The sequence below is a fragment of the Barbus barbus genome (genome assembly GCF_936440315.1).
Source record: "Barbus barbus genome assembly, chromosome: 7".
Classification (NCBI taxonomy): domain Eukaryota; kingdom Metazoa; phylum Chordata; class Actinopteri; order Cypriniformes; family Cyprinidae; genus Barbus; species Barbus barbus.
Window position 1 is genome coordinate 13,529,397 of NC_136735.1, and position 131,301 is coordinate 13,660,697.

Below are 131,301 nucleotides of genomic sequence, written 5' to 3' on the forward strand. Positions count from 1 at the left end.
TTAAAGTCTAACAGGAAACAACAAAACGTATTGTGGTAAACTCATTCAAGACATAATACTTTGTTTTTATTTTATTTCTCTCTGCCCTTTCTAACTGTCCTCATGCAGTCACTGCTGTTCAAAAGATGTTTTTGAAAAAAAAAAACCTCTCTTGCTCAGCACTGCTGCATATATTAGATCTAAAATGATACCAGAAACACTAATATTTTGGAAATATTATTACAGTTTAAAATTACTGTTTTTTATTTTAATATATTTTAACATGTAATTTAATACTGTGATGGCAAAGCTATATTTTCAGCAGCGATTACTCCAGAAATCCTTCTAATATGCTGGTTTGGTACTCGAGAAACATTTCATATTATTATCAATGTAAATATTTTTTGTGAAAACAAACATTTATTTCTTGATTCTTTAATGGATTAAAAAAAGTTCAAGAGAACAGAATTGATTTTTTTTTTTTTTTTTTTTGGAAATTATAAAAATGTTACTGTCATTTTTGATCAATGTAATACCTCCTTACTGCAAAAAAGTATTAATTTTCTAAAAAAAAAGACTGCTAAATTTTGAACAAAAGTTGTAATGTTGCAAGATAATTGAAATAATCAAGATATTTATAGAGATTCAAGAAGGAAATAGATTAAGAGTAAAAATAGTTCCTGATGAAAGAGTGTTGTAGGAGGAGAAGCGCTTAGGGGTCACATTTTATATTTGTAGGGTGATTTATAAATGTTACAGCTTGAAATCCATTAGAGACTGACTTAACAACAACATCACTCCATGGTGCTTTTGTTTTGTTGCTTCCAGTGTTTCTACATATTCATAAAATATTATGGTGATCAAACAGCTCTATTTCAACAATAATAACTCTTTGTTACTCTGCAGCCATTACATAACAAAAGCAATTGTTGGTAATGGTTGTTGAATTGTTTGTACGCGACAACCTGGTTTTTAACCTTAGAAGAAAATGACATCAGTAACAACCTGGTTTTAAACCTTAGAGAAAATGCATGTTTACAGAAGTTATGCTGTTCTGTGTCTATTATAAGCGCAGTGCATGGTGTAAAGCATGTTTCAGATAAGGTGAACTGTTCACCACACCTGTTTGTTCAGATCTGATTGAGTTCTGATTGTAGCTGTTAGACCAAGTAAAAGATCCAAAAGAAAAACAAACCAGTAGCACAAACACTAAAGAGCAGTTCCAACTATTAGTGTCAGTATTGCAGAAAGTACAGAGAGTCCCAAACCTGGGTGGATGTTATTTATATTCCTAGAATTTTGAAAGTAATAGCCAAACTGCTTTTTTCCAAGAATTGCTCCTTGAGGCAGATATTTATACCAAAAGCATTTCACTCACTCGTTTCCTTGATGGACACAAGAGGGCAAATAAACATTTGGTTCCTGGGCCATCTCATATATTTTTGTTCACCAACAACAATCTTCACATAAACACACTGTTCCCCTGATTTCATTTTCAGTGCACTTTTCTTTAATGCAGTACCGAAAAAATGCTTAGAAATGTGGTGTTTTGTTTGTGCATCAAAAAATGACAGATAATAGACCATTGTGATATCATATTTATAATTACTAACAATTAAAAAAAAAAACTTTAATTACACATACATTTTCAGCCAATTCAAATATTCTGTAAACATCCTCAGTTCTCATCTAAAGAGTGAGTTTTTAAAATATATGAAAAACATCCAACATACCTGCTAGTTTGATCTAATATAATTACAAAAAATTAAAAGAGTCTGAGCCTGTCTGGCACACTTTATTATATACAATTAAAACAGGAGAAAGGCTGATCTTGATGGCCCAGAGAAACAGGTCCAGAACAGTCCCAGCAAAATACAGGGTGTTCACAAATGTTTGGCCTTACTATATCGGCGTATATCTGCTAGAGAGAGAGAGAGAGAGAGAGAGAGAGAGAAAGAATGTGTTTGCAATTCTTCTTAGCCTCACTCAGCAAACCAGACTGGGCAGCAGCACTTTTTCACAATTTCTCACACACACACACACCTACAAAACCTGCCAGCCCCCTTATCATCATTTACTGACTTCAGCCAGTGCTTCAGGGCCTCACCTGATCCTGTTACTTTCTTCTGCCTCTTCTTAAGATGTGTGTATTATCTTCTGCACACACGCCACATAAGAAAAGTTTGCTCAAGAGTAAGGGAAATACCTTTAAAAATAACTATGAAATGCAGAGAGCTGTCGCTGGTAATAGCTGAGTGGACAATCTGTGAAAATACAGTTAGTGAAAACTAGCACAAGTGTATGTTCCTCACAGCAAACGTGGACTACAGGGTGTTTTTTTTATCTTTTATATTGTTTAGGAAAGGAAAAGGGCATGAATGAATAATGAAAGGAATAATGAATGAATGAATGAGTGAATAGCATTATACACTTCTCACTCTTAAAATTAACCAAAATTATAACAAACAAAACAAAACAAAACAACAACTGTTTTACAGCCAGGTGTCATAGGTTTGAGAGAGCCGCTTTTTCAGTTCTTTAGAAAACCATATATGTTGTACGTTAAAGAACACCGTAACCAATACTCTGATCATAAGTAACTTTTAAACTCCAAAGAAGCACTAACTGTTGAATCTAAAACCACAGAAGAACCTCAGTTTTGTAAAAAATGATTGTGATTTTAATGGTAAAGGACTGTCAGAATGTCACAGTAAAAAACCTGTTAAATGGTTAACAGTAAGTTTTCTTACTATATACAGTGAATAACTGTAATAGATCTAACCTTTGTTTTCGAGAAAGTAGCCTCACCATCGGTACTCATAGACTGTGTCTGAAATCACACCCTACACCCTCATTTACTAGTCCCTACATCAATATATAGTCCACTAGACCGAGTGATTGAGAACATGTGAGTGAATTCAGACACTGATGAACACCTGCTGTTAACAAACACAATCACTGAAGGAAAGAACCAGAAACAAAACTACAACCGATATACAGCCACAGCCTTAAATGAAATCAACTGAAATAAAACATCAGAGGATGATTAAACAACCCCACAAACAGCATCACCAGCTCCACTTATTGCTAACCAGTTTGACTTCATTTCTGTCATATATCTACAAATTAACAGAGGTTTATATTTTATTTCAAATGGTTTGTTTGACCTCACCATTTAGTTATGCACTTGACCCTTAATGTTAGTTTTTCTTTGGCTGTTATAACTGTGTTTGTGACATATTTGTTATGACATGAAAAGCCAAGAGAAATTGTTATTAAGGAGTTTTGATTAACTGTTGATGGTCATCATTAACTAATGGACCTGATTCACTGATCTTAGTTAGTATCAAACGATATGGGTAATTAATTTCATATTGTTTATGGTAGTAATATTACTTCACAAGATAAGTTGACAAATTATGAAGGAATTTAAAAACATTTTATGCACAAAACCTTTAGAGCTACAACACCATTTAGACCCACAGACATCAATAATCAGCACATGAACCAACAATGGTGACTATGAATAATAAAAAACAATTCATGCCGCAAAGCATTCTGGGTGCCAGTACAAAACTCTCAGCATGCATTGCGGCATGAATAAATTATGCAGCTGAATGTTCTTACTATTTTCTTTATTTGCTTCTATTTTGGTGTTGTTTTGGTTGTGACTTTTCAGTAGACTGTTTTGTGATTTTCAGAGTTGAACCGATTTTTTTTATTTGTGATTTTTGATTGTCACCAATTTTGAGATTCATACGCTGATTGTTGATGTCTGTGTGTGCTTAAGTTCTGCCCTAGTTCAATACATTTATTTGTGCATATTGTGCTTAGAACTGTTTCACAACATTTGATTGCTACTCAGCGGTGCAAGTTAAATGTATTAACATATCACATAATTTAATAACAGATTAAACATTGGGTAAGATCAGTGAATTAGATTAGACCATGATGGTTTTGACATCACAAACATCAGCATCATCTGATCATAGATTTCTTTTTTAGCTTTTCTTGCTTTAAAAACTGTACTTAATAAACAGTTAATTAAAACAACCAAATAAAAACTAACTTTAAAAAGTCAAGGTTCAAGAGTCCAACTAAAGCAACCACTGATCGTCAATATGGTGACTTCAAATGAAAGCACAACACCTAAAAGCTTTTGTACACATATGACAGAAATAAAGTCAAAGTGTTTTGTAATAAAAAGCTGGTGATGCTGTTTGTGGAGTTGTTTAATCACCCTCTTCTGAGATCTTGAGAGATTTAATGTGTTTTATTTCAGTTGATTTAATCTTTGGCTTTGGCTGTAAATTGTGTTTCTCTGCTCTTGTTTCTCTTTCCTTCTGTGATTCTACTTGTTAACATCAGGTGTTCATCACTGAAGCTTAATCCTCATTTAATTAGTCACTTCATTCTCTCATTAACTTCAGTTTTACTTTAACACTCTGCAGTGTGGACATATAAGTGCTCTTTAAAACCAAGGATTTTGCTGTGGGATTAAAGGGGTTAAATGTGTGAGATGAAAAAAAAATACACAAACATAATTTTAGCAGAAGTACACCGTAAATAAAAAAAACAGTAGATTACTGGCAACCACAGCTGCCAGTATTTCACTGTAAAATCAAGGGGAACCCCCCCCCCCCCCAGCAAAATACTGTAAAACCTAATAGTCAACGTCCTGTTGTTTTTTGTGGGTCTCCATTTTGCTGGAGAGTAGAGCCTGTGTTTAAGTTAAGGACGGACAGAGAAACACAGTTGTCGCCTTTAAATATAGCAGCATAACATCAGTGTTACTGATGCAATAAGAATCTCTTTGTTAATTTCAATCACACATGTATGTGTGCTGCTGTTATCTCCAAGAGATTTGAGTTGAATTGATGCTTTTAATGACTTTCCGTAAATCAGTAGGTTTTTCTTTATGTACTTAAGCAAAATAGTTCTCAATACCCTTATGCTCACTTTACTTAAACATTATAAATATTAGTTTATAAACAAATGGCAGTTGGACAATTTAAGTGCAGTTGGTTTCTGCAAATAAAAGGAGTTAACTGAAAAGTTTGTATATTAACATTGTACCAGTTAATGAAATACGGGTTTTCACTGTAAATTTAAACAGTTCTGTAAATCCTAAAATGTTGCTACCGTATTTTTTTTTTTTTTACAGTGTATATTAATAATAATATTTTAATTTGTAACAACGTGTGTATATATATATATATATATATATATATATATACACACATGTTGCATTTGATAGAGTGGGGGAAAACTCACACTGATGTACCGGAGAGAAAACTGATTTCACAGTAAATGATCTCATTTTCAGCAGTAAGAAAAAGTGTTTTTTTTAAAGTTTGTTGTTTTGTAGAACATCACAGTTATATGATATGAGAACAGTAGGGCCTGTAGATAGAGAGTACGTGTTATTTAATAAAAAATTAGTGCTGTCAAACGGTTAAAAAATGTAATCGTGTTAATCTCAGTCATAGACTGTGATTGATCGCGATTAATTGCAAATTTAAAATACTAGGATTTACCTGTAAATGTGTTGAAATGAAGAAATGCGTGACAAACTAGTTTAAGGAAACAGAACCTTTCACACCTCCGTCAGGTATGAGACATTATCCTTATTATCTTATGTTTTAATTCAGCCATTATCAGCCATTATACTGACAATAAAACGTTTATCAAGCCACAGCGCTTCAATCCCAGTACACATTTACCCAACTATTATCAAAAGTATTTCTAAATAAATACAACAAAACATTTTCTTGCGACCTTACATGAAGTATTATGATAAAATGCATAATGAAGATGAATTGGACCTGTTCTGCAGGTGCATTAGCGCTAACATTAGCATCATGCTACATTAGACATTTTATGAGATTAATGGTGCACTTTTACTCAGAACTCACTTTAAACCACCATCGAGTGTTTGTAATAACTTCCTTTTGCGATCACGTGTCTACAATTTGGGAGGCCGCGGTACATTATAAAAGTAGCCCAAAAAAACCGCAAACCACGGCTCTGTAATTATTCCCGCGACTGTATTTTCAAAACAGCCCAATTGTGTGGGAAAACCGCGACACTGGCAACACTGGTTCGCTGTACCCTTATCACATATGAGTATACATACCTCTCTCTCTCTCTCTCTGTCGGACACACTCGCTCTCTCTCTCCACGCTCGCTTCACTTTCGTCGAGCCCGGCGCCTCATAATCACACTTTTTTTTTTTTTTTTTACAAACATGTCTGTGGGGTAAAAGACCCTCCAGCCAGGTGGGGTAAAAAAATTTTTGATTTTTTTTATTTAAAAATTAGGCCTACCTCAAGTTAGCATCAGGTAGCTAGTAAACAAAATGTTTCAATTTTGTAATTCATAATTATATATAATTTTTTTTTTTTTAAATTTAAGCTAAAACTGCCTGTACTCTGATTTTGCTGTAAATGTTTAAAGCAAATTGCTTTGTCAGACTGGGGGGCAATTTACCCCACCCATGGGGTAAATTGGGTAAACACCCACCCAAATTAAATTTTTGTTAAAAATCTAATAACGTGAAAACTCTGGACATTTTTCATACTTTGTTTATAAATTGTCATTGTCAGTAAAACTATGATAATTTTTCTGAATATTTAATTACACTGTCTTTGGGGAAGGGGGGAGGGGGCTATTTTTCTTAATACAATTTTTAATATATATATTACTTTATTTTTGTATTGTATTCTTGTACGTGTTTATTGTGTAAAAAATGTTTCCCCATAAAACCTCACAGTCCGATAGATAACAGTACCCCGACCCGCCGGTAAAGCATTACACCGCTCTATCATTCACCTCCTCTGAAGTCAATATTGAGTCCGCGTCCGGCGCACTAGATTCCGCGCCGTGTTTTGCGCGGAGCTGGCGTGCTGCACGCAGGCTGGTGGCTGCTCTTCGCTCGGCTGTTGTCCTGATATCACTCCGCTAGCATGGAGGAGGGGAGCGCTTGATTATTGTGATGGTGGCAGCTGCCGTACACACTGGCGACTGTAGGATTTCCTCTCCAGCCGTCGGGACTTTAAGAAACTGCACACCTTGTTCGCGCTCGGGGAGGGTTTCACCGGCCAAACTAATGAAATGCAAGTTCACGAAACAACTCCGGAGCCTGTTTGCAGCAGACGGCAAAACTTTTTTCAAAAGGACAACACAATAAAACGACGGGCGCGCAGCAGCGGCGCTTACGCGTGATGGTTGCGAGTAACATCCGGATGTTTGATGGAGCTCCAGTAGAGGCGAGAGAGTAACAGACCCGGTCCCGCACTGTTGTCTATTGAATGGTTGACACGGCGATCCTCCCAGAGGAGGGATTTACTCTAGTTTAAACGCTTCTTTCTCCACTATTTCACTGTATCTGCCTCCCTGGCGAAGCGGACTTCTGCCCCGCTTTGGAGAGGGGAGAGAGAGAGAGTCTGGGGGGCTTGACAAAGTTCTTCCCGAATCACAGATGATGGGGGATTTTGCCAGCCCCGCAGCCGTACCGACCGGCGGCGGCATTTGCATTAATAACAGTAACGTCAACTTAAACTCTGCCATTAATGCAACCGGCAGCACCACCGGCGGCGGTACCGTGGGCATACCGAAGCACAGCACGGTGGTGGAGCGGCTGCGGCAGCGGATCGAGGGCTGCCGGCGGCACCACGTCAACTGCGAGAGCCGATACCATCAAGCGCACGCCGAGCAGCTGGAGCTGGACCGCCGGGAGACGCTGAGTCTGTACCAGCGGAGTTTAGAGCAGCGGGCCAAGAAATCCGGCAACAGCAAGCAGCAGAGCAAGCAACAAGAGCCCGACTCGACCGCGAGCGCCGAGCAGAGGAGCAGCACTCTGATCGCGGTGAGTTCCGCGCTCCGTTATAACGTTAGCGTGCGTGACTGACTGCTCTTTTACACGCGTCTCCTCTCCGGTGTTTGGAACCAACTCTGCGCCGTTTGTTTGGGTTGCGGTGCTAACTTTCACTCGGCGTCTGTGTTTTTTACACGGGAAAACTCTGAATTGGTGCACTTATAATAGCACATATGTGGAAGTGCGTTAGAGCTTGGAGTAACTTTGTAGGCGTAAGCTGTTTAAAGTTATGTAGTAGTTGATTGTCACTCGATCTCCTCCTACTTACTACTTGTAGTTCAGGCGTGTTGCATGTTTAGATAACATCATGGGAGTTGGAAATCAAAATCAGCTTGCTAAGTAAAGTACGCGATTGTGCGTTTTCGTTTTGTACTGCTAGATTTGCGATGGTTTGAATGATCAAAGTAGCGTACTCGACTAGTTTCAGTTTCTTTTTAGGCGCGCTGTTTGAACTGATGCTGAAACAGTAGCCTGTTATTTTTTATTCTCGAAGCAGTCGAACACGCGTTTAACTCTCAAAGCAACTCTTTAAGGCATTGGTCTCCAACTGGATTCCTGGAGGGCCACAGCTCTGCACAGTTGAGCTCCAACCCTAATCAAACACACCTGATCCAGCTAATCAAGCTGTTCAGGATCACTAGAAACCTCCAAGCAGGTGTGATTTGGAGCTAAACTGTGCAGAGCTGTGGACCTCCAGGAATTGAGTTTGAGACCACTGCTTTAGGGGTATTCTGTGGATCTCATTTTATCAGAAATAAAGGATGGCGAGGAAACAAATAGGCTACACTTGCAGGATGAGCACTTATCAGTTTGTTACTATCTCCAGACTCTCGTTTCCGACGCCACCGCAGAAAAGTTACAGTGTTAAAATCAGTCACTTGAGTCTCGACTTATTGCGGAGGAGCATCGTGTCGTTGCCTTTTGTGTCAATCTTCTTTGAAATGCTAAGTGACTGTTTTCTGAGGGTGACATAGGTAGTTCTCGAGGCGTTAATGGCCGGTGTCGTCGACCTCCCTCTGTGCGGTGTGGACATTACTGCGAGGCTTATATAGGCAGCAAATGCCTAACATCGGAGTCAATGCGATTTAAAGAGACCACAGGCTCACTGCTTCTCTGCCTTTTCTCCACATAAGCACCGTGCTGCAGCTAGGTGGCTGTATCAAGTCGATTTAGGGTCTGCGTGCGAATGGGTTCAGACCCCACAGAATGGCTGCGTGTCGAAACCTAGCAAGCTGCCCATGTAGACAGCATTCGCGTGAGGAAACTGCTGCGCGCGCGCATGCATGCTTTCTAGTTAAAGCCAGTATTCCACAGCAGGCTAAATGACAAGTCTTTAATGTTAATGGTTTTTAAATTATGCCTAATTTATACAGACGGATGTTGTTATCTTGATTTACACCCTTCAGTGGCTAACACCTGTACATTTTTTATTTCATATTTTGTACAGGCATTATGGAATGGGTAGTTAGCGTTTTAGTCCCAGTACTTTAAAATAATGGGTTTTATGTCAGCGGTTCTCAAGAAAAAATGTGTTCGTGTGTATGTTTGTGGGCAAATCTTTGTGAGTCGTGTGTGTCATGGCAGTACAGTTTGAAACCAGTGTAAGGTGATGACATTTTATCAAAACACCAAGAGATAAAGGAACGTGCACCTTGTAGTTTTCAGACCTGAGGTTCCTCTTTTAGGCCTCCTTTACACTTTAAAATTTGTTTTGGGTGATCAAGTCACAAGTAGGCAGTTCACCTGGCACTAACGTGCACCACATTCACCCACTGTTTGGTTAGATTTGTCAAAGTGAGGGTCTCTTAATGTATCTTCACTACATCAGCATGTTAGTGTTATTTATATTATTAATATTTAGATTTTTGGGAATTTTATAAATGCATATATATATCTGGGGTCGACAATATAATTGGCCCGGTGGCCCGGACGTACTTTTAAAACCTTTTAAAACCGTCAGGGCCACCAGATCGCTCCAACCACTAGCCCGGTGGGGCCAGTAAAAATAATGCCTCGATTAAAAAAAAAGTCTAATTTCACATTAATTACCTGTGGTTCTGTGTTTTGATTTCTGTTAAATCGTCTCGGTAACCACCGCTAGCAGGTTACGTGATCCCGACAGCCTTACAGATGCAGCGGGTTTATGCTCGCTCCCGCGGTTACGCGCGCAAACTGCACACTGCTGCTCAGCACATACCTATAGCTACTATTAAGCTAGGCTACATGTTTCTGAAACCCCCATCACCCGGCCAAACGCCGGGTAAAAAAGAGAAGGCAAGGAAGAGAAAATCACCAGAGGAATTGAGGGAAAGCGAAAGGGAATACGAAAAGAAAAGGCAGAGAAAGTTTCAGCCCCAGTGGCGAGACCGCTGGAATTGGCTGGGCTTAGGGGTGGACGATAAAAATGTCTCCACGATCTGCTTTTGAAGAAATATGGTAGTATCGTGCTACAGCACACATTATGTCAAATACAGTTCTGGCGCCGCGGTCTCTATATACTGTACAACACGACATACAGCAGTAGAGTTACTCTGACAGGACACTGCACTTATTCGCGATCGCAAAAGTACATTATTTGCACACAAGCCTTGCTGGTTAAATGTTTCATTCACGCGCTGGTCTGACGTGCGCTCATACACCTGAAGCACGCGCGCTAAAAAGCCTGTCTAACAGCGCCTGATTACTCAACTAACTTATCTTCTGCGCTAATACTGTCAAAACACACAAGGTTTACATACAGACTGTTGGTTATCTCTAAAATGAAAGTGAATAGTTAAGAGAGAAATGGATGCGTGCAGCTCTTAAAGGGACAGGACACTAAACATGCTGCCGCTTGTCATTAAAGGGATAGTTCACCCTAAAATTTAATTTCTGTCATCATTTACTCACTCACATGTTGTCCCAAACCTCTATTAATTTCTTGTGCTGAACCCAAAAGAAGATATTTTGAAGAATGAGGGTAACCAAACAGTTGCTGGTCCACATTGACTTTGATATGAAAGAACAATCCTATGGAAGTCACTGAGCACCAGCAACTGATTGGTTTTCCACCTTCTTCAAAATAGCATTTATGTTCAGCAGAAGAAAGAAACTCATTCAGGTTTAAAACAACTTTTGAGTAAATGATGGTATAAAAATAAAACATTATGACAGAATTGACAGACAGATGACAGAATATTAATTTGTGGGGGAACTATTCATTTAACGTTAACAAAACAACAAAACACAAAGAGAAAAATCACTCTATTCTTGACTGAAAAACTTTAATACAGTTGCTTTAGGAATCAGTCTATGTAGAGTTTTATTTTTATATTTGTTCATTCAATTTCATTGAATGCTCTGCTAAATACACCTATTGTACCTGAAAATTAAGAAGTTTGTTTTATTTGTATATTATGTGTATTTGTAATGTGTATCTTTGTTCTTATTTTTTAATAAGAAAGATAGAATGATGACAAAGATTTTTATCTTCGCCCACTTTGACCTAAATATCTGCCATGTCTTTTTTTTTGTTTTTTGTTACCTTGAAAGGCTTTGTCTTTCTAGTTTGGCTGTAATGCTCAGACAGCTTGTAAAACCAACATGACAAAGAATCGTGATAAAATCGTGAATCGTGATATTTCTAAAAAAAAATCGTGATATGATATTTTTCCCATATCGCCCACCCCTAGCTGGGCTACGATCAAGAAAAAAAAGAGGTTTACTGTGAGCTCTGCAGATCAATGCCCACATATGCAGACAAGTAAGTTAGAGAAAAGTTAACGTGTATGAAACCTATGGTATGAACATAATATAATGAATTGCTGTGTGACTACGGAGAATGATCCTATGCAATAGGTTTATTTGCACTTGTTTCATGTTTTTGCACAGTTTTGCTGCACTTTGCACTAAACCTACCTTAAAAAAAATTAATGTTATTCATGTTGTTCAAGCAAACTGTTCTTTTTCGTGATTATTGGGATCAATACCCGACGCGTTGACCTGGGCCAGCGAACTTCAAAAGACACTGGCCCGGAGGGCCAGTGGCAAATTTCCCTTATTGTCTACCCCTGTATATATATATATATATATATATATATATATATATATATATATATTTATTTAGCTTTGTTTATATTTCGGTCTTAGTGATTTTAGTTTTTGAACAAACTTTTTTTTTTATAGGTAAAATTTGTGAAGTTTTGTAAGTTACAGTTTTTCATCTTAATATTTATATTTGATTCTATTTTAAATTTATTAGAAATCATGAAAACAATTTTAACAGTTTTAGTTAACAATAACAACATTGTATGCTACTGTAGGGTCCAAATAAATTTGAACTGGTATTTTGAAACCCATATTTTGTGTTGTTCCGTTTGAAACGCATCACCTGAAATTGATTTTAATACCACGTATGAACAAGGTTTTATACATATCTTGTATAAAACCAGAAAGCAGCACCAGAAGTTGGAAAACTACAGGATGATTCGCTTCATGTTGGCTTATGGACCTTTGAAACTTCATGTCTTTCTCTGAAAGTTTAGTTTTCAGCACAAACTCACCTCTGGACCAAGATGAAGTTCTTAAATTTCACAATAGTTTTCTTCTAGTGTGTTTAATGCACACTTTATCAGTCCTAAAGTCGCGTCCAGCAGCCGTGTGTGCATTCTCCAGCTAAAGCAGTGTTTGCGGTATCACATTGTTTTGCAGTGTCTGGGACCAGTGCCCAAGATCTAAATTTAACTCCTGAGTTGGCAGGGTTACACGAGGTTTGTGACGTCAGACACTCCAAGAGCATATTACCACTGTGTAACTTTCTTGCCTTCTCTGTGTTTGCTAGGAGGCCTACAAGACTGGTAGCGCAGGTATAAATGTGTGTGACGCGTATCTGCGTGTAAGCATTTCAGCGCTCAGAAAAGCTGCAGTCGTTTATAAAAATAATTTATTTTCCTGCAGGGGTTGTTTGTCCAGATCCTAGGATACCTGAAAACTGTAGTTTCTGTTAGCGATTCTTTTGTAAGCCATTACCTTTTACACAGTTTTTTATTTGAATTATCTGCCTTAGGGGATAGTTCACTCAAAAATGTAAATTCTGTCATCACTTACTCACCCTCAAGTAGTTTCAAACCGGAGTTTCTTCTGTTGAACACAAAAGAAGATATTTTGAAGGATGTTGGGAACAAAACAGTTTCTGATCCACCTTGACTTCCATAGTATAGAAAAAAATAGTCAATAGAGACCAGCTTCTGTAATATGAGTGAAATTCAATCTCTTTCTCACAAAGCTTATATCAGAGCTTTTGGAATGTAGTGCACAAGTTGTATGGATCAAGTTGCATCGAAGCTTGGCAGCCCCATTCCAAGATGTTTGGAATTACTAACTAGCGATCTGTACCTGCTATTTGTTCAATAAGTGACAAACAGAAACTAACCCAAGAACACTGGATAGGGAAGTAATGTTACTGTCAATTCCCGGAGTTCACACACCTTTTGTCTGTCCGAATAGGAAGGAGAAAATATGTACAGCCTTAAGGTCTTAAATTACACCATTTACAGTTTTACTCTTCTGAATACTTTTCAGTTCCATCTGTATCTATAGTGTTTTCAGTAATATTTTACAGTTATGTAGTATTTTTATTAATATTTTAAATTAACTTTATACTTTTTTATATTTCTGGTTTATTTTAATTTAGTTTTAGTGATTATATTTAGAGCTTTTGTCCTTTTTTTTGTCACAAGCTAAATAGCAATATTTTTTTTAAAACTTGTTTTAGTAATTTTAGTAAACTTTCTAATTGTTGTTTTTCATCTAATATTTATTTTAACTTCACCTAAATGAATATATTTTTTTTTTAATAGTTTTTGATTTAGTGAATAACAACAACAACGCTGAGTATTTTCTTGCCAATTGCAATGTTGTTCTGCTGCTGTTACTGGCACTATGACCTCCCTTAATCACACTTCATGCTCTCTGTTGTGTTATTGTTGCAGCACACACTTTCATGCAGGTATGTACACATGTTCCACTGGAATGTAGGACAAGGTGTGTGTAAACACTGCAGCACATAGTCCATGCAGTTAAATCAATATTGCTGTGAGAGTTATTCCTCATCGCCATTTCTTTTACACACACACTGCAAAACATTTCAGAGAAGATGATATCCTATATGGCTGTCTTTGGGCATTTTTAATATTGAGGCTTATTGGATCCATTGCTGTGAATTCACACACAAACGCACATGCAACATGTCCACACGCAAGTGCTCAGCGTCAGGAAACCCACTGTTTTCTCAGAGAGAACCGAAACAAAGCACTAGACCTATTTGTGCTTGCAACTGGTCGTCCTATGGAATAATCAAGTTGCTGGACAGTAGTGAATTTTCAGTATTAACTGAGATGTTGTTTCATAATTCCTACTGTTCTCAGGCATACTGTCACCTTTTAAACTTGTGTGGACTGTGAAGTGATCCAGTGAATTACTCGTGCTTCACTCTTATGCCAGGTGATTTCATGCCTTGTTGTGGTTTGTGTGATAGTTGTACATTACCACAGCTGAGAGCTGGAATATATGTATCTTTATGGAGAAGAGTCAAAACTCTCCAGGCGCAAAGTTTTGATAACTTTTCAAGAAATTATGCATCACATCACAATCAATAAGTTTTGCAAGAAGTATGCAGGTTTTTTTGTTTTTTTTGTCGATGCTGGCCATTTTTATAATGAACATCTGAAACTTTTCTGCATTCATGTTTGTTTATGAGCGCTTGTTTTTTTTTTCTCCTGCTCCTGATATTGTGTATTCAGGGCTCAATAGGTGTCATGCACTCATGGCCTGCTAAGCAGACTATGTTCTCAAATATAGTGATATTATTTGGAAAGAAAAGCTGTGGCTAAATAAATAAATAAATATGCCATTAACAATTCTGGCCATTTTGCATCGATTTTCTCTTTGAAGCTGTTTGAGGAGTTTGGCTTTATCCAATTTGTAGAGCTTGCACTTAACCCAGGCATTGTCATTTGCACTTAGATAGCGAATAGACAAGCTCTGCCACTGATTCACCAATGCATTTGTGTTGAAACAAAGTTCAAAAGTTAGCTTTTTCAGTCAAAATGCATCATGCATAAGCATTGCAGTACTGTATTATGAATTATTCAAAAAATCTGAAAATTAAGATACACCTAATAAATGAGAAGACTATTTTTTATTTTATTTTCATTTATTTTATTTTGCCAAACAACAACAGCACTGATTCATCATCACCTTATGAGTATCTAATAAGCGTAATAAAATAAATAGCTAATGTTCATTCTTATATAATATCATTAAAAACATTATGTAATGCTTAACAGATCAGAAGTTCAGAAGGCTGAATTTGTGAACATAATTTTCTGTAAAGGGTTAGATGCATTACAGGATTTTCTGGTGGGATTTTGTTCAAGTCCATGAGTTTTGATCAGGTGTCAAAAGTCTCTCGCATCAGTGCACAGAAGTAATTTTTTACAGTCGCAACACCCTGGTGTTTGTTCAGCACTAATATTAGATGTAATGCTCTTACTTCCCAATATTGTGACTTTTGTGCAGTGCACTGACAGCAGCTGCTATAGGATTTTTATGCTTTGTGTGTGTATTGCCAGTCGAAGCCTGATCTTAGAACTGCTGTAGTTACATGTCCTTACACATCATGTAAATTCACATCTGGAGGAGAAGTCAGGCAGAATTGTTAATACGTGTCTGTGAAAGTTGTGAGAAAGTACCCAGTGGCTGTCAGATTTCTGATGATGTTAGAGAGGGAGAAATGGAGAAAGAATGAGAGATGGAGCGCATACTAAGTCCACTATGTTCCACCAGATCCAGTATGATGAATTCAGACATCATCACGTTGGTCACCGATCATCTTAGCACTTCAGATGCAAAGACTGATCCAGAAACAGTGAAGTCTACTATAAAGCTTGTTCTAGGAAAACAAGTGATTCATGGCCCACTTGATCATCTTCTCACCATCTCATGTGACCATCTTCTTTCATGTTAGATCTTTGAGTACCGGTGACACATCATCTGTTCTGAGTGTCCATTCTTTCAAAAACTTCTATAAGGTCAAGTGACGTGGGGATTTTTTTTCTGTTGTATAGACATGGAACAAAAGCTGAAGAAGATACTACTTGTTCCAAGACCTGGTTAGAAGTACTGTTTGTTCAGACTATTGCTAGTCAGACTATGCTCTCTTTTTTTCCAAAAGAGAATATTTTACCCATAAGTGAAGTTTAATAATCGATCTTTGAAGAAAATAGAAAGGCAAATAATATGTGGAGCATCTTATCGGGCTTGTGTGTGTGTTTGTTTGAAGACAAACTGCAAACCGCTTCATTATTGATTAGGAAGATGCCTGGAAGTCAGTCTCTGCCTCTGCCTTTCTTTCATACCGTATGAGAGAGCCAGTTAAATATAGATGAGTGTCATCAGACACACACACGCTTATGCAGCTCCTCCATGGCAAGGTTTCCCACTGCTTTGGCCTTGAGTCACACAGAAACGGGTGCACAGCCAACATACACGTTTGAGGAACACAAACGCTTTCTTGCCCTCATTGTCTGTGGAGTTGACCGGGGCAAAACACTCATCAGGAGTCATCGTATGAATGACCAGATTGTGTCGAACACAACCATAATTTTTAATTCAGACGCTAGCACATTTGCATTAAAGGAAACTTTTTTGGTGTAGGATTTACATTTGAAACAATTTTTGCTTCGAAATTTGTAAACTTCACAGAATTACAAAGAAACCACAAGTAACACACTGAATTAATCGTGAAATTGAGGTGGAAAGACTGAAATTGCCCGTTTTAAGTAGCAAACAGTTGAACATGCAGGCATATGTACTCTTTCTAAACACATTTTCATGTCTCTGGCATTTGCATGAAACAGTAAACGCACCACATGCTAATCCATGTCCAGTTTGTACGCACACAGTACTGCTGTCATAATCCCAGTGTTGGAATCCTGTCTTGTGTCACTGGACAAAAGCCTCGTTATAACACTCTAGCTGGGATGCCGTCACATGTTTTATCCAAGTTTAGATGGCATTTTCTTTTTGTCTGACCTCCATAATGCATATTATTGTACAGCAGTAACCAAGGATACGTTCTATTGCTGCTGTTCCATAAGCGCCACCTGCTATCAGAGAGTGAATTTGCATTCTCATGCTTTTAAATTTTGATATATATATATATATATATATACAATCTAATTTAGCCTACATTAAAAATTGATCATGCTATAATGTAGTATGTTTGTTTGGATCGGGATTAAAATGCTGTGATTCATGCTGTGAAACAGATTTTTGGTCAAACAGCCCAGCACTGTGAAATATTATTTCAATTTAAAATAACAATATTTGAATATATTTTAGAATGTAATTTATTCTTGTGGTGGCAAAGCTGAATTTTCAGCAGCCATTACTCCAGTCTTCAGCATCACATGATCCTTAGTTTCTTATCATTATCAGTGTTGAAAACAGTTGTGCTGCTCGATATATTTGTGGAAACCATGGTACGTGTTTTTTTTTTTTGTAACATTATAAATGTATTTACGGTCATTTTTGATTAATTTAATGCATCCTTGATGAATACAGGTATCAATTTCCTAAAAAAAAAAATTAAAAATAAAAACCCAACCCCAGACTTTTGAACAGTTCTTAATATAGTCTCCATGTGTACTGCAGGTTATGGTAAGAACCATTTGCACTTTAATTTGGCATGGACTTTGTAGGATAAGTATAGTGGCGTCAACCCTCTCAAAATGAACTTTTGCACTGACAGGATTATCTTTATCATTGGTGATCTGCACAGAATGAGCTTAGTCGTTGTCTTAGTATTTCACTTCTGCTTAGACCAGATCAACAAGCTTTTACACATTGGACACAACAAAAACAGTGTTAATGAAGAAACTATATTACTTCATATTTTTGTTATATTTGACTAGGAACTTTAAACTATTTATGTTAAAGTTATTTTTTATGTGGCCCTGTAGTGGTCATCTTGTAGTATTTGTATAATATGAAACATAATGTGTACGTTCTGTTACAAAATGGACATTTGTTGTTTCTTAACTCATTTCCTTCCTCTTGGGCCTCTTCCTCATTTTAGCGAACTTCAACCTGAATCAGAAACAAAGTACAATAGGTTTTACCGGCACCATTTTAGTAACTTTCACGTCGCAGCTTTACAACTGTACAAAAAACATTATTTAACTTTTTTTTTTTTTTTAAATGATCAATACAAGCTGAATCTAAATTTTGAAATTAATAAATCAAAGGACCATTTGAACTGATTCACAGGAATTATTCAAACTTACCAACTCTAACACCTTTGTCATATGTTATAATTATCATGGATGATGAATCCAAAGCCACAAGTCATAAGTCTAATAAACACAGATGCACACAAACAGATCAGCATGTGGTGTGGAAGTTTTTGGAACATATTTTGGAAGTGTTTGTTTCTCAGAAATTGCCTCCTGTGTTCTCTGGTCGTAATTATCGAATAATTGTAGATGTACGTGTTTTCACAAATGCTATTTTTATCATGATGTTTTGATGAATATTGTCCAGATCTACAGCTGTTACAACACAGGGTTTTTTAGGTGGTCCGGGATCAGGGTTTACTGAGGTTTTTTGAGCTAAATCGGTTTTCTCTTACTTATAATTGAGCTTCGGAAGACAGCATAAACTGCCATTTGAAAGTTGGGGGTCAGTATAAAATGGATACCTTTATTCAGCAAGGATGCATTTAAAGGGATAGTTCACCCAAACATGAAAATTCTGTTGGTTACTCACGCTCATGTCGTTCAAATCCCATCAGACTTTCGTTCATCTTCAGAACACAAATTAAGGTATTTTTTGAAGAAATCCAAGCGCTTTTTGACACTTCATAGACAGCAACGCAACTGACGTGTTCAAGGCTGGTTATGGTAAGAAAGGTAGTAAGGACATTTTAAAATGTGTCCATGTGACATCAGTGGTTCAACTGTAATTTTATGAAGCTACAAGAATAATTTGTGCCTGCAAAGAAAACAAAAATAACAAATTTATTCTTTGTGTTCATGAAAGTACCACGAGAGTACCAGGAGCTAGTGTTCTGATGTAGAACATGGGTCAAAGACTGACATGGAACAGAAGAAATTGTTGAAAAAATACATATTGCCTCAGACCGTTATTTTAAATGGTTTTCTGCCAATCTATTTGTCAATTTTATTGTAAAATCTAACAAAAATGCATGCTTTGTCAGTTATATTTAAAGGGATAGTTAACCCAAAAATGAAAATTCTGTCATTAATTACTCACCCTCATGTCGTTCCAAACCCGTAAGACCCATAAATACTCTCGTGAACACACATCGCAGACTGACACGGAAGAGAAGAAATTGTTGAATAAAGCCTTTTTTTTTTTTCTTTGCACACAAAAAGTATTCTCGTAGCTTCATAATATTACGAATTACATGAAAATATGGACTATTTTAACAATGTCCTTACTACCTTTCTGGGCCTTGAATATGTCTATGGAAGGTCAGAAAACCCTCGGATTGCATTAAAAATATCTTACTTTGTGTTCCAAATATGAACGAAGGTCTTGCGGGTTTGGAATGACATGAGGGTGAGTAATTAATGACAATTTAAATTTTTGGGTGAATGCTTCCTTTAAATGATCAAAAGTGACAGTAAGGATATTTAAAATGTTACAACATATTTGTATTTCAAATAAATGTTGCTCTTTAGAACATTCTATTCATCAGAGAATCCTGAAAATAGTTTCCAAAGAAATATTAAGCAGCAAAACTGTTTTGAACATTGAATAAGAAATGTTTCTTGAGAAATGTTTCTCAGATCAGCTTATTAGAATAATTTCTGAAAGACCGTGTGACATTTAAGACTTTGCTATCACAGGAATAGATTGCATTTTAAAATATATTAAAATGGAAAAGTTGATTTTAAGGTTTTTATTTAAATTTTCCCATGGAACACAAAATATTAATGGAGCACCTGGATGACCTACTGTGTTTGCAGCATACAATAGAGCACATTCACAGTGGATCAGGTTTATAACTTCCTTGTTTAAACAGACTGGTTCAAACTACTAGATAACAAATGCAAAAAAGGAAGACCTCTTCAGAAGTTTCCCTTATACTTTACTGATTTTCAATGTCCTTTATACTTTGTATTTTGCACCAATTACAAAGACCAACTCAACTTTTATTGACCTGCTATGACATCCACAACAGAATCAAACTAAGTAGCATATCAAACTCCACTTTATTCTTAGAGCAAACTGTAATAAGTGTCCCACGGGCTGTGTCGTCTTGAGTCTTTGCATGTGGTATTGACCCCTAATGATGCAGGTTACGCAGCACTTGTGGTGCCGAGCTGGAGGTTTGCTCTTCAGGGAGCGAAGCTGCTTTCCAAGTATACGCAGAAATGAGAAAAGTGAAACTGAGCACTCACGCTCATGCATATTTCAAAACAGACGCTCCCTTAGAGAGAACCAGAGAGAAAGAGACAGACTACTACATGCCTCCCTCTTTCTCTCATGTTGCCAGGATACAGTTGAGTCACACACACTTGTACACATATGTACATGTGTATACAAATGAAAATATACAGTTTTGTATTTCTTTTCATTGTGGAACTGTTATTTAATACTGTTATATAAAGTATGTGCTTCATAATCTTGATTGATTTAGTGTTTTGTCTTAAAGCCGAATTACATAATTTCTACCTCAGGTGTGTTATTGAATGAAATTGCTAAATTGTTATTTTTCAAATGGGTTATTTTGAACACTCCCACCATCTTCTATTGGTTGGTCTAGCAGATAGTCCCGCCCCAAACTCACACCATTGGTTGAGCCACTGTTGCTGTGTTGGGACAAATAGAGTAATGCTTTGGTACACTAAAAAATATCCCATTAAATTTACAGTAAAAAAACTGACAGCAGTGATTGCCATGTTTCAAGTAGTACAGGATGGCATGGTGCTTGTATATTTTACAACTTTTAACCACATATATGTTTCATTAAAGCTGCAGTCCGTAACTTTTGGTGCTCTAGTGGTTAATAAACAGAACTGTGTGCATGTTGCTGAAGAACATCGGGCTACTCCGCAGCGGTACCTACTCGAACCAGTCTAAATAGTCCGAATATAAACGCTTATTATAGGTGTACCATAGTGATTCAGGACAAGCCAAAAACACGGTTTGGTATAAAGCTTGATATAAAGCGACCCGGCTTTATATCAATTATTATTATAAAAATTATTTCTTAGACAAATGTAAATGTGCAAATGTGCGTTAAATGGTATAAGGCCTTAAAACTCTTCAATTTAGTTGTATCAAATTTAAGGACCCGTGGGAGCAATGTTTCCTCTAATTTTTTTTTCTTGCTGAGCAAAACTTTTCTCTATTGGGCGGACATTTCGGTCACCTGAGCAAAAGCATTCTTTATACCAGACCTGTACAGCACGCACACAAAAAAGTGTGTAACTAAATGATGTGACCCTTGATGTAACTAAATGATGTACATTTTAGGTTACCTGAGAAAACATTTTTACTGTACAATACACTGCAGTTCAAAAGTGCTCATCAAGGCTGTATCTATTTGATAAAAAATACTGAATATTATTTCACAAAATAATATTGTGAAATATTATTGCAATTTAAAATAAATGCTTTCTATTTTAATATACTTTAAAATTTAATTAATTCCTGTGAAGCAAAGCAGTATTTTCAGTGTCACATGATCCTTTAGAAGTCATTTTAATATGCTGATTTTTAATCAATGTTGGAAACCGTTGTACCGCTTTTTTATTTTATTTAATTTTTTATACTGTATGTTTTGGGACCTGTGATATTTTAAAAAAATAAAAAGTTAAAAAGAACAGTGTTTAGTCAAAATAGAGATTTTGTGTTACAATATAAACTATTCAGAAGTTTGGGGTCAAGCATCTGTAAGTTAAATATAAAAAAAAAACTTGAACATATGAATTCTTCTATAGCTAAACATCGTTATGAAGTACAGTTTGTACAATACTCTTGTGTGTGACTACATGTTTCAGAGGTTTGTTACCCATCCTCCACTATTTCCAGCACTTAATCAAGCCACTCTTCTTTAATACATGAGGACGTTTTATTTCACATGTCTTTTGCGTTTGTTGTCTCTCGTGTTGAGCGCACCGCAACTATTGAAGTATTCAGTTTCTACAGCGACTCATTTGGTGCATATCGTTCTCTTTATATGAAACCGGCTCTAACTCTGTCGTAACATCAGCTCTATAGCGGTTTGCCCGAGCATTGCTATTCTTTCCCTTTTACTGGCGGCATTCAATCAAATGGCTTCCCAACTCATTTTTGGGAAGTGTGCGCGAGGCACATTATTTCTTCTGCGCGACCGCGGTGGAAGAAGTACGTGGTCGCGCGTGCGCTCAGCTTAGAGGGAACACTGCGTGGGAGCCCTGTATTTTAAGATAGCCCGTCAGGCAGGGCAGTGATACATTTTGGTAGCCCGACTGGAAAACACAATAGCCCCAGGACGTCGGGTTAGCGATTTTGCGAGCCCTGCTTTGTCTTAAAATGTATTATTATGGTGCTTGTCAGTACAGGTACACTTTTAAAAATAAAATTTCCAAAAGGTTTTTTTCATTGAACAGTTTTTAAAAATAATATTTTTTTCCTAATGTGAAAAACATTTTAATAATCTGAAGGACCTTGTTCCACTATAAAGAACCTTTTGTCCAAATGAAAGGTTCCATGGATGTTAAAGGTTCTTCATTGAACCATCAAAGCCAATAAATAAACAATTTTTAAGCATGTAGCACTGTAGACAATGTCATGTGATAAGTTGTCCATAAAGCATAGCCAATACTCCTATATGATGCAGGATCATGTACACAAAGACAAAACACCATCAGAGTGGTAAAACGACACTAAAGCGTCCACAAATTAACTTGTAATGCAGACACAAAATACCATTGTAAATTTCTGATAACAAAAATTGACAATTGACAATTTATAATTTTTCACTGCATGGCAAGATAATATGCCGTTAACCAATGAACAGGTTTTACTGCATTTTTGCAGCAGCCGTTGTTGTTTTTTTTTAATGGTGCCACAGAGCCAGTGTGTACACCTTTTGAAAAAGGTTAATTTAATTGAAAAGTTTAATTGTAATTGTTTCTGAGCTGGGATAGAGAAAATATTTAGACGTCTTAAAATGACACTCTTTAGCATAAAAATGTGCAAAGAGGTTTGTGTGATCTCAAACCAAATGCAAATATTTATATTTTCATCCTAAATTAATCTCTTCAATTTTGATATGTGATAATGAGATCTAACTAAGTTCGACTTTGAGGTTGGATGTCAGGTGGCTTTCCTGTAGTTACAGTCTGTTCTTCATTGTGTTTGTTTACATTGAGCTCAACGAAAGCTTCTTTTGACTACTAATGTAACCTTTTGCGCATGATGGAGACCTTGCATCCTGTTTTTGGTCTAGCTTATCAGGTGTTCACTGTTAGCCTTTCTCTTTCTCTCTGGTTTTCTCGTTCTATCTCTGGGAGTTGTCATGGTGACAGTGATGCAGACAGCCGGGAACAGCCGAGCTGTCATCTCGGATCTGTCAGTGTGTGTTTGTGTGAAAAGACTAGACTGTGCTCATTTCAGAGAGAAAATTATGTAATGTCCTCTCTAAAAACAGAGGGAGAGAGGGAGCGCTAGCGGCTTTTTTCTGAATCTCTTACTCATAATTATAAAGCAAGTGGCCGCTGTAGAGCTTATACAGTCATTTGTAGCATTAGGACATGAGATATATATATATATATATATATAACAACATGATCAAACGCTACCTGACTGGAACAACACAGGCCATGTCCTAATACTATAAATGACTGAATGATGTATGTTTGTGTATATATATGTGTGTGTATATATGTATGTTCGTATACACTCACCTAAAGGATTATTAGGAACACCATACTAATACTGTGTTTGACCCCCTTTCGCCTTCAGAACTGCCTTAATTCTACGTGGCATTGATTCAACAAGGTGCTGAAAGCATTCTTTAGAAATGTTGGCCCATATTGATAGGATAGCATCTTGCAGTTGATGGAGATTTGTGGGATGCACATCCAGGGCACGAAGCTCCCGTTCCACCACATCCCAAAGATGCTCTATTGGGTTGAGATCTGGTGACTGTGGGGGCCATTTTAGTACAGTGAACTCATTGTCATGTTCAAGAAACCAATTTGAAATGATTCGAGCTTTGTGACATGGTGCATTATCCTGCTGGAAGTAGCCATCAGAGGATGGGTACATGGTGGTCATAAAGGGATGGACATGGTCAGAAACAATGCTCAGGTAGGCCGTGGCATTTAAACGATGCCCAATTGGCACTAAGGGGCCTAAAGTGTGCCAAGAAAACATCCCCCACACCATTACACCACCACCACCAGCCTGCACAGTGGTAACAAGGCATGATGGATCCATGTTCTCATTCTGTTTACGCCAAATTCTGACTCTACCATCTGAATGTCTCAACAGAAATTGAGACTCATCAGACCAGGCAACATTTTTCCAGTCTTCAACCGTCCAATTTTGGTGAGCTCGTGCAAATTGTAGCCTCTTTTTCCTATTTGTAGTGGAGATGAGTGGTACCCGGTGGGGTCTTCTGCTGTTGTAGCCCATCCGCCTCAAGGTTGTGCGTGTTGTGGCTTCACAAATGCTTTGCTGCATACCTCGGTTGTAACGAGTGGTTATTTCAGTCAAAGTTGCTCTTCTATCAGCTTGAATCAGTCGGCCCATTCTCCTCTGACCTCTAGCATCAACAAGGCATTTTCGCCCACAGGACTGCCGCATACTGGATGTTTTTCCCTTTTCACACCATTCTTTGTAAACCCTAGAAATGGTTGTGCGTGAAAATCCCAGTAACTGAGCAGATTGTGAAATACTCAGACCGGCCCGTCTGGCACCAACAACCATGCCACGCTCAAAATTGCTTAAATCACCTTTCTTTCCCATTCTGACATTCAGTTTGGAGTTCAGGAGATTGTCTTGACCAGGACCACACCCCTAAATGCATTGAAGCAACTGCCATGTGTTTGGTTGATTAGATAATTGCATTAATGAGAAATTGAACAGGTGTTCCTAATAATCCTTTAGGTGAGTGTATATGTATGTGCTACAAATGACTGTATAAGCTCTACAGCGTCCAGTTGCTTTATAATTATGAGTAAGAGATTCAGAAAAAAGTTTATGAATTTAAAAAGTAAAAAAAGTAAACTTTTTTTTTTAAATTTTTTTTTATTATTATATATATGTAACATTTGCTTAAAATGGTCAAATGAACATCTAACCATCTAAATCTCTCTCTCCCTCTCTCTCTCTCTCTCTCTCTCTCTTAAATGTTGAGTTAGGGATGGGCAGTTGTAAGAAGAGCTCTTGTGACGTGTGTGGGGATGTGTATGTGTGTAGGAGGGGGTGTGCTATTGGATAACACAGTCTAAAAATACTTGGCTAATCTGCAAACATGAGGCTAAAAATACACCCTCGACTATCTTACGGTCTCACAAGTGTAATGAGGACTTGCCATCCTGAAGGAAAGAGGGGGAGAAAGAGGTAGGGTGGGCAGGAAGTAGTTAGTGAGAGTAGAAATAGGGAGAGTTGCTTATTTGTTTTATTTTAATTTTTTTTTCCAATTCAAAGACATATTTTCTATGTATCTGTATTTGTTCTGTATAGTTTTTTGAGTGTTGGATCTGTTTAAGCATATGTGACCCTGGACCACAAAACCAATCATAACGGTCAATTTTTTTCAAAATTGAGATTTATATATCATCTGAATGCTGAATAAATAAGCTTTCTTGCTTTGTGCTGTTTGTGCAGTTATCTCTTGTGAAGTGTGGCGAGAAGACATTGTTGTACTTTTCATGAGTTGTGTGCTTACACCATCTCCTCTAATTACTGCGACACTGTTAAAGCCAGAGCAGGAGGCTGAAGTGAGCGACAGAAAGTAGCTCCAGGGAAACATACCTCTGTGTTCCGCTTCTATTGATCTTGAACTGTGGTCAAGCGCTGTTTAGGTGCTGTCTCCAGCATTATTTGCAAAGTTCTGCACGAATGCTGGATGTGTTCAACATTTAAACTGGCAAATGTGGGATTTAGACAGCAGGGTGAGCCAGAAAACTAATGGGGCAGGAAAAATGTAAGACAGTCTAACATGTTTTTTATTTTAAATGTCTGCCCTCCCTGATGTAGCAAAGACGACAATATTCCTGCTCAGAGCTGATCATATGCGCAAGTTAAAATTGACAAAACGCACACATTTCTTAATGAATTTTATGCTTTTATAAAGTAGCAGTAAAAGGATTGTGATAACCAGTGTTGTTATTGTTAGCTAAAATTAAAACTAAAATCATTTCCAGTAATTAAAATAAACCTCAAATAAGATGAAAACATAAATATATGATGAACTTAAAAACAAAAATGAGAAATGTTGCCTTCACAACTAACTGAAATGAAATAAATTGAAGTACTAAAATGACTGAAACTGAAAAATAATTTAAAGCTAAATAGAAATATATAAAACAAAAAAATAACGAAAAAAATATTTTAAGAAAGCTCATTTAAAATATTGGTAAATATTACAGTTTCAATAAGTACATTTTGTTTGTTATTCAGTATTTAGTTGGAGTAGGCCTATTTGATTATGGCATTCTGTGGTTCTCAGATATTTTTGTATAATGCCTGTTGTATTGGCAGCCAATCTCACTGTAATGCTTTCATGTCTCTCATATCTCTCTGTGGTGTCTTTCTTCTCACATGATATAATTGTTTCAACTCAAATCAATATGTCCATTTACTTGTGTATTTGATATGTAGCCATGTAATAAGTAGGATAATATACCCTGGTAAGGTTTATTTAGCGATAATTACTATCCGAGTGTATATTGTCACTTACTTGGATTAACTCTACTTGATATTGTAGGTTTATTTTAACGTACATATGTGGGAGTTATAATGGCTTAAAACAAGAGTTCTGAGTAGGGCTGTAACAAACAATTATTTTGATCGATTAATCTATCGATTATTTTTTCAATTAATCTATTGATTATTTTTAACATTGAATCTCTTATCTATTAGTTTCTGATTAGTCAATTAATCATTACCAATAACTTAAGTTAACCCTCCAATAAATAACCATATTGCTTGAATGCTTGCATGAACAAACTGCTAAAGTCACAACCGCATTCAGGTAACATTAACGAAGGTATCAATGATAGCGATGTCCATAACACTGCGAAGTTTTATCAGAATTGACAGTGCGTTAAATAAATCAGTCCAACTGAGGCGTGAGTTCATCCATAAATGCCTTTAAAATTTTCTACTTATCAGATTGTGTTTTATTAACGTCTACACCTACCTCAATCCCAAACCGACCCCTCAAAATAATGCAAAAACAGTAATTATTGTTATACAGTGTGACAAAAATGACGCTATATTGATGTGCGCATGCCTAGTAGTTTTAGCTGTATCCCTTCTAGCCTTAACCCAACTCTGGTGGATCTACAGAATTTTACAGTTCAGTGTGGCAGACAACTAGTTGTCCAGTGCGGTTTTGTCATTCAGAGTGGACGGCGGAAAATGTGCGCTATTATAGAATACGGTTGTCACACTCACAAAAAGGCTGTATGAACACAACTATATTAAGCATAAACAGCCATTAGCGTCTGCTCCAGTGAGTCTTGTTTTGCATGAAAGATGTCAGTGGTTGAAGGATTAACGTAAACAGTGTGACGCGTTGGCGCATTGCACGCAAATCAACGTAATCGATGAGCCCTAGTTCAAAGCGCAAAATATCTGTTTCATAAAATATGCCGGAGTGTATCTAAATCTACTTTTCATTGCTCAGTCAAGCTGCTTGTTGAAGTAGGCCTATTTTAGTGTTCACTAAATTTGCTTTTCTGTGAGACTCTAGTTCTTTCCTTGAGTACATATGTACAGATTACTCACAGGTAAATGGTGAAATGTTGACAAAGAATGCCTGTTTACTCAACCACATCTTCTCTTATTCTAGATGCTTTTTATAGCAACGAAAAGAAAACTCTGAGGCAGTACAGAATGGTAAAATCAGTTGTTTGTTTGTATGCCATGTGCTTGTTGGTGTGTGCTGATACACTTATTGGTCAAATACCCAAGGGAACCACGAAAAAGAAAGGGGAAACTAAAAATTTGGGATATCTTCATTCAGCACCACACAGCTGTATCTCTCCACAAATCCTTCTTCAGACAAAATCCACACACTTTTTAGTCTCGATTTCAGTCAAGTTGCCCTGCTTTTTCAACATCAGACAAACGTAGCTCAAATTATCACCCCAGTCAGTTGAAATAAAGGTGAACAAAGTTATATGTTTCAAAACGCCAGCTTTGTCGTCTTGTTAAACTATAATGTTCTAACAACGAATGACGTTTTTAGTGCTCAAGCAAGAGGGAAGGAGTCATCTGATTATCAGCAGCTCAGACGGGATGAGGACACTCGAGGGCAGTTCAGTTCACGGTTCTTCTCAGCATTCAGTCTTAAATGGTTCTTTGCTTTAGTGGTCTCTTAAGCATAAATACCCTTCTTTACACAAATAGCTATTAGCAAAGGATCCTCAGCACTTGCTCTTAAATATGTAGCGGAACAAAACACAGTCATGGACGTTATTTATAGACAGATAAATTGAGGAAAATACAATCTTTTTCACATTTTTTGGATGGAAATGTAATGCTGACATATCAAAAAAGAATACAATGTCAGAGACGTGACTCCACATTTTATTTTTGTATCATGTGTGTCCATATTTTGCCAGTGACAATGTATATACGGGATGTTTTTTTCACTTCCTTCAGAAGGGCTTGAATTGTAGTATTCCCTTCATGAAGATATTGCCCTTTTATTTCACTGTATGTGGTTTCATGCTAAACCACCTGTGAAACTGTGTTGACCTCAAACTTGGTATATAAGAAACTTTACTCCACATAGACCCCTGATGGATAAGCTTACACAATACACATCCCCAGCAGGTTTGAGTTTGATCGAAACTGAAGTTGGATGCTGCACACTGGTGGTGGTAGAGGAGAGACCCCCCCACATGATTGTAAAGCGCTTTGGGTGTACAGCAATACACAAAGCGCTAAATGCATCATTCATTCATTCATTCATTCATTCATGTAACCTCACATTTACCTCAGAAAAAAACGTATTTGGTGACCATAAACTCATTAGTCAGACAGAAAAAAATAAACTGTAGAGGGGGGTATTTTGCTAAATAAATGCACCATATAACATATTCATTATAATTTTTTACTGTTCTCAAATGTTTAATTTATGTTTGAATAAATCCATACATTTTTTTTTTTTGTCAGCCACCATTTAAATGTTTATATTTCAAAAAACGAACTGAAGTAGAAATATTATGTAATTGTAAATTTATTATTTAAAAAAACTTCATTAAGTGTAATTTTAGCAGTTGTATAGCCTACAAATCAGTCCTTGAGAAAATCTGGCAAGTACTGTAACTGATATATATCCAAAATAATCGACATTGTATCGAATTGGTAATCGAATCGCAAGCTTGTGAATGAGAATCGAATCGAATCGTGAAATTTGTCAAAACCCAGCCCTAGTAGGTAGATGTATAGACAGACAGATAGATATACAGATATACAAACACTGTTCAGTACATTAAATATTGTTAAATATATATTTCATATATAACATATTGCAGTATAATATAGGGCAATATATAAAGCCACTCAGTTAATGTACACTTAAAATGAATAATTAAACACTAATGATTTAATAACTGTTAAATAAAATCTTTAACAAATCTCAAAATTAATTTCCATTTTTCATTTGTTTTACTGTTGTGGTGCCTAATTTGACAATTTATTTTAGTGAGTGTCTTTTTTATTTATTTCCTCAAACAGGGGAATTTGTCAAGTTATGTGTAATGTTCAACTGATGATGGAGACGGACACTCAGGGCATACAGAGACATGTACTAAAGAGGAAGTAGGGACACTGACTGTGACTTTTGATTTCAAGCGTGTCTGTCCATTCTGAACAGTATGAGTGTAAATGTGTGAGAGGTCAGGGTAGCACGGCTTGACGGTTGCTGTTTTGTGTGTATGTATTAGCAGTTATATAATGGCAGCAGCGAGCTCGCACCCACAGACAGTAAGAAGATTACACTGCATGTGCCTGAGACACAGGTCCACTGCTGCAAACCCCCTACACCAACACACTTCAACTCTTACTCTGTGGAGTCTTAACTCTTGTGTACTGATGAGTGAAATCTCCGCTCGGACTGCAGCTAACACAGACACACACACAGACAGACAGAGACACACACACAGACAGACAGAGACACACACACAGAGACACACACACAGACACACACACACAGACACACACACACAGACACACACACACAGACAGAGACACAGACACACAGACACACACACACAGACACACACACACACACACACAGACACACACACACACACACACACACACACACACACACACACACACAGACAGACACACACACACACACACACACACACACACAGAAACACACACAGACAGACACAGACACACACACACAGACACACACACACACACACAGACAGACAGACACACACAGACAGACACAGACACACACACAGACACACACACACACACACACAGACACACACACACACACACACACACACACACACACACACACACAGACAGACAGACAGACACAGTCTGTGTTTATGTAACTCGCAATCCGAGTGATCTGCTTCATCTCTCTCATATCCTCACCTTTGCAGGGCTTTCAACCCACCAAACATTCTCTCTCGTCTTGATCTCAAATCTTTTGCTATTCCACTTCTCTTTTTTCCCCCCCGCTTGCTCCCTCGGTCTTGTTTGTTCTGTACGTTTGCAGTATTATTGAACGTAGCCTTGCAAACCTTTTTTGAGTACTACTACATGCTGATTTTCAGGGCACCTGTGTGAAGTAAACACATAACAGTACATTGCAAATAGTACTCCAAACATGCTGGATGACATACTTTTCTGGTGCATTTTATATCTGGTGCTTTTTGGGGTAATATTTATTTGTGCTACAAAAGAGGAATGCAAAGTAGTTTGTGCCACAACTGTTTCTAAATATATGAAGTTGAGTAATAATCACTTTTCTATGACTTTAGATAGATGCAAATGTATATGAACACAAAAATATGTAATTTACCATCCTGACTGAAGTATGTATTTGTATTTGTAGAGCGTAGTATCAGAGGCATTATAGTTAATTCAAATAATAAACAAATTCAATAAAACATACAAATTATTAAATTTTTTACCTGGTTTTATTGCTTAAATGTTTAATAATGTACTAAAATAACTAAAATATAGACATTCAAAAAAACGAATCAATTATAAAACTTAAAAATAATAAAAATAACACTCTCAAAAGAATTACTAAAAATTAAACTAAAATTAAAATGTAAGCAGAAAATATAAAAATTTAAACTAATAAAAAATCAAAAACTTGATTAAAAACATTAAATGTTAATACAAAAATATCTTAATTATGCTAAAATAACAATGTTTAGTGTTAGGTGAATTGGGACACTCAGAGCCTGTTTGCATTGAAATACTAGCGTACTGTGAATATATTGTATGCTGTCTTCTATTTCCTAATGCCTTTTTTTTTTTTTGCCTATGACTGTTTTTCTTTATAAAAATATTGTAAAACAGATCAATGTTTTAAACAGCAGTATGCTACATTGTCACATAACGTTGCATGTTGAATTTAGTGAGTGGTGTTGGCATGACTTAGAAATAAATGGAACTTTCTTTAAACAATGGCTACATTTTGCAGGTATGATCAAATAAGTCAAGAAGGATTGTTAAAAAATTTCAGGTGATATTAACACTGGTTTATTCCTCACGCTGGAAATGCAAAGGTCAAGTTAATAACATGCTGAACTGATTCAGGTTTGTCTTAATTCAAAAAATAAATACAAGAGGTCCATGTCGAACAGTGCAATAGAACAGTGAGTCTGGGGCAGAAGATTTGTGTTAGTGGCCCCTAATGGCCTGGAGGAACGCTGCAAAGTTGTAATGCGGTTAGATATGTGAGGTGCAGTTGTGTGGGCAGGACATCCTTTCTACCTTTTTGTGTGTTGTTGTTGATTGCTTTGGTGTTAATGCTTGCATACAGTATGTGTGTATTTTACAGTACTTTTGTATCTCTTTATCTTTTATGTTAGTTTGTAGAAAAAGAAAGATGCTCTGATTTAATGCGCCTATGCCAAAGGTTTATTATTACAATGAGTGAATAACGAATGTAATACATAATTAAATTCATCACAATAATCATGACTCTTTTCTCCTTTTTTCCTCATGTTATTCCTGGTGCTCCCCTGCACTGATTCTTTACGGGTACAGGTAAGAGTTATTTTGGTTTTACATGTTTATTTGAAACATCTTTTAATTCCATGTTATTTTACGGAGTATTGATTTCCAGTATAGTGAGAGCACTGTGAACTAAATGTGTTTATTCCGGGCAGTTGTCAGAGTACTGAAATTATATTAAAGCTTTTAAAACATACACTACCGTTCAAAAGTTTGGGGTCATCAAGACTCTCTTTTAAGAAATTATTACTCTTCTTCCGCAAGCACACATTAAATGGATTAAAAGTGACAGTAAAGACATTTATAATGTTACAAATAATTCCTATTTCAAATAAAGGCTGTTGTTTATAACTTTGTTCATTAATATCCTGGGGGAAAAAGATTGCGGTCTACTATCACTTCCATAAAAAATATTATTTAGTGAAACTTTTATAAATATATAATAACCAAATTAGCATATTAGAATTATTTCTGAAGGATTTAGTGACACTGAAGGAATAAATTGCATTTTAAAATGGAATAAAATAGAAAATAGTTTTTTTAAATTGCAGCAATATTGTTTAACTTCAAGTGATTAATCAAGTACTGATTAATATTAGCAACTTAAGGAGGTTAGAGGGAAGTTGTTTGTGTTCTTCCTTTGCAAGTTTGTTTTGCATTATGCACAAATCTAGCAAAGTGGAAGTTTATTGTGCCTTACAGATGCTTTTGAGTTTTCTTTTTTTTTAAAGACTTCCCCATATGTGACCCTGGACCACAAAACCACAAAAAGTAGCACGGATATACAGTTTTTGTAGCAATAGCCAACAGTACATTGCATGGGTCAAAATGATCTATTTTTCTTTTATGCCAAAAATCATTAGGCTATTAAGCAAAGATCATGTTCCATGTACATATATCAAAAGTTCTTTTTTGATTAATAATATGCATTGCTTAAAAACTTAAAGGTTTTCTCAATATTTAGATTTTTTTACACCCTCAGATTCCAGATTTTTAAATAGTTGTACCTCGGCCAAATATTGTCCAATCCTAACAAACCATACATCAATGGAATGCTTATTTATTCAGCTTTCCGATGTATGTATAATTATAATAATGTATGTAACTGGTTTTGTGGTCCAGGGTCACATATATATTTTCAGGACATTTTTTTTTAAAGTGTTTTAAGTAAATTTCATGGAGAATAGTTTGGAGAAAATATGTTATTAGAGTAAAAGATAAGCTTTGTGTGTTGTTTTTGTGTGAAGCAGTTTGATAGATTATAGTATATTTTTGTCACAATTTCTTACTGTTACAATTGTTTCACTTTTTTGTTTTTAGAAATTGACTATAACTTCTATAACTACAATCTGAGAGTTTTTATGCATGAATATGTAGAGCTTGGCATGATGACGACCATGACCATGATCATGATGATGATGATAACAGTAATCCCTTTATTATGATCACAAACACTGATATCACTTCTCATCTATACTATGTTCTGTGACTTTTTTTCTAGATGTGTTTGAGGTGTGACATTTATTTGTTTGTGTGAGGTCAAGGGTTGTCATGAAACGTGATCTTGGGTTTCCTGCGATCTTTCATCTACAAATAATATAGACCAAAATCGCTTCGATTATTTTGAAGATAGGCCTAGATAGTATAGAAATGTCACTTCATTGGCTTAGCTACTGTACATACAGTATGATACACCAGTAGCATGATGGTTATCAAGTGGTATTCTCGGGTCTATTGCAGTCAATAAATCATTTTGGGATGGAAAATTGTCTGAATGCAGGAATATTGGCAAAACGGATGAAAATGTTCCAAGGTGAGAAAACAAGAAGTGCTATGCTGATCACTGCATCAGAGGAAATGTTTCCATCTATATTGACCCCAGCGGTGCAGTTGATACATGGTTAGACCGCATCTTTGTGAAATCTAGAAATGACAAGCCCTGCCAACAGTCTGTTATCATAGAAATTCATTTTGTGCCTCGTTTAGTAAAACAACAAATCATTCCAACAGACTGGCAGAAATCCACCTACAGTGGAGGTTTATGAGGCAACATACCCAAATTGCCTCATAGACTATTTTAAGTGGATTTTGTCGATCTGTTTGTCAATTTCATTGTAAGAACTAACAAAAATGTGATATAATTCTTCACAGTATTTGTCGGTTAAATTTGAAGGGATTGTTCACCCAAAAATGAAAATTCTGTCATTAATTACCCTCATGTCGTTCCAAACCTGTAAGACACTTAGGTACTCTCTTGAGCAAATGTCAAAGCTAACACAGAAGAGAATAAATTATTGAATAAAGTATTTTTTTGTTTGTTTTATTTGCCTTAAAAAATATTCTTGTAACTTCATAAGATTACGGTTGAACCACTGATGTCACATGGACTATTTTAATGATGTCCTTACTGCCTTTCTGGGCCTTGAACGTGTCAGTTGCGTTGCGGTCTATGGATGAATTTGTGTTCTGAGGATGAATTAAGGTCTTGCGGGTAGGGTTGTAATGATATACCTGTATGACGGCTTATCACAGTTTCAAAGCAGGCAATACATCCAACATGTTCGTTCTTATTTGCAGACACCATCCCTCCGTGCAGATAAAGGTATGTCATGTTTATAACAGGTTATTAGTTAAAGCCATATGATTTCTGTGATGCAGAGGGAATCCCGGGGGAGTCGTGAACATGGAATTTACAGTATAACGAGGATGTCACGTAAAACGTGCAATGTTGTGCAGAACTTTTCATTTGATAACATTTTCAAACATTACTTAAAATGTTAAAGTGTGATATATATATATATATATATATATATATATATATATATATATATATATATATATATATATATATATATATATATTAGGGGTGGCACGGTACACAGATGTCACGGTTCGGTACGTACCTCGGTTCGGGGGTCACGGTTCGATACAATTTCGGTACAACAGGGAAAAAAAGACATCTACTTTGCTCAGTTTCTTTTATTTTGATGTGAAAATGCTAAATATTATTACATGTTATATATATAAAATCTGTTTTGTTTTCATTGTGAGTGTACACAAATAAAAGCAGACCTTTAACTACAAGCAACAGCACAAATAAAAATACAATAGAGTAAAGATACAAATAAAATAATCAGTGATTTTCAGGGGGGGTTTTAGGTACAGAAATTGAAGTACGATTAAAGTAATCAAAGGTAAAACAGCATTGCATATTTGACTGTATAAATTAAAGATTACTCTTTATTAAAGTTACAAAAGCGATTCAATCAAGAGCAGTGAGTGATTTCTTTGTTGTTGCTGTTTATTTAATATTAACTGTCACTTTAAGAGAAAGCACTGATACTGTACGCCCAGCCGGCTATGTCTGCTATAGGATACTTACCAAGACGGGCATTTTGACAGAATTTTGTGTGAATTTATCCATTAAAACACAATACTTCAGAGAGAGCTTCATATTTGCGCGCGTTCTGAGTCGCAGGTTTGTGCGCTTCTGATGAGCGCACGCACAAATCTTCTCACTGCGCGCGCGAGCTCGCGTCCTCTGGCTCTTAAATATTTGAGCTGGCAAAGCTTACATGACTTTAGTCTAAACACCGATATCAACGTGTGCTGTTCAGGTCTCACCTGTGCGCGCGCTATCAGCACCCGGGTGATGACGGAATAAATGCTCATATTCCAGCATACGCACTCGCATTGAACAAGAGTGAATGATTTGTCCACTTATTTTTTTATTTTTTCTTTCTCATCGCTGTTGTTATAATGTACTGGGAAGCCAGAATGCGCGTCCATTAACAGAAACATACATTAGCCGAACCCTATTTGTTTTACGTGTTATTTATAACAAACCACATGCGTTGTCAGAATTCAGTTGAACCGCGGTCCTAGCGCGTGCCGAACCGTGTGTGGAGAACCGTGCGGTTCGGTTTTTTTCTGCGAACCGTGCCACCCCTAATATATATATATATATATATATATATATATATATATATATATATATATATATATATATATATATATATATATATATATATACATATATACATATACATACCTAATGTGTATAGCTTTATTTTTTAAAATTACATTTATTTATTTATTTATTTTTCAGAAGGGAGACTTCAATACTTTCATTTAAATGGTTTCAAGTTTGTTGTAATAAAGGATTTATTCACTCAAATAAATTGTTCTTATTCTTTTAAGAGTCATTGTTACTGATAAGAATTATTGTTTAATACCGTGATACCTTGAAACCGTGAAATTTTCTGAGGCTATTATCATACCGTGAAAATCTCATACCGTTACAACCCTGCTTGCGGGTTTGGAACCACATGAGGGTGAGTAAATAATGGCAGAATTTTCATTTTTGGGTGAACTAAGCTATCCCTTTAATCCGGAAGCCATTATGTGACGTTATGCTGGTTTATCTGCATTTGCACTAAATCTTCCCTGTTAATGGTTTCAGTACGTCTACCTGTAAAATTCATTTCTTGGAGAGCAATGATTTACCTGTCTGAGCATTTGAGTTATTTTAAGTTCTATGTTTGAGCTGCTCAATACCATTAATTATGAAGTGCAGAGCTTAATGAAGCATTAAAAGACTTGAGGTGTTCCCTCAGATTTGACCTCATTGGATGGCTGTTGCTATAACTTAAACTGTTTGGCATCTCTCCTCAAAACGTTTGTTTTCTTGAAGAACCTCTGGATGTTTTTGCGATTTATCAGAAGTGTCTTAGAAGTTGTTTTTGTTGTTGTGCGTGTTGATCTGACACAGTCATTTGTATGTTAGAAATTTGAGTGATAATATCAAAATATGTTTTGAAATTGGACTAAGTGTCAGTGTAGAGACAGTTCTGTAGAGTTATTTTCCTGTTGTTTAACTTTTTACCTTTTGTGCTATCTTTTCTGTAAACTTCTTGACACATGGTCCTCTCTTTTTAGCTGTTTCTGTGTTGCCTCACTCACTCACACACACACACACACACACACACACACACACACACACACACACACACACACACACTGCGCCCCATGCAGCCACAGGAATGTGTGTGGAGGAAGGACTAGCAGGAGAACTGCCCTGAACTTGTTTCATCCAGTACTCTCTCAATCTCTCTCACCCTCTCCTGTGCTCTCTCTCTCACCCTTAATATTTTTCTCAAAATTTCTCTGTTTATTTTTTCCAATTCTCTCATATGGAACAGACACTAGGAGGAGATGATCCAGTTGTAAAAATTTTTAAATTGCAATGCTCAATATGCCTCTTGGCCTTTCAGGTACAAAAGCCAATTGCCTTCTTTATAGAGAAGTTTTGTTGTTTTATTTTTGTTTTGTTTTACCAAATTTAAGGATACACAATCTAGTTTTCTGCATTTTCAGTGCACACTTTACACTAAACTAATCCTAGACTAGACAAAGTTGTTTTCCTCTCTGGCTGTAGGTATGATCACTAAATTTGTTCTTAAGTGATTCTTCACAATGCTAATAAACATCATGGAGGAAGGGCTCTCGGACATTCCATGCACTGTTTGCACAGGAAAAAGAGGCAAAAATATGGATGGGACAGCGGTTGGGAAACGTGGGCAGCAGTTTCCCTCTGCCTCGCCCTCCATTTATGCCATTTCTTTGGCTTTTGCTCTTTGCTGCTCTCTCTGTTTAGATGTGTTTTTGAGCTAAAGTAGCTAAATTTTGATACTATTGTTGTCTGAATTTATTTCTGATTGTTATACGCTATTGAACAAGTCTTCACAAACAGTGATTTTTAGTCTTCTTCCATTCAAGTGGACAGGAGCTGTACTTAACCTGCTCAGTACCTACATGAAAACAGCTTCCTGGGGGCGTTACCAAGATAGCTACCAAGTGAACTGATTTGGCTTGGAGGCTTTGTCGTATAGCCTCTACTGTCCACCCCCCATGTCTTTTGAAGACAAAGGACATGTGAATGACAGGGAGTAAGAGGAAGCGGCAGAACCCCAGGGAGCAACTACGTGGCCGGGGGCGGTGGGTTATGAGGTGTTTGCCGTGCTTTTTGTGTGTGTGTGACCCCAGCTATCCTCAGCCCCAGTGTTTTGCTCTAGAAGTGTGGCTGGGAGGTGTTCAGAAAGAGTGTGTGCTTTTGTGTGAATGCCCGCATCTGTCCCTGTCACGATAAGTAGCTCTCCTCCTTTCTAATGGCACATCACTCATTGACACAGCTTCTGTAATCAAATGCACACCCACCTTCTCTCTTCAAACCGACCATCTCATTGGCTGAGACTCTTGTCTGTCCTAATTGGCAGCTGGCAGTATTTTTGTATCGACAATGCCCTGTGTGTGGTGACGTGGTTACCCAATGCCCTCAGGCAGCTTCTCAAATGCCAAGCGGAGCAGAGAGAAATGAGAGAGAGATCTTTTTCCTGGCACAAAAGATGGTTTGTTGAACCTGTGTGCTTGTTTGAACATCAAACCTCGTTTTTTTCTGTAAAGATTGTGTTAAAATCACACGCATCTTATAGCATTTCTGAAAGTGTGTGTGTGGGGTGTGTATTTGTATATTCAGGAGTGATGCCAAAAACTGGTTGTACTGTCACTTTAAGAGAGTCTGTGGAGACCAGGAAGTCAAAGAGGCACATCAGCATCTGATTGGCTGCAGGAAGCAGCCAGGGAAAGTGCAGTTGTGCTCTGCGTGCGTGCGTGTGTGTGTGTCTCCGTGTTTGTGAAAGGCTGGAACATCTCTGCTGATGGGTGTGTTAAGAGCCCAAAGCCAGATGGGCTGTAGTCTGTCATCTTGCCACATTGGAACAATCGACTTTACACGCACACACAGACACCTCTGCAGTAAACACACAGGTGAAACGCTTCTCAACCGGAGCCGGTGTACTAATGGCATCTTCGACGCTCTCCTAATCATTAATGCATCAAATTGACCGCTTGTCACAGTAGATCCAGACACAGATGTGTGTGTGTGTGTGTGTGTGTGTGTGTGTGTTTGTGTGTCGCGCTACCCCCCAGTCAAGACCTACCAGCCCCCATCACGATTACACACTTCAGAGTGAGAAAGAGAGCACATGAAAAGGATGGATGGGAGTGTGTTGGAGGAGAGAGATTGTGGCGCAGGATATGAGATGGAAGAGCGAGTGTGACATAGAAAAGAGATAAAGAGCAGGAAGAGAGGTGAAGAGGACAATCTCTGCGTTCGCCTGCCGGTTTGGAGAACATGAACATCCAGTTCTCTGGCTAATTATTTAATGTTCTTTATGAGCACATTTGACATGATTTTGGATTTAAGGTTTAATTTACCCCTAAAAGCAAAATTTGAAGAAAAAAAAAATTGAAAATGAATATTATTCATTATTATATTTAAATTATCATAATTACATTATTATAAAAAATAATTTTGCATTGATATTTGTTCTTATTACTATGAGTAAAAAACAGGTTTTATCTAAATATTATATAATTATATTAATGTAGCATGCATGATGTGGCACAGCTTTTAATTTAAACAAAACAATTATGTACATATTGTTATATAATAGCACTAATACTATATTATAAATAACTTTTATTTCCTATACTTGATTATAGGGATTATGTTTTAATAATTTTTTTTTTTTTTTTTTTTTTTTTTTTACAATTATTGTATTACAGTGATGAGAAAGTGTTATAGGAATTAAAAATAAATGTTTGGGGGGGGGGGGGGGGGGGTCTACTTATGACAGTAATGTCACAATAAAATAAGTCCTAAAAAAGCTTCAGTTTTTTAAAAAATAACTTCTGATTTTGGGATGATTGTGATCTGAACGTGTTATTGTGAGATTCATCGATGCATATTTTCGACGCTTTTGCCACTGTCGACTGTCTTTTGTGCCTGTGTGAACACACACAGTCTTTCTGATGTGTCACAGTCGTGGTTAATATTGTAAGACCTCACGCTGCAATCAGATCCGTCTGACATGCTTTCCCCTCCTTTCCTCTGTTACGACCCCCATAAACACACACACACACACGCTTCTGCTAGATCATTTATTGTTCAAACCCACAGTATTAATCACTGTTCCAGTCTGCTAATTACATCAAACAATCAGCAAACGAGCAAATGATCATTCATGCTAATCAATGGGAAAGCAGAGAGGGTGACCTTTCGTCATACATAATTGATACTAGCGTTTCCGTCGACACCTCTCCTTAAAAATCCCTTTAATTCTCTTCTGCTCTTGAGGCGACCTCTTTGTTTCTGCTAAGGGACTGTTACGATGAGCGATAATAACTACCCCTTTAAGGGTCCCGACTGTAATGCCCACCCCCTTAAACAGGACCGGCCCTCCAATGTAGCCGCGTGCCAATTACGCCATGTCAATCAAAGCGGTTGCCATGGTTACGGCTACAACGCCGGTTGTGAGAAGGCAAGAGTGTGTTTTACATGGGGAGAGAGAGAGCTCATGAATAAGTGATGGAGGAGGGCGCATAGGAGGATGGAGAGATCGCATGCAACAGCAGAGGGAAAGACAGATGGGTTGGTGAGGTGAGAGCGAAACGGAGAGGGATAGTTTAGGAGCAGAGAGTTTGGAGCGGAAGATGATTGGCTCACAGGAAATGGGTGGTATTCAGAGCGTGTGTGTGTGTGTGTCGCGTGTGTGTGTGTGTGTGTGTGTGGAGAGAAAGAGTGAACTCAGGCTTGAGTGCGCAAGTGAGTAAACAGCCCTTACAGCTCTGGAACAAAGCCCACACACACACACACACACACACACACACACACTTCTCTCTGTGCGGCCAGGCTCTGTGACGTGTGGCGGGCTTGATGCCCGGAGGCGCTCTGAGGGAGAGAGGAAAAAGCGAGGGAACAGACACACAAAGCTGAAGGAAACACGGAAGAGGACAGGCTTCAGGCAACAGCTTCACTCCTTTTGTTGCCTTCATACTCTTTTTCTTTTCAGACTGGCTCTGTCTAAAAGCTTTTTTATAAGTGAAATATTATTTGCTGGAAGCTGTTTCTGTTGGTCACTGGACTGAGACTGGTAGTTTTTTCTCATGTGTAATTTGAATGTTAGAGGGTCAAAACTGTCCTCAGTTCAGTATAATATATGATTTTGCATTCTTTGCCGTTTATAATACAGTGGGATGGTTATACATACAAACATTTTATTATTTACTTACCCTCATGTTGTTTCAAACCTGTATAAAAGGTAAAAATGAAATTTGGAGAATGTGCTGATTGCTCTTTTCTGTCCTATTACACTGAATCTAGAGCTTTAAAGCTTCAGAAAAGATGCAAACACTTAAAGGGATAATTCACCCCAAAATGAAAATTTTGTCATTAATTACTCAGCCTCATGTCATTCCAAATCCTTAAGACCTTCGTTCGTCTTCAAAACACAAATTAAGATATTTTTGATGAAATTAGAGAGCTCTCTGACCCTGCATAGACAGCAATGCAACTGAAATGTTCCCAGACCCAGAAACATACGAAGGATATCGGTAAAACAGTCCATGTGACATCAGTGACTCAACTTAAATGGGAAGTCGTGGCCTAATGGTTAGAGAGTCGGACTCGTAATCCAAAGGTTGGGGGGATCTAGTCTCGGGCCGGCAGGGATTGTAGGTGGGGGGAGTGAATGTCCAGTGCTCTCTCCACCCTCAATACCACGACTGAGGTGCCCTTGAGCAAGACACCGAACCCCCAACTGCTCCCCGGGCGCTGCAGCATAAAATGGCTGCCCACTGCTCCGGGTGTGTGTTCACGGTGTGTGTGTGTTCACTGCTGTGTGTGTGCACGTTGGATGGGTTAAATGCAGAGCACGAATTCCGAGTATGGGTCACCATACTTGCCGTATGTCACTTTTTATTTATTTATTATTTTAAATTTCGCAAAGCTACTTTTTGAGCACAAAGAAAACAAAAATAACATAATTTATTTCACTATTCTTCTCCCCGTGTTACCGTCTTTCGCCATTTTGGAGAGTACCACGACGCATTCGCATGCTTTCCCCAGAATGTAATCAATGTAAACAGCGTCACAAAATTGAAGTTGAGTCACTGATGTCACATCGACTGTTTTACCCATGTCCTTACTACGTTTTTGGGTCTCGGAAAATTTCAGTTGTGCTGCTGTCTATGCAGGGTCAGAAAGCTCTCAGATTTCATCAAAAATCTCTTAATTTGTTTTCTAGGTCCTAAGGGTTTGGAACAACATGAGGGTGAGGGTGAATTTTCATTTTGGGGTAAACTATCCCTTTAATATAATGGTGGTCTATCATTCCTGTTCACTATATTACAAGATGCATGATGGATTTGTATGATGAGCAGACCAAATATTTCCATCCAGTGAGCTGTTAAAGGGACAGCTCACCCAAAAATTAAAATCATTAAAGTCATCATTTACTCCTCAGAGTCATTGCCAACCTCCCCAATTGACAAAGGCACAGCTCGTACCTTAGATATTCTACCAAAAAAACATATGTTTGCTTTTGATTATCATGTCTATCACGCAAAAATCATGTTTCAAACCATATTACTTAAAACTTCTGATATACGGTTTTGTGAGCGGACCCATCTGAAGCACGCACACAGAAAGGGACTGTCACATGGCAGTGAGTACTAAACTAAATCTACTACTAAGTTTGTTAAACACACATGCAAGTTATAAAAACACATTCGGTTATGTCTGTGAAGGTAAACAGCTGGGAAAGAAATCGCAAAAACAAAATGGCAGCATCGTGGGTGGAAACGTGCAGATTAAGGGGCTGTAATATTATAATAAGATCCCCCACCTACTTTACTAGAGGAGGGAAATCTGAGCAAATTACTTTACTTTACTTGCAGAGAAAGGCTTACCAAAACAAAGTTACTGAGTCGTCCTTTTTCATGTTTTCTGGGTTGCTAAATGCACCAGGGACCCGATTTATAGCACTTAAACACGGAAAAAGTCAGATTTTCAGTATATGTCGTCTTTAATCGTTTTTTAATTTTGATTAACCAATATTGATTCATAAATGTTTTCTGTTGATATAAGAACAAAACTTTAGTAAACATTATTTTTAGCAAAGATCCCATGCGATAATTGCAATAAGCTTTGTGCTTTGTTACTTTTTATACAAAAAACTTTCAGTTGTCCAATTTTATCACAAAATTAAACGGATGGTTCACCCAAAAATTAAAATTCTGTCATTAATTACCCTCATGTCATTCTAAACCAGTAAGACCTTTGTTCATCTTCGGAACACAAATTAAGATATTTTTGATGGAATCTGAGAGCTCTCTGACCCTCCATAGACAGCAATGATATTACCATGATCAACGCACAGAAACGTAGCAAAGACTCCAGTATCTCCAGCAGCATCTTGGAGTACTACTTACTGTAATGTATCAGATCTCATGTGATCGTTCCATCTGTGTTTGCAAAAGCAGAAAGACATCAATTAAGTATAAGCCTGTCATGTGACATTGTTTACCTCTGGAAAGCCAATTAGTTTGGGTCATTAATATTATAGTAATGTACCAACTGAGGGTTTCCTACATAATTTAAAGCAATACCTGAGAGATTTCTTTTCTTCATGTACTGTACTGAGAATATAACCAAATGAATCTGTATTGAATCAAGAGCATGTGAATCAGAATCGGATCAATTCATGAAATCTCTCAATACCCATCCCTAGTGAATACCAAAGTCTTCCAAATCACTTTTATTGTTATATTAGTCCTCATTCAGTTTTTTACTATATTAAAAATAGCGGACAAGATATTCCCTTAAAAATTTTGAAGAAAGAACATTACACAGGTTTGGAACAACATGACCACGAGTAAATGATGACAAAATTGTCGTTTTTAGGCTTAAGTATTCCTTTAAAGCAACAACAATGCTTCTCTCTACAGCATCGCTTAGTGCTGAAACAGACACGACACCCAATCCTTTTCCTGTCTCAGGGGCAATCTGGACATGCTGTTTCCTGTCCAAACCAGTCTCGCTCCTGACACACTCTGAGCGGGTGGGTGCGTGTGTGTGGCTGGGTGTGTTTTAAGCGGCATGATGATTGTGACATTAGACGGTCATTGCAGTGAGCCATCGCACGCACACAGCATCCACACACTCCTCCAGTAAACAAGACCATGCACACACGCCCTTGTCCGTGCTGTGACAGTCACATTTAGAGAGAATATACAGTCATATTGTGTGTGTGTGTGTGTGTGTGTGTTGCTGGCACTAACCACACATTAGCAGATGTGTTTGGTAGGAAGTCATTTATATGTTAATGTTGTCATTTGCCATCGTAATACATTCACTCAAGCCTGCCATTACTCCTCTACCCAACCAAATGTGACTTCAGAGCCGCCGCCTAGCATTGTGGGTAAGCGGGGAGCGGGCTACCACCTGAGTACAGTCCCTGTCATCCATCCAGACATGAGGTGTGTGTTTGTGTGTACCTCTGGAATTGAGGTTTTTGTACTCGTAAATGAGATGGATTTATTTTCGGACATTATAATAGGTTGTTGATCGGAGCCCATGGGGCACTATTTGTCATTATCAGACATGGTGGAGCTGGGTGTGTGTGTGTGTGTTTGTGCAGCCGCTCAACTCCGCTTCACCACAGCAACAATTTGCATTGCTTTAAAATGGGGAAAAATCATTATTTCTCTCATTCTCGCCTCCCTCTCCTCCCCCTTTCTCAGGGCTCAGGTGTACTTGCTTTTGTGGAGAGCGTTGTGATTCACCCGCTCGGATGAGAATGTTCTTTTCCTTATGTGTCTGGGAAGAACTCCCTTCAACCCTCCAGCGTTGTTTTTTTGCTGCTCCTCCAGACTTTTTACACCCTTCAGTAAGATGTGGAGAGGCTTTTTAGAACTCTCTGAGCTTTTACTCATTTGGGGCTGATGAGTTGAGTCGGGTCATGCTGGATAGTGGTGGTCAGGGCATCCTTCAGGGATTCAAGACATTTTAATTGGTGAACCGACCAATGAGAGGCTAAAGTGTAAAAGACCTTTGTGGGACCAGATTTTTTCTCTAAAGACAGCCTTGGTTGTAGTGAATCTACAACCAAATAAGTTATCATTTATATAAAAAAAATAAAAATAAATAACAATAATAAGAAATTACAGCTAGGTCAAATGAGTGAATAAGTCACATTTTATAATTACATTAAAATAACAGTAAATAAAATGAAATGTTTATAAACATAATAAATACTATAAACGTGTTTCCCTTCACAAAGCAACGAATCCTTCAAATTGAACAGTATTCGGAACAGAGCAGAACAGCAATACAATACCAAACATACATTATAATGGAATCCATTATAAATGGTGTTTATTTTAAACATCAAACCTAAATTATCTTAAAAAGAAAAATGCAGTCATAATAAAATTCCTATGCATAGTCATATATGGTGTAATTTATATATTTATTATTATTTTTTTTTATTTCACAGGATTGGCTTGGTTGGTGCTATTTCTTGATTAGAAATAAATTTGTGACAATGGAGAAAATTACACCCCATCCTACACCCAAGATTAAATAGGATTTTCATAGAATTGTTACATCTAAATGAACAATTATTTTATTTTAAATAATATTAACTGAAGTGGTCTCTTTTTTTTACATTTAAAAAAATATATTTTTTAAAAATTAAGTTTCTAAAAAACAGAAAATGACTATTTATCCATGTTGGTGGTAACACAAATGTTTTAATTACAACATCGGAACAAATAATGTGTTCGGGTGTGTTCACGCTCAGTGTATCGGCCTTTCGCTACCAGTAATTTGGATTACACTCTGAAAGACTTCAGGTTGTATTTGTGTGGGTGTGAAATCACGCCTTTTACCTTTAAACACAGTCACCTGTGCAGTGATAACTGTGATTTGTTCAGATTACAGACTGGGGTGTATTAGGAGCTCCCACAAACACACACACACTCAGGAGTGTGAATCAATACTATCATGCTGACTTAAGAAGAGTTCTCCCAACATATTAAAAGAAACTCTCCTCTACTTTCTCTCTTTTCCTCTGAGCGCCATTCAATATATTGCCGCCTGGCTTTTAGTGGTGTTTAGGCCTCATTTCGCCCTTCTCTGCAACAACACGGTTCTCTCTCTCAGAGTCTCTTTAATTCAACATATTCAGCTGCAGTCTAATTACTTTGTTCTATTTGTGGCACAGTTGATGAATAGTAGTGCTGTTAGCTATTGCGCTTCACTCACACGGCTTCCTTGCAAGCGTATGTGTTTGTGTGTGAATATGTGTGTCATTGTCATTTAATAAAAGAGCATCTGTGTTTTTCCCTCAGAGGAAAGGTGTGAAATAGAGGAGCTTTTACTTGCAGTTAAACTACATGCAGCAGCGGGTTGAGTCTCCTGCTTAAATGGTTAACAACATCATGACCAGAGTCATCATCAAATCATAGCTGCTTAAAGGGCTCACGTACCTTTTTTTTTTTTTTTTTTTACTTGTATTATTTGGCGTTTCAGCCTGTAACTCGTCCCACAGGTTTATGTTATGAACATTAATAATTCCTCAAATCATGTGGATTAAAGAGAGAAGTGTGCTCTTACTTTTCTGCCCGGTTGATCATAGATTTAGGGCTGCACTGTAATGTTTCATCTCAATTATTTTGCTCAGAAATATAATCACGATTATTAATCACAATTAAGTACATCATTAGGGTTTTATGTTACGTCTTATGTTGTTAAATTAATGTTTATTGCATTATTTCAGTGTCATGAGTATTGCTATTATGGTGTTTGTAAAGTGTACCTGTACATAATACACAGTCAGTGTACTTGTATAGACTCCATTACTCTGTTTAATGTATATAAACTCTAGCATCTTTATTATTGGAATAATGCATGGAATGTTCTTGCTCTCAAGCTCAGATAGCGGCTGTATTTGTGCCACTTATAGACATCTGAGACAGCTCTAGGAAGCTAGAGGCCTTTGTAGTCCTTAAAGGTGAATGTTATTTTACGATCATGCCAAGAAAACTTGTCAGGAGTTTGAAAAGCTAAGGAGTCATGTGGCTCAAATGAGCAAGAAACAATGAATGCATGAATGAGCTGACATGAACTGAATTAACAAATACAGGTGTTTTGATCACCCAGGGTCCATTCATGAAGGTTGTGTGCTCACTTTTCTCTCTTTCAGTGTGTGTGTCTAAACAGCAGCTGGGACCGCCTCTGTGATTAGATTAACTTCTCTTAGCGCTTCCTAATTGGTCCAACAAACAGAAAGGCTGTCTGGGATACAGCTCCATCCTTTTATCTCCCTCGTACACGCGCGCGCACACACACACACACACACACACACAGACAGACAGACAGATGAGTCATCAGTATGTAGCCTTTCTTTCCTCTGCTTTCAGTTACTCATTTCATTTGATCACTTTCTGTCTCACGTTCAGTAGAAAGTTCATGTTAATTCGGAGGTTATTTTTGCACATCAATGCTCTCCCTCATTTTGAACTTTCAATAGGATGTTTATTTTACTGTAGCTTTTATTGCCTGTGGTGTGTATGCAAGGTATTGTAGTATAAAATAGAGCGGTGGAATCAAACATCTTTTCAACTCCGTGTATTTGGTCCACAAGTCATGATGTCACGAAGAAACCAAAGCTCCTAGCATATAGTAGCAGGTCTGTACACATTTATGTTTGATGTCCCTTAGTTCACCGTTTTGCTGCTGCTTCTAACAGATTCACACTAAGAATGACTTGACTAAGCGCCATCAATCACTGACAAAACTTGCAAGCAGTGTTTTTTCTTTTGAAACTAAAACAGTTTACAACAAATTAATTTTCATGATTTCTAAGAACAGTTCACATATCTGAACAAAAGCAAAATCAAAAGTAAAAAAAAAAAAGTGGAGGGGAAACAAATTTTTAAGGTTCATAGGGATGCATGGTTTCTTTTTCGAACCTTGTTGCATTTAAAATTTGCCTTATTTGTGACTGTTTTGATGTCCTGTCCCATCTTAAAGGGATAGTCCATCCAAAAATGATAGTCCTGTCGTCATCATTTTGTCGTTACAAACCTGCATTGCTTGCTTGCTTCTGTGGAACCTGAAAGAAGATATTATGAAGAATGTTGGTGACCAAGCAATTTCACTTCCCAATGAGTTTCACTGTACTTTTTGTCCATAAAATAGAAGTCAGTGGGAATCATGGATTTTTTGCGGGGTGGACTAACAATAACTAAGCCATTCAAAGACTGAATGTGCAAAATAATGCACTCAGAAACATTAGCTCACCAGAGGTGTGAGTTTTAGGTGGAGATAATCAATGGCAGTGTTTGTGAAACCTGTTAGAAGTCATCATGTTCTGACACTAGTCACGCCGAAATTATAATTCATCATTCAGTGTAGGAGTAACAGGCTGTGACACATCACCCATCCAAAACTTGATGGCTACTAGAGGATAGATGAAGAACTTTTAAACCACTGAGTCTCATCTGCCTGCAATTCACTTTTATTTAGGAATTTATTTGTAAGTGCACACAAGTTAGTGACGGACTTTATGTAATGATGTGAAGCATTAACAGAAAGCCTAATCAAAGCACAGACCTCAAGTATATCCATCTCACTCAAGATTTCTTTCACACTCATGCAGTCTCGGCATGTTTATGACTAAACCAAGACCTGTATATTTCCTTGTCACTGTGGTTACGTTTGAATTACACTTAAAGGGGTCATCGGATGCAAAATTCACTTTACAAGTTGTTTGAACATAAATGTGTGTTGGAAGTGTGTGTACACATCCATCCTATAATAATAATCCACCCAGTGTTTTTTTTTTTTTTTTTAATCCCTATTTTAAAATCTCCTTTCTCAAATCAGGCTGTTCAGAATGACGTAGTTCTGTACAGGCCCCACCTCACAATAGTTGATTGACAAGACCGTCTTACCTTAGACCCGTCCCGAGTGAGCTGAGAGCTGTCCGCCATTGTGTCAACTCCGGTGCAGGGGAAGACGAGATATATACATATACCTAGATGCCTCATTATCGATTGTTTCTATGGGCCGCAATACGTAAGCCATCCGCCATTTTTGGGACGGTGTGCGAATCTTTGAGCACATTGGCTGTGTGCGTCTACAACAGCAAGTTATACGCTTGTATATCTTTGAATATTCATTGATTATTATGGTGAATGCGAGATGGCTGGAGCGTCAACGTATCTGGAGCGGTCGAATAGGGAATCTACACATAAGAGAGGGGCGAAGTTAGCAGAGCTCACTAGGATTTAAAGAAACATGGACTAGAACAAAGTGCTGAAGACAGAGCTGATTTAGACAGAGTAAAGAAGGTGTTTTTTACACTACCATTGAGAAATTTTAACCACAGTAAGTTACAGACCTTTCATTAAGACCCTAAAGAATCATATCAACTTGTGTAAAATGGGCATCCGATGACTCCTTTAATGTATTTAGCTTTTGGGCTGACCTGAGAATTAGTATTATAGTGTAATTAGCCAAGGTGTTGTGTGTGTCAGAGCCCTCAAAATTTGTGTTCTAGAAATGAGCTGCTGCTGAAGTATAAATATGTACACACAAATATACTGTATATAATGCTCACTTTGCTTATTCCTTCACAATAATGTGTGCTAATCATGTTTTAATCTTTGGCAAAACCTGCGAGTCATTTTTTTTAAAGCATTGCAATGAATGCTATTACTATTTTATAAAAGTGTAGTAAAGTCTTTATAACATGTAATGACATGTTTGACGGGGGAACAAAGGCAAGAAAGTGTGCAGGTCCTACTTTGAATGTATGATCTGCACACATGGTTATTAGTTTGTGAGCGTTCACGTGAGCAGCAGTACCGTGCATATTTATCCGCACCACTGAACAGGAAAATGGTTACCGTACCATCTACATGTGCATTAACACTTGCACATGCATTCTCTGGGAAAGAATCTATGATCAGGGGAAGTCGTGGCCTAATGGTTAGAGAGTCGGACTCGTAATCGAAAGGTTGCGGGTTCGAGTCCCCGGCCGGCAGGAATTGTAGGTGGGGGGAGTGAATGTCCAGCGCTCTCTCCACCCTCAATACCACGACTGAGGTGCCCTTGAGCAAGGCACCGAACCCCCAACTGCTCCCCGGGCGCCGCAGCATGGCTGCCCACTGCTCCGGGTGTGTGTTCACGGTGTGTGTGTGTGTGTGTGTGCATTTGTTCACTACTCACTGCTGTGTGTGTGCACTTGGATGGGTTAAACGCAGAGCACCAATTTCGAGTATGGGTCACCATACTTGACAATACGTCACGACTTAAGAGAGACCCCTCAAAGAAGTCCAAATGCAGCTTGGCAGGAAATGAAAAATGGATTAATGTTGCGCTTCCTTGACATACACAGGCAGAGTCTCTTGGTATGTCTGCTGCAGTTTTGTAGCTCCTTGCACTGGAGCACATAAGTTAGTGAAATGTGATTCTTTTCTTTTTCAGGGTTGCTGCTAAATTGAAAAAACAAATATGAAAGTATATTAATGTTGTTTATTTGATGTATTTCACACCTTTACTAGTACTCTCTTTTGAAAAGACTCTTTATAATATGCTATATACAAAAATATATGATATCACACTAATTTATAGCCGTGGCATTCCATCCATATAAGCTGCGAATGCGCCGCATACCTAGGCCGTCTGAGAGAATGAGTTCACGGGCTAATTAATATAAACATGATTATAGGTTAATACCGTATCATTTGAGATGTGACTTAATAAAAGCTTAATAAAGTGTTGGGAATAAGTATGTAAAATTATTTATTTGAAAACAACTAAATTTCTGTAAATCTACATCAGTGACGGGAGCTTCCGGGTAACCAGATTCTCCGCAGGTTTGATGCTTCCGCTCTGTTGCTATGACTCCTCAGGATTGTTGCGCATTCTCAGTGTTCTGCTGGTATGTGTTCTAGCATCTGTGAAAAGAAAAAAGAAAAATGTTGATATTGATTGGCAATAATTTAAAAGTTATTTATCTCAGCAAAATTAATATACAGTTTTTATACTCTACATGAAAAGGGTATAAACTCATGTCTAAACTCACTTGCTGCATTAAAAACAATTGATTTTAGTTTTTAGTGCTTTTTTTCATTTTATTTTAGAGAAAATAGTATACAATTTTAATATCAAACTATCAATTATGGACCAGAATTTTGATGCATGCTTCAAGTATTAGAGCGATGTTAACATTTCAGAATTGTGAGGTGGTAAAGTCTGAATTGTGAAATATAAATTCAGAATCGTGAGATAAAAAGTTGCAATTACCTTTTTTATTTAAATTTTATTTTTTTGTCCCATAGCGGAAACAAGCTTCCCTAGACATCAGAGCGGACAGACCCAGAAATGGCTAATGAAATTTGTTGATGATTAGTTTCAGGATTTTAGCGATTTTTATCTATTAGTTAGCAGCCCTGTTCTTTTCTGTCTTTTCTCTTCTTGCCACTTGCCATTAGAGTATACTTAGTCACTCAATAATATTTAAATTGCCCTCTACCCGAGAACCTACACTGGGGCCAATTACAAGAGAGCAGCTCCGTGTGTCTGTGCACTCTCTCTCACAGTCTGGCTCTCTTGAAAACCTTTGTTCATAGAATACTGAATAAGACAGCACATCCTCTGTTGCTCGTCATGCCATAACACACACATACACATACACACACTGTCTCAGAGTGAGGCCAGTGGGACACAGTTATTGCCTCGCCAGAGCACCATCAGGGATGCTCATATCAGTGATGTGCTTTGTTTCCATGGTAGCCTCTCTGTCTCTCCTCCAACCAAACCCCCACCACCCTTAAAAAACGCTTTGTGGAAGAAGAAAACGTGAAAAAGTGGAACATTTAAAAGGAAAAAGTAGGTAGAGTGAAACATATGTCAGTGATGCTTGATGGCACCAAAGCATCTGCATCTCTTTTTAAGAATTTCTCTGTTTTTCTTTACTTTTCTCTCACTTTCTCTTTGGCTCAGCTGTACTCAGCCATCCGCTGCCTGTGAGCCAGTTAGGGAAGACAGACTACCACACACACACACACACACACACACACACACACACTCTGACTGAATCATGCACAGGTGCACACTCTCATCCACTTATTCACACACACACTCCAGACTTAACACACACACCCAAGTCAGCAGCAGGTGTCTTACTCCTCATTGAATATGAAAAGAGGTGTATGGTGTATGTCCATTTGTATGAGTTTTTGTGTATTTCTGAGAATATTATGAGGTTACTGTCTGTACGTCCGTTTTTCTTTGAAAGCATCTGGAAAAACAAACTCCTCCTTGCTGTTCTCTGAAATGTATTATTGCCGTTCTCTGCTTTGACTCTTTCTGTAAGGATGCTTGTATAACAGGTGCACACACCAGGCCTTAACAATGAGGATTTTTTTTCAGATCTTTCTTCTTTCTTGCCCTGCCAACATTTTCACCAGCCACAGAAATAAAAACGCTTTTACATTGTAATTTTATTTTGAATGCCAATATATCAGTAATTGTATTTTTATTAAAAGTTTAGGTTACACATGTTTATATGCGATAATTGCTGGGCATGATACAGCTTTAATGTAACTCCATCAGTTTATTGACAGGATTTAGCAGAAAGTTTGACTCTGTACCAGTCACCGTTGTAGTTCAGATATATTTTTAGTTAATATTTTATTTTATTTTATTTTTCAATTTAATAGTAGGATTTCTGTACAACATAATTTGGTGTTTATATGCAATAATGGCTAGAAATAATGCAGCTATAATTTTTATGTAGTGTTACAAATGTGAGCAGCTATGCATTCATACACATAGCCCCATAAAATCTTACACTAGCCCCATATTCTTGATTTTAACTTTTGTTGGAAAGTGTTCATTTTTTTTTCTTTTTTCTTCGTAATAATGCAGTATCAGCCCCATAGGGTAGGTCACAGTACGTCAACTGGCCTGAAACACATTCGCACTGGCTTTGATCCAGCAGACCATTCTGGTTGTTCAGCCATTTATACATATATAACAAATCATTTTTTCAGTATATACAGAGATGGAGAAATAAAGGGACTACATGTATAACAGAAGGGCATTGTACACAAGCACAGAGACACACACGCTCCAGTATCAAAGCACCTCCTGGCGGGGACAACGCAGCCGTGGTGACCAGACCATCTGGTTGGCGAGCTGAGGAGGGACAGCCTCTCTCTCTCTCTCTCTCTCTCTCTCTCTCCCCCCCTTTGCCCCTGGCCTAAATGGCACCAAGTCCTGAAATAAGCACCATCTGCAGTTGTTAAAATAAAGCCAATTTTAAGAAAAGTGAGCTGGACTTCAGTGAGAAGACTTTATGATGGTTGTGAAAAGACATCTCTGTATGACAGGTAGAGTACAGGGAGTTGAGAATAAGAAGGCTTTGTGATGTCTGCCAAAAGCGTAGTCATTTTAAAGGTGGGGCAAATATTTATGTATATTTGTTATTTTAAATAACATACATTGATTCATTAAATGGAGGTCATTTGGATACATTTTTGATTTCATGTCGACTTGTGCATTTATTTTTTGTTCATTCCGTAGTTAAAGTGATAATTCACCAAAAAATGAAAATTGTCATAATTTATTCACCCTTTTTATGGTTTCAAATCCATAAAACTTTAGTTAATCTTTGAAGCACAAATGAAGATATTTTTAATGAAACATGAGGTTTCTGTTTCTACATGGAATGTCTAGGTCAGTGGTACCCAGCCTTTTTATCTCGGGGGCCCCCCAACATATATACAGTGGTGTGAAAAAGTGTTGGCCCCCTTCCTGATTTTTTATTTTTTTGCATGTTTGTCACACTTTAATGTTTCAAATAATCAAACTAATTTAAATATTAATCAACGATAACACAAGTAAACACAACATGCAGTTTTTGAATGAAGTTTTTAATTATGAAGGGAAAACAAAATCCAAACCCACATGGCCCTGTGTGAAAAAGTACTTGCCCCCTAAACCTAATAACTGGTTGGGCCACCCTTAGTAGCAACAACTGCAATCAAGCGTTTGTGATAACTTGCAATGAGTGTTACAGCGCTGTGGAGGAATTTTGGCCCACTCATCTGGGCAGAATTGTTGTAATTCAGGCACATTGGAGGGTTTTCGAGCACAAACCGCCTTTTTAAGGTCATGCCACAGCATCTCAATAGGATTCAGGTCAGGACTTTGACTAGGCCACTCCAAAGTCTTCATTTTGTTTTTCTTCAGCCATTCAGAGGTGGATTTGCTGGTGTGGTTTGGATCATTGTCCTGCTGCAGAACCCAAGTTCGCTTCAGCTTGAGGTCACGAACAGATGGCCAGACATTGTCCTTCAGGATTTTTTGGTAGACAGCTGAATTCATGTTTCCATTTATCACAGCAAGTCTTCCAGGTCCTGAAGCAGCAAAACAGCCCCAGACCATCACACTACCACCACCATATTTTACTGTTGGTATGATGTTCTTTTTCTGAAATGCTGTTACTTTTATGCCAGATGTAATGGGACACACACCTTCCATCTCCTTCCGTCCTTCCTTCCTTCCTTCCGTCTCGTCAGTCCACAAAGTATTTTCCCAAAAGTCTTGGGGATCATCAAGATGTTTTCTGGCCAAACTGAGATGAGCCTTTATGTTCTTTTTGCTCAGCAGCAGTTTTCGTCTTGGAACTCTGCCATGCAGGCCATTTTTGCCCAGTCTCTTTCTTATGGTGGAGTCATGAACACTGACCTTAACTGAGGCAAGTGAGGCCTGCAGTTCTTTAGATGTTGTTGTGGGGTCTTTTGTGACCTCTTGGATGAGTCGTCGCTGCGCTCTTGGGGTAATTTTGGTCGGCCAGCCACTCCTGAGAAGGTTCACCACTGTTCCATGTTTTCGCCATTTGTGGATAATGGCTCTCACTGTGGTTCGCTGGAGTCCCAAAGCTTTAGAAATGGCTTTATAACCTTTTCCACACAGGGCCATGTGGGTTTGGATTTTGTTTTCTCATTAAAAAAAATTAAAAACTGCATGTTGTGTTTACTTGTTAACTTTGATTAATATTTAAATTAGTTTGATCTGAAACATTAAAGTGTGACAAACACTTTAAAAAAAAAAAAAAAAAAAATCTGGAAGGGGGCCCACACTTTTTCACACCACTGTATATGACAATCCGAGTCTCTCTCTCTCTCTCTCTCTCTCTCTCTCTCTCTCTCTCTCTCTCTCTCTCTCTCTCTCTCTCTCTCTCTCTCTCTCTCTATATATATATATATTTATATTAGGGGTGGCACGGTTCGCGGAAAAAAACCGAACCGCACGGTTCTCCACACACGGTTCGGCACGCGCTAGGACCGCGGTTCAACTGAATTCTGACAACGCATGTGGTTTGTTATAAATAACACGTAAAACAAATAGGGTTCGGCTAATGTATGTTTCTGTTAATGGATGCGCATTCTGGCTTCCCAGTACATTATAACAACAGCGATGAGAAAGAAAAAAAAAATAATAAGTGGACAAATCATTCACTCTTGTTCAATGCGAGTGCCGTATGCTGGAATATGAGCATTTATTCCGTCATCACCCGGGTGCTGATAGCGCGCGCACAGGTGAGACCTGAACAGCACACGTTGATATCGGTGTTTAGACTAAAGTCATGTAAGCTTTGCCAGCTCAAATATTTAAGAGCCAGAGGACGCGAGCTCGCGCGCGCAGTGAGAAGATTTGTGCGTGCGCTCATCAGAAGCTCACAAACCTGCGCCTCAGAACGCGCGCAAATATGAAGCTCTCTCTGAAGTATTGTGTTTTAATGGATAAATTCACACAAAATTCTGTCAAAATGCCCGTCTTGGTAAGTATCCTATAGCAGACATAGCCGGCTGGGCGTACAGTATCAGTGCTTTCTCTTAAAGTGACAGTTAATATTAAATAAACAGCAACAACAAAGAAATCACTCACTGCTCTTGATTGAATCGCTTTTGTAACTTTAATAAAGAGTAATCTTTAATTTATACAGTCAAATATGCAATGCTGTTTTACCTTTGATTACTTTAATCGTACTTCAATTTCTGTACCTAAAAAACCCCCTGAAAATCACTGATTATTTTATTTGTATCTTTACTCTATTGTATTTTTATTTGTGCTGTTGCTTGTAGTTAAAGGTCTGCTTTTATTTGTGTACACTCACAATGAAAACAAAACAGATTTTATATATATAACATGTAATAATATTTAGTATTTTCACATCAAAATAAAAGAAACTGAGCAAAGTAGATGTCTTTTTTTTCCCTGTTGTACCGAAATTGTATCGAACCGTGACCCCCGAACCGAGGTACGTACCGAACCGTGACATCTGTGTACCGTGCCACCCCTAATATATATATATATATATATATATATATATATATATATATGGCACGTTATACAATATTACAAGTTTTAGAAATGCACATTTGACAGGAGCTTGAGTTGGGATGCAGATGTACATTTATTTTCATTAACAAATATCTGTTAAAATTACAACAGCCTCATCTTTCATACATTACTGCCAATGTTACTACAGTAAAACCATGGTAAATGTTGGTGATTTGTAGATTGAAAGGCCTTCTAACTGGACAGGTGTTGCACAGGTGTTTCCGCATCAGTTGATGAGAATGATCTAGCTCTGATTTAGTGGCTTTAAACTAGTTTAAATCTCACACCTGTGATTTGTACTGGAGAACTCTGCGCTGAACTCGAGCGTGATCACTAGATCTCACAGCACTGTTTAGTGGTCTCGTGATCGTGACTGGTCAGTGTAGTAAATACATTCAGTACAACGCACTGTTTCAAACGAGAAGCGCTATTTCGTTTAGCTTTCAGCGTTTAATATTTATAATGCACAACAGACTGCTAACGCTTATTAGTTGGGCAGATTGGTAGACCTCTAACAAAATTTAGTGTCACCGGCAAAAAAAAGGTAGCAAAATATCCATTTAGTCGCATTCTGGAGCCCTGGTAGACTACTGTCAATTACACTTTTATTGAATTGCCTTATCTTGGCATTGTAAGCATATGATTTAAACACATTTTTATATAAAATTATTAGTGGGACATTTTATACATCTTTATTTGACTTCAAAGCATATCAGCTCCTGCGCCCACCTCACCTTTATGAGATTGTTGTATCGTTTTGGTTTGGTCTTTTTTTGTCAGCTTTCTGGATAGTATAACAATTCAAGGTTGGTTCAACTATTGAATTAACTGCTATACAAGTTGTCAGTTTGTGTGTTTCTTGAAGGGATAGTTCACCCAAGTAAGGAAATCATTAAAATAGTCTGTGTGATATCAGTTGTAATTTTATGAAGCTATGAGAATATGCTTGTGACCACGCATCGAAGGCTGGCACGCAAGAGAAGAAATAGTTGAATAAAGTAATTGATTTTGTTTCCTTCGCGTACAAAAAGTATTCTCGTACCTTCGGTTGAACCACTGATGTCACATGGACTATTTTCTCGATGTCCTTTACTACCTTTCTGGGCTTTGAATGCATCAGTTGTGTTGCTGTCTGTGCAGGGACAGAAAGCTCTCGGATTTAAAATTAAAAATATCTTAATTTGTGTTCTGAAGATGAACAAATGTCTGACGGGTTTGGAATGACATGAGAGTGAGTAATTAATGACAGAAGTTTCATTTTTGGGTGAACTATCCCTTTAAGAATTGAACCTATAACCTTGATGCTGCTACTGCTGTCCTCTACCAGTTAAACTACTCAGAAACCTGCTTACTTGCTTACCTGTTTAGCCATGATAGTAGCAGTGTCGGGTATGATCCTCATCTTAATATATCCTTTCCTTTTATCTGTTATAGTCTTGTGTGTTTCAGTAAATGCTGTGATGCACATATCCAGAGCACATGACCTTCAGTAATAGCCACATCCAGACAAGACCTTTGTAAAAACTACAGAGATCCCGATCCTGTTTGAATCAGTACATGAAATGACATGATACTCTATTAATAACTGCAACTGAGATATCATTTAGAAAGCTCATCCTGTCCAAATAGACTCAGTATGTATAGGCATCATATATAAAAATAACTTTATCCCCTTTTTACTCTTAATGCATTTCTGCTTTGACAATATTGGCTTACTCTGTCCTTTCTTTCCCTCCTTTTCCTTTCCTATCGCTTTTTCCTCCTCTGTGTCTCTCTCTCTCACCCTCCTCCCCTTGTTTTATGACTTTCCTCCTGCTTTGAGCCTAGTCTCTGTGTGAGGGGAGAGATGGAGGGAGAAAGGGAGGTGCTGGAGAGAGGAAAAGGACAGGCAAATGGCCGGATTGATTTACAGAGGACTGAGGACAGCAGGCGCAAACCCCTCCTCTCCTCACTTCCTTTCTTCCTCCGCCCATCCACATTTTCTCTCTCTCTCTCTCTCTCTCTCTCTCTCTCTCTCTCTCTCCCCCCTCCCCCTTGCTGTGGTACGGCTCCAAGAACAGGAAGCAGTGGAACACTAAAAATAGAGAAAGAGAGACAGACAGAGAAAAGAGCATTTGGAGAGAGGGAGGGATGGCGAAAGCAGGGATGGAAAGATATAAACAGAAGTATTTTGCATAAACAGATGGGTAATTGGAAAGAATGAGGGAGGGAGAGAAATTAAAGTATAAAGTGGTCAACAAGATAACTGTAAAGCAAGTTTTCATTTCCTGCTGTCATAAGATGAAGGTGAACGACATGAGGGGGTGATAGAGAAATGAAGAGAGGTTATGGGGTGTGTCTCGCTCTCCTGCCATCGCTGGGGCCGAGTACAAAACCTTTCCTTGAGTCAGTACTTGAATAAGTGCTTACTTTGCGACTGTTATTAAAATTCTTTGTATGAATGTGTGCAGGGTGAATGTAATCTTGATGCATTACATTTGTCATGTTGTCACTGCCATGTAACCTACCCGCGTCAGTTGAGTCACTTCACTGCCGTTCACAACTCCTCTACCGTGGCATCACGGGATAGTAAAGTGTCCAGCATATGCGCATTTCAGAGTCTCATTAAGCCCCGTTCACACCAAGAATGACAAACATAAAGACAACGATAAAGATATAGTTCACAAACTCTCTAAAAATCGTTCTCAAACTTAAAGAATAGCAGAGTCCGCACCACATCTTTATAGTTATTGTTCTTGGTGTGAACAGGGCTTTAGACAATAACAGTCCATTAGCATAGCTGTAGACCTCAGGTGTCTGCTATAATCCCGTAGTTGAGTCAGTAGTGCTAGGCTAGTGTGGATGAGTTAATCATGACTAGCTTCTTCTCACTCGTTTCCATCATTTACACAGGCACCTGAAGGTGTTTCGGGTAATCTATAAGGAACATCCACACCCATGCTACCTTTTTAAGTCCTCGATCTCCTGTTGGCTGCCAGTAAAAAGCTGAAGTTCCCCAGGGTTCTGCAGTGATCACAATTTAAGCAATATCAATTCCAAATATATTTTTTTTGTCTCCAGGAATGTTGAGTTGTCATGTTGTGTGAGATTATCCTTGATTATCCAGTCGATAAAAGTGTTTTGAAATCTGCAGTCAATGGATTATGTTTCCGTACCCATCGGATCGTAAAATGTCATCTGACAGATGTAGCACTGATCTGGGTTAAAATTGATATCACATTCAACGAATGGCTTTAGCGTGTTTACCAACCCCTTTACGGGTATTTGTTTGGTTCAAATGAACAGCAGGTATTTTTTATTGGCCTTAATGCCTAAAAATTGCCACTAATAAGACTTAAATTAATGACCTTTAATGAACCTGTAACACATACTATTCTTTTCACTACAGTTTTTGCCTGCTGTATAGTATGGAAGTAGGCATATTTGGATGCAAGGGATGTTTTTTTTTTTTTTCAGACAGACTTTGGTTAGCACAGTGTTTCCCAACCCTGTTCCTGGAGGCACACCAACACAACACATTTTCAAACTCTTCCTAATTAAACGCACCTGATTCAACTCATCAGCCCATTAGTAGAGAATCCAAAACCAAAAATGAATGGGACCAATAAAGGAGACATCCAAAATGTGTGCCTTGAGGAACAAGGTGGGGGAAACATGGGTTAGCATGCTAACAGCTTAGCCTACTAGTTTACTATATTGTTAATTGCTTAAAAAATAGCACTTTTAGCGAATATAGAAGTGTTTTTTGCACCTACGTCACTGTTTGGTCAGTTACCTGGATTGGAGATACTCTGATGTAAACAACAGCATGGATTGCACATTCTGAATATGTTGTTCTACTAATTTATGCTGTCTAAACCATGAAAAAAGTGTGGAAGCTGCAAAATCAGAACTTAAGCAGGAGAGGGAGCTATATTTTGAAAAACTAAAGTTAATAGGTGATAAAGATGGGTACAAGCAGTATTAAGATATTAGCCTAATATTTCACCTACCTGACAAGAAATGATAAGAACAAACATGAATTTTGTCAAGATCCTTGCCCTGGAAATCCTGGTTCAGTTTGGCCAACCACAAAATCTATCCTCAGATAGTTTTTTGCACTCTTACAACCTTTGGCAGTCTATAGTACTCCAGATGTTTTTCCCAGTCCGACCGATTAGTACAGCCAAAAACATGACTGTAATTGGCCATTTTCAGCAGCAATAATCAACAAAATTTGTGAGTTCTGTTCGGTTCAGTGTAAAAATCGAAAAGAACACCGAAATTTAGAACCTCTAACTGATGTAATTTTCCCATTTCGGTTATTTCAGGGTTTTTTTTCAGTGGTGAGTTTAAAATATTCTGGCGGTCCCCCCAGAGTGATTTTTTTAATTTATTTTATTTTTTTATTAAGAATTTTAGAAACGTTATTTTAGAACATTTGCCCTGACTGTTTCCATGGCGACGCATGTGACGCACCGCGGCCACAATAACACTGCATGACAGATGGATCGCTTCTGTTTCGTTTTTCCTTTTTTATTTAATATATTCACAAACTTGCTTATGTCATGGACAATCTTATATTCCGATTCAAAAATGTGTAAATGAGTGTGTTTTGTTGTTTGAACACTTTTATAAATGATCTTGATCGTGATCTGTAACGTGAGATGGGCGCCGCCATGTTTGTTCGTCCTGTCAGTCGGATTTACAGCACGTGAATTCATCAATGTCTTCCTAAATACATGAAAGTAAGTGCAAACGCATGGAACCACAGTTTGAATTTGGCACTTATGCGACGTCACCGAACATTCTAAATCCCCTATGTGAGACCGTACTCCCAGGGGCACGGACATACAAATCCCATATGTGAGACCATAAGGCTCAAAAGGCTAATGGAATTCATGTTTACCTGTATTTTGTTTTTCTGTCTGCTGTCATGTTTATCTGTTTTGATATTGTAAAGCGATCTTAAGTTTGCAGAAAGGCGCTATATAAAATTATTAAATTAACTATTAACTATTAAATTGTTATTATTATTAATCCAATTAATACTTTCCCCTTAAAAACATACTACAGAGTGACGTGTATGGCCATTTGCAGCGTCTCGCACATGAGGAGTGTTAAAAGAATTTAAACTTTAAACGCCGCTCATCAATGTAAGTTCCAAAACGAAGACCCCAGAGGCGGGGAAAGCTTTGAGAGCTTTTGTTTACAGTAGCAGGTTGGCATGGCAACTTTTGTATTTGACGGCAACATGACGGAGTAGACATTCTGCACTGCACTTTTTTTTTAAAAACCATTCCTTAGCTCTGCGTCTCGCGGTTTTAGACGTAACATGTTCTGAGTGAACGGCCAGTAAGAACGTAGAGGAAATACTTGCACTTGCAGAGTGACAGGACAAGATCCCTGAGATGGTGCCATGCTCTTAGGCCCCGTTTACACTAGTGCATTTTCGTTTTAAAACTGAGTTTTAGAATGAAAATGATCAACGTTTACACTGGTATTTCTGCTGCGTTTCAGAAACGATCTCCGTGTACACTACACAACCGAAAACGCATGTCGCATGACTATTTATGCAGGTACAACCATAGATATGTTTACCATAGATGCAACCCTATTATTTAGATCGTGGATAGATCGTGCTTGGGGCGGTCGAATGGGGAATCTACCCATACATATCTATGGGTACAATAACTAGCATGCTGTTATTGTTTGCACAGTCATCAAGGATACGCAGAGCGAATGTGGGCCACGCCATCGTTTTCAAAAGTCTCCGTTTTGGTCCGTTTACACTGAAACACAACCCCGGAGTTTTAACTAAAACGGGGTCTGCAGCGTTTTCCAACGTCTCCGTTTTCGACCTTGAAAACGCCGGAGTAGTGTAAACGATAGGTGTATCCGTAGCAAAAGTTATGCGTTTTAAAACGAAAACGCACTAGTGTAAACGGGGCCTTTTGTCTTAATCAGTGTTCTGTTTACATTCATTATTTAAAATATTTGTTTACAGGAGATGCAAGTTATTATTTTCTACTTTTCACATTGCATTATTTAAAATAATATTAATTTACAAGAGAAACTATTTATTTTCTACATTTCGGATGAAAATATTTAAAATTGTTTTTTTTTTTTAAACATGGTTAAACATAGACGCTGGTTATTTTCAACTCTTGACATGACAATATTAATTTTTGTTTGCAAAAAAAAAGTTATTTATTTTTTTACAACTTTATAACTTTACAACTTTTTACAATAAAACTGAAATGTGACTTTTTTCATAAGACATCATTTCAAGTAAGCTTTGATTTCAATTGTTCAAAAATTTTTACATATACCCAAAATAGTCTCCTTCAATTATTTTAAAATCAGAAAGATAAGAAATGCACTCTTCCATTAGGAAAAAAATTCCACCTTTAATAGTTGAGTATATTTACAGTACAAACCTTTAATGAACTATGAGGGCAAAAAAACAAAACGCATAAAAAACATTCAATAATCATAATTGAGGTAAAGTGTTCAATTAATCAAGGTTTTGATTTTAGGTCAAATCGCCCAGCCCTAGTTTAGTGGCATTGTTTACGTTAAGTGCCGCCGATTGATGACGTGTTGTGGAATCACTCTAGTAGGAGTGGTAGGGAGTTAATTCTTTTTGTTGAACTTGAGTATTTCATTCATTTTTAATAGTGTAAATAATTGTTAATTTTGCAAATGAATTGCTAACACTTTGCTTTTTTGTGTGGTTGTTTTGGACGTCTTATTTAGATTGTAAATGGCAACCAAGCTGTGAGAAATGCAATTAATTTCATCTTAATTTTCACTGTTATGCACAACAGTTCAACCCTCAGTGATCTGCATCTGTCTGTATATTTGCACGTTTATCGCATATATGTGAGACATACTTCACAAGTGAAACTAGTTACCGTCAAACCCATATTTACAGAGTGATGAATCAAAGTTATTAAGAATGTGCCAAATGAAGTCAGTGGGAGGAGCTTAGCCTGAAGACCATGTGAGTAATGTACAGATGATTATGAGCAGTTTATTGTGACGAGCCGCTCTTTGTCTTCCCTCCCTCATTCTCCATGCTTCCTGTTCTCTTTCTCTCCCTTCCGTTTCTCGGCTGTGTCTCTCTCTCTCTCTCTCTCTCTCTCTCTCTCTCTCTCTCTCTCTCTCTCTCTCTCTCTCTCTCTGGGTGAGGTGCAGTAATTGTCTCTGCTGGCAGGGCTGCTGAAGGCTTTATTGGATTGGAGTAGGATTTCAGGGACTGTGTTTAACATGCACCCAGGCACTACAGTACACACACACACACACACACACATTCATTCAGCCAGTGTTTAAACAGGCTGCCATTAACGGTGAGGGAGGGAGCCGGCAAGCGAGCGAGAGAGAGCAAGTATTTAGCAGCGTTTAGGAGGAGGCGGTGTTGCTCAACGAGCGGAAGCCTCGTGTGCTGACTCTCCGTGCCCCCTCTTTCTCCTCCCTCCTTTCTTCTGCTTCTGCTCTCTCCTGTCCTCCCCCTCCTGTCTTCCTTCTATCTCTTTCTCTCTCTTCTTCTTCTCCCTCATTAATATCTTATTATATTAGTGTTAGCCAGTGGGTGCTCCCTCCATCTTCACACATACTGCCACCACACGCACTCACGAAAACACTGTACTGGGCTGAGAGTTATTTATAAACCTCTGTATCCCACAGACAGGAACTCACGAGGGAGAGAGTGAGGTTGAACAGATAGAGAGAGAGAGAAAGGAGGGGTGAGGTAATACATTTTTTCCAGCTAACCACAACATTCCAAAATTTCTCTACAACTTGATTCAAGTGTGAACGTGTATTGATCACAAAACAACAGCTTGCGACAAGCTAAAAATGACTAATTTGGTTTTAATACAGCTGTGTGTGTGTTGTGTGCATTTAATTGCGTCCAATCCTCCTCATATTTTTATATATCCCTTGCATAATCTGTAAGATGTTTAGCATTTTAAAACAAATGAGTCATCATAAAAACTTTCTTTTTTAGTATTGCTCTGAGGAACATGCATAACAGATATGCTTATTTCATAGACACGTTCTTGTTTAAAAGTACATACACTTGCCTCTTAAAGGGATAAAACTCCTAAAATGAACCTTCTGTCATTGTTGTGCCTTTATTCATTGTTTATTTATTTTGTGTGTGTGTTACACAAAAGAAGAGATTTTGAATAATGTGCTGGTCACTCTTTTCCTTGCTTTATACTGAATAGGCACTGGAGCTTTAAAACTTGAAAAATTATATAAAAGTAGACCATATGTGACCCTGGACTATAAGGCATTAATCAGAAATGGAGTTTTGATATATTTACAGTAAGAAATTTACAAAATATCTTCATGGAACATGGTCTTTATTTAATATCCTAATGATTTTTGGCATAAAAGAAAAATTGATCATTTTGACCCATATGCTACAATGTATTGTTGGCTATTGCTACAATATACCCATGTGACTTAAGACTGATTTTGTGGTCCAGGGTCACATATGAGTTGTGCGCTACTTTTCAAGTCTTCTGAGGTCTTACAGTAGCTTTGTTGACTAACAGACCAAAATTAGAGTCTTGAATCAGTCCAGTCCAGACTAGATTTATGATCTGGATGAACATTTAATCGCAGATTTAACTCAAAAGAGTAATTTGTTGATGATTCAGGCATCGCTGCTTCTCTTATGAAAGTTTTTTTATTAATATTAATAATTATTATTGGAAGCAGTGAGCTGCTTTACTAGCCAGGACAATCCAGGATCTAGTACACAATAACATAGAGCTATAAATAATAGTAGCTCAAGGATCAACATGCAATATTAAGAACCAGAGATATATAAACTCCTGAACAGGATAATTTGTGTAATTTCAGTTACTATTTTGTCTAATGTAATATATGTAAATTTATGCTATGGCAAATAGCTTCCTGGGGGTTGTAATAAATAATAAATAAAATGAAATTTTATTATTATTCTAATTTATTCTGCAAATGTGTAAACTTGTGAGCTCAACTGTCTGTAGTACTATAGGATGCTTCTTTCACCTCTTAAATTAAAGGGTCATGCACCCAGCTCATTTTAAAGTCTGATGAGCTAGATCTATAACACACGCATGCACACACAAAATATTTCAGATGAGCACTCTGCGCAGTATTTACTAGAGAGGCTGTGTGTAAGTGCCTGTGTTGTGTGTTTAGCTATGTTATCTGTTGTTAGTCTTAAACACATGCTTCACACAAAGAAGGTTCGAGGTTGTCTAAGATTTTGTTGTTGTTTGGTTTGTACATATCTGCTTGTCTATGTGCATGTTTAGTTGATCAGAATCAGAATCAGAATGAACTTTATTGGCCAAGTATGTTTACACATACAAGGAATTTGTTATAGTGACACAAGCTCCACAGTGCAACAGAGAGACAGCAACAGGACAGGACACAGATAATAAAGAATAATATAAATATCCAAATAGGCAATGTACAAAACAGCAAAAACACAATATACAGGTCCTTTTCAAAAAATTAGCATATTGTGATAAAGTTCATTATTTTCTGTAATGTACTGATAAACATTAGACTTTCATATATTTTAGATTCATTACACACAACTGAAGTAGTTCAAGCCTTTTATTGTTTTAATATTGATGATTTTGGCATACAGCTCATGAAAACCCAAAATTCCTATCTCAAAAAATTAGCATATCATGAAAAGGTTCTCTAAACAAGCTATTAACCTAATCATCTGAATCAACTAATTAACTCTAAACACCTGCAAAAGATTCCTGAGGCTTTTAAAAACTCCCAGCCTGGTTCATTACTCAAAACCGCAATCATGGGTAAGACTGCCGACCTGACTGCTGTCCAGAAGGCCATCATTGACACCCTCAAGCAAGAGGGTAAGACACAGAAAGAAATTTCTGAACGAATAGGCTGTTCCCAGAGTGCTGTATCAAGGCACCTCAGTGGGAAGTCTGTGGGAAGGAAAAAGTGTGGCAGAAAACGCAGCACAACGAGAAGAGGTGACCGGACCCTGAGGAAGATTGTGGAGAAGGACCGATTCCAGACCTTGGGGGACCTGCGGAAGCAGTGGACTGAGTCTGGAGTAGAAACATCCAGAGCCACCGTGTACAGGCGTGTGCAGGAAATGGGCTACAGGTGCCGCATTCCCGCTACAGAGAACCAGCACTGGACTGTTGCTCAGTGGTCCAAAGTACTTTTTTCGGATGAAAGCAAATTTTGCATGTCATTCGGAAATCAAGGTGCCAGAGTCTGGAGGAAGACTGGGGAGAGGGAAATGCCAAAATGCCTGAAGTCCAGTGTCAAGTACCCACAGTCAGTGATGGTCTGGGGTGCCATGTCAGCTGCTGGTGTTGGTCCACTGTGTTTTATCAAGGGCAGGGTCAATGCAGCTATCAGGAGATTTTGGAGCACTTCATGCTTCCATCTGCTGAAAAGCTTTATGGAGATGAAGATTTCATTTTTCAGCACGACCTGGCACCTGCTCACAGTGCCAAAACCACTGGTAAATGGTTTACTGACCATGGTATTACTGTGCTCAATTGGCCTGCCAACTCTCCTGACCTGAACCCCATAGAGAATCTGTGGGATATTGTGAAGAGAAAGTTGAGAGACGCAAGACCCAACACTCTGGATGAGCTTAAGGCTGCTAACGAAGCATCCTGGGCCTCCATAACACCTCAGCAGTGCCACAGGCTGATTGCCTCCATGCCACGCCGCATTGAAGCAGTCATTTAAAAGGATTCCCGACCAAGTATTGAGTGCATAACTGAACATAATTATTTGAAGGTTGACTTTTTTTTGTATTAAAAACACTTTTTTTTATTGGTCGGATGAAATATGCTAATTTTTTGAGATATATATATACAGCTGCATCTCAATAAATTAGAATGTCGTGGAAAAGTTCATTTATTTCAGTAATTCTACTCAAATTGTGAAACTCGTGTATTAAATAAATTCAGTGCACACAGACTGAAGTAGTTTAAGTCTATGGTTCTTTTACTAAGGCTGCATTAATTTAGTAAAAAAAAAAAAAAAAAAGAAAGAAAATAAAAACAGTAATATTGTGAAATATTACTATTTTATTATTGATTTTTTATTATTTAATATATTTTAAAATGTAATTTATGTGATGGCAAAGCTGAATTTCATTACTCCAGTCTTCAGTGTCACATGTTCCTTCAGAAATCATTATAATATATTGAGTTGCTGCACAAGAAACATTTATTTTTATGGTCATTTTTGAAAACCAGTTGTGCTGCTTTATATTTTTGTGGAAACAGGTATACATACATGGTTCTTTGAATGGAAATAAATCTCAAAAGAACTGAATTTAGTTTAAATAATTTATGTAGCAATTCAGAAATATTTACTTGCTGAATAAAAGTATTAATCTATTTTAAACAAATGTTGGGTGTTTAGTTGAGCATGCTCATTTACCCTATTTTTCCATTTATCCCAGATTATTTTATGCTTAATCTTTAAAAACACAAATTTAGGGTCTTGCCACTTCTTTCTGTATTTGCTCTATTTTGTATTGTATTAAATACAATAAATACCACCTCTTCGTTTTGTCCTAAGCTTCTGCAACAAGCAACAGGACACTGTCATTCATTTGTCACACCTAGTAGCTCTGCCCCCTGTAAAATCTTATTGGTCCAGAATTATTTTGTTCATACTGTACATTTAAACATCAAACATCATCTGATTGGTTGTAATCATGCTACATTGCACAGCAATTTTTGCAGTCTTTTTGGACAGACAAACATCATGTCACTGGAAACCTGTTTGGACACAATATAACCATAGTTTGTACCTGGCTATGATGTAGAGACAATTTAGCATTTTCTTAACTAGAAATGCAACACATATTTGCACATTTGCTAGGTGCACGCTGTACCGCATCAAGGTGAAACAATCAAGGTTGCGCTTTCTGTTGTTTTGTACAATACGATTACGAGAGACAAAGTCAGTAATACAGGGTAAGTATTGCATACATTGACAAAGAAGAGTGCACAGAGATTGAGACATAAAGAAGAAGATAATTCAATAGATGAGGAAAAAAGCATAGGGTGGGTATAGAAGGGGAGAGAGGAAAGAAAACATTAGGGAGGGAGACCACTAGAGAGAAAGAGCGAGAGAGATTATTGGCAGAAGTGTCCAGCGCACTCAGCCTAGGAGCTGGGGGGAGGGGCTTTGGGATCAGGAGGTTGCTATAACAACTGCACCTTGGTGGTTCTCTCCCCCCATGCTCTCTCTCTCTCTCTCCAGTCACATGAAAGCATTACCGTCTGTCTGAAGAGCTCTTCTGTCTTTCCCTCCCTCCCTCTTGTATTTCTCTCCCACCCTTTATCCGTGTGCTCTCCCACATGGTGACTGTGAAGAGAGCAGGAGAGGGAGTGTGTTTGTGTGAGCTACTGAACACTTTAATAGGCAGTGAAATAGAGAAAAACAAACATCAGCCTCCCCCCGCCACACACACACACACACGTATGCACAGACTTTCTCTCTCTTCCTGTCTCTACCTCTGCCGCGTGTTGTCTTAACCCTGCCATGCTAGTTAAGGCTTGGGGGAGGTTTTTTCGCCGTTCTTATCCTATTACGGCGGTTTTGAGCCAAATGCTGCTAGCTAGATGGGTCTGTCTGCGGCTTATGGTGTCGCTAGTTACGCCATCCGTGCCATACCGCTCGACCCCGGACATCAGTGAAGATGTCTGCTGGAGGGGGTTGGTGCTAAACATACCTAATTACGCCTCACTTAGCATGCAGAGTCTTTGCAGGAAGATGATCATTATTGATATCAATCATGTGCCACTCTGAGAGGATTCATCGCACACGGACCTATAGGGTGCAGGAGTGGAGTGAGAAAATGCTTAGCGAAGTCATCCACAAATTTATGGCATTTAAAGGCATTGAGAGGACATGTTCTCATAGCAGAATATGTTTGCCAGTACTATTTTTACTGGTAATTGTGGTTCTTTTAATAGAATTTTGTAAATAATGCCATAATTGTAATAATTAATATTTAATTGTAATGGTAATAATGACTATTTTATTTTTTGTTTTATTTGATTTAGTTAAATTTTTTATTTTGTTACATTAAATTTAATTTTTAATTTTATTTTTTATTTCTTTCATTGCATTTTATTTATTTTTATCACTTATTTTTAACAACTTTTTTTGTTTTACTTTATTTTATTTGGTTTAATTTAAATGTATTTCATTTTGTTTAATATAATTTCGGTTTTCTTTTTTCTTCATTTCATACTGATTTACCACTGCTGGCACTTAAAATAAGTGCATGGCACTCCAAGCTATTGTTACAAGCTTTGACAGTTACAGAAGGCGATTGACTTGACTTTGGTTACCCGTTCATAAACGCAATATGCACAGCACAGTTTTGCAAATATTTTTGTCAGTCCCCTACACTGACTGTATGAATGCAGCCGGTTTTATGTGCACCACATTGTTCTCGATTTCTGCCTTGATTTCTTTCTCTCTCTCTCTCCCCGTCACTCACTCTCTCCATGAGAGTGACAGTCATCCTAATCGTCTTTATGGCATGATAAACGGCACGAATATTGACAGCCGTCGTGACAACGGTTGCCTTGGCAACCCCCTTAGCTGTTGCACACGACAGAGGTGTAACAATGAAAGATGCAACCCCACACAGACCTACAGTCAACATGAATGCAAGGGTCATATTTGAGCTTGCTACAGTAAAGCTTACAGTGTATGTCGTGTCTGTTATGCATAGCCAGACGGTTTAAAAGTCTTATGGGGCAGACTGCAGCAGAACGTGTTTTGTATGTGTGTGCGTGCATTTTATCCTGCTTATCTCCTCCTTTTGCATAAAGCTAGCCAGTGAACATCAGCCTTTCTTGTTTCCCATCATGATCTCGCTGTTCTTCTGGTCATGTAGGGAGAGACAGACTGAGAGAAAGAGATAGAAGGAGGGAGGGGGACTAGACGTATTGCCTCAGAGGAGACTCGGAGAGAAGATCCATGAATCTTGTTGTTTCAGAATCTAATTTCGCATGTTTCAGTGGAGTGAGTGTGTGTGTGTGAGATTTCTAACATGCACACACACACCGAAGTCCACTGGGATAAGCGAAGAAGGTGGGTGGGATCCTGCTGTTGTGTATGGGGAGAATTTGTCGCTAATGTTCTTGCGGTTCATCTGCATCTCTGGGTTTACGCACACATTTCACTTTTGTAATTAACACACCGTTAAATGTGTTCACTGTGAGAGTCATTAGCACAAACAGAAAGATGAGGAGAGATGATGGGAAATGCTTTTCACCCTCTTTTCTATCCTCACCTCTCAGGAGGCATCTATCACTCTTTTCCCGTCAATATTTGCCGTTGTTCATTCCCTACCGCACTGCCCTGCAATAGCGAGAGGGAAGGGACCGTCTGTAAAGTGACACAACTGATTAAGAGAATCATTTGTGGATTAACTGGAGGAATGCTTAAACTCACATTACAACTGATTGCACTTTTTTTTCCCCACCTTATTTGTGGTTGATTGTGCCAATATGTAATGCTATTTAAGGCAGTAATGACATTAAGGTTTGTCTCTTGTCCCTAACCTCTGTTGGGATGTACATGTGTGTTACTGTCTAGCATGCTTGTGTTGAGCGGCTTAGACACAGATTAATGGCTGAGACAAATTAAGCAGAAGAGCATTGTGGGATAAAAGTGTGCCCATGTGTGAACAATGAAACTCAGTTTATTTTGCATCCGATTCCCTCCTCTCTATTCGCTCTCTCTTTTCTCTCTCTGTGTAATTGTGAAGTGGTAACTGACGCTCATCACCTTTTCCCTCCATCAGTGATTCTCTGTGCAGTTAGAATTGATATGTTTGACTATGTGTGCATTGCCAGTAAAACAGGCATGTGCAAAACTACATATTTTCAAAACGGACAAGCCAGTCGGTTGAATGACTAGTTCAGTAGTTAGTCTTAAATTAGCCTTGCATAGTTAGGTTGGTTAAGAGTTCACGAGAACCTGATCTGACAGTCAGATAGAAAGTGTCCTTGTGTTTTAAAAAAAAGATCCAGTTTTTAAAAATGGCGCGGTTTAATTCTCATAGAACCAAGCTGCTGGATGAGCACACTAAGACTACCTTTGAGTAGTCAGTCTAATTCATCCACTTTATAACAGCTTTGCTAAAAAATATAAAAGTTACAGACTGTTTGACATCACTGATTGGTTCTAACTCATAGACAATTCTGACACCTTCCTACTGTAAATTGATTAGACTGAGTTTGATCCGCATTAAGTCGTTTACATAGTGGCCAATAGAATAATTAAATTAAGACAATTCTTGTCTTCTTTTTAAATTATCCTATTATTGCCTCATGAGGCCTCTGTTTAAACCCAAACTCCTGCACAGATTATGGAAAACCAAAACTGGAATTAAGTGTGGGCAGTTTGTGTTGATCAAAATACCTGCCCTCATTTGACGTCAAGACAACACCTCAGTGAAAGATCTTTTGTAAGTTCAGATAAACAAAAAGAGCAAGGCACTTTGAGTAAATAGCAAATGAATGTTTACTTTTTTAACACTTGTACACGTAACCACAATGACGATCATTGGCAGAAAACTTTTTCTATTGTGAAGTGTTTTGATAGCGAGAATATATTACCTATGTAAATTTTGGCATTCTGGACTAGAAACCACTCTGACGTGCTTCTGCTCTGAAATGTAAATAATTGTTTGAATAGTACCATGCCTGACTATTTATACACTGCAAAACTGCTTCACTAGGTAGCTTCACAAGATATTGTGAATATGCGACAACAATTTTCTGAAAATGTGTTGTTCTTTATGTTTTCATATTGACCTAAAGAGACCTTCTAACCATTGTTCTCTCTTTAATTTCTCTCTCAGCTCCAGGAAACAGTGAAGAGGAAATTGGACAGTGCCCGGTCTCCTTTAAATGGTGACCAAAATGGCCTCAGTGATGGGAATTATTCTCCCACGACAAAGAGACTCCGTAAAGAAGGATGCACTGGAATGGACTCTCTTGGTAGCCTCCCGCCCATTTCCCCACTTCATCCAATGGACATCAAACCCACCTTGCCCTCGGGCAATAACAGTGCCTCCTCAAACAACGCATCCGGCAACGGCAATGCTGGTACAAACCATATTACTGGACGACCTGAGGATTTAGGCAAAAATGGTGGAATGCCTGATATTAAACTGAACGGTTCGTTGGAGTTGGAAGATGGCTTTAGCCTACTAAAGGACATGAAACAAGAGCCTTTGGACGATGGCGGTGGAATCGAGTCCTCGGATACTTCGCTTTCAAATCAGAACAAGCTATTCTCTGACATCAATCTGAATGACCAGGAATGGCAGGAACTGATTGATGAGTTGGCCAACACAGTGCCTGAGGATGACATGCACGACCTCTTCAACGAGGACTTTGAGGAGAAAAAGGAAGTGAGCGACTTCACACGGGCCACAACGGAACAAATGCAGCTTGCACAAGACCCAGCACCTAACTCTGTAGCTACGGCACCCAACAGTACACCGCAACCGCAGAGTGGACAGATGCCCATGGGGTCACCTCAGGTGCGACCATCTTCGTCTGGTCCTCCGTTTGCAACTGCTGCCAATGGGACACCACCCCAGCAACCCTTGCAGCAGTCACCAGCAGTTGGAATGCCATCAGGATCTCCCGCTAACTGTGTGGCACGTTCTCCACAAACGCCCACCCAAGCGCAGACTCAGGCCTCAAGGCCTGGGAATGGATTTATGATGAATGCAGGTCCTGGCGTTGGCCCTGTGACATCAACTCCAGTAACAGGAGGTGGTCCTGGATCAGGGGGAACAGGTGGAAGTGTACCAGTCCCACCCACATCTGAACTTTCACCGGCCGAGCAGCTGAAGCAAATGGCTGCTCAGCAGCGTGCCAAACTTATCCAACAAAAACACCAACAGCAGTCCCAGGCAGCAAACTGGTCGCCTGCAGGAGCACCAACAAGCCCGTACAGTGGACCCTTTAACCCAGACAAACCAAATAGCCCCATGATGTATACGCAGGCATTCAATGCTAGCAACACAATGGGGCCAAAAACACCAAGCATGAACAACTACCTCCCACAGAACCACATGAACATGCTCAACCAGCAACAGCAGCAGCAGCAAACTAATAACTTGGCTGCCCAAAACAACCTCAATAAGCAGCTCTCTTATAGCAACACCAAGCCGCTGACTCATTTCAGTGGAGTAGACCACATGAGTCAGCGTATGACGCCGCCCATGGCCAATCAAGCCAAAAACCCGATGATGCCCTACATGCAGGGCACCGGGGGTGGGCCACCACAAGCTCCAGGTCCAATGCCCAACCAGTCAGCCCATTTAAGCGAAGAACAGAAGAGAATGATTATGATAAAGCAAAAAGCGCTGAGTCAAGGCATGCCATATGGCTCTATGCAGCAGCATGTACAGGTAAGATCCTTGATTTTTATTCATGCTATGTTATGGAGAGCTAAATATCTATATTTGAATGGAATATTTCATGCACCAGGGCAGCAGTTATAAATTGGATGTGTTTAAGATAATCTTTTAGATTTTCGTGGTCGGATGGTTATTGTTACAGTTGAGCTGTCCGCTTTAGAGTTACGTCAGCAATTCTTGGCGTACTATATCTTTGTTAGTCTGTGCTTGGGACAAACACAGTGATTTCACATTTGGTTGTTGAGGCATTTGCCAACTTTTATTTTAAATTTGTTGTGATCTCATTAGGTGAGTTTTTGGATGAGAAGCCAGGGAATGTATGTAAGTGACAACTTTCTTAAAGCTTTAGCCATTTCCAGAAATAAAATATATCAAGCCTTTTTAATTTGGTTTCACCCAAAAAGTCCATAGGTCTCCTCACAGTCCGTTCATTGACTGTCAGGTGCATATAGCACACCAGTCTTAATGCACTATTTATTTATTTATTTATTTATTTATTGTTTGTGTGTGTTTTCTATATAGTCATTCATGAAGACTGCTGGACCATTATTATTCATTTTTTAAATTGTTCTATTATTGTGATGTAATATACTTCTGATAAACCCGCCTCGAAACACATCAAAACATCAGATCTGTGATTGGTTGCTTTAACATGCCAGTTAGATGGCTCTTCTTTTTTAAGTGGATGTTATAAGATGCTAAATTTGTGAAATTTTAGACAAAATTCTGACTATGCAAGACTAAAAGTTAACTTTTAATCATTCAGATAAAGCTTCAGCATCGGTCAGTTTGCCTAGAGACACGCTAAGAGTCCAACCGATAAGTCCTCACCCATAACTCTGGATTTTATGTCTGTGTTGTGCAGTGGGACAGTAATGGTTGCTGTTGCCCTGAGCAACAGCTAGCACTTGGAATAGGAAATCGACACTCTGTAATATATTTATGCCTATGCGCCAACCTCCGATGTCCCTGTGGCCGCCAAAATCGCTTTCCCTCATCCTTTCCTTGGAATAAAGAGAAAATGGCGACACTAAAAGAAGAGAGAAGCTCTTCTTTCAGTGTCAGGAATTGATAGGATTTTGAAATGACTACAGTTCACTTAAATGTTATTGCCATTTGCTCATTGGTCGTAACAACTGGCCTTCAGTCTACAGCTAATGAGAAGTGTGAAATTTGTTACTATCTGTTGCATGATTATCTAACACAGTTGCTTAGTTAGACTACGGTTTACATGAACAAGTCAGCCAAGAGTGCTAGAATGCCTTTTGTAATTGGAGGGGTGCTGGTGGTAGTCTCAGTTACTGAAGAGGTCTCGAGTCTGCTAGCTTCTGAACTGTAAATTATTCTCATTAATGGTGACATCCTCAGCCCCTCCCAAGCTCCCTCTCTCTCCTCCTTTCATTTTATCCATCTGTTCATTGGGTCCTGTAGCTCTTGCTCTGAGATTAGATATTCCTCCACCCCTTTTCCTCTCTTTTTTTCTTCTCCTGCATCTCCCATGCCCCCCCTCCCTTCCCTCTTTTCCTCGTTCTCTCTCCTCAGAAGCAATAAAGGGGTAGATTTATGATGGTTGGTTCTTTTGCAGCCTGAGGAAAATGCAGCAGAAGAGCGAAACAAGGTAGAGAGAAATAAAAAGAGAGAGAATGAGAGAAAAAGCAGAATTAAGATAGACCATAAGTAAAAGATGGTATGAATTATGGAAAAGGTTTAAAATAAATCGAAGACTAAATGGGAGAAAGGTACTATGAAAGAGAATAGAGTATGAAAAGAGAAATTTGTGCTCTTTTGTAATTTCCCTCCTTCTAAATACACTATTGATGCTATTTTTCTCAGCTTAATTGGCATAGTATCATATGGTATGCTTGCTCTATGTACATGTCAGCAGAAAAATTCTGCTTTCATTGCTTTGAATGTAATAGATATAATCTGGACAAACATTTGCTAATTTTTCACATCGTGTTTTCTCAGCCACCTAAGACCAGCCAGACTGGTCTCTTCACCGCTAATGCTAATTTTTGTTTTGCCTGAGGTCTACATATCAGAATTACTTCTTTGCTTCCTTTTAGCGCAGCATCGTCTTCCGTTCTCGTAGTTATTACTGGTAAATGTTGTTACACACAAATTAGAACGATAATCGACCTGCAGTGACGTGGCTAGCAAAATATTTAAGATTTGTGTCAGCAAACCAAAAGATGCTTGCTTAGCTCAGGTGCTACATTCAGACAATTTGCATGCAATGCTCATGCTTCTCATAATATGACATTTACACATTTCTTATGTCCCTTTTGTCCATAGAGAACATGTGAAGTGCTATGTGTGCAGATCTCAGCTATAGAAATCAATAACAAATCCCAGCACATGCATTTTGTAAATTAGTTGCTCCATTGTATGAAATTAAACCAAATGGTGCCTTTTGGCTTCACACAAAAGGTGTGTGTCTATAAGACTGAGAACAAACTGAAAATCAGTTATTTTAAATAGTAAAAAAAAAAAAAATTTTTTTTTTTCTAAATGTTGCTGATAATATGTTGCTGATAAGATAATGTTTAATAAAAAACAGAAGGGTTTTATTCCAGGGTTTTATGTTATTTTGTTCTCAGACTTTTTAATCACACTGTATTTGATTTACAAAAATAAATAGAAAACAGGGAGGGTGTAATAGTTTTAATAGTCTGTGTTGTCAAATTATGGGCATCTTGTTGTCAGAACTCCACTATTACTGTTGTCTACTCTGTGTGCACCGAATCTCATTCGGAGTTGAGTAATGGCAAGTTTTGATTGGATAATGCATTTTGAATTTAGCATCTTATTGGATCTTTCATCTTGACAATAGACAGGCCATAAGGTTATTGATTAAAGAGCGTTGGATGCTTTTGGTGGACAGTTTTGGTATGGGGTGGAATTGCAATTAGCAATATTTATGGTTGCTTATAAAGGTAAAGACATTCAGTAAAAGCTTTCTCACAATGGCCTCCTTGAACACACATTCATAGAGATCAAAACACATCTAGTTGTTTGGTTTTCTGTTTCTCCTTTTCTTTTTTCATACACAGGTGGCTAAATGGATGAGTTTGCATAATCGTATTAGTGTGCGATTATGAAACTTTAGCACGGCCCTCAAAAGCTTGTTAGTCAGGCTTTGATTGTCACTCCATGCCATTTTGCATATCGCCGTGACGCCTGTAATTTACTTGTTGGTGATCAAAAGGAAAGAAGGGGAAACGATATGGTGGGCTTTGTTTGTTTGTGTGTGAGTGTGTAGTAGGGCTTATGTCAATGTGAAGCTTGTGTGTGTGAACTAATAGATGCTTAGCGACTTCGAATATTAACAGTAGGGTTGCCTAATGGGCAATCAGCCTCTCAGGTAGTCTGGTGTGACAAGAGTGATGTTTTATACATTTCCAAAGAAACCATGAATGGTACTTAGCAGAGCAAAACTTTGTCAAAACTTGCTGTCTTGGATAGTTGCTAGATGTTTGCTTACTAGATGGTTTCCAGGGCATTACTAAGAAATTTATGTGGTGTTCTGAGAGTTTTTTTTCAAAGCACATTACTAGGGTGTTGTGGGAGATTGCTAGGGCTTTGGTTGGTGGTTGTTAGGGTGTTAGGAATGGTTACCAGGGTGTTACTATGAGAATTCTAAGTCTTCGGAGTAGTTTTAGCACATTTCTTGGGTGGTGTGGGTGGTTGCCAAGACATTGCAACCACATAGCGAGGCGTTATTTTCTGTTTTCTAAGGTGTTCTAAGTGGTTTTAACATGTTGCTAGGTGGTTGAGTGTTGTATGTAGTTGCTGGGGTGTTACAATGTCGATTCTAGAGTTGCCATCACATCTACCATTTTTCGCAGAATTTTCAAGGACAAAATCTATTAATTCGATAAAAATGTGAACACTTAAGATAATTATCCACATTATCCAGCAGAAAGCTGCTTGGTTTGAAAATGGCATCTGTGTGAGTAGTGCTTCGTTCATCACTACATTATTAACGGTAGGCAATGGACCTTTTTTGTCTGTGAAATTTTGTTGATGTTACCACTACTTCAGGTGTTTGGTGTTAACACATTGGTAGGGCTAGGTGTAGGGCTGGGCGATATATCGAATGCGATGATCATGCACATCTCGTCAGAAAAGCTGGTTCCATGATTAGCAGTAAATCTCCATCACCTGCTTTCAAATGGAGCGGCATTTAATACACAGAGACGTAGATCACTGACAAGCTACACAATATCGCGTTCATTATCGTAGATGAATCGCCTTCGATAATGAAAGCAATATTGTGTAGCTTGTCAGTGATCTACGGCTCTGTGTAGTAAATGCCGCTCCATCTGAAAGCAGGTGATGAGATTTACTGCTAACCTAGAAACTGGCTTTACTGAAGAGATACGCATGATAATCAAATTCGATTAATTGCAAAGCCCTACTTATGTTTGTATATTAAATATATTTATATATATATATATAATATAAAATATAATAATATAAATATATAAATGTATATACATGTAAATATTTTCAAAATAGATACTGTATGTGTGTGTATTTATATATACATAATAAACACCGTACCTACATATATTAGGTTAACAAAAACTTTTATTTTGGATGTAATTAATTGTGATTAATGGATTGACTGCACTAGTTGTGTATTTTTAATTTTTCTGCTAAATAAATTCTGGTAAAAAAATGTTTATAGTAAATATTTGTTTAAAAAATAATGTTTTAATAATAATTGTATTAGTACAATCATTACATGTTTTTATTCATTTTTATTCATTACATTAATATTTCTGTCATGGTTTCTTCAAGTTAAACTGAACTTTTATTTTAACGGGTTGCTGTGAAGACCTTTTAGGTTTCTGTTTGTATAAGATATGATGATAGTTTTACTCAAAAGACACATTAAAATGCTGAAGAAGTGACTATCAGAGCAGTTCTAGAGATTATGTTCATGTACTTGAGTATGTGCTTCAGTATGTTTAGTAAATGAAACTGCGCATCTGCACCATTCGTTCACACAGAGACACAGAACATTCAGGATTCATATTTAAAGTTTTTTTTTTTTTTTTTTTTGCAGCTTAATTTTCACAGACACTATCCATATCTCATTTTGATTTAAGTATACTGACCTACTTTTGATGTATCCATCCAAAATTTGCCAAATTCCATGACATTCCGCGTTATACAGTGAATTCCATTTTTATGATTCTGCGATTCCATCCGCGTTTTCCACATCACAGAAATCATAGGGCCCTTTTAGTGGTTGTTAGGGCTTTGCTGGGTGTTTGCTCTCATGTTATGGATGGTTGCCAGGGTGTGTCTGCAGTTTCTAAGGTGTTCTAAATATTCTTAGTGCATTTTCTGGGGTGTTGTAGGTGATTGCTAGGGCTTTGGAGGTGGTTAGTCACTTAAATAACCCTGTGCCTAAACTGATTTTTTGCTCTTTTGTTTATCACACCAAGCCAAAATGAACAAAGTCTGAACACTTTGAATGTAATAGCATTCCTCTCCTCAGGTAGCATCAGCTATTCAAGGTATCATTTAGGTTCGTAGCATAAGCGTGTGGGTCGAATTACGCGCCAGGGTTAGTAGGTTCCTTCAAATCCTGAAGCCTAAGTATGGGCAATTGAGATGTTTGCCTTAGCAAGCACCACTAAGAAAGACAGTGTATGGTTCTTTTTTTTCACAGTGACAAAGAAAGGCAGTATTAATACATCTCTATCTTATTTTCAGAGTTAAATGTTCATTCATATGGCTAGCATATGCTGACACATCGACCTGGAGTTCTGCCTGTACTACGGTCATCTTTCATGTGCCACAGAAGCACAGAGTCTTGTGGAATAAATCTCAAACAGTGGAGAAATTCAGAGATTCAGAGAAATTCATAATTCAGAGAAATCATAAAAAGACCACCCTACCGCTCTTGTCCTCTCCCCTTCCCCCACCTCTCTTTATTCACAGGAAGGAGAGGTATTGCTTTCCTTCAAACCCCCCTCCTCATCAGACACTCTCTCTCACTCTCTCTCACACACACACACGCACACATCAGGGATTGAGCCGAGCCGCTCTCAGATCCTGCAGGAGTGAGGACAGGAGGAAAGAGCGGTGGGGGCTGAAGCACACCGCACTCGTTGTATCCTTGACAACACAGACACCAGACAAAACCACCACCGACCGTCGCTGTGCCGCCTAAACAAAGGCATTTTTGTGTGCACTTGTGTGTGTCAACAAGGAAAGAAGGCAGATACAGCAATGGAGCGTTGTTTTAGCAACTAGTTGTATAAAGAGTTTGCAAACACACACACACACAATTCCCAGTTGTGGCAATATTTTCTCCACTTGACGTCCCATAATGATGTATGTTTATCTATTGCGTATTCACAGGGGGCCTCTAGTCAACATCTCTGCACTGAACTATATTGACACAGCCATGAATGAGCTACAGAAAGTGTGTCCGCATAGATACTATAGCGGCTGTCTTTGGGTTAAAGCTTATGGCTGAGTAGAATAAGCCAAGTCTGACTAATGCTGAAGTAAGGTTAAGAAATACTGTACGCTCAAGTTGATGTTAACCTTTGTCTAACCATGGTTTCAATGTGGTCTGTTTGTGGTCCTATTTTACACATTTATTGACCGTGCTAATTGACCTAATTCAGAATGGCTTGTTTGGCACATGTACAGTTTTTTTTTTTTTTATTGGATCATGGATATATATTTATATTCACACGGAACCTGATACAGTGTGTTTTTGTAGATAATGGTAGAGTATGTATACAGTGTATGGTGTGTTTTATAGATAATAGTAGATAACATCTTAAAAGATTACATTGACACCAAGTATTAGTCAAGCAATGGGTCCTGATGGCCATCCAGCCATGTTAGTATCAACCAATTTTTTATTTTATTTTATTAATTCTTTATTATTGTTTGAATTATTTTAATTAGAATTGTTTTAGTTTGGATTTTTTTTGCAGTGTATTATTTTATATTTAAAGTTTTATTATAATTTTTATTAATTCATGCATTTATTTATTTATAATTTGGACTTTTTAGTGATATGTTTAATTTCATAGTCAATGTATATTTGAAGTATATTTATTTACAGTTTAGATCTTTTTAGTGGAATATTTTTAGTATTTTATACATTTTAAGTTTCTTTATTGGCTCTTTTTAGTGTTATTGTAATATTCACACAATATTCAGTTGCATCTTTAAATTCATGCCCTTTAAACCATCATCACTAAAGCCGTACACTTGCAGACAGACATTGCTGGATGTTTTGCAATATGATTGTCACGATGCTGTTCCATTTACACATGAAAAGGTGTAGTTGCTTGCTAAATATTTTCATACAGTTGCTCTGATTTGAAGTCATATCCACATTCAGATCAAGTTTGAGGGTGCACTTCGATTCTCATGAAAAAAATAAAATAAAATATGGCATCTAGACATCATGTCGTAAAGCAGTATCATGTAAAATGATTCCCACTGCAACTATGGTGCCAAATGTGACCAGTACGCCATAAGTGCTGCAGTGCATATGTGGAAGAAGCTTACACAAACCTCCAAGAAATGTTCATTGTCAACATGCCCATGAATTTTGTGTTGAAACAAGACCCAGTAATTGTTTTTTGAGATTCACTCACGTCACCTGCTGTGAATGCATCTTAAGCTGCAGGTACGTGCTGGTTATATTGCACTGGAATACCTGTGTGTGTGTGTGTGTGTGTGTGTGTGTGTGTGTGTGTGTGTGTGTGTGTGTGTGTGAGTGTGTGAGTGCTGCCACTGCTGCACTCTTCTCTTTGTCCGCGCGCTAACACTGACAGATGGAGAGACCACATGGATCATGGCAGAGGAGAGGGAGCGGGAGGGAAGAGATAGAGAGCAGAGGAGATGGAAAGAGGATGGTGGTGGTGGTGGGGGGGTTCATGCACAGGCCAGGAGGAGGTGTGTGTGTGTGTGTGTGTGCCGGGGCATATGGTGCCCAGGAAAAAAGCAGCCTGCAGTGGGTGTCTGCCTGCCTGCGTGTATTAGCGTTTGATTTTCCAAAGCCTGCTTAGATGCAGCTTCCTCATATATGTAAGCTTGTGTTTGAGCGTTGTTGCTATAAAAACACAGGCTATAAAACAGTCTGCATATTTATAAGGTTCACGTTCGTGTGAGCGTGTGCTTGGATGACAGAGCTCTGTTTAGTATGCAGGGACCAGGATGCTTTTGCTGCCAGTGTGCTATGAAGCCAACACTTGTCTGTAGCACAGAATAAGAATGATGCCTCTCTCTCTCTTCCTCTTCCCCCTCCTCTCACTTCCTCCAGTGAGGATACCTCACCAATAAGAGAGAGAGAAACTTTGGCCGTCTCAGCCACTGTGTTGCCATAGATACCATGGCTCATAGCACTTTACTTCCGAAATCAATGGCAGATTCGAGATGGGAAAGATGGGAGTTTTGTGTGTGCGGAGCTTGAACGTATGTGTGTATGGAAATGTTTGACACCTGTCAACATGCGACGATTGTTATTTAGTCTTTAGTGTGTTTACTGCTGCTGGGAGATTGCAGTGGGTAGTATTTTTCCTCGCCCACCCTCAAAACATGTAGATGCTCTCTATGGCTTGATACCGATATTTTGGCTTTATGATTCCATCTCAGTATTGATACAAAGTCAATACCTTGAAAAAACAGGCAGTAGTTGTTTGTCATGCAGCGTGAGCAATTACTAAACCAGTAATTGAAACAAACCTAAAATCGTCATGTACAGATGAAGCAGGCAGATAAAACCCATTTTTAAATCAAGCAGGGTCATGGAATCTATTACTGTTGTAGGAAATTACATGAACAATTATGGTACGTGAAAAACAGTTCTCTCAGCATGTTTCCAGTTATGATTCTCAATATATTCTCTAGGAACCTTTCAAAATTGAGCAAGGAATAACAACTGATAATTTACTTTGATTAACTGGACATGTAACTATGAATACTTGAAGCAAGAGAAAATTACTTCAATTACTTATTTACTTATTACTTACATTGAAATGTATTATTACAATTACTTAAATGACTTATTATTACTATAATAATAATAAGTTTCAGAACAGGCACTGATATGACAACACAGCAGACAGTGACACTTATTATTATTATTATAGTAATAACAGTGACTGATTTTTAATCATTATTGATGCATTGAGTTTTTATTCTCACAATGATGCATTTTTAACATACAGTGACTATGTTCATGGTCATTCTCTTAGAATTGAAGTTGTTTCTGTTGTTTTAAAGTCGTGACGTATTGTCAAGTATGGTGACCCATACTCGAAATTGGTGCTCTGCGTTTAACCCACACACAGCAGTGAGTAGTGAACAAATGCGCACACACACACACACACACACACACACACACACACACACACACACCCGGAGCAGTGGGCAGCCATTTATGCTGCAGCGCCCGGGGAGCAGTTGGGGGTTCGGTGTCTTGCTCAAGGGCACCTCAGTCGTGGTATTGATACCTCACTGGTCGGTGGGAGTTTGCCCGATTCGACATGTTGAATCCACATCAGGGCCATCGGGGAAAGTGAGAACTCTGATTGGATGTTCAGTTTAGCGAATGAGTCAGTGCTCAAGAATTAAAGCAAAAGTGATGAAAACGGAAGTAAACGAAGGCGGCACAAACAGAAGACTGTTCTAATGTTATGTGATCATTCCCAAGCATTCCAATATGTAGGGCTCTATGAAATCCATTTCATTTTTTCCCAAATTCTGTTTAATTTTTTTCTAAATTCATTTTTTTCCGTTTGAATTTTTCTAGATTCCGTTTTTTTTTCGGAATCTCTTCAAATTAAATTGTATTAATCAGATGTCTAATTCGTTAAAATCATGAAACTTATGCAATTTAACAATTTATTAATAGTGTAACAAAAATTACATCATGTTTAGGGTCGTATGAAATGTTATTTTTTTCTCACCTTATGTTTTATTGTTACAAATTCTGTGTTTTAGCATGTCTGATTATTTGAATGCATACAAACAGTTTTTATTTATTCTTACAGTAGCCTTATGAAATGTTTTTTTTCCCCCATCAGAAATTCTGTGTTGTGTATTTAAATTTGACTGGTTATCAGATGAAGGCATAAAACATTGATTTAATTTATATTTTAATTTATAATAATGAAAATTAAACATTTACATTTTTGGAAAATAAAGAGGATGTACTATTAAAATCAAAATATTTTGTGATTATTTCTTAAAAAAAAATTTTTTTTAATTATTTTTCAACAGTAGTAGTAGTAGTAGTATTACGTATATTCTACTAAATAATAGTAATATAGCCTATTTCTGGCACAATGTCTTTAATAAAGTTAAACAGGATTTTTATTTTGACGGGTTGCCATGAATACCTTTAAAGTTCTATGTGTATATGATACGACGCTAGTTTTACTCAAATGAAATGGTAAAATGCTCGTGAAGTGACTCTCAGAGCAGTTTTGGAGATATTGTTCATGTATTTATGTCCTCATTGAGACGGCAGACGCTGAAATCACTGCGAGCGTCACGCTCACTGTGTATCCGCTCTATTCATACAGAGACGTGCAGAACATGCAGGATTCATATTTAAATCGATTTTTGCGGCTTAATATTTACAGATACTAGTCCATATCGCGATTTGATTTAAGTGTAATGACCTACTTTTGATTAATTCATCCAAACTTGGACAAATTCCGTGACATTCCGCGTTAAACTGAAAATTCCATTTTTATGACTGGATTCCGTGCGCGTTCTCTGCATCGCGGAAATCATAGGGCCCTAAATATGTCAATATTTTCATAACATGAGCCGCTTAAAATGATTAAAGTTACACCGTTGGCTTTTGTCGCCGCGAGTTCTTTGGCGTCGGCTTGGTGTGTCCTGGGCTTTACATGTTTTGTTCATCAAGATAATCTTCCTAAATGAACATAACATTTTTAAAATTTGAAGTAAGAAGCTTAAGTTGCGTAACTTCAACATCACATTCACTAAATTTTCGACAAACTCTTTCAATCTTAATTAGAATAGTTTGCAAGAACGCAAATATACACAATGAGGCTGTAAAAGCGAACTAGTGAGTACATGAGTTTACCTGTTAGGTAGGGTTGTCACGATAGATATTATCATGTTTCGACGATAGTCAAAGATATCGCCTGTGGCTAATGCCTTTTCCGATAGCAAGACTATTATTACTGTTTTTATTATCATTCTAGTATTAATGTCTAATTAATGTAAGGGCTCATATGTTCCATCATGTTTCTTTTTACGTGTTTTTATAGGGTTGCACTTTATAACCAATAACACACAATTCCATTGATCTTATGAATGCAATGGCCAACCAGAGGTGTTCAGATGAGTTTTGCGCATGCTCGCTGACTGAATTCTGGTCTCTCCTCAAACTACAAAGTGCATTATATAATTAAATGAATTAGCACAATATTATCGTGTATCGACGATCTCACAGACTAACGTTAGGATGATATGAATATGTAGCATATCGGCCAACACCACTGTTAGGCATGATGATTATTAATGTCTCCAGCAACCTCTGTAGTCCCATTTAGCCGCTTGTTAGCAACCATCTTTTGTAATTTGATGTAATTTGTGTCATAGAATAAATTGTGAAAACATCTTGTTTTAACCACAGCCCTTATTTCAGGCATTTAACTAAGAACCTCTTTAAAACCCACTGAATTCAGAGCGATGCAACCAGAAGTCCTCAAATGCTTATTGATTTCTAGGTTTTAGGGCACATTCCTGCAGCACATTCCACTGACTTCCATTGCTTTATACTGAGCTAATGATGTTTTTAATCAGCTAACCCTAAACTGAACCCTTGTAGAAAGCATTTTTACATTTCATCACATTCTGGTTATATCAAAGAACTAACAAGAGCTTAGTGACTATCCTCATTCCTCAGGCTTTAGCACTTGTTTTCCCAACACAACTGAAGGAGAGAAACAGGAAGATAAAGAGCTAGTAACACCTGGGTCGCACACCCCCACGTACACAAAAAAAGAAAGACAGCTGCCTCTTTCCATATGGCAAAGTCATGGATATGACATCCGAACTGCGCACGCATATACACACACACACACACAGTATTAACACAAGCTGCTCCGCTCTCTTCTGAAAGACCTTCACTATTTCACGCCTTAAACCGAAGTGAACTGCATTACGACAGACTCGCACGCAGTTCCACGCAGTGACACGTTGAGTTCATTTTAATTGTAGAGCTTTAAAGCCAAACTTTTGTCACTGTTGTGTCAGCTTCCTCTGATTCTGTGTAGAAATATGTATTGTGGCATTATACATATGCCAGTCGAACAGTCGTATCATTATTTTATATTTAGTGTAATAGCGGCACCTCATCCTGCCGACGCAGGCTGTCTTATCTTTCCCAAGGAGCCTCCAAACTGTCATATCCTGAAAGAAAGACGGAGGGAGGGTGGGTGAATTGTCTTAAAGGAGGCAGCTCTCAAAACGTTCACTGACAACTTGAGAGAGTGAGAAGGAAGGAGAGAGAGCGCGTTAAGGAGCTTTGAAACGGATTAGGTGCAGAATTTAACTTTTTTGTAGCCAAAGATGCCTTCTCAGAGCAATTTGCCTTGAACGCTGAAACATGGTTAATCCCTTCTTAAAAGAGCATAATCCAACAACCCTGCTACCTGATCCACACTGCAGAGAGACTGAGAGCTGTGGTGCTCCACTCTACCTGAACCAACACACTCGCTCCAAAAACACAACGGAGGAACCCTGCACGCTTTTCCGTCAACTTATACACTCGTTTACAAACACGAACCTCTGCCACAGAATGTCCTTACAGAGTTTTGGGTGTGCTAGATCTGCTCCCGAGAGAAAGTGGGCCAATGAGAGCGTTTCAGGAGGAATGCAAGTACTGTGCAGTATACACTGCAAACTGGAAAAAAAATGTGTGGAAACAAATTTCACTCAGAAATTGCTAGTAAATCTTATACAATTACAAAGAAATGTCCACTAACAATGAATTAAGCATACATTTTTAAGTAGACTGAGCATTTGAATAATGTACTTGAATAATCTTTGTTTAAACGTTTAACTTTGTAAAAAATTTTACGGTGTATGAAAAATTTCTTACTGAAAAATCGTACTGTTTTTGGTAAGCTAGATCTCTTTTGTACCTTTTTCTACCAATATTGTGCAGCAACCCTTAAACACTCTCACACACATTTGTTCTATAGAGCGCAGTGTGTGCTTTAAAAAAAAAAAAATCTAATGTAAATTCATGTCCGCAGTCGGTTGAATAAACATTACTTACACATCAGAAGAAACAAAAATTATATTTCATATATTTACATTAACAATGTAATCAATATTCTGTTTAGTTTAAGTTTAAGCATTTTACATTTATTCCAAAATAATCTCAAGGCAGTAACAATTTAAGCAATATATTTTATTTGTGAGCTTATGTTCAGCTATTCTTTTTAACTTTTAACTATTTTTGAATTTTTCGTATCATTAGTCACCAAAGATCTGAAAATATTGGTCACAGACATGGAGATTTACTTTAAATTTCACCAAGCTGATTACTCACTAATAACTCCCACAGGTTTTTCAGGTCATTTCAAATATTATTTTGATGTAACAAATTGGTTATATCTTAGTGTGTCAGCTGTTAATTTTTAAATCGGTCTTCCAGTAACACCATTATATTGTTCATTCAAGAATGGTTCGTGAACGTGGAACACGAGGTCGGATTTATTGCATGAACCAGTCAAAGCTGAGCATAACCAGTCATATCCAATCATATCGCAATGAAGGCATCGCCGCCCTCTCACATGACTCCAACACCCCCCCCCCCCCCCCCATTCATTTTCAATTACCCCCCACCAAACTTACGGTACACTTTAGGAGGTCTTTTGAAACTCTGTGGGCTCAGGGGAGGCGAGAAAGACATGGACTCCTGCTGTAACTTCACCTTGCTGTTGGACAATGTTTCTTTAGAAAAACGAGTGATCTATATATATATTTTTTAATGTTATATTTTGTAATATTGGCTTTTTTTAATTTTTTGTACTATTTTTTTCCTCATCCAATATTTTGAGGAGGCACTGCCTCCCTCTGCTTCCCTTGAAACAAGTTATCGTCAAGTTAGCATCCCTCGATGAAAAGCCAATAGGATTGGCTTTTGGATTATTGCAGAAAAGGTTTGTGATCAACAAAAGATTGATTTGTTCATAATGAAAAACTTTGCTTAAATGATCACAAGTCTAGACTAAATGCAATCTCCAGAAGCTGAAGTTAGCCTATAAATAAACTACACCATGCTGCATGACTTCAGAGTCGCATTAATTAAGCTTGCAGTATACACTGTGCGTGATATTTTTTTTTAATAGTAAATAAATCAGTAGGCATTATACCACACTAAACATTAGTCTGTTGCGTTGAGTGTGATAATTCAGTATGTGGAATCCATTTATTAAAATGTGCATTTGTAATCCACTTTTGCTAAAATATCTCAACTTTTGTGAGTTAACTAGGGAGTCACTTTGTGAGGGAACTAAGAAAGAAAGATCAAAATAGTCAAGCATCATGCTATATCGGCAGCACAGACTGTGAGTCATTGACTAATTGGGCAGCTGCCATTGGTTTTGGATACAGCAGGTCTAGGTCATTCTTGTTGACATATAGGCTAGATCTAATGTATTTCTGGGTTGAAAGTAAAGTGTGTGTGTGTGTGCGACATTGATATGTATCTATGATTTAAAACTCTGAACATCTTCGGCAGCTCCCACATAGTGAGACCACCAACAGATAAAATCTGTCAACACCAAGACTGAGTGATGCTCAGAGATTGTTTGTTCAGTATTAACTGTCTAATAACATGTACATATGTCTTTGTGTTTTGACAGGCAGTTGTATTTATTTGTATTTTAATTTGTAATAGTATTTTTTGTTATTTTTTATTTACTTTATAATTTAGCCTTGGTAAGCATAAGAGACTTCTTTTAAAAACCTTTAAAAATGTAAACTTTTCAATGGTAGTGTATATCTCTTTTAACTGTTTTATGTTTTACTATTTCTTTATATTTATTATATATGTTGTATATCATTATATATTATATACTTTATTAAGATATTTATTATTTATATTGTTTATATATCTATGTGTATTACTGGTTTATATTGATCTATTTTACTTTTGGTTTTGTATATGAAAGGATTTATGAAATTGGATTTATAGAATTATTGCAAAGAAAAATATAAATCAAGAAATGATTGAATATATTTCTAGCATTCAGAGTGTGAAATGCAATGTAAAACAGTTTTATGCACTGCATTGTTGGAAAGAACTCTCAATTACAGCGGCTAGTATGAGGAAATCTACAGTTTCTGTATCCTTTATCATTTCGTTTTTACTCTCTATTTGTGTGAATTTTCCTTTCTTTGTTGCTCTCATTCTTCGTTTCTGGTTGCAACCTGAGGAGCATTGCACACTGTGTTTGCCACCCACTCTTCACTGCCTGTGGACTCACAGCAAGAGAGAGAGAGAGAGTGAGCTGTGTGTGTTATTTGGGAGGAGTAGCTGCTTTAGCTCTCTCCTCTCTCATTAGAGGACACTGGGAATGCTGCAGCGGCCACACTCAGCAGCCCTTTCGCTCACAGTTTGGACATGAAACAAATACTTTCTGCTTCTTGGTGTTTGCAGGCTCTTCAGGAGTCCATCCTATCCTATAGCTACCTTTCCATTTCACCTCTAGAAAACTTTGTTATGGTCCTGGCCCTTGATGCAGTTCTATGTTGATGCGATTGATGGCATGTTGAGCGAAGCCAGCTAGTTCCCCTGACCCACATTTGTATTTTCCTGCCGCCCCTTCTGTCCTGTTACCATGGGTTACTCAGTACTAATAGTGCTGGCATCATGATTGTTAGTGCATTTTATCACATTTATGGACAGCTTGATTGAAGCCAGCTTTCCTATCAGGCACTGCAGCAGTCACCTATCAGAGACGACCCATTGTCCCCCAGGCGGTGATAAGGATTCTTCAGGCTGACGATGTGGAGTTTGGGGCTTTATCTGTTGGCCGCACTATGTTTGTCTAAAAGAATGAGACGTAATCTAAGGGTTGGACTGACACGGTGAAAATGTACTCCGCATGAGCTCTCTGCTCCAGCAGGTGTGGGCGTTTGGATCTTATTGTTTTATGTAGGTACATTACAGAGTATCTGTCTGTTTTGTGGTGGCAACAGTTATACTTGGCCTGAAAGCTGTAAATGATACAAGGGTTATTGGGTTCTTATCTGTAATTTTATATATACCACCAAAATCTCAGGTTCCCCAGATAGCCTTGATTTTCTTGGTTTTTAACTTTCATTAAGAACAATAACTAACATTATTACATATTAACCCTGTAAAGCTTGACATATGAAATTAAAGTCGGCAAAATCGAACCTTTATTAAACCTTTGGACAAAAAAGTTAGCTTTTTACCTTAGTCTTTTATGGCTCACATAGTGCAATATAGGAGAATAAAAAACTGGTTGATGCAGTTGCTGGTATTTACATGGCCAAAAGTAAGATGAAATTCTGATACTACTTACATAATGCATAATTATCAGTTGTCACTAATTTAGAGGCCTTAGAAAGTTATGCATCAAGTATGATACAGCAGGCTTTATAGGGTTAAGCTTAAAAGATAATGTTGATTTAAATCATTTAAATTATTGGGGTTTGGTGTTTTTATTGTATTGGGCGATTCTAAGGTCCCAACAATGGAGGAGTGTCTCCCAAGGGGGAAATGCGTTTTTTATCGAGAGGAAAGCGATTGCGATTTACCGAGAGGAATGTGATCTGTACAGAGGGGGGGAATAACCCCCCAGACCGCGATCGCGATTTCTACCGAGGGGGGGACCTGAGTAGATATTATATATATTATCGATATTTTTCAGTCAATGCATGTTAAAATTCAGTGGTTAATGGCTTAATTCATCGTGCTTCTGTCTTTCCCAGTTTTCAAATGCTTTTTATACTTCACTTATTGTGATCATTTGATTCATTTTGAAGCTGGATGGTTTGGTTCATTTAATAGAAGTCCTTCTTATTTTTTTTTCCATTGAGAAAATGAATAGGAAAAATGTTTCCAGAACCAAGGCCGCAAAAATTGAATGTTCACTCTTGTGTCTTTGTCTGTATATGTGGCTTTTTCTGCCTGGCTGTGCCGTCATATAATATCATTATTTCCCAAGCTGCCTGGCTTTCACCTGCGCACGCGCACGCACACACACACACACACACACACCACACACACTCTCACCTCCTAGCCAGTGGAGCTCAACGAAGCCAGAGATAATTCACTTTGCACACTAACTTTCTATTGGGTTTGCTCCCTCCATCTCCCTCCTGCGAAACGCGCTGCTCTGCCTATCACAGACCCTGCTGCTTCAAGGCGGAATTGAATCATTCACTTACTGTGTGTGTATGCACTGCTCAACATTGTGGCATGTTATGGCAAAGCTTCCGTACTCTGGCCTAGTTACCAAAGATGAGAGCGATCCTCAAGCGCACCCAATCCCCCCCTCCTTTCCACCATTTTCTTCCTCTCCCCCCTCGTTCACTTTTCTTTCTCTCAACATGAATTGGCTTTTCTCTGATAGATAAATTACTTTATTATGCCCAATTGAATCAATTCATTAGTGGTAATGGATCGTTTCTGCCCATTTCCATTGAAACGGAGGGAGTGAGAGAAGAGGATACTGCAGGTACAGTCTGGATGTGGGAGATGGAGGGTAGAGGTGGGAGATCTGCTACTGTTTCGTCTTCCTCTGTCTTTTGTTTGTGTGTGTGTGTGTGTGTGTGTGTGTGTGTGTGTGTGTGTGTGCATGAAGAATAGAACATATCAATACTGAGGAAAATAAGGACTCTCTTTTTCTCACTGTCACAGTTTCCTCTCTTTTTTTTCTTCTCAGAAATTTCTGTCAGGGCTTTTCAAGCATTCTTTACCAAGGACCCCTAAATACAATTATCTCCTTTCGAGGGACCACTTTATTCAAAAGCGAAGGCTATATATTTTTTATCTAATATAAAACTATTTATTGTGTGTGTGGAAAATGGTGAGAATGACTTTAAAACTGACATTGTCATCAGAACTGGCTTTTATTTAAAAAAATAAAATAAAATGTTGAATATTCTGGATAATTTAGATGTCGCTACATAAAGCATATTTTAGGTCAATGTGTCATCCCCAGTGACAACCCTGATGTATATCACATGCTAATATTTGTCTCTTATTAATATCCCTCCTGATAAGTGTTAATAAATGATATTTATTTATCCTTTAATTAGCAGCTTGCAATTAGCCTTTCATATTATTAATTAGCATTTAGCAATGCAGTGCATGGCATTATCATGTTTTCAGGTGTATAGTAACACGGTTGGCTTTCTGTAACACATCCATGCATTAAACTTCTCATCCCATTGTAAAAATACACCATGACAAATACTAAAACTGTTAGTGTAATGAATTAGCCAAATTATTTTGCACTAATTGTTTTGTGTCACCAGATAAGAGAGGAAAACACAGCGATATTTTCAACCCCCGTCCTCTTGTCTAGCCATCTATCAGAAACCACTGCCGCCCACTGCACTGATGGTGTCATTTCAACCGTGCTCACAAGCACGGACAGACACACAAAGAGCGTAACCCTGTGTCTGTTTCCCCTCTCATCCTCTCTGTCTCTTTCCCTCCATCGTCAACAACCGTAACCAGCATATCAGTCTCTTTAGCCCTTAATGAAATAACCCCGTTTTGCCCCACTCCCCCCTTCCAGATGTCCGCCACCCCTTCAGACCAGCCCCTGGCTGCACTGCCCCCTCTCGACACCTATTCCCAGGGCTGATGGAGCTCTTTGTTTGCCTGTGTGTGTGGTGGGCTGGAGCGGACTGATAAGGAAGGCAAAGGGGAGCGAGATAGCTCTCCAAAGGGGAGCGATAACACAGAGAGGTGAAGAAAGTGAAGGAAGAGAGAGTGAAAGGAAGAGATGGGACAGTGGTGTTATGTGATGAGTGAGTCGCACGCTGGGGGAATGTCAAGATGCTGGACATGGTCCGTATGGGTTTGTTATGCCATATTGAGAGGGAGGGAGGGAGGAAAAGGTGAAGAGAGAGACCGAATACTAATTCCACGTCCAGAATCCGCCCTCCTTTACATTTCAGCAGCGTTCACTGATCCTTGGAGAGCTTTGAGTAATGTGGTAAATTCACAAGTGAAATGTAAGTGGTGCAGTGTGTATAGAGACAGTATTGGGGAAGTTACTTGGAAATTATGATTAGCTTGTGCTTAGGCTAGTTTGCCTGCGTGTGTGGTTTGCCTGTGTGTTGTTACAGTGTAATTATACAAAACATGTACTTACTAAAAGGTTAGGAATAGGGCTTGGTTTAGGGTTAGTTGTGTGTAATCATGCAAAATTTACTACAGTAAATACATGTAATGTCTAATAAGGACACTGTAAAACAAAGTGTTAGATTAGATTCCACAAACACTTTGGATCTCTGTTGTGGTGACAGAACAAAATGCCACCAAATACCACCAATGAGACTAATAAACATAAAAAATCACAGCGCAAAACTGAAGTATTTAACAGAATATTTTTTCAAATGTTTTCTAATAAATATTTCTATGAATAATGGGACTAAAAGGAATCTGAATTGTTGTATTAAACTGATGTAATTAAACCATCTGAGCAAACCAGTTCACTAAAAATCATCAGACATCCTTTGTATGAGTTAAAAATTGGAATATATTTATGTGACCATATTGAATTAAGAGAATTAACTCAGTTCTCTTGCTCAGCATGTTTTCAATCATATGTCCAGAGTAAAAGTGTGTGTGAATTTGACTGGAGAGTGGAGACTTTATAAAAAGACAATAAAATAAAGGATATAGTGGACGTTTTTCAGACCATACGCTCTGTTGGAACTAAGTAATGTAAAAACAAAGAATAGTTTGAAGGCACTAACACACAAAAATACATCTTTCAGACCACTGTGTCCAGTATTAAACCAGTGTTTAGATGAGTTCAGCTATATAAAGAAGAAAAAGAGATCTAGAAAGAATTAGAGAGCGATGAACAGTGTAACAGATTATAAATGGGCATTTGAGGGGTGAGGGTGAGTGTCTGTGTGAGAGAGAGAGCGAGAGAGTGAATGTCTAATCCAGTGGCGGTCTCTGGTTTGGGGTCACTGCGGAGTGACTAGGCTTGAAATTGTCCCTCCACACTGCTAAGCCCTGCCTATGAACTGGGATGTACGTGTGCATGTGTGTGTGTCCCTGTAAGCTGGTGGAAGGGCTAAATCAAGAGTCAGAAGATGGGTACTGCATCCATGGAAAAGAGGCCACACTTCCTAGAGAGAGACATGTGTCCAGATCAATAGAGAGAAACAATACAGCTGCTTCTCACAGAGTATCTGATTCTTGATTAGTCATTAGGATTTTATTTTATTTGCCATTTTAAAGTAGTCTCTTTTAATTTTTAATTTACGTTCAAAATGTTAGGGAATATTTGCAAGATCAGGCTTCATTGGCAGTTTTGTTTTTGTTTTTTTGGACACTACAATGATGTTTCCCCTCAGTGTGATGTAAAATCAGCGCTATATGTGCTGACGTATCCAAAGTCAGATTTATTGTAAAAACACTGAATCCCCATTTTAGCCTGTCCTCAAGGTGTTCTGTTATTTATTTTTGCTGCTCATATGTCACCTGCCATCTTCTGTCAACCCTGATCTTTCTTTCCTCAACATTTTAACAAGAGACCATTTTAAACCCCCATTTTTCTCAATCACTCACTTGGGATTTGCAGCTTGCCATGAAGAACGCCATCTTTGTGCCCGCTGCAGCAGTAAGGATTCTAAAATAGGAGGCACAGAGGGCATGCAGGAATTCTAAACCGGATCTCATTTGGGAACGTCATGGCCTGCGGACCCCGGGAGGAGTCAAAAGACAAAAACCTGGCGTTCCCGCGAGGACGACCCTGCTGCGAAGAGGGCCATTTATCAATGGTGCGACCAGCTTTGGTTTCACTGTCAAGGGGAGGGAATTTGCTGCCTACCTGCCGCTGGAGGCGACTGTGGTGCGTGATTGAGGCCCGACCACCTTCTGCCACAGTTTCATTTGTTTCAGCCATAAACACCTTCACCTCCACAGCCTCATTAGCGTCCCCAGCCCTTACTGGTTATTTTATAGTCCGTACTCAGTTGAGACATCAGTCGTGATGTGATCATTTATTTGTTTTTGTCCTCTTTAACCTTGACGAGGAGAAGTGTGGGATGGTGTGTGTTTGCGTGGGTCTTTGTGAGGCGAGACCTTGCATTGTCGGGGCTGTTAAAGGCAATCTTGGTAGTTCTGGTCATAAATCAGTGCAGATGAAAGGGAAGGAGACTCTATTGCTTCATCGACACCATTAGAGTTAAGGTTGGATATGGAGACGTCAGGCCGCTTCACACCTGACAGTGGGTGACAAATGGAAACACACTGGCCAAGACAAGATGGTTTGTCCTAAACTAGTTGAAAAGGATCCATTTAGCCTATATGATATTGCAATAAGTAACATTTTAATGGACTGTTTCCCTCTAATTTCAGTTTTGCAAAATTAAAGCATTCATATATGAAAAAGTAGTTAAGACGAGTATCTATTGCATGCAGTAGTCATAGTGAATTAGTGCCCACCCACTTTTTTTGCCCACTGTTTTTCTTATAGGGATTTAAAAAAAAAATCTTTATTAAAGCTGCATAAGCATAAACCAAATCAACCAGCTATGAGGTGAATAATAACATTACAAACTTTTATTTGAAGCAAAAAAGTATTTGAAAATCAGACAAAAAGACAAAGGTACAAGACTGTAGACCAGGGGTTTTCAACCTTTTAGGACATGCGCCCCCCCAAGTTTGTCTAATTTCACTCGCGCCCCCCCAACACAACCCCCCCCCCCCCCCCCCCTCCCCATGCGCGAGCCCAAAGTGCGCGAACATCATTCACATATTGTTTGCTGCGTTTCCAGTGCGTAGCATTAAGAAACATACACATATAACCAGCTTACCTGATTCAGTGTGATGGCTGAGCCCGTTTCTGAGATAACAACATGCCAATCCGTGGTTGGATTTCTGACATGACTAACCATAAATCATTTTACACCATTCTCACTGTCGCCTAACAGCGGGAGTCAGATTGCCCCCTAGCGGATGGCTGAAGATTTGAACGCTCGTATTCATAAATCTTCAAGGCAATGTCTCTGAATCAATTGATGCTCGCGCCCCCCTTGACAGGTGCTGGCGCCCCCCTGGGGGGGGGGGCGCGCCCCACAGGTTGAAAACCCCTGCTGTAGACTATAATCAAATGAAGCATTACCAATGACAATCAGTTTTTGTACAAATAGAGAAGTATAAAACTATTATTTTAAAGTTGTTTATTATATCTAGAGAAACCATATTTTAAGTTTGTTGCAAAATATGCATATATTATATATTGACCGCCTTGTCACTAGATTACGTTGTTTGCTGTGCTCTATGATTGGTGGAATTTCAACTTCAATTTTAAAACGAAGTTGAAATAATGTGAGCAGATGGCTTCAACATAAGCATATACCATCGAGTAACAACCTTGGAGCTCACAGTAGGTCCGTCTTTAAATGTTTATAAGTTATCATTAAAAATCTATTTCACAGTAGAGAATATGAATAGGCTTTTTACTTCTGGAACCCAACTGATGCATTTAGTAAACTCAAGTGCAGGCCTTGATCAGAGACTATCCTGAACAGCTGGTTTACAGTGCTCAATCCACAAACAAACCATCTCCAAATTATATGTGCATCACAGGAGACCTTTAAGCTTATCTAGGCATACTTTACTTTTACAGCAGTGATACTTTGAAGTGTACGGTATTAGATTATTTTTATCCAAAAGCTTGAAACCGCAACAATTGGCTTCCTCCACCAATACCTAATCTCCATATTTGATTGAAAATATGTAGGTTAGGTACTTGGCTTCTTCACCAAAGCTACTTCAGACCTGTTACCTCCTCACGTGCACCACCTAAGTCTATCGGGAAAAGGAGAAAATCAAATCACACCGTGTGTTGTGCTTCATGTACCATAGCTCAAAGTGGATAATCTCTCATTCTGCACTTTACTGTTTCTTTGTCTGAATAAATGCACAGAGGTTAAGGAGCTGCATTCCAGCAGTAGAAGGAGGTGTGAGGCTTGGGGAGGATCAGTCCTCCTTCAAAGCTCGGCCCTCGCTCTGGCTCTGCCTCAGGAATGCCAGGCATTCTCTCAGCCCCTCTGATGTCTGGTGTGTGTCGAGAAGAGAACATCAGTGAAGGAAGGTGGTTTTAGGTCTGGAGCAGGACAAATGAAAACAATTTCCTTATTCAGGTTGTGTGAGAGACTACGGTGATATTTGCAGCAGAAATAGAAGAGAATTCACAGAGGTGGTCTGTAGAATTCATATACCTTGGGGACAGTTTATAGGATTTCACTTTGTCCATATATTATAAAAGGAATAGTTCACCCCAAAATGGAAATTGTCATCATTTAATCACCTTCATATCATTCCAGAACTGTAAGACTTTCTTTCTTTTGGAATATACAGGTTTGGAATGATATGAGGGTGAGTAAATGATAACAATCACTTTCATTTTTAGGTGAACTACTCCTTTAATCTCCACCCTGTTAGTTGTTTGTAAAATGTCTTTTAACAAAAACCAGTTCCTGACGACAACATCATCATCAAAGTGGCAGTGTTTTGGTGAGAAAACAACAGCTCAAACATCAGCAAGTATTAGCACCGGAGATTATGATTTCTGTGATGTTTTGTGTTATTGGTCTGTTTAATTACTTTGTCCACCCTGTTTGATGAAATTACAGAAATTATGATAACATCAACATTTCAAATGATAGTTAAAAAGTAACACCCCGTGTAAACTAACTCTGAGTACCTCACTAAGCAGTTGATTTCTCACAATTGTGTGCTGTAAATCTTGTTAAATAAAAGTTTAAGTGTCTGATCTTGAACAGAGTATTAATGTAGTTATTAATATAGAATATAAGTCTGGTATACCCAAAATTATGGCAAAATGGCCTGAATTCATCTCTCCTTTTTATATCTTGTTTCTCTGTTTGATTGTATTTATTTCCCCCCTTAGTCCTGTTTATCTGTCTCCTGCTTTTTCTAGCCTGTTCACTCTTTTTCTCTTGGCCTTACAATATTCCATCCCTTGTTCATTGTCTTTTCTTACTCTCTTCTTTTTCTTTTAGTGTGTGGTGGTAAAAGATCTGTCTTGTTCCAGCCATAAAGCCCCCTCCTTCCTCTCTCGTCCCTCCTTCACTCTTTGCCTTCCTCCCTAATGGTTGCTCTTTCCTCCTATCAGCAGTGCGATAATGTTACGTCAGACGCTAATCTGGCAGTAGAGACTTTCTTTCTTTCTTTCTTTCTTTCTTTCTTTCGTTCTTTCTTTCTCTTCTCTCTTGCTCTATTCGTCATCAGCCTCTACCTACCTCATGCCCTCGGCATGTTTTCTGTGCCTTATCTCTGTTGTTTTCAGCTTGTTGCATGGTTTTATTTTCCACCATCTTTTCCTCCACTTCGTTCAGTTCTGTTCTTCTTTGAATGTTTGTGGGGAATTTTTCTGGCAATGTGGTCTGCTCACTGATCATTCAGATCATTGTGAATTGTTCTGGTAAATTTGGTATAATAACATATTTGGAGTGACCCGCCCATCAGAGATTTTAATACTGTATATTGCATAAAATCAATGAAATTCACACCGATTTCTTCTCTCCAGAGATCCAAGAACAAACATAGCTTATATGTTATATACACACCTTAGAAGGTGTCTTTAATTCAGTGTGCTGTAACCGATTTGGAAAGTGTTTGATATTTGTTTGTTGATATGTTTGCTCTCTTGTTGCTATTTGACGTTTGACCTTGGAGTGGGAATCACCTCTGTAGATGAGGGTGCACTACGCTAGTAATTGGAATCTTTTTAAAGTGTTTTCATTTAGGACACAATATACAGGTACCACATAAATTAGTGATCAAAATTACAGATTATTTCAGTTTGTTTGTCTATTGTCTTGTCAATTTTGGGAATTTGTTGTGCTCATTTCAACTTTTTCCCCATTTTCTTTCCCTTGATTTTTAAACGTTTTTGAACATTTTTAAAAATTTCTTCTGCTCAGACTACATTTATTTGAATAAAAATACAGTACAAATAGCAATATTATTAACGTTTTATGTAACGGTTTATTTTAATAGATTTTAAAATGTAATTTATTTCTGTAATGGCAAAGCTGAATTTTCAGCAGTGATTTGATTTTTGTTTTGTAATAATCTTAAAGTCTTTACTTTTGATCAATTTAATGTTTTTTATGCTGAATAAAAGTAATTTCTTCAAAAAAAAAAAAAAAAAAGATTTATGTAACATTCTCTTAAATGTAATCTTTAGCAAATCTCAGAATCAAAATTCATCTAAATTTGCTTTAATTTTTTTTCTATTGCATTTTTTTGTCAATACAGTATAGAATTCTAATAATTATTATCAACCATTTATCAGTTATCGACCATAACATAAAATAATTTACAGCTAATCTGTGATGACCAGAATTTGAATATTATTGCATTCTTATTGTAATTTGTAATTGCAGATTTCTTGATTTGAATGGGACAAAATAGGAGTTGTCGTGTTGTTGTGAAAGTGCATTATAGTCGTCCTGATGAAGCATGGGGGAGGAGGGGTAGCTTAAATCTGACTAGTCAGCAAACCTTCTCTTTTCCTGCTGACCTGTGCTCCTATCTGTCTCTCGCTCTCTCTTTCTCTCTCATGTGTTCTCCACGCCACTTCCCGTCTTTCTTTCAGACGCCTGCTATTAAGATAGATGGATTTGCTCATCAGTCTCAGGGTGTGATTGGTCTGAATGGCCCATCTTCATCTCATCTCTCTGTGCTTCTCTGCTCTTGAGTCGTTTGATTATGTCTGCCCTTCCTTCCCACATGTCACCCTTGGATTGGAATAGCACAAACAGTTCCTGCTGAACTTGCAGAAAAAGCTCTTACCTTATCTTGTCTCTCCCTCTTCAGTCTCCAGCAAGTAAAAGGGCAGGCTGCTTACTATACACTACACTAGCTGCAAAAAAATAAAAATATGTGGTGAGCTGCATCATAACTAGGCCTGTGGACATTTGTCGCATTTTCTGCACTGATTTTACTGGAACTTCTGCGGAATGAATTTAAACATGAAAAAAATGTGTTAAGAAATCTGTACATCATAATTACCTAAAGAAACAATGAGAGTGTCACAGATGTACAGATGCAGGATGCCAATGGTTTTGTAATATAAATTAGATTTAGTCAACATTAAATCAAAATTGACACATTATATAAATTATATATTTAGGTGTGTTGTTTGTAACCAATTTGGTTTTGAGTAGCCCTCAGAAATAGTTGTGTGGCAGTCTTTCTTTGGACCTCTTCTTGAAGAGAGTGTGTGTCAAGCTTGTAAAAAGTTTGATTAGTGAGATTTAAAAATTGTCATGATTCTTTGTCAATTAGTTTGCTTTCCTTAGCAAGTTGTAAAGGTGATCAAGTGGAAGGCCTTTGAAATCATTAATATCATGTTTATGTGATTCTTAAGGTCATTACTTAGTATTTATTGCTTGTATTTCTTAATTCTCTGTCTCACTGTTTTCTTTCTCTTCGCTCTTTCAATCTCTGGTCAAACTGCAGGAAAGAGTATTATTCTCTTCTGGAATGTCGCATTGAACTATATTTAGAGTCTTGTTTCCGTTCCTCCTTTTCCGTTCCTTTCCTTTTCTTTTTTGTAGATGAGACAAAAATAGCCATGGTCATGTCTTCAGACTCACCTGGGAATTCATGCACAACTCTGTGTGCGTGCCTAACAGCCTTTCCTAAATGACTTTTACTAATTATATTTAGCCTGGTACAGCAATTTGTTCTCTGATTCGAAGTACGTAACTCATTTCTTTGGATGTAGTTGTGCATCCCATCAGACATCCACTATCACACAGGAGATTTTCTGCTTGTTTAACTTGACAAGTTCAGGCTTGAACATGCATTAACCTTAGTTTGAACCAATCACATTTGTGCTCCTTTAACAGCTTTTTAGCTTTTCAAGAGTGAAAAGCTAAAAAGCATCTTATTCTCATCTTACATGTCTTCTCATCAATTTATCAATTTAAACTGGCCTCGTGTAACACTTTGTGGAGTTAAAAGTTGCTTAGATGTTTTGGAGGAGAGATAAAGGAATAACTCAGGACAATGGAATTGTCGAGTAGCAGTCCAAAAACTGACTAGTTAATCAAAATATTTGTAATACTTAATATAATATTATTGAAAATTAGCGAGTTGGAATGTTCTAACAATGGGCTTTAGCATGCAGTAGCTGATAGACTGTTAGCATGCTCTCTGAATTCATCCAAAAAGTTTGAGGTGAAACGTTTCAAAAGTTTGGGGTCAGGTCTGTTTTTTATTAAGCAAGGATACATTAAATTGATCAAAAGTCACAGTAAGACTCCCTTAGCGAGGCTACCTTAAGCCTGACTCGTCAACTAATCATTCAGACAACCCACAACTTGTTTATTTTGGAAGTATTTCAGCACATCCCAGGAAGGGATGGTTCCTAACATTGTAAACGCTTCCTAAACTCCCACCCAGCTTAGCATGCTTCTTTGGGAGACAGTGACGATTCAAATTTAATCAGTTTTGACTCTTCAGGCGAGTGCAGTGTTGCTGCAAATTGGCTAATACACAGGCTACGGCTTCAGGTGTTTATTGAAATAGAGGAAAGCAGTTGGTCTTTTTCATGACCATTAGATACTGAAAAAGCCTGAGTCAGTTTTACAACTGATCCTAAAAGCTTAATTTCACTGCAGGTGTATGATTGCTTACATGCCTTTGGTATCTGTGTGTGAGAGAGGGATTTTCACTGCTGTATGCAGAATCCAAATTGAACACTTGCCAAGTGCACAAATGTGAGTAAAATTGGCTAAGGTGAGTAAATAAAACTTACTAATGAGCTACTAGACAGCTGTTAACTTTATTAGAAGCTGTGTAACATGGTCAACATCTAAGTAATATTATTTATTTATTTATTTAGTCATTTAGCAGACGCTTTTATCCAAAGCGACTTACAAATGAGGACATAAGAAGCAATCAAAACCAACAAAAGAGCAACAACGTGCAAGTGCTATTACAAGTCTTGGTTAGCCTAACGCAGTACAGATAAATATTATTATTATTAATTTTTAATTATTATTTTTTTTAATAAAAAGACATATAGATATGTCTAAAATAAATTTAGAATAGAGAGTGCTGGAGTTAGAGGGTCAAGTAAAGATGGAACAGATGAGTTTTTAGCCGTTTCTTGAAGATGGGTAAGGATTCGGCTGCTCGGATTGAGTTGGGCAGGTCATTCCACCAGATGGGAACAGTTAATGAAAAAGTCCGTGAAAGTGTCTTTGGGATGGTACAATAATGCGTCGTTCACTTGAAGAACGCAAGCTTCTAGAGGACATATAAGTCTGAAGTAATGAATTTAGGTAAAGGGGTGCAGAGCCAGTGGTGGTTCTGTAGGCAAACATCAATGCCTTGAATTTAATGCGAGCAGCTATTGGGAGCCAGTGCAAATTGATGAACAGAGGTGTGACGTGCGTTCTTTTCGGCTCATTAAAGATTAATCTTGCAGCGGCATTTTGGATTAATTGTAGAGGTTTAATAGAATTGGCTGGAAGACCTGCCAAGAGAGCATTGCAATAGTCAAGTCTGGACAGAACAAGAGCCTGAACAAGGAGTTGTGTTGCATGTTCCGAGAGAAAGGGCCTGATCTTTTATTATATATATGATTCTTATTATAAAAAACATTGATCACTTGCTGATGTGCAGATTTCAAATCATAGGCACAAATATGTGGGAAACTCTTCGCATTAAGCCATGACATTAAAATATGAGGAACACATTTGTATTGTGTTATAGAGAGAGAGATACTGGCTCATCTCGTATATGTTGCTGTGAGTGACACTGACCTGTACTTTGTCACAAAAATGTAAGGAAAAAAACAGCAAAATAATTTTCCTGTCAATAAACAAGAAATGCATTCAGAATCAGGGTGAATATAAGAAATATTTTTAAACAGTGTGGTAGAAAGTTTATTTTAAGACCCTGACTGTGTGTTTACTTTGGGATAGTTCACCCAAAAATGAAAATTCTGTCATTAATTATTCACTCTGTCGTTTCAAACCCGTGGTTCAAATCAGTGGTTCAACCTTAATTTTATGAAGCTACGAGAATACTTTTTATGTGGAATGAAAACAAAAATAACAACTGCGTCATGGTAGTCTTCTGTACACATGTCAAAGACTGACACGGAAGAGAAGAAACTGTTGAATGTTCTTTCTGTTTTCTTTGGGCACAGAACGTATTCTTGTAGCTTAATAACATTATGGTTGAACCACTGATGTCACATGGACTATTTTAACAATGTCTTCACTACCTTTCTGGCCGTTGAACGTGTCAGTTGCGTTGCTATCTATGCAGGGTCAGAAAGCTCTCGGATTTCATCAAACATATCTTAATTTGTGTTCTGAAGATGAATGAAGTTCTTACAGGTTTGGAATGACATTTGGGTGAGTAGTTAATGACAGAATTTTCATTTTTGGGTGAACTATCCCTTTAAAATAACATTTTCTTTTCTACTAAACTCACACTACTTTTATTTGTATCTCTATCTCTCTCTGTTTCTCTCTCAGACCTAAATCCCAGTGATATTTAAGGGTCTTAACCTGTGTCTTTCATCCCTCCGTTGCAGAGCGTGTGTGAGATCTAGCATTAGCCCCCGTTGCTACGCGCTCTGCTAGCTAATGTAGACAGGCACGCTCTGAGCGTGTGCAAAAGCTCATGACCCTCTCCACAAAGACAGACTGCAAATGAGCCTTTCTTTCTCTCCTATATCTAGATCTTAGTCTCTCCGCTAGTGTCAGCATTCCCTCCTTCCCTCGCTCTCTTTTCTCACTCTGTCACACAGTCTCTCTTTCGTTCACTCCCTCGCTCTATCTCTTTATCTTAAGTAATTACCACTCCCCTCCGACATCTCTGCGACTGTCATATTCTTGTTTCTTTCTTTCTGTTTCTCTCTCTTGCACGATGTTTCTCCCTCTTTAGCAGTTAGAGAGGAAATCAATATAGACATGACCCTCTCAGAAGCCACAATATCACCTTTGGGTGTGGTGCTTGTCGGGACAGCAAATGCACCGTAAAGACCCTCAACGGTCTACTTGCACTGAGCACCCAAGTATGGCTCCCAAGGTCCGGTTACGTATTTTGGTATTTTCAATGTGCTATCTATAGCTGCTAGTTGACTAAACGCCATTTAAAATGAGTCTCTGCAAGAAGACTTAAAAATCCAATCTTTACTGAAAAATGATATATGTTTACATCGATTGAAAGACTGGAACAAGAGGAAAACAAGCAGCACACATAAGCAAATCTTGTTTATCAGTTAAATGAGTTAATGAACGGTAACTCAACAGGTATGAAATATGATCCAAAAATGGAAAAAACACTGTTTATGAGCGCTCAGGTGAGTACTAGACTGCTGCAGGTTAGTAGGGAAATTTATTTACATACATTTATGACTAACTAATGCCTAAAGTATATTTTGTTTTTTTTACGCATAAACTAGGATATGTGTTCAGTCTGTATGACGTGAATTTCATCATCAGCCTGCACGTTTTTGTGTATTGTATGTACACAGCACAGTTTTTCTATCAATGCTAACATGGCTAATTACAGTAGTTTGTCCACAAGGAGGCAACACTGACCCGGGCCGTTGTTTCACAGTTGGAAAAGGAGGCAGAACTACTAAAGACAGCAAAAAAACGATCGACAGCTGCATTGATCAGTGCTTGTTTTGGGGAATCAAAAGACACCTGCCATTCTAATTTAAACGAGTATGAATACATTATATTCGCTCATAACTTTTGGAGAACAAGTGCAACCCTGGACAAGGACTAGGCCTACCCGTTCTTCTGCGCATGTGTCAAGCACACACTATCAAATGGAGTATACTTTGAAAGGTTGTACTGTAAAAACCCAAATAGATGTTAGGCCTAACATCAATAGCAAGTGTATTAGCAATCCAAACATTGCGAAATGCGCCTAAGAATTTTTTATTTTTTATGTGCGTTTACAGTTGTTATAGTTTTAAGCCAACAGGTTCATACGGTAACATTCGTTTAAGAAAAAGGCAACAAATGGGCCTTTGTTCATTTCTCATTATGATGTCACGAAGCACATTGTGTCAGGCTGCTGTTCTTTTCCTCTCCCATTATTTCATGACAGGAGGGGAGATGCTCACTTAGCAGCTCTCTCTCCGTCTCGTTCTCTGGAGGTAATTAGTGAATCAGCCAGTAATTAGTTTACTTCATGTCTGGTAATTCCCTCTCGTTGCCCACAATGACACTCCCAGCCATCAACAGTCAACACTGTCACGCTGTTGAAAAAAAGACACCTCGTCTCTTCCTCTCTGGCTTTCCCTCTCCTTGTCGAACGAGTGTGTGTCTCGCCCACGAACAGCTCTTTTGAGGCGGTGTTGTGTGTGTGTGTGTTCTTAAACACGTTTACCCATCCTCTCTATTTCCCCTCTGCGCTCTGTAAGTGTGCCGGATTGTTTACCTCCCTTTTTCTCTCCCTCCATTTTTCCTCTCCACCGCTTTATCTCTCTCTCTCTCCCTCCCTCACTCTAGGATCGGAAGTCCCCCGAGGCCGTACATTCTTCTGCCCCTCCCCCCACCCATCTCTCACTATAGACAGAACATGCAAGACAGAGAAAGAGCTGCGTGTGGTGCCCTCTGCATTAACATACAACACGATGCATACGTATACGTGCATGCATGGATACTACGCTCTCAGATACTTAAACGATTGCACCCCATCCCGAGAGGATGAGGCCTTTTTCTTAAAGATTTCATTGCGTGTGTGTGTGTGTGTGTTATCTGATGAGGTCTGTCTCAGGGGTGGCGGCGGTGCTGTTAGAGAGTGACTTGCTGATAAAAGGCCTGTGAGAGAGGGAGGAAAAAAGAGAGGGAGGAGGGTTCTTTGACTGGACACATAAATCAAGGCCCTGGTAATTGCTGCTCAGGAGAAAAAGTGCCTGGGAGAGGGTGGTTGTGAAACCGAACACTAAATCCGCGCTAGCGCATGCTCACACACATCACAAACACACAATGCTGTCATGTTGCAAATGCGATTATAGACAATATGGCTCCTTTCCGAAACCTAGCGCCTATATAGACAGCTACCTTGCAAGGCAGCATCCGGAATGTCACTAGTGAGTGATTTGGGACACTTTCCATCATATAGCACTGGAAGTGCACAGAGACCCAACTCGCAATTGATTCCAATGGGGTTTGATGTTAGCATGTTGCTAAGCTAGCAACTTGACACAGATAAGCATGGAAATGCAAAGGATGTGGAAATGTGGTGTGAAATAGTCATTTTTTATTGATACATATAATTAATTTCTCTTGCTTTGATTGAACATTGTTGTAGTGCATTGTGCCTATTGTGCAATGGGTCAGCGCTCCCTTAGATTTGGGCTTAAACAAGGTATCTTAAAAAGTAATACAAAGAATCTAAGGATAGTTCACCTAAAAATGAAAATCCTGTCATCCTTTACTCACCCTCATGTCGTTCCAAACCTGTATGCCGCCTTCTGTAGAACATGAGAAGATATTTTGAAGAATGTTGGTAACAAAATAATAACATTAACTTGTATGTAAGGAAAAAAATATATATATATATTTTTGGAATGGAATGAGACTGAGTAAATGATGACAGGATTTAAATTTTTGATTGGCCTATCCCTTTACAAGGCACCATTACGTTGCCTTTTTGTACTTTTTGGTGCCTTAAAATGCTCTCAAAGTAGGCAGCTTACTAGGATTTGGAACAAAGCTCATATGTAGTATTGACAATCTCTGCTTCCCTCATTCCACACGTTACACACATACTCGATGTATCAGAACCTGAGCTTGCCTCCCTGTGTGGGAATGTTGGACAATGAAGAAAGGAGATCTGAGGCTGTGATTGGTCGTTTTATCTCCCCTCTTGAGAGAAGAGCCATGATTGGTTCACTCATCCCAGGAAAGTGAGACAGTAAAAGATGACAATTAATCTGTCACAGATGCACTTAAAAACCCTTCACCAATCAAACACCGTTTCAACAGCTTAAAACATTTCTCTCCGCTCTTTCTCTCTCTCTCTCTCTCATTCTCTCACTCGGATAATAAAGTTCATCATAATTTCTGCTTCTGTTGAGCCTTGAATAATTAGTCATGATCGCTTTCAACAAGGCACAGCTGCGAGAAACAAAGGAGAGATAAGAGGAGAAAGAATGAGAGATGAAAGATTTTGAAACAGACACGCGCAAGCACCTGTTGTGACATTCAACTCTGAATTCTGTTGTGTTTAAGGGTAAATCTGCATATCGTATGACACATGCAGGTCTCACATATGCATGCAAATCTGCAGACTTCTGCGTTTTCTATGCTGGTTTGGGAGAAAAACCTGTGAAATTCTGAAGACGTGTTGCATTATTGTTGGTATCTGAGAACATGAACAAATTGCCCCAGATATTTAATCATGTACTAAATGCATAGCACTTTATGAATGCTTCTGATTTTGTGTGGCCCTCTATGTGGTATTCCTTGATTTTTTTTTTTTTTCTTTAAAAAAGCAGAACAGAATAGCTTATTGCTCCAAATACTGCATTTTATCCTCCATAAAGAGAAAAGAAGAGTGGTAGACGGGTAGAGTGAGCATAACAGAGTAAGGAAGCATGAGGGAGACATCTATTTCGCTGTGCTTCTGTTATCTTTACTTTCTCATCCTTACATCAGATTTCATCATTTTCTCCTCTTACCTGCAGATCCACACAGAGTCCATCTGTGTTTAATTGAGCCGTGTGTGCTCACTATTTACTTATGAAACTTTGAGGCGAAGCCAATGAACAATGCACAATTTCACGCCGCAGACTTGCCCAAACAAAGGAAAACAAGTAGCCTCATTCAGACACTGTATCTCTTGCATTTTAACGCTCATCTTTCTCAAAGAGCGATCGTTTCATTTAATTTCACGCTATTTTAAGTGACACATCTGAATGCGGTCACCCACTTTGGCTATTGAAATGAACATCTGGGGGTTAACATCATCATTTGATGTTTCAGTCTGTTTACTGGAATTGTTTATTAGGGATTCATATGGAGAAATCAGAGCTGCGGATGGATTTCTGTCCATAATGCTCAATGAACTGGCACTGAACCTGTGCACACGTGAGTGTGTGTGCGTGTAATTGAGCTGTATTCAGAAATATGGCTTTACGGCCACCACTAATGGCTTCTGTGCAGAGGAATAGAGAGAGGGAGAAAGGGAATATAGAAGCTGGGAGAGATAATGCAACATGGGGAGGGAAGGGAGGGCTAAATGTTGGGGGTAGAGAGAGGTGGAGAGTTTGTGCAAAAGGGGACGGAAGAGTGGGAAATGAGGGGGTGGGCTGCAGCACGGCCGGTGCTACCTCATAACAGGTGTGTTATGGAGGTTTTCTACTCTGGCATTTCTTTGTTCTTTGTTGTTGCACCAGTAGATGTAAGGATCATATAAAAAAAAGCTTTTGTTGGAGGTCAATTTGTGATGTGGATTTCTTGGTTTTTGCTGGCGATCCTTTGCCTGCCAGTCTGTCATTTGTTTGTGCACATGCTCTCAGTAGATTTGATGTGATTGATATTCAAGCAAATAATCTGATAAAGCAGGCAGCAGCACCTGGTGGTTTCGATCGACAGCGGCCCCTCCACACCTTTGTTGTAGTGCATTTTTATTTCATCAGTCTGTTTCATCAATCCTTCTAAGTAGTGCTGCTTGAGAGTAACAGTAAAGCATGTGATGGTCGCAATTTCAGTTACCAGGAATTCCATGAACTGATAAAGCACCAAGCTGCTTTGCATAAAAACGCATGCATAAATATAAGAGCAGTGGTTATAGGGGGTGTATATGTGCCATCAGGCATTTCCCGTTAAAAAGCAGCTCAAACTTTGTCTCTTGAGTCTTTAAGCCATATTGGGCCTCAACTTGCAAATGATCAGCCGAAGCTAAATTTATGCATCATTGGCATTGCCAAAATTCTTTAACACGTTTAAGATGTCATAGCTTGAGTTTATGTGCACGTCTGTCAGTATTCAGCTCAGATTTGTTGAATTGGCCAGTCACTACTACCACCACCCACACACGCACACAAACACCCTCATGAGGGCCGTGTGTTGGCACGTGGTGTATTATTAGAGGGGATGTTGTGAGCAAGCCCCTCAGATTAGTGTCTGATCTGGGCCAAGGCTCACTACTGGTAATCAATGTGTGTTTGTGTGTGTATGCATGAGATCAATGAGAGCAATCACTCTGACTCTCTGTATTGCACTATGTATTGCTTTGTGCAAATTGCAGTGAGCTGTTTTTCTTAGCACACCCTTCAACGCCTTTAACAACTGCAGATGAGCTGAACTTTTAAGATTTCACCGCCATCGGATAGTCTTGCCTGTTTGGTTGTTGACTTTGGTAAAACCTCGCACTTAGGTGGTGCCTATAGCCTTGTGGGCAGTGCGCCGACATACAGCACCGCTGTGCTACGGGCATCCTGACTCGAGGACCTTTCCCGATCCCACCCCCTATCACTCTCCCACTTCGCTTCTTGTCAGTTCTGATTTGTCCTATCATAATAAAGGCAAAAGGCAAAAATGCCAAAAAAAACCCTCACACTTAATGCTTTCACCTACCTCAGAGTGTCGTTTAGATTTTAAAATACTTCTGTCATGACAACTCTAGTAATTTGCATAATAACGTGCATGACAATGTTAATGTATTTAGTCTTGGTGATCTGCTACGCTACGCTGCTGCTGCTGTGGCAGAGACTTGCGACTGCCAATACATCCACAACATGCTGCTGTGAGAATGTAGGAAATACTGCTGCTGCACATTTAACATGAATAATCCACATAGCATACATGATCACTCCGTAGCAGATCTATACAGGTGGAGCTGGGGAAGGTGGAGGGTTTCTGAAGTGCGATGCAAACTGCTACCACAAGCATTAACCAAGTATTTGAATGTTGAGCAGTGAGCTCATTGGCTACCGATACAGGAGAGAACCAATCAGCTGTGACGTGACGTGATATCGTCGTCAATATGTCATACTGAGTTAGATCTATCGGATTGCACAGTCTACAGTTTCATGCCAGAACTTGTATTTATTTTCAGTTCCATTTAGTGATGCTGGTCCTACAGAAATTACACACTTTTGTTTAAAAGACTTTCTCAAACTTAAAAGGTTGGTAAGTGAAGGTAAAAGTTAGTAAGTAAATGTAATTGAACCATTTCTAGGTTGACATCTTTGAAGAGTGCAAGTTCTGTGGTGATTTCAAAACATTGCTGTGTGGGTGGTCAGCTTTGGCTAGACCAATGGCATGAGTTTGGGGGCGGGGCTACTTGTTTGCCTAAACATGGGCAGTAGGAGTGTCCTGGAAACCTGTTTGCAAACAGACTCCCCCATTACTTTTTTGATTTTGCTAGTGCTGCAGAAAATACGCACTACTACACTTTCAGTAACATTTTCAAGTTCAGTAATCATTCTGTCAGTTTATAACCCATCTTATTGTACAAAACATTCTTACGGTATTTGCCCTGATCCTCCTGTCTTCAACAACCTTTTTAGTTGACAGTTTAGTTTCAGAGAAAGATGACGACAACAAACTGTAGGATCAAGAGTGGTTCACACATGTGTTAACGAAAGAGAAAAGATGGATACGGAATCAGCAATGGAGACAGAAAGAGGAGGAAGAGAGGATAAAAGAGAGAGACTTAATTTACGCTGCTCTCTCCCGGTCTCTCTCTCTCACGGCTGCTGCCCGCTGTCGTCCATCATGGCTCCTATGAGCACCATCTGCTCAACATTACAGCCACTGTTGCCTGGCTACCTGCTCTCTCTCTCTATCTCTCTGTCGCTCTTTCCTGTTTTTTTTCTCTCTCCCTCTCTTTAATGTTTTTTTCTGTCATTTGAGTCCTTTTCTCTCACCCCTCATCTCTCTCTCTCTCTCCATGCTCGGCTGAGGAGTCTTTGGCTCACACACATTATCCGGCAGGAAGAAGGAGACACATCTTTTACACCACTCATGATTAAGCCATCTGCCGAGAGAGCTGAAGGGAAAGGGGGGATGAGGGGATCGTGATGAAAAAGAGTATGTAAGGCGGTGAGGGTGAAAGAGAAGAAAAAGAGAGGAGGTAAAGGGAAATGTGGAGGAAGGAGGGAAAGAGGGAGAATGGAATGGAGACATGGGCACAAAGGTGGAAGAAATAGAGATAGATGACGACTCAAAAAGGGAGTGAGAGAAAGAGACCGAAGGAGTGATGGGAAAAAAGATCAACACTGCCCCCCTCTGGCCTGTCCGGCTTACAACAGAGATACGTACGTGCCGATCAGCGCACGTTTGGGCAGCATGACTGGTTAACAGAAGAGATCCAGCTGTCCACACACAGATTTGCGCTCATTGACCGGTCTGGTCTAGATTTATCTGAACAATCTCCTGTGGCGTGTACATGTTTGTTCTTCATTATTTATTCTGTTATAAGAGCCTCGTGGAGAGCTGGTTTAAATGAAATGATCTCTCCAGATTGGAGCCTTGCGGTTAGTGAATGTGCTCAAGCACATTGAATTATGTGGTGCTTGTGCGAATGATGTGAGTTTGAATCCAGTTTGCAACAGTTCCTTCTCTGCCTAACATTCCCTATCCTAGCTCTCACTGTTCCTATAAAAAAAAAGTAGCAAAAGGCCGTGGTGTCTCAGTTTAGTTTTCTTGGACGTCATATTTTATAAGACCATAAACACTTGGTCTTGGGTCTTATGACTCTGGATCTCAGTTTATTGTCTCAGACAAGACCGCAGTCTATTTCCAGTGTGCTAAGTGAAGTCAATTTATATTACCTTAACCACTATTCCGAGGGAAATCTTTTCCTCACCCCACACAGGAGAAAGAGCTCTCCACAGCTCCCATTATCTTTGTTTTGAGGTTTTATTTTTGTTCATTAGGAAACAAATTTTGATAAAAGTATGCCAAGTTTAATTTATGACATTGTAAAAATATATTCTAGTTATTCTTGGACAAAAATATTTGTCCAAGAATAACTTGGACAAAAGTCTCCAAAAATACAAAGGAGACCCATTTGCAATATTGATGTTAACATTGTTTTTACTGCTGTATTAAATTTAAATGTATTTACATGTGAACTTAAGCATGACACGTTTTTAAGAAGTCTCTTGTGCTCACAAAGGCTGCATTTTTTTTATTAGAAACTGTGAAATAGTATTACAATTTATTATAATTAGCCTATATATTTGTTTCTGTTTTGATATATTTTGCAATGTAATTTAATCCTGTTGTAATAAAGCTGAATTTTCAGCATCGTTACTACAGTCTCCAGTGTCACATGATCCTTCAGAAATCATGCTGATTTGCTGCTCAAGAAAAAATTAAAAGTTCAAAAGAACAGCAATTATTTCAAATAGAAATCTTTTGTAGCATTACTGTAACATTGTTGTAACTTCTACTGACACTTGATCAGTTTAATATATCCTTTCTCAATAACAGTATAAATTGATTTAAAAACTGTATTGTTTGAACTGTAGTTTATGTAATATGTATATTGTTTAATTTAGTACCAGTCCTCCAGAGATCAAATGACAATTCACCCTGAAAATAATCTGTTAAGCAATTAGAACCGTATTATGTCTCTTAGTTGTCAATAATTTAATGACTGAATAAATGAAGTGAATCATCTGTTATACAGAACAGTCTCTAATCAGCTCTCTGTTCTTGTGTCTGTAGGAAGGTGTGGTTGGTCTGCCGCGACAGGCTGCTGTAGTCCAGCCTCCTCACGGAGGGCCAGGGGGTGGGACCTCAGCAGGGCCTAACGGGGCGGGGCCTGGCGGTTATCTACCCAATCCACAGCAGCAACAGCAGGCCATGATGAAGCAGATGATGGCTATGGAGCAGGAAAAGAGGGTCCAGCTCCATCTGATGGAGCAGCAGAAAGCACAGCTATTGAGAGAACATAGACAACAGCAACAGCAGCAGCACATGCTGGCAGAACAGGTTAGTGTACAAGCAGCTGCTCACCCTCCGTGGCTTCGGAGTTCTGCTTTCTGTTATTATTGATAAGGAATTTTGATATTCATGCATTTTCTGCTTTGCTTCCCTTCTTTTTCCAGTTACAACAGCAGCAGCATCTCCCCAGACAGATGAGTCAGGCACAGAGGAATCCATACCCGCCCCAGCAGTTTCAAGGTAAGACATACACAAGTACACAGAAAAAAAATATCCATGCCAAAACACGTAACACTTTGCCACTAGAAGTAATGACCATATTACTTTGTGGCCCAATGGCTTACGGTTTTAGTAATGTAAGATCCTGAAGTAAATAGTGAATCTTTAAACCTCTTAGTGCATTTCTCTAATTCAGAATGAAAATAATTTTGTCATTCACATTTAAAAAATTCTGCCTTGCCACTTAAACACCCAGTACATTGTCAGCATTTCTAATGAATGCACACATACATTCACTTAAACTAAACCTGTTGCAGTAACAGGAGCCCATCTATTGATTCTTTTGTTGTGTTGAATGTTAAATTTAAATTTAGGCATCAGTTCAGAAAATCAGGTCATTCGCAGGTCATCTTTTACATAGCTACTTTAAATGTACTTAAAAGTACTACTTATGTCTACTAGAAAGGAGACTAAAATCTCAAATACAATTTGACAAGATTACATTTGAATAAAATATTTAATATCAGCAGTAAAATCTGACAACAATATCAGAAATGCAGCTTCATAAGATCAAATTATGCTGAAAAGCAGTATTTTTCAGTCATGTGTGTTAAGGCTGTAAGCAGGAAATCCATTTTATTTAGCTTTATATCAATTTTTGTCTGATGCCTGTTAACGTAATTTAACATGTAATAGGTAGAGTGCCCTCCAAAAGTATTGGAACAATAAAGACAAAATTGCTTTGTTGGCTGTGGAGTCAAGACATTTACAAATATGATTAAAAGATGAATATGAGACAAAACTACAGAATGTCACATTTTATTATTGGGTGATTCAACACACAGATGTTTTACCAGCTAAGAAGTTCAGCACTTTTAGAGTTTCATCCCCCTATCTGATGTGAGCACAAGTATTGGAACAGTTGCCTCACAGGTCTTTCTAAGTGATCAACTGTGTCCTGATGCATTAATTCTTCAGATATTAAAAGCAGGGAATGTGTCGTATCAGTTATATCCATTACTTCTGTATTCTGAATCTTGCATTCGATGATGACGCACACAAACCAGGATGACGATGAGGGAGCTGACTTTGAGAGAAAAGCAAGCAATTTGGATGCTTAAAGAAAAGAGGAAGTCAATTAGAGCTATAGCAACAATAAAGGGCATGGAGAAATCAAGAGTTTGGAAACCACCAGTGACACCAGCAACCAAAAACTACCTGATCGGCTGAGAAAACAACAGTAGTTGATGACAGACAAATCATAAAAGCTGTTAAAATGAACCCTAAAAGACGTGTCTGTAAAATCACCAACAACTTCCAGAAAGCTGGGGTGATGCTCTGACAATCTACTGTCCTCAGGAGACTTTGACACAGAATTACAGATGCTACACAGCAAGATGCAAACCTCTGACCAGCACCAAAAATAGAAAGGCAAGATAAGAGTTTGCAAAAAAGCACAAAGGTGAGCCAGAAGAGTTTTGGAACTGTGTTTATGGACCGATGAGACAAAGATGAACCTTTATCTAAGTGATGGGAAAGCAAAAATGTGGAGGAAAAAAGGGAACTGCAAATGATCCCAAGCATACAGCCTCATCTGTAAAGCATGGTGTGGAGGTGGTGTCATGGCATGGGCATGCATGGCTGCCTCTGGAACAGGCCCTCTCAACTTTACTGATGACTTAATGTATGATGACAGTAGCGGAATGAATTTGGAAGGGTACAAAACCATCTTGCCTACCAATATTCAAGAAAATGCCTCCAGATTCATTGGAAGTGCTTCATATTGCATCAGGACAATGACCCAAAACACCCTGCCAGTTCAGTCAAGGAATTTATAAGGGCAAAGAAATGGAAAGTCTTAGATTGCCAAAGTCAATCTCCAGATTTAAATCCGATTGAACATGAATTTCACCAGCTGAAGAGGAGAGTAACAATTGGAATTGGCTGCATTAAAGGCTGGGAAAAGTATTTCAAAGGATGAGACCAAGAGTCTGGTGATGTCTATGGGTCACAGACTCACTGCTGTGATTGTGCGCAAGGGATCTGCAACTAAATAATAGCTTTTAATCTTTTATATCTGCCTTATGTTCAACTGTCCCAATACTTATGCTCACATCAATGAGTGGGATGAACTCTAAAAGTGCTGTTCTTTTTATTTGGTAAAACATGTACTGTATGTGTTGAAACCATAGACTGTAAAAAAAGATGGACGACACGTCTCCGCTTCCTTCCATTATAGAAAAGTGAAGCGAATGCATCTCAGTATGGCCGCTGCCATTGTGAGTAAATGATGTCATTTGGAGCCCGAGTCTGCGCAGTAGAGATTCGTTTGGAGCCCGAGTCTGCGCAGTAGAGTCGTGAGGCGGAGCCGCGGAATCAAACTCCCTCCCAAACTCCCGCTGACCCAATCAACCATAACGACACGCCCCATTTTTATAGCATCAAATTACTAGCTAAAATCAAACTAATCACAAAAACGAACAATTGAACATATATCAGCGTGATAACTACCTTAAGCGGTTTCGCGGCATTGTTCCAATGATATGTGGGTTTCCCAGGTTTGCTGACCAGCAGTCACGTAGTGATGGAACCTTGGTAAGCCCCCGCAAGATGACAATTGCAATAAATGCCATTAGTTCAGGGAGGGCCATGAACCAACGAACATGCTCCGTTTCCTGTGCATGTTGAATAGTCCATTCTTGAATGCTATGAAGCGTGTCAAGAGTGATGAAACACAGGAAGCTCTGAAGGCGACTCGAGATACTTTTCCTGGCCTTAGCCGTTGGCTCTCCATCTGCAGCGTACGCTTTGATTGGGGTGAAAGGGAGACGCGTCCCCACCTGTTCTTCACGCCACACTGTGCCATCTTTCGCTGTCTCTGTCAGGTCAGTCCCCAAACGGGCTCTCTTTTTTGGTTGAGGAGCAGTCTCCTCATCTGCAGTGTGAACAAATTCAAATTGTGAGCAATGGAAATGTCAAATGATATCACAAATGCATGCATAGATACTAATAATAATTCCAGTATCTCCTTCTCTGTATCGGAATAATGTCTGAAATATCTTCCTAAATAAAAAGATACAACTAAAGCAAAGAAACAACTAATGTTTTGCACTTCAGATGGCAGTGAATGTCTGCTAAGTAGTACAAACAAAAAAGTGGACAATACAAAAAAGGCAGAGTAAATATTTATGTCACTCCACTCTGCTTTTTTGGTGTTTTCCACTTACTGGTTTGAAATGAAATAGGAAATAATATGAAATGAAACTTAACCTGAAGACAGATCAGACAGCTCTGAGTCCGAATCCGGCTGAAGTTCTGTCTTCTCCATCTGAGTCACAAGGGTTTACTTCACTCAGGATCATTTCCAAGGCCTGCCGAGTGGTGAGTCTTCTCTGCATTTTCTGCATAGCAGCCCTCCCTCCCCCACACATACAAACAAGCCACCAGCAACCATTCACACACACACCCCCAACCCCCCTGCAGATTGCTCAGGTAATGACCACATTTACACATGAATTGATGCTAATGATAGCCAAAAGACTAGCCAGTTAGCATCCACTTGGCTAAAGGAGGGTTACAAATCTCTGGGAGTTCTAGTGTTAAATGACCAAAATCATATTTTGGAAAATTGTATTGGAAGTGTAATTAATTTTTTTCTTATGACTCAAGTCCCATTCGTTTACATGGAGAGGGCGGGGTTTATTACCTGTACTGCAGCCAGCCACCAGGGGGCGATCAAAGAGCCCGCAGCTTCACTTTCCAGTATGAGTGAGACACACCCGGTTGAAACGGCTAATAATAAAATGTGACATTCTGTAGTTTTGTCTCATATTCATCTTTTAATCATATTTGCAAATGTCTTGACTCCACAGCCAACAGAGCAATTTTGTCTTTACTGTTCCAATACTTATGGAGGGGACTGTATGTGTTCATTGAAGCTCTAAGACATGGAATGAATAATTTGATGCACAGACATCTGGAGATTTCAATGTCCAATTGATGTCATCATATTTAAATGACAGTGATTCGCTATGCATTTGAGACTGTGTACATTTGCCATTTGACTTTAATTGAAACAAGCCTTTGATGTACTGGAAATATAATGAGAACAACCGATGTCAGTTAACGTTATTTAATTGTAAATTATTTTAGGCACACCCCAGGAGATGGCAGCAAGGAACCAGACACTGCAGAACATGCGAAATGCTCGACTTCTGCAGCAGCAGCAGCAACAGAACCCCGGGATACTGCAGATGGCGCCCGTCCAGAACTCGGGCGCCATGCCTTCGCAGGGTGACATGAGCATGGCGTACGGAGGCCAGGCTGGTACACAAACTGGGATGTACCAAGGTATGAACCCAAACATGGGCCAAATGCTCCAGCAGCACCATCTCAACCAGCCTGGCATGGCGATGGCACAGAGACAAGTGGGCGCCGGCGGGCAAGGGATGGTCGGCGGAGGTGCCGGAGGCGGGTATGGGCAGGGAATGCTAATGAACCCGTCCCTCCCGCAGCAGCAAATAAAATCAGCCGGTGTTGCCCCTGGTGGGCAGCCAATGGTCAAAGTTCAGAGACTGCAAAGCATGATGGGAGGTGGAGGCCAGACGTGGCCGCAGCAGCAGCAGCAAAACATGCAGGCCATGGGCGGAAGGACTTCAAACGACATGGTGGCGTTTAACAGTAACCCTGCGTACGCCATGCAAGGTGGCCAGGCTCCTCGAATGGCCAAGCAGCATTTCGCACAAGCGATGGGCGGACAGACTATGGTGGACCCTCGTTCGATAAACCCAGCGGCAATGGGTGGGCCGATGATGCCGCACATGGCAGGGCAACCAAGGACCAACCAGCCGCGGGGAATGGTGATGCCAGGCATGAACCAGGGTGTGCCCAACATGGCCGCTTTCGGACAGGGCCCTGCTCAGGGCATGTCGGGAGCATCGGGAGGGGGTGGGCCGTACATGCCAGGGGGTCAGCCTCAGGGCTACCAGAGGACGTCCAGTCAGGACCTGGCGTACGGTTACGGCAGCCAATCAGGGGCTGGGGCCGGGGTTTCGTTCGCCTTGTCAGATGGGACAGACTTGGATTCGACGGAAGGTTGGATGGATGAGTTTTTCCCCAACCAATAGCCTAAGGGATTTTTTTAACAGGACAGTTTTATGGAAAATGTGATTCGTTTCATTTTTTTTTTTATAACATGATCGACAAATCTAAGAAATATATTACATGTTGTGTATTACATGTGTGTGCTGTCACAATAGTTAAACCAATTCCTCTCTGTTTGGGTTAATTCTCGAGTAAGGATCCAATATTCTGTGGGGGTTTTTTCTGTTTTTGAAGAAATACCCATTTTGGATTTGATCCATTTCTGTCTTTTTTTTTTTTTTCCTCTCATGTCCTTTCTGCTGCATTAAGGGCAAGAGGCACTGAAGACCTGCAAAATGACATTGAGAAAGATTTTAATGGATGTGTTTATTGTATGTATTGTTTTTAGTTCACCCTTATTCTGACATTGTTCATGTATGAAAGAGTGTGTGGAAATTCGAGTTGGGCCTTTGTCAACAATAGTTCCCTTTTCCCAAACCAAACAGTTCACCCACACCTCTTTCTTCTCTTACGTGTCTTCTCTCTCTCCCATTTCGCTGCTCTTGACATGTGTTCATCCTCTGCATTTGCTCTGCTTTGTGCTTGTGTGTGTGTGTGTGTGTGTGTGTGTGTTTATTTGCACTATGAGCATCACAACAAAACACATCAGACTCTGTGTGCTCTCAGTGCATGCAAGATGGATGCTCTGCTGTCGCTAGGCGACCGGTGTTAGTAGAAGAGTGAAGCCATGTGTGTGTTTGTCAACTAGGTGTTTGTTAATATTGCTTGAAGAGATTTGGCAGCTACAAACTTCTCCCTCCCCTCCCTAAAACTGTGAGAAAGATGTTTTCTTTAGTCACAATGGCAGCTAGAAAGGATACTATGACATGTAACTCATAAAGTATAAAGATTTTAACAGCCCACAGACATTTGCGTGTTATAATAAACACATTTAGAATTTTAAACCAATATTTAAATCTTCATTCTATTTTCTTCCTTTCTTTACCTGAACGTTATTGCTTGTGAACACTGGTTAAAAATATTTTAATAAGAAAAAAAATGAAATACACCATACATACTGTATTTCCGCTGATAGGTCATACCACTTTTCATCTTTTATTTTACTCTTCAAATGAAAAATATTTATTAGTTTCTGTAACGTTTCATTTCACTGCACCACTTCCAGCTCTTCAACACACTGACACCCCTTTCCCTGCTACACAATGCCCGACAGGAAAGACAAGCACATCAAGACTACATCAAGCCAATCTTGCTCTTTCAACTGTGACAATTTCAACCAAAACAAAAATCGACTCTGCTCTTTATTGGGAATTTACATTTATTTACGACCTATTTCCTCCAACTTGTGTTCATTGTTGTGAGTTTGTCAGCTAATTTCAAATGAAGTCTCAATATGGTATCTTACCAGTCAGACTTTAGTTTTCTGTTGTCCATGAGATGCCACACAAATAAGAACATTAGTCTTTTCTGCTCTGCTGTGTGTTGCTGTGCTATTATGGTATTATAGTCATGGTGTCCTTGTAATAAAACTCTAGTTTAATTATTTCCGCTCTCTGAAGAATGAACATGAATGTAACATTGTGACTGACTTTCCCTTTTTTTATTTTTGTCTTAATGGGAGATTGACCGCATTCACATCTTCAGTGTTTCGCAGTGTTATATTGTTGCTCTGTCAAGAGGATTGCAGATGGAGAGGGTAAAGCCCACGTCCTCCTGCCGTCTCACCAAATATCAACAATCTGGGACCAAGATTAACATGTTTCTGATTTCTGTTGAAGTCATCGAGCTTAACTTTTTCTTCGTTTTATTTCGTACTGGTGCTGACATATATGTGATGGAAAAAGATATATATCAGATACAGTTATTTGTAAATATGTTTTTACAATTTTAAATACATAAGAGGATACGTCTCTACTCACTGTAAAGATATTGCTGTTTAAGATAGAGAAGTATTTTTATTTCATCTTTTTTTCCCACTTTTAAACTCATCTGAGCTATACCATTGCACTTCAGACAATGTCTTACTACTAATTTGTAATGTAAACCTCCTCTAATTTTTATTTTGAAGGTTTTTTCTAGTTTTAAAATTTTACTCTGTATCTAAAGCAGTGCTGTTTTTTTCTTTTTCATGTACAGAATTATGTAAATGGTAATGCCAGAGAGTTACAAAGAATTTGTTTTTCAGAAAAAAATACATTAAAGAGATTGATCATTAAAAAATGTTCTCATTAAAGCATGTCTCTGCAATTTATTTGATAGAAGGAAAGTATAGCAAGTTTAATCTGTTTATATATCAGTTTAAGAAAGAAACTAAAGAAAAGGAAAACAAAGTGGCAAAACCAAATGGGCCATAGTCGAGGTATAGGCACCGTATATGTATTTATTTAAGGAAAACGAGGCAGTGAGGGGCTAGACTGTTCAGTGGTTTGTAGGCAATATAAAACTGAAATTTACACACGTTATGACCTTAAGACAATATACATTGAGTAGACAGTGAATCTATCCCCTCACATCGTTTTCATTTGTAAAAAAAAATAAATATTGCCTACTCCCCGAGTTGGTCTTTATAGTCTGAAAGAAAGAATGATAAATGAAAGGAATAAAAAGTACGTCGTTGCTCGTTTGAATAAAACCAAGGAGGAGAAATGGTAATGAGAGAGAGACAGGGCGGGTGTCTTTATATCCTAATTAAAGGCACATATGCTAAATAGCGTTGTTTAATATCTTACCCTAATGAATCACTCCCCTTCTCTTGGTATCTTTCTCTTTTGTGCTGTGCTGCTTTGGCGCCCTATCTTCTGATTATGATGAATGGAGAAGTGTCACTATGACACTGCCATTACTCATCTTGTGAGAAATGTGAGGGAGAGAGAATGGGGTGGAGGATAGAGGTTTGTTTGGATGTGCTGCAGAAGAGTAGAGATGGGATATAAACACACAGACTGCCCTGTCCCGTGGGGTTTCCTGCTAAATGGGGTCATCTGGTCCCTCAGCACTTCTTCCATTAGTTAAATAAAATTGTCCTTTAATCTGATCTAATGAAAAGAGCCAGTGCTGCGAATCAACCAGCAACCATCTGGAAGAATAAAACAAATCAGAAGGTGCTTGTGCAAGTGTTTTTCCAGTTGTAGAAGGGCTCTTTATAGAGGCAAAACACGTGCCCACATTTCCCACCCTGTCCACAGCTACCAGCTCTACTTCCTGAGAGCAACATGAAGCATTGTAGGATGCCACAGTCACATTTGTGCCATCCGTACTCATCATCCCCATTCAAAATTGTTGAAAATGATTTCATATGAGAGATTTGTAGCAGGAATTAAGTCGTTATTCACTAAAACAACTCTTAAATGTTTTGCATTCATTCAAAACATCATAAGGACAGATTGTAAAACATGAAAATAATTTCTGTTCTCTTTATTACAAGAACTTCGTTGCCCCAAAACATATCCTATTATTTATATTTAAAATATGCTGTGCATAATCGTATATTGAGCTAGGTATTGTTCCTCATACCTTTGTTCCTGTGACGACCACTAGAAGGCAGCAAGGCTCTTATTACAACAGGATGGAGACGAAGCCTTCTCGAACGTGATTAGTTTACAATGTAAAACGTGATCAACACCTTTACCAATGATGCAGACGCTGTAGCCTGTTTCAGTTTCTACATTTTTAAGAAAAAAAGCGATTTCTTTGCTTTGACAGCTCTTTTCGAAGCCCCAAAGCTGTTGTAGATATGGACGTTTATTTCATTCATTTCCAAAAGTACATTTAGCCCCCTAAAAATATTACATTCAGGTTATTCATTACTTATTTACATACTAAACTTGTAGCATAAGGAAATTAGCACTTAATCTTTTTTTTTTTTTTTCTCGACATGGCACAAAACCTCACATTTCACCATGTTCAGAATGTTGCATTAAGTGTGTGTGTGTGTGTGTGTGTATGGAAGCAGAATAATGACAATAGTTTTTGAAATATAAAGCATGCTGAATTCCACAAATAAAAAAAAAGATGCATTGCAATTAACAGTGCTTGCATTTTAATGCCTTGTATTTCCAGGACTTGCATTTTTAGGTCTTGAATTTTAGCATAGTTGTTTATTTAAGCTGTGAATATTTCAATTAAAAATATTTCACACACATTTTCGTAATTAAAAATTCAATAATTCATATTCACCTTCCAGAATTCACTTCCAAAATAATCAGTCTGTTTAAAAATACGATGTATAATATTCGACAGGCACATTTCGGTCATTTTATTTCACTTTCCAAATTCGCTGTCACAAATTCAGTTAAAATTCGGCAGAAAATTCAGCGTTGCACATCCGGGACCTGCTGGAATAGCAGTAGAGCACCGATCATAGACTGTAAAAAAATGGCACCGATGCATGATCTCCAGCTGATGTCAGCCGCTCACCAGCAGGTGGCGCAATCGGCTGTTGATGAAGGTCATATGTTGATCAAGTCATTCATTTACAAAAAAATGATTAGCAGAAATGGAGCAAGTGCTAAGTAGAAGTTTTGATTATTGGGTGTATGTTTAAAAAAAGCTGATTGTGTGTATGTTTAATTCAACATCTTTGCTGTTTCCCGTAGCGCAGCTTTCTCTATCACAAAGGAGATTATAATGCTCTTTTACCCAACACTGACGTACAGAAATAACATTACATCTGAGGAAGACATATATTGCTTTCGGTTGCTTAGTTTCTGTAACTTTGTATCATGGCTTGTGTGATGCTGTGCTGTAATACTGGGGTTCCCCTCATATGTCACACTCCAGGCAGGCTTTCTGCAAGATTTTTTAGGTCAAATTTAAGACTCTTTAAGACCTGCACAAATAAAATTAATACCATATGAGCGGGGTAGGGCAATGTCTATAGTACAATATTAAACTGTAAAATGTATGTAAATAGCATAATTTACAATTCAGATACAAGTTTTCACAAAAACAAAAAGTTTTATAAAATGATAAACTTTACATTTCAGCCTTTAATCCTTTTTTAAGAAAATGGATAAGTCAAAAGTATTAATAATATTGATTTGAACAATTATTATCAATAAATTATTATACAAATTAAATAACATGAATTAGGGGTGTGCGAAATTGGCAAAAAATTATATCTTGATATTTTCTGGGATTTTATCGATAACAATAATTAGATTATATTTTGCTGGGTGTGTTATACCCTGAGCATGTATGTAAAGCTGTCTGTGTCTGTGTCTGTGTGTGTGTGTGTGTGTGTGTGTGTGAGAGAGAGAGACAGAGAGTACACATTTCAGCTTATGTTTATTTTTTTCTGTTGTAAATGTTTGTTACACATTTTGATGCCTTATGACAGGGGTAGAGGACTCCCACATAAAGCACTGTCATGACAGATAATAGCGTTCCATCCAGAGTCAAACTGTTCCTAGTTTTGGTTTTGTTCAAACCCACCATGGAAAGCACCCTGCATCTGAATTTGAGTGGGGAAGCCACATTGCTTTATATGGGAGCCCCCTACCCCTGTCATCAAGGCATCAAAATGTGCAATAAACACAACAGAAAAAAACAAAACAAAAAAAAAAACATAAGCTGAAATGTGTACTCTCTCTCTCTCTCTCTCTCTCTCTCTCAATTCAATTCAATTCAATTCAATTCAGCTTTATTAGCATGACTGTGTAACACAATGTTGCCAAAGCATTAACATATATTACATACAGCAATAGCCTTTGGCAAGCACCCACTAATAACAACATAAATAATAATAATTAAAATCCATCTAAATAAAGGAAAAGATAAAGTCAGTTTCAAGTGAATCATGTTTAACATCTAACATTGTGAATGGTTAATACATATTTAGCAGCTATTGCAGCTGTGTTATCATCTTCTCCAAGTAAGAAGGGCATTTTCTCAGTATCACTAAGTTCAGTAAATGATGGGATCAAGGCTTCAAATCTGGGGAGAAATGTTTCCCTCACATTGTGATATTTAGGACAAATCAGCAGAAAGTGTTTCTCGTCCTCTATTTGCTGTAGATCAGTGTCTACAAATCCTCTGCTCTCGCTCTGTCCATGTTTGTCTGTGTCTTCCTCTCTCTATTTCTAAATCATGGTTACTTAATCTGTATTGGGAGAGGATTTGTCTTTCTTTAAATGGTTTAATTAATAAATAATTGGCAAATGTATTGGTTCTGTTTAGGGTTGAGTAGCATTGGAGTTTATTTTGAAGGTCAAAGTGTATTTTTAGAGATTCATCATGAGTGTCTTTTAGATTTTTGTCAATTTGTTTAATAATGGTTTTGGGGTTGAAGCTGTAGTCAGCGAGGAGCTGGGTTTTATGGACTAGCTGAAGAGCGAGTGTGTTTAGAGGATGAGATTCTGATGAGATTGGCGAGGAGGGCTTTATATCGGATTGAATCAGGATCAGATTGATGGACGTGATGCCAGAACTGAACACATCTCTTCTGGATCGCAATCTTCAGTGGGTATAAGCCTAATTCAGCTCTGCAGGCATCATTGGACGTACCTATGTGGACCCCTAAAATGTTTTTGATAATTTCTAGTTGTAGTTTTTCTATTGAAGTTTTATCCCAATTTTTAAAAATGTGTTATTGGTCCCCAAATGTCACTCCTGTACAGTAGAATATGTTTAATGATTGCGTGATATAATTTAATACATGTTTTAATTGGTAATTTTAATTGGCCAAACTGTGACTTGATGGCATAAAATGCCCTCCAGGCCTTCTCATTCAAGACCTTCACAGCCAGACTGAAGCCCCCTGATGCAGAGATCTGGATGCCCAGGTAAGTGTAGCTGGTGCTGTGCTCGAGGACTTCTCCTCCATAAACTGGTCTCTGCTTCCCTGAGACCTGGCCTTCTTCTGGAACACCATGACTGGTTTTGTCCAGGTTGACCGTCAGAGCCCATTCCTCACAGTACTGTTCCAGCAGGGCCAGGCTGTGCTGGAGACCCTCGGCTGTGGGGGACAGCAGAACCAGGTCGTCCGCATACAGCAGGCATTTGACTTCAGAGTCATGCAGAGAGAGGCCCGGGATGCTGCCGGAGCGGTCCAGAGCTTCTGCCAGCTCATTGATGTAGATGTTAAACAGGGCTGGGCTCAGACTACATCCCTGCCTCATTCCACAACCCTGCTGGAGATTCACAATTTTGAAGGCACATTTACTGTTTTTATACATAGATTGTATAACATCAAATGTTTTTCCACCAATGCCAATTTGTAATAATTTGTATAGTAAACCATCATGCCAAATAGAGTTGAAAGATTTTTTTTAAATCAACAAAACATGTAAATATTTTTCTTTGTTTGCCCTTTAGATTTTTGTTAATTAGAGTGTGGAGAGAATAGATGTGGTCGGATGTACGTTGTATTGGTAAAAAGCCAATTTGTGATTTATTTAGGATGTTGCATCTTGAAAGGAATGCCACTATGTGGTTGTTTATTATATTGCAGAAAAACTTTGCTAGGTTACTGCCCACACAAATACCACGGTAATTACTGGGATCTAATTTATCTCCTTTTTTATATATAGGAGTGATCAGTCCTTCAGACCAGGTCTCAGGGAAGTCACCAGAGGATAAGATCAGATTGAATAATTTTTCCAGAGCTTGAATTATGTAAGGGCTGCTGAGTTTGAGCATTTCATTACTGATGTTGTCTTGTCCGCATGCCTTCTTTAATTTGAGATTTTTAATGTGCTCTGTTATTTCTGATGTTGTTATAATCGTGTCCAATGGGTTTTGGTATTTTTTTATTGTTTTCTTTAAATCTTCTAGTTTTCTCTTTGTTTTTGTTTGGGGCTGGTTGAGGTCTGGTTCAAGTTTTTGGTAAAGAGTTTTAAAGTAAGACCTCCAGATTGTGCCACACTGAAGTAATGTGTTTGATTTGGGGCTTTCAAATTTTTTAAAGAGAAATTTGGTCTATTGATTCATCAATTTCATAAATTTTAGCTTCATAATATTGATCTCTTTTGTTGCAAATGAGCTTTTTATAATTTTTCAAACAGTTGGAGTAGGCGAGCCGTAGCGTCTGATTGGCCGGTTCTTTATGCTTTTTGTTAGCAAGTCGTCGAAAGTCTTTTCTGAGACAGTTGCATTCAGTATCAAACCACATATTCTTTTTTATTTTTTGTTTGTTTATTCTATGTTTGTTTGGTTGTTTAATGTTAGATATAGTGGCCAAAGTTTGAAATAGCCTAACTAAGATTACATTTTGCTGAGTTTATTCCATTAGTATCTGGAATATGTGAAATATGTGGACATAAAGTGTTTTTATTATAACAGAGCTGCTCATGTTTTCTTTGAATTTTTCAGCATTAGATTGGTTCCAACTGAGTTTTGGTTTATCGGTCACATGACTGTTTCAGGTAAAGGACTGTTTGGCAGTGGTCAGAAATCGGGAGTTGAGGTCTAACTATAAAGGCATTAATAAAGTTTGGATCAATGTCTGTAATTGAGTAATCGACTACACTGGCTCCTAATCTGGCGCAATAGGTGAATCTACCTAAACTATCTCCTCTGGTTCTGCCATTAATGATGTGTAGCCCTAAACCTTTACAAAGTTTTAACACTTGTTTTCCATTGGTGTTGACTAAACTATCATAGCTGTTTCTTGGTGTGATAATTAATGAATAATGAAACGTGGTGTTGTTGGATATGTGATTATTATCTGCAATATTTACATAATTTCTCTTCCGGTCCTGGCATTTAAGTCTCCACATATGAGAATATGTCCTCTTGACTGAAAGTGTAAGATGTCAGTCTGTAACTTTAGAAAGCTTTGCTCTTTGTAATAGGGATTGTCATGAGGTGGAATATAGAGTGCACAGAGGTAAAGATTATGCTGTGATATGACTGATTTCACTTCAAGCCAAATAGATGAATTTTCAATTTTAACCATTTTTATCAACTGCTTCAAATTGTCTTTGTGCTAATATAAGTATTCCACCTGAGTCACGTCCATATTTTATTTTAGATTTTTTTTAATGAAGGAACAATAATTTCTTTGTATCCTATTGGACAATGTAAAGACTCATTACTACGACACCACGTTTCATGAAGGATTCAAATGTCCATATCTGTTACACTGCTTGGTCTGCAGACTTGTTACCGAAAGTAGAAGAGTGCAGACCCTGTATATTCCAACAACTGATTTTAAAAGACTTCATGAATAGGTTTGTAGTAAAGTGTGCGCGTGTATATGTAAATATGTGGAATACGGAGGGAAGTTCTCTGCCGAGTTCATAGCTGTCTCGAGTTATACGGAGTTAAAGGCCACCTACCAGCCAATCAGAAATTAGGATGCTGTTGTTTCCGTTTAAATTACGCGATTCACAAGCATTCGTTACTACGCAACATGGATGCGCGCGCACATGGATAAATTGGAAGAGAAAGATCCGATGAATGCTGTAGGTAACCCCTTCATTTATTTATTTATTTTTTTTTTTTTCTATTTTAAGATTCCTGGACGAAATCACTTGCCTGTGAAAAGATAGTGAGAGCTGATTTTGGGGAATATAGCCAAATTATGGGTAGGGACTGTGTTAAATCCATATTTTTGGACAGTAATGTTGATCCAGAATCAACAAAAGATGGTTATCCAGGAACATACTTAGTCTTACTTAGCAAATCACGGCAACCGGATATGTGGACACATTAACTTTTTTAAAATTTGTGGAGTAAACGTTATTATCTTGAAGTAAACAGATAAAACTAAATGCTTGGAGTAAGATGGCCCCTCCAGAATTGGCACAGATGGCCACAAATGTGATGTTTTTGCATGGTGGCTAGTGTTATTATTTTGAAAATGTAATATTTATTATAATTAATAGGTGTTATTATTTGATATTTCCATGAATTAGGTGTACATTTCAGATATCTTTGCTTTCATTAAAACCTACAGGTTAATTGAGTGAAATCATTAAATTGGGATTTATAGTGTTGCCTTTATGACACGTTGTCAATTAAAATATGGGCAATTAAATAAGTAAATATTCATATAACTGTATATAAGTCATAATTTTACCTTTCAGGTGAATCTCTTTAACTAGGATTCTGCTTTGTCTGTCATTGGTTATTCAATTTTTAAACTTTTCTTAACGTTAAGCTAACAATATCAGAAAAATGTTAACTTAATTCATGACTTAAGTTCCTCTCATCCACAAAGAAAGAAAACGAATAACCCTACTAGAGCAACACACATGGAGAAGGACACAGAATATGATCCATTGAGGGTAACAGCTGTAGGACCACTGGGCCCGACAGTTGAAAATCCACTGGAGCTAGCAGTTACAGATACATTGGAGCTAATAGTTGTAGAAACATTAGGGCTAACAGTTGTAGAAGGGCTCTTTATAGAGGCAAAACACGTGCCCACATTTCCCACCCTGTCCACAGCTACCAGCTCTACTTCCTGAGAACAACAGGAAGCATTATAATATGCCACAGTCACATCTGTGCCATCTGTACTGATCACATTACTTAAACTGAGAGAGCCATTGCCACGACTGAGGGACACTCCGGCTATGCCTGTTCCATTAATGTCTGTTAAGTTGGCAGAGAGTTCCCATGATGCTCTGCTGCATTCCACAGGACAGTCAGCTTCAATTCTCACTACCTGACAGACAGGGCTAGAGAAATCAGTGACCTTCCAATAAAAAAACAAATTAATATGTAGCGCCTCTCTATATCGTTTCACTATAATGAGAGGTGGCTATCCTGAGTTCTTTAAATTTCTTTTCAATACCAATATGTGAGTTTCACTAATAAATGTATCAGTATTAAACTTGTGTGTGTGTGTGTATTATCACAGTGTATGAAATACTCTTTTCCCTCTAAATCACTATTTAAGCAGTAGTATTTACACTTTAAACAGAAATGTAATGTCTTTCAAATACTTTTATCTTATAAATACTCTCACATTTAACTCAAAAATCACCCTTTTCCCTTAATCAACTTGAAATATCAGTCAGTGACCACAACTGTTTTATAAAAATGACAGATTTAGTTAGAAAAAGTGTATCAGAAAGTAAAAAGGTATTAATAATCTCACTTGTCAAATCACAAAGGCATTTAACTTCACATTCAAACAATGGGGCCCAAGAAAATAAAATAGCCGGCAAAACTCTATTTTAAATGGAAAATACCCTTCAAATGTTCAAATGATGCAGGCCTGAATGTAGCTTGAGTGCGTTGTAGCCTTAAACGAAATGGCTGCTTCACCACACAGGCCAAACAAAAAGTGGTACCTTATATACTTAAAGCCGATGTAAGCTCACACGGACAGGATCAAAAGGCATCAGAACAGGAACCAGGATGAAGAGAGTTGAAGAGAAGAAGATTGATGAGGAAAGTCACATGGTCCACGATACAGCAAAGTCCACACTCGGTAACACTATCCGGCTCCGTCGGGGTCTTTGATTAACGTCACTCTGACAGTTCCACACAGACTTAACTACTCGAGATCGCTGGCCGCTAGCTTGATAGCAAAGTTCATGCAAAACACTAAGCACTAATTTCAGTCTTCGCGTGCGGAGTATGCCACTCACACTGACAGAAATATCACCATTAAAGTGAATAAAAGAGTCCTTGTTGAACACTTTCACTAAAACAGGTGCATTAGCTACATTAACTTTAACCACATTTTTCTTCTCTCCGTACACACACACTCACGTCTCTCTCGCGTCTCTCTCTCCTCCTCTCTTGTACTTTGACCTCAACCGTGATAGGCTCATTACAAAACTGTCCGAAATACAAGAAATTCGAAAAACATTTCTGTAACCCTTTCTTTCTATTCTTACCGACATCATTAAAGCATCTTCACAAATATTATTAACCAAAAAATATTTAACCTTTTAAATGTAAAACATGAACATAACACAATAGGCGCTTTTCTTATTTCTTATTCTCATTACTGGTCAAGGATTCTTAACTTTTTTAACCTCAAATTCCCTTTATCAAACTAGGAAATTATTAATCCCAATTTATATAACTTATACTAATGATAATGATTTCAACAGGGTTACAAATAAACAACAATTTGTCAACAAATACTGTTTGCATGTGAAAACACTGGGTGATGCAGAAAGCTATATTCATTTCAGTGGATGGTATATAATAATATATACTTTTGTTTTTATGTAGCTTTCATAACGGCTACCTTAGTCATGACAGTGAACCACAGTGCCATGTAATTTGAGTCACCGGACTCTGGATCTTCTGCTTCAATGGTGAGTGTGACATCCGCACTGACAGACTTTCACGTGCGCTTTGTGTTTGTTTGTCCTGAAGCTCGATTGCGGCTGCGGGTAAATGCACTGGCATTTTCGAATACCTTTATGCGAAATTGATGTAGGCCACACACGGTCAGTTATGTTTTCAGAGCAGGACAAAACATCTGATATATCGAAATAGATCTGTGCATTAGTGTGAATGTGTGGGGCGCCACGTAGGATTTAATTCAAACTTCGCTTATCAATACATACATAAAACACATGCATATACACCTATAAATTACTCACATATATATGTGTACTATTGGATGTTCAAAATATATATATGAAATACACGTGCACACTAATATGAAATCCATACCAATACATATTATGTTAGTAATGAATGCATATACACTTGTGAATAACTTGCGTATACATATAAACTTGACCTATAGACACTTGC

General features: G+C 38.3%; 1 protein-coding gene across 1 annotated transcript; it reads left to right on the forward strand.

Moving 5' to 3' along the window:
* Window positions 1-6,933: 6,933 nt before the first annotated feature.
* Window positions 6,934-120,853, forward strand: LOC306873112 (mastermind-like protein 3). Its single transcript, XM_079422153.1, has 5 exons — window positions 6,934-7,846; window positions 72,532-74,097; window positions 113,089-113,355; window positions 113,472-113,547; window positions 117,679-120,853. Exons 1-5 carry the CDS (start codon window positions 7,460-7,462, stop codon window positions 118,650-118,652), a joined length of 3,270 nt encoding a protein of 1,089 aa, XP_079278279.1. The 5' UTR covers window positions 6,934-7,459; the 3' UTR covers window positions 118,653-120,853.
* The last annotated feature ends 10,448 nt before the right edge of the window (window positions 120,854-131,301 follow it).

Coding starts and splice junctions, on each gene's coding strand:
- LOC306873112 (XM_079422153.1), top strand. CDS start 7,460: ATGATGGGGGATTTTGCCAGCCCCGCAGCCGTACCGACCGGCGGCGGC. Junction 7,847..72,531: donor GGAGCAGCACTCTGATCGCG/GTGAGTTCCGCG, acceptor TTTCTCTCTCAG/CTCCAGGAAACAGTGAAGAG. Junction 74,098..113,088: donor CTATGCAGCAGCATGTACAG/GTAAGATCCTTG, acceptor TTGTGTCTGTAG/GAAGGTGTGGTTGGTCTGCC.